The sequence below is a fragment of the Capricornis sumatraensis genome, chromosome 13 (assembly GCF_032405125.1).
Source record: "Capricornis sumatraensis isolate serow.1 chromosome 13, serow.2, whole genome shotgun sequence".
NCBI classification, from domain to species: Eukaryota; Metazoa; Chordata; class Mammalia; order Artiodactyla; family Bovidae; genus Capricornis; species Capricornis sumatraensis.
The window spans coordinates 82,346,219-82,490,397 of record NC_091081.1 but is presented as its reverse complement, the minus strand read 5'-3'; the positions used below and the strand labels follow the sequence as shown (position 1 = coordinate 82,490,397).

At 44.3% G+C, this 144,179-nt stretch overlaps 2 protein-coding genes across 2 annotated transcripts; both read left to right on the top strand.

Annotated features, from left to right (window-relative positions):
* Positions 1–50,520: 50,520 nt before the first annotated feature.
* On the top strand, positions 50,521–58,478 carry TAGAP (T cell activation RhoGTPase activating protein). Its single transcript, XM_068985471.1, has 9 exons — positions 50,521–50,547; positions 50,636–50,689; positions 50,983–51,049; positions 52,318–52,481; positions 53,137–53,298; positions 53,756–53,865; positions 55,268–55,463; positions 56,200–56,314; positions 57,214–58,478. Exons 1-9 carry the CDS (start codon positions 50,521–50,523, stop codon positions 58,476–58,478), a joined length of 2,160 nt encoding a protein of 719 aa, XP_068841572.1.
* Positions 58,479–61,789: 3,311 nt separating this feature from the next.
* Positions 61,790–100,762, top strand: RSPH3 (radial spoke head 3). Its single transcript, XM_068984973.1, has 9 exons — positions 61,790–61,868; positions 87,295–87,973; positions 90,550–90,637; positions 93,302–93,443; positions 95,593–95,738; positions 96,789–96,992; positions 98,971–99,133; positions 99,823–99,909; positions 100,427–100,762. The coding sequence occupies exons 1-9, from the start codon at positions 61,790–61,792 to the stop codon at positions 100,738–100,740; spliced, it is 1,902 nt and encodes a 633-aa protein (XP_068841074.1). The 3' UTR covers positions 100,741–100,762.
* Positions 100,763–144,179: the final 43,417 nt, after the last annotated feature.

Genomic DNA, 144,179 nt, shown 5'->3' with positions numbered 1-144,179 from the left:
TCAGACACGACTGAGCAACTTTCACTTCCTGCCAGTCATTGTACTAAATCCTTCACTTCTAGTAACTCACTTCATTCTCAAAAAATTCCTATCAGATAGGAAATGACATCTTGTCACTCATCATTGTCTGTTCCTAGAAGGGAATCGACAAGTCCAGCCTGCACATGAAAGGAGAAAAATTAAACTTCACCTTTTGGAGGAGGATATGCTAAAGGACTCACAAACGTGTTCATGGGCGTCATATCAACATGCAGGCTGTGAGGACTTCCTTGCTGGCCAGTGGTTAAGGACCACCTTGCAAAACAGGGGATGTGAGTTCGATCCCTATCTAGGTAACTAAGATCCCACAGGCTTCTGGGCAACTGAGCCCACGTGCCACATTGAAGATCCCACATGCCACAACTAAGACTCGACACAGCCAAGTAAATAAATAAATATTTAAAACAAATATATATAGATAGATTGATAGATTGTGTTTTAAACCATGAGATTGGTTAAAATCACCATAATAGTGAGTGTCCAGAAAAAAAAGAGAAGGGGACTCAGGACTGAGCCCCGCAATGCAACAACATGCAAAGGTTCCTTTTCTGCTCTCTAGCTAGGAAGCCAGGCATTTCCCAAGGTCACCAAGTCCATGGGTAGTGGAGCTGGACCCAGGCCCCAGGCATTCGGGTTTCAGAGCCTACACTCTCCACTGCTCGGCTGCCCTGAAGGAAAACTGCAAAGACCCAAGTTCAGTAAATGAACAGACGAATGGAGATCTGTAAACTGATATTTGCCATTTGGCCTGGTGTCATGATATCCATGAAAATTATCATTTCTTCTTGGGTTCTTGGCCTTGATGTGCCTGGCACCAGATGATGGTGCCCATCATGGAACCACTCATTGGTTGACACGTTTCTTTGCTGAGCATCTCTCTATATCAGACACCGTTCCAGGCACTTAGGGTAAAATAGACAAAAAGCCCTGCTCTTGTGGGGCTTATATTCTAGCAAGAGGAGACAGAAAGTAGACAGGAAACATAATAAACGATCTAGAGATTCCCTGCTGGCTCAGACAGTAAAGAGTCTGCGTGCAATGCGAGAGACCCAGGTTCAATCCCTGGGTTGAGAAGATCCCCTAGAGAAGGAAATGGCAACCCACTCCAGTATTCTTGCCTGGAAAAGCCCATGGCTGGAGGAGCCTGGTGGGCTACAGTCCATGGGGTCACAAAGAGTCGGACATAACTGAGCACCTTCACTTTCAGTCTGTTGGAAAATGGTGTGTGTTATGGGGAAAAAATTAGAATTGGGTAAAAGAATCAGCAATTCATAGCAAAGGAAGGGTCCTCATTGCAAAGGGGAGTTTTGAGCAAACATGAAAGAAATCAAAGTTAGCAGAGTGGATATCAGTATTCCTGGCCCAGAAAACATCAAGAGCAAAGGCCAAAGGCTGGCGTATGCCTGGCATGATGAAGGGCAACACGGTGGCCAGGGCGGGCGGAGCAGAAGGAACAAGGGCAGGAGGATGGGAGACGTGGCAGCAGGCAACGAGTGCCCGATCAAACACCCCAGTGGGCTCGCAGGAGGCAGGACTCTGGCTTTTTTTCTTTGTGGAGTGAGACGAGAGCCCCGGAAGGGATGGAGCAGGATTGCACTGGCTGCTTTGTGGGAAATGGCCCGGCGTCAGGGCAGAAGCCAGGGCAGAGAGAAGGGTTGGCTCACAACCTAACATCACTCACCTGGGGATGCGTGATCCAGGGGAGTGAGGGATTGCCCCATATGGAAGCCGCAGCCTGTTTGTAACCTAATTTCAGAAACGGCATTCGAGTTCTTCTGCCATAATCTGTTCAGTAGAAGCCAGTCAGGAAGTTCAGATCACACTCAGAGGGAGTGAAATTAAGCTTCACTTCCTGAAGAAAGGTGTACAGAAAGCTGCGGGGTCATGTTTTTAAAACCGTCACATCGACAACGCGGGTTATATTTAACAGCATGAGATTGGATAAGATCACCAGAAAAAGAAAGGGGGACCAAGGGCTGAACCCCAGGATGTATCAACATTAAAAGGTTGAGGGGAAGATGAAGACGACCTGAGGAGGTCCGGAATGATAAATTTGTGAAATGGGAAGAAAACCAAGAGAGTGTGGTGCTTTGGAGCTAAATGAAGAAAGTGCATCAAGGAGGAGACTGGTCAGCTCTGTCAAATGTGGCCGTCAGCAGGGTCACCCTCCCAGCCCAGGACAGGCCCAGCTCACGCCTGCTTTTATCCTGACCTCATTACTAATAATAACCTCCCCCCTCCCCCGACCACCATTCACCCCTAAAAGCAGCCCAGTTTAGCGATGAATTATGTGCACATCCCAAACAGAAGTCAAGTTACATGAAGTGTGAGATTTGTGAATTGTATCCGGAAGTGCAGAGATCACTGGTAACTAGGGGAGACTATCTGATTAGTGGTTTACTGTGACACGTATATCAGCATCCTTTTCATTCAAAGTACTTTTCTATTAGAAGTTATTAATGGGACTTTCCTCGGGGTCCAGTGGCTAAGACTCCACGCTCCCAATTCAGGGAGCCCTCAGTCCTTGGTCAGGGGACTATTAACAGATCCCACATGCCACAATGAAGATCAGAGATCTGACGTGCCACAGGTAAGACTCAGCACAACCAAATAAATAAATAAAAATAAATACTATTTGAGTTATTAAAGACCTAAGCAAAATATTAACTATTAACAGGATTAACATAAATTTGGTACATTATTTCATGTTATAAGATTTGAAAAACCACAAATGCAGTTAGTTCACTAAATTTTAACTCTTCTCAGCCATTATTTGTTGTAATCAACAGTTACATTGAAGTTTGAGTTACCTTTTGAAAAATTGTGACTATTAACAATGCTACAGAATTAATAGGTTCTTCTTGTTGTTGAAATGAAAGAATTTGACCAACTGGCAAAAAAGAGCCTCTTCAATGCAATACAAGTAGATAAAGTAGAAACAGACACCCCAGGATTTGTGTTTATTCATGAAATGCTTTTCATTTGATAAAATTCGTAAAGGCTATGGGGGCTTCCCTGGTAGCTCAGCTCGTATAGAATCTCCCTGCAATTCAGGAGACCCCGGTTTAATTCCTGGGTTGGTAAGATCCCCTGGAGAAGGGATAGGCTACCCACCCCAGTATTCTTGGACTTCCCTGGTGGCTCAGATGGTAAAGAATCTGCCTGCAATGTGGGAGACCTGGGTTTGACCCCTGGGTTGGGAAGATCCCTGGAGGAGGGCATGGCAACCCACTCTAATATTCTTGCCTGGAGAATCCCATGCACAGAGGAGCCTGGAGGGCCATATTCCATGGGATTGCAAAGAGTGACTGAGCACACACATAAAGGCTATGGGGCTTCCCAGGTGGCACAGTGGTGAACTTGCCTGCCAAGCAGGAGATTCGGGTTTGATCCCTGGGTTGGGAAGATCCCCTGGAGAAGGGAATGGCAACCCACTCCAATATTCTTGCCTGGAGAATCCCATGGACAGAGGATTGTTGTCTGTGGGGTTGCAAAGAGTTGGACACAACTGAGTGACTGAGCATGCATGAGTGCATAAAGGCTATAGTTACGGCTCAGCAGTAAAGAATCCACTTGCCAATACAGGAGACAGAAGAAGCTCACGTTCAATCCCTGGGTCAGGAAGATCCCCTGGAGGAGGGAAATGGCAACCCACTCCAGGACAAAGGAGCCTGGCAGGCTACACTCCTCGGGGTCACAAGAGTGAGACACGACTGAAGCGACTAAGCAAGGCTTGTTCCCTGACTCTCCTGGTTGCCCCAGCTCTCAGCTTCCCTGCTGGCTACTTCGGAAGAGATGACCCTCGTCCCCCTATTGCACCCATCTCCACTCAGCCTGTGTCAAATTTAATCAACATCTGGCATTTACCTGCCATCTGGCATTTACTTTGCACCTCTTGGTGTGATTAGTCACCTGCCACAGCTGTGTGTGTGTGTTTGTGCGATCCATGCCTGCACGTTCAGACCTGCTCGGGTCACAGGGCTCAAATACTACCTCACAGGGACTGTTTGTCAAGTGAAAGATGACTCTTATTAACCTTGTTGAAAAATAAACACTGGCTTATTTCTGGCACGTTTCCGAAAAGGAAAGCTGCCATCAAGTTTCATTTTACTTATTTGGTCTCAGATCATTTTTTTCTTGGGGTCTTCGGCTTCACTGGAAAAGACATTTCCATCCATAAGAAGAGGAAATGATCCTCATGGCTTAAGTGACCCCTCGTGAGGGGAAAAAAAAATGTTAGAAAGGAAAATTGTTTACAAAAACTTTCAAAGTGTTTCTGATATGAGTAGCGTTCTCATTTTAACTATCAGAAACTCTGACATGATTGTTTCCATAAAGGGTCCTACCAGATAGTCTCCATCTCTGACTGGGGGGCTCTGTCTGAGGAACTGACCAGGGTTCACGACCAGTACAGGGTGTCTGGGTTTCTTTTCACAAGAGGGTCAGTCCCAAGCTGAAAAAAACTCAGCCCACTGGGAAGAGGCAGTTAGGGAGGCAGGGCATGACCCAGAGGGTTGGAAATAGACCAAAAACCCAAACCTGGCTGAGAAGTTACGGTGAGATGAATTCTACCGCCTTTACATGGAGCGCCTAATTTTATCTTTACAGTCACCCTGTACATCTGGAGCTATATTAGTCAGCTAATGTCACAGAAATGACACAGAACAGATCATCTGCGGTAGCTTACAGAAACAAGTGTTTGCTTCTTTCTCATACAGCTGTAAGTCACCTTGCATCTGACGGGTGCAGCCAGGCTCAGCTGGGAGTGGGTGCCCACCACAAGTTAAGTTCACGCGTTCCGCAGTGTTCCTGCTTCCGGGACACTCAGGGCTTGTGCTTCTAATGGTAGTGCGGAGATGCAAGAGGGCACACCCAACCTCACAGGCATGCTTCAAGGCCTTTGCTTGCCTCTTGTACACTAACCACCTGTCCCAACAAGTCCAACAGCCAAGGCCAAAGTCAAGGGTCAGGGACAAGACGCTCTGCCCCCCAGGAGGCCACGTCAGGAGTGTGGATGTGTAGCACTACTGTGGGAGCATGAAGACTGGGACCAGGAACCAAATCCAGCATGAGTGCTATTGTTACAGTCATCTTAGGGATGAGGATATGCCAGGAGAGGGCGGAAGGCTTGCCCAGTGGCCCGCTAATGTTAAGTGGAGACGCTGACATTTAAATCCAAGCAGACAAACCCCAGAGCCCACAGTTATTCAGGACAGCTCAAAGGGGACCAGGCAGACGCTCCTGTGGGCCAGGAAGGACACATTAAAGGTCAGACACAGAGTGGGAAAGTCCAGGGGAAGGAGCAGGCTAGGATCAGCCTGAGAGGACTCCTGCCTGTGCCCGTCTTGTATCCACCTGTACAGATCGCTTCCCACAGGCTTGTTTGTAGAGGTGTCTCTAGGCCAGGGCGTGGAATCACAAATTGGCACACTTTATCCCCAAATAAGGAAGATACTCCCCAGATCATTTCATAATTCCAGTAACTGTATCTCCTTAAATTTTTCTCTCATTTAAAATGGTATGTAATGAGTAAAACAAAACACCGCTTTATAAACAAACAGGTTGATAGATAAATAAAAGTTTAAAAATATAACTGTAGTATCTTCCAGTGCTGAAGAATTGGTTCATGGGAAGTTTTTCTGTTGCACTTTGGATATGTTTGAATTTATTTTTATGTATATATATATATATGTATATATACATATATATATGTTCATCAAATTCCAAAATTTTTTCCTTTTTCAAAAAGCGAATTTAAACTTCAAGAATTTTGATCAGAAGCTAAAAATCTATCTTATACCCATGTCTAAGATAGGCATAAATTTCAGTTATTTTAAAAGCTATTTTCTACTGTTGTAACCAATTATTGTATATTGGGTCAGAAAATGATAAATTCAATATAGCTTATTTTTTAATGTTTAATAACTGTGTTTATCCCTGGTGGCTCAGTAGTGAAGAATCCACCTGCAGTGCAGGAGATTCATACAGAAGATGTGGGTTCAATCTCTGGGTCGGGAAGCTCCCCTGGAGTAGCAAATGGCAGCCCACTATTTCCCAGTATTCTTGCCTGGGAAATCTCATGGACAGAGGAGCCTGGGGGGCTACAGTCCAAGGGGGTTGCAAAGAGTCAGAGACATGACTTAGTGACTTGACAACAACAAGTTGGGTTAGAAAGTAATAAATTCAAGATAGCTTATTTTTTAATGTTTAATACCTGCTTATAACAAGAACAAGGTAAGTATAAAGATTGGTGAGAGGAGTTTTTTTCCATCTAAACTTTTTAACATTTTGGTTTTCTGTTACAGCAAAGTGGTTTCAATTTGGGGCAGTATTTCTTAGAGTTTCAGTGAAATACAGTCAGTTGTGTTCTTTTATCAATTGCCTTCTTATTTCTGACCAAATCATAAGAGGCTAATAGATTATGAAACAGTGATTCAAAGAAAGTACCATCAAAGGAGAAATGACAATCCTGTTTTAACCCCAAAATAGATCAAGTTGTAATTCCTTCATATAGAGGTGATGCAACACTACTGCTTTCATGGAAACAGGGATTCTCCTGACTGATGCCGTTGCACAGTTGGTGCACATGCCTCTCGTTCATTGTGAAACGTCTACCTTAATTTCTATCCAGCTGCAGATCATTGCGTGTACTCATTTTGTCTTTGTTTTCAAAATCTTTAAATATAACTGTAGTAAAATTTCCAACCATATTATTAAGATAAACTTGCTATTTAAAAATGGGGTGTCCTGTTTCATTATTAGATATAAAAATTTTTAACTAGTTCATGTTATATAATATTTTATATCTTGTGTGTGTGTTTTAGTCGCTTCAGTCTTGTCCGACTGTTTGTGACCCCATGGACTATAGCCCACCAGGCTTCTCTGCCCGTGGAATTCTCCAGGCAAGAATACTGGATCGGGTTGCCATTCCCTTCTCCAGGGTATCTTCCCAACCCAGGGGTCGAACCCCAGTCTCCTGCATTGCAGGCAGATTCTTTACTGTCTGAGCCACCAGGGAAGCCCCTTTACGTCTTAAATGTGATTATTAGAAAATAATGCTCACAATACATCAATCAAAATGTAGAAAAGCAAATTTTAAAAACATCTAAATAAGTAGAAGAATTAGAAAGTTGAGTTGGAAATAAATAGAAATTTTTAAATGTCAACATAAAGGTAAGAAAATACCTGGTTTGCAATAGAAAACAAAAGCATTTCAATATAGAAGTAAATCTAAGAAAAATGCTCAAGAGAAAGTTACTGCAGTACACCCGTTACTGCAGGAGCAAAGCGGAGGTGGGAGCGGAGCTGGGGACACTTTGGGTGATGGGACCCATGCTTAGAAATGTGGGCCCTGGGGCAACTCTGATGGGGACCACGTGGTGATATGATTCAGCAAGCTGAGCGTGCCTTCTCCATCTGGGCACTAAGCTTCCATCTCTGCAAGTTACCTAGCAATGCTTTGCATTGTCACAGACCATCGTGCCCGATGCTGATATGTGTGTATAAATTTACTATCAGTAGTTTCCAGCTTTCTCATTTTCACAGAAATAAAATTTTCCTCAACTGTGCTAGTTAACAATGAGTCCAGTTGAAATCCACTTTACTAAAAATCCGTCCTTAAAAATTTTTGTTTTCTAATGTTACGTGGAATGTCAAACCCCTTTCTGTAAAGTGTATAGCTAGTACGGTAAAAAAAAAAAAAAAAAAAAAAAAACATAAAATAAAACAGGCTATTTCTTTTCCTGCCGCTGTGCAGTGACATTCTTTGCAGGAGCCTCGTCATGTTCTAGTCCGGTGCTTGGAGGTCATTATCCAACATAATTCGCTTTGTCCTCTTTTCTTGGGAGATGAGTGCTGAGCCAGCAGGGCGGGCTGGCCTCCTTTGGGTGAGGCTGCTGGGTTTGGTGGTGGGCGGCGTGGAGTTCTGAAGCGAGTGTTGGCTCTGGAGACAGTTTCAGTCCCTCTCGGGTTATTTCTGGGCTCTGTCATCCTGGGTTCCCTCACCTGCAAGATGACATAATCAAGCTCCCTGGTAGACTCTTACTAAAGATGTGATGCCACTATGTCACCTCCTTGGTGCTCAACAGATACTAGTTTTCTTCCTTAACTATTGCTGGAAAAATGAGACTTCCCTGGTGGCTCAGTGGTAAAGAATCTGACTGCCAGTGCAGGGGACATGGGTTCGATCCCTGGTCGGGGAAGATCCCACATATTGCGGAGCAGCTAAGCCATTGAGCCACAACGATTGAGGCTGTGCTCTGAGGCCCAGGAGCCACAGCTATGAGCCCTCGTGCCCTAGAGCCCAGGCTCCAAACAGGAGAGGCCACCAGCATGAGAAACCCACGTACAAAAAGCCCAGTACAGCCAAACTTAGATAAATAAAATTATAAAAAACGGAATGAATCTGTAGAATAGTGTGCAGAGGATTTAAGTATGAGTACTTCTGAAAGCTTGTAAGTTTGGTTTGTTTGTTTTTTCTTAAGTCATGGAGTCCCTTGTCCCAGGTCTATTTTTCACAGGAATTTGCAAATGTAATATGGGCTTCCCTCATAGTTCAGTTGGTAAAGAATCCACCTGCAACGCAGGAGACCCCAGTTTGATCCCTGGGCCAGGAAGATCCCCTGGAGAAGGGATAGGCTACCCACTCCGGTATTCTTGGGCTTCCCTGGCGGCTCAGCTGGATAAAGAGTCTGCCAGTGCAGGAGACCTGGGTTTGATCCCTGGGTTGGGAAGATCCCTTGAGGAAGGGAAAGGCTACCCACTCCAGTATTCTGGCCTGGAGAATTCCATGGACTGTATAGTCCATGGGGTTGCAAAGAGTCAAACAAGACTGAGCGACTTTCACTTCCCTTCACTTCTGAATGTAAGGATAAGGGAAAGCTGAAGGGTGGACACCCCCATCACAGAGTGGGGACCGGGAGAGCAGCCCCGGGGGGTCAGTGCTGAGGGCCCCCCACTCCCCTTCCCTCTTTCTCGAGTCTCTGTGATACTATTGGCAACAGGAATGAGGCCTGAGTGTTATGTTTTTTAAAAGGAAAGGAAAAAAAACAAGACCCTTAAGAGTGTTTCTTCCTTTTCGATGTCGATCATTAAGCTAACCATTTGAGCCAGATGAGAAGGTCAGAAGGTCTCTTCCTTTGTGTGCGCACCACAGCACTTGGTGAGAGGGGACTCCCCCGTGACCAGTCCCCTGGGCAGGCCACCTTGCCACTGGCGGATGTGGGCAGTTACGTAGCCCAGCGTCACAGAGGGACCACCTCCTGTGATGCACAGGGTGGGACGGGCCCCGGGTTGAGATGGAGTGGGGGCAGGGTGGGCAGGGAGACAGGCTATTTAAAGTGTCTTGCGGGCTTGGTGTGTCCCGTACGTACCGGTAAAGCGTGACCTGAACAGCCTCTGCCAGGTGTCCAGCCCTGTGCTGCATTGACCCTGGTCCAGCCCCTGTTCTCTTGACCCAAGGGACACTTGCTGCCCACCTCCACCTCCAGAAAAAAACTAAAACACACAAACTCCTTCCACAGAGAGAAATCTCTGCTGGGCCACAAAACCTTCCACGTGCCTTCCAGTGCCCAGATGCCACTGTCCCTGAGTTCGCTCACTGTGGATTGAAGGATGCAATAAGAGCTAACATTCTACTGTTTTGATTCTCTGCCGGGCACTGGACTAACGTTTTTTATATTATTTACGTAATTTGATCCACGTAGCAGCCCACCGCTGGTACGTTTATTCTCACTTTGAAGGTGGGGTAGCTGATGCTCGGGTGGCTGACTTCCTTGCCTGGAACGACAGCACGGGGAAGCAGTGAAGTGCAGATTTGAAGTGGGGTTTGCCCGCAACCAAGCCTGTGCTTTGAACGGCTCCGTGGGGGCTGCGTAGGTCTGGGCCCAGGTGTGTTGTCACTAGTTAGTTTAGGCTTTCTTGATATACTAGCGAAAAAAATTGCACAACAAAATTTACGGGAAAACTGTGAACACTTGGTCACAGGAGGCTATAACCCAGTTTTACCAAGGGAACCTGGCTACAGAGGTCATCTAAACTTGCCTTCCCCTTCTCCTCATTCTAGAGCCCACATGTTCTCTAGTAGCATCATTGAATTCTTGGCAATTCAAAGGTCCTGGAAAGGAATCCATCTTGTAATTCTCCCGGGTTAAAATTTACTCATTGCAGGTCTCTGTTTATTTTTACTAAGTGCCAAGTATTTTTATTTTCTGCCAGAGTACGAGCCTCAGAATGCTGTACTCTGTAACCCCGGGGAAGACCCAGAGCAAGGCCAGGAAGAGGGGAAAGGCAAAGCGAGGGCCATGCCATCTTTGCCGGTTAAATCCCGTTGTCTCTGCAAGAACTTCAGCTTCCTCCACCAGTACTCACTTGAGCGAGTTTGACTTGCAAATTTATACCAGGCTGACAAATAATAGAAGTGAGCAAATGAAATAATAGAGGAACTTTAAACTCTTCATCCTCCACTTAGATCATGCCTCTCCAGGACACTCATTTAGGGCATGTGCACTGACTCAGCGGTAAAGAATCCTCCTGCCGATGCCGGAGACTCGAGTCCGATCCCTGAGTTGGAAAGATCCCCTGGAGAAGGAAATGGCCACCCACTCCAGTATTCGTGCCTAGAGAATCCCGTGACTAAAGGAGCCTGGCGGGCTACAGCCCACGGGGTCGCAGAAGAGTCCCCCACGACCTACTGACTAAGCAGCAATACACACAAAGTCAAGACAGAGGCTCCTCTTTAGGGAGGGGCTGAACAGTGGGCTCCGACAAGAGCAAAATGTCCTGCTTTCCTCTGTGAGTGTGTGTGTGCGTATGTGTGCTCAGTCACTCAGTTGTGTCTGACTCTTGCAGCCCCACGAACTGTAGCCCGCCAGGCTCCTCTGTCCATGGGATTCTCCAGGCAAGAAAACTAGAGTGGGTTGCCATTTCCTCCTTCAAGGGATTTTCCCCACCCAGGGATCGAACCCACGTCTCCTGCATCACAGGCAGATTCTTTACCCCTGAGCCTCCTGGAATGCCCCCTTCTTCACTTCCTTCCCCCCAAATCCATTCAATGCTCCAAACCGTGAAACCAACCCCTGCCTGGTCTCCCTTGCCTGCCCAGCCCCATCTCATCCTCCGGACCATGGAGACTGATCCCAACACAGCTCCCCACTCACCTCTCTCCCATCATTTCCAAACCTCAGTGTCAGACATCTGAGCTAATTAAACCACCAATCACATCACACCACTCCTGCCGAAAGCCCAGCACCTCCGTGTGGCCTTGAGGGCACTCTGCTCTCCGGTCTGACGGCCTTTGCCTGTCCGCCCACTGTGCCGGGATACTTACAGTTTCCAAAACACCCCGCGACTCCCATTCCTGGGCCTTTATCCTTGCTGACGGCTCCACCACAAGTCTCCTCGTCTTCCTATAATTGTTGCTGGACCACAGGCACCTGCTGGGTGGGGTGAGCCTTAGTCATCCTGGAGCCCCACAGAGCAGGAGCTCGGCAGAAGCTCCCCCCCAGATAAATGGAGAAGTGCCCACCCAGGAGGAGGATTTGGGAGTGTCAGTCTCTCAGTCGTGTCCAACTCTTTGCGACCCCATGGACTGTAGCCCGCCAGGCTCCTCTGTCCATGGGATTTCCCAGGCAAGAATACTGGAGTGGGTTGCGATTCCCTTCTCCAGAGGATCTTTCCCACCCAGGAATCAAACCCAGGTCTTCTGCATGGCAGACAGATTCTTTACCTTCTGAGCTACAGGGAAGTCCCTATCCCACAAAGTCTCTTTTCAGCCAGAACATTTTAGAATAGCAGTACAGGGCAGTGCCATGATCAAGGGCAGCATCATGGTCAAGGGCAGAAGGAGGACCCGAGTTCGGCCCCAACTCTGCCCAGGGAGCGCCTTGGCAAAGTGTGGGGAGTAACAGAACCGCAGCACAGAGCGGCAGGAAGGTTGGAAGAGACGGCAGTGCCAGAACAGTGGGGGAAATGCCTGGATCCATGTGGCTCTCACTTTATTTCTTTATTTCCCCTTAATCTCTCTCAAATCAAAATCCAGCTTGAGATGTGCCTCCCCTCTTCCCTGGGAAGGAGCCAGATGTCCACTTCGCTAGGGGAACAGGCTTAATGACAGAGAGACTGGCGTCCGGTCTGGAGGGTCGGGGCGTGGGCGGCCACGGGGCGGTGGGCTCTGGATTCTGAAGGCCTGGAAAACCCATGGTTCACCACGGAAACCATGACAGGGCTTTAGATTAACACCCGCCCTCCCTTCCTCCCCCGGGGCCCCCTCGAGTGAAAGGACAGAGGCCCCGAGCCCCCGCGGCGAGAAGCCCACTCTGCGGTTTGGCTTTTCCTGTCCTCCCACTCGCTGCAGAGTGGGCCGAGCTGCTGTTGCTCAGGGACCACTTCCCTCGGCGCTCGCAGGCAGCAGAACCCGCAAGGCCAGCACCTCTGACGGGGGCTGTGAGGCCCCAGCAGAGGCCAGGACATTTTCTGTGTCCGCCAACACCGCTCCCTTCTCCTCTGAGTCCAGGAATCTCGCCTGCAATTGCTTTTGAGGAAAAAAAAAAAAAAAGCCCCCACAGCAGCCTCATTTCCCTGTAATAACCACATCTTCAAAGGAACTATGGTCCTACTTTGAAAAACGCCAAAGGTGCCCTAAGAGCCGTAGATCTGGGAAATGTCTCCTTTAAGCACAGACCATAAACTGCATCTCTGTGCGCAGTGATCCCTGAAGGTTTCAGCATTAGAATCCTGTCCGTTTCCCTTCCTCGGCTCTCCTGGAATCAGCTCTTCACACCCCTCTCTGTCTCTCGAGTGCTGGCCCAAAAGGAAGCTCCCATGGAGATCAGTGGTAGTTCCACGGACCAGACAGGACCTTATTTGACTTGAGCTGGAGGCATAAAGTGGTTAATTTGATTCCCGAAGCAAGAAGTTGCTGTCGCAAATAAATTAATGACTCATTCTCATGGATGGGCTTGGAGGCGCTGGGAATGGATTAATGTTTTTTATTATCAACAAGCTTTTGTTAAACTTAACCCTGTGCCAGAATCTATGCTGGTGCCTGGGTGCTCTCTGTCCATTCCATCTGGAAGGGCAATTGATCTAAATAAATAACAAGAGTTCAGGTCTCAAAAATCAGCTGGACTCAGAATCCTATTCAGTGTAAGCTTTGAAAGGTGTCCTGTAGTTGTTGAAATTGAAACTGTGGTGTTTATTCAGGGAGATGGTATTGTCTGTGCAGAAGGCAAAAGATCGATTTGGCATCAGAAGACCTGGGTTTCCGTCTCAGCTCTCCTGTGTATTAGCCGTCAGGTTTTAGCAAAGTCCTTGCACCCTTGGTTTCCTCATGAGAGCACCTCCTCGGTGAATCACAGCTGGAGTTAAATGAGACAATGTGTGCAAAGTGTGCCTTGCAAACCCAGCTTCAACACAGGCTGATCCCTTCATAGGGTTTACACATGAGGTCATTAAAACTTTACAGAGCCATGTTTAAAAGTTGTTTTATAGGAAAGCTGGCAATGCTTCCAAGCATGTTCACAGACTCGGTAGATTTCAAGGTTGAACAATAACATTCCAACCCAAACAATCAAATTCTGGGCAGTCAAAATTCAAGGAGGAAATTATAAGAAGATAGGAAAAATGTGGAAATGATTAAAAAAAAAAAAAAGGAAGGATGTGAGACAGAGGGACAAGAGAAAGGATGCGTACGTGGTTGCATCTGACTCTTCGTGACCCCATGGACTGTAGCCCACTGGGGTCCTCTGTCCATGGGATTCTCCAGGCAAGAATACTGGAGTGGGTTCCCATGCCCTCCTCCAGGGAATCTCCCCAACCCAGAGATCATCCCTTATGTCTCCTGCATTGGCAAGCGGCTCCTTTGCCACTAGCACCACCTGGGAAGCCTACGAGAAGACGTGAGGGAAGGGCAGTAGGCGGGAGAGAGGCCAGGGAGAAATCCAGCCTCTCCGAGCAGAGGATGGGGAGAAGAAGTGAGGGATGTGGAGGCTGGGGTACCCGATGGCTTCATGCAGGAAGGGAACCGTGGTTCCTCAACCCGATAAGATCTTTGCCATCTCAGTTTCTCTGCATCTGCTTCCCCCTTTCTCTGGGACATTCTTCTAACCTCAGCCAGTCACTCCCCTCGCATAACAATACCCTCATTCCCCCGCTAAAGTCTTCAGTTCTCGGCTGAATTGTCTCTTTTGCACAGATGTTTCCTCTACCACTTTACCCGACGTCACTTGACTAAATGAATGAGTAAATGGCAGGAAAAAGTTGCGTAAGCAGATGGAGATCCTGGGGTCTAGGATGCTGAATTTCAGGTAGTTTAGCACCTACGACTGTGATCAGCATTGCTGCTACTTTTTAACAAAGTGTCAAATATCTTCATAAATAATGAAGAATTCAAATACCCATAGATTGAAGAAAAAAAAGTCCGATGCAGTGTTTTCATCTCCAGTGAAGGTAGAGGTTTTGTTTATTCCCTGACACATCAACACTTGGTATCGTTCCTGACATGTGGCTGGCACTTATAAAAAATTGACTGAACAGAGGAAGTTCAGTTCAGTTCAGTCACTCAGTCATGTCCGACTCTTTGCAACCCATGAACCGCAGCATACCAGGCCTCCCTGCCCATCACCATCTCCCGGAAATTTACCCAAACTCATGTCCATTGAGTCGGTAATGCCATCCAACCATCTCATCCTCTGTCGTCCCCTTCTCCTCCTGCCTTCAGTCTTTCCCAGAATCAGGGTCTTTTCCAGTGAGTCAGCTCTTCGCATCAGGTGGCCAAAGTATTGGAGTTTCAGCTTCAACATCAGTCCTTCTAATGAACGCTCAGAACTGATCTCCTTTAGGATGGACTGGTTGGATCTCCTTGTTTTAGCAAAACACTATGGCACTTTGGCCCCAGTCAGGTGCTTCTGCTATTCCTTTCCTAGCTTCATGAGAAATCACAGCAGAGTCGATGCCAAAGTTGAGTGGCTGGTGACAGCCACCCTGGTCCTCTCATGTCACTTAACTACCACGTGTGTGACCAGGGGCCAAGCACAGCCCTGCATCAATAATGTGGATGTAGCTTTTCCTTTCTTCAGATGACTTTGATCCCTTCAAAGGATCACGATGTACTCACAGATTAATTAAAATTACTGTTAGCACTAAATTTTTATCATCTAAATTTAGACATCATTTTATTTACATTTTCTTAGTTGAATTGCTTTTATTCCTTTTTTTTTTTCTCTTGTGAAAAGAAGGAAAAAGCAACAGAAAAGCACTTCGTGGAATGTTAGAGCTGCCTCATACCTGGCAACAAAAACAGAATTTGCCTTTTGTGAAAATGTGAGACAGTTCTGGAGAAGATAATAAATGATGCTCCATCAAAATATGTCTCACCAAAATTCACCCTTTACCATGTTTGGTTTTGTTTTTAATTATCCTTTCTCTCTCTTCCCTTCCACAACCCTTGAGGAATTTCTGTACTGGATTCTTAACTCCTGAGTCTTTGCAAATTTGAAAGCTTCAGTAGTGTTACAGTTTTAGGTGTACATATCTCATTTCCTGCTTCCTACTAGAACTTTGATTTCGTTCAGGAATCTGCTCCACCCACTAAGCCCATGTTTCTTTAAAAAAAAAAAAAAAAAAACCTTAGCTGTTTGTTTATTGTCGGCTGCACCACACCACATGCAGGATCTTGGTTCACCGACCAGGGATCGAACTCATGCCCCTTGTATTGGAAGCACAGTCTTAACCACTGGACTGCCAGGGGAGTTCTAAGCCCACATGTCTAAGAGGAAGCTGAACCTCCCTCAGTTTAACTGGGGTGGACTTGACCAGTCTAAAGCCTTTCTCTCTTTTTTGTGAGTGACTGGCCCTAGGATAGACATACAGGCATGTGACTCCATTTTGCTTTATGAGATGAGGCATCTGGTTAAAGACACCTCTAGATGCTTTACCAGGAGCTTCTAGAAAACACCAAATGGCTCCATAGGGATATTCCCATAAGCAATATCATCCATGGCAAACAACCTTTTCTAAAACTATATTCAGAATCCAAACCACAGTAGAAAATAAGTTACCAAAAGGGGCAGTTAATAAATATAAACAATATTTTCACATCAAAAACTGGAGGGCATTAAACAATCTAAACATATTTAAAATACAAGGAAAGGGTGCAAAGGGAAAATATAGATTAAAAATTCAGTTTATACAAGTGTCTAAGTTTATACAAATGAAAACAAAAATAATGGATATGAAGCCTCAAAAGGTAGGCTTAATAGAAAGTTACATACAGTTGAAAGAAAGATTAATGAATTAGAATATAAAACTAAGGACATCACTTAGAATGTGGTTGAGAAAGAAAATGTGAAGTTTAAAAGGTACAAGGGTAGAATGAGAGGGGCTAACGTGCCTAATTAGAGTTCTAGAACAAGAAGATAAAAGAAAAAATTAGAGACTGTAGTCAGCCAATAAGTGTCTGAAATTTTTCCAGAAGAGAGAAAAAATATGAGTCTTCAAGTTGTATGAGTCAGCTGAATCTAGGATAGTATATGGTAGGAAAACTGCAGAATATCAAAGGTAAAGAGAAAAATCAGAAAGTTATTTTAAAAGAAAACAGACAAGTTACAAAGGAATAATTAAACTGACAGTGGATTTCTAAGAAGCAATAATAGATGCCAGGACCATAAATGATACCTTTTATAGTAAATACTCAGGGAAAAACAGTTATAGTCACAGGAATCTTATTTCTAGCTAAACTACCATTCAAAGTTAGAAGTTAAATACAGATGATTTCAGACGTATAAAGTCTAACAGTTGAGCCCCCACAGAGTCTTGCTGACAAATTACTGAAAGGTGTACTTCAGCAAGAGGGATATTGAATCCAAGAGGAAAGATGGAGCTCCCAAAACACAATAGTGGCCAAAGAAATCCATCAAATGCACTGTCGAGTCTAAATAGTTACTGGCTGTACAGATAATTATAATAGCTAACCGAGGGTGTGAAACTGAAGTCAAGATGGACTCCGTGTAATAGATGATAATATCATAAAAGATGGAAGAGAAGCTCAGATGTGAAGTCACTTTTTACTTGTTCAAGAAACGAATAGACATACCAATCATCTCTAGATTTCGTTAGAAAAACATAAGGTCAAGTTTAAATTTTAAGAGGTAGTGGATGACGGCTAAAATAATTGTTTAATGTATGCTTTCCAAACAATTATACAGGGAAATAAGGAAGTAAAGAAAATCTGATCCGTTCAGTATCAAACAAGAAGGGGGGAGCAAAAGAAGCAGAGCGATAAGACGCAGACAGGAGCTGTAGTTACTCCTCAAATTCAGTCTCAGTCCTGCCCAAATATCATGTAACCTAACGGGCGTGAGTCTGAGTGAACTCCGGGAGCTGGTGATGGACAGGGAGGCCTGGCGTGCTGCGATTCATGGGGTCGCAAAGAGTCGGATGCGACTGAGCGACTGAACTGAACTGAACTGAAAGACTGAATTGTAAAGTTGGTTTCCAATAACACCGTTCAAAGTCTCAAAGAGAAGGACAGAGAAGAAGAAATATGTTAGCATATGCACACACATGCACACAGAAGGAGCACATTAAAAATAGGCATGGTTCCAACAGCCCCCTCTCCCTCTAACTGGTTGAGACATATAACTTCCTTCCCCCACAGCTCATTCTGTGCTTCCTTCAGCCTCAGCCAGGCTTCCTTCAGGCTTCAGCTGGTTCAAGTTCTCTGGTGCAGTGACTCAGCCCCTCATTCCAGAGGGGTCTGGATTCTCACTGCCCTCTCTCTCTCTCTCTCTCTCTCTTTTTTTAAGTTGCTATAGTTTTCCACTGGTCATGGAAGTACTAAAGAACAACTCCAAATGCTCTGGGTTCCAAACAGAGCTCCCCTCCACCCCTGTGGTGTTGAGCAAACGAATTGCCTCTCAGTGACTGACCCAGCCCAGCCTGGCAGGGGTAATGGGGCTACCACATGATACTTGTGACATCAGCTGTGTGGAGTTTTTCCACCAGCTGGGCACCTACAGTTCACATCAATCCTAACAATAACTGGAATTAGGGCAGACTGAAGCTCAGTCAGTAAAGAATCTCTGCTTGCAATGCAGAAGACCCAGGTTTGATCCCTGGGTCAGGAAGATCCCCTGGAGAAGGAAATGACCCACTCCAGTATTCTTGCCTGGAGAATCCCATGGACAGAGGAGCCTGGGTTGCAAAGAGTCAGACACAACTATGCACTCACATGCACCGGTGAGGAGGGGCACGGGAGCAGATCCAGACGAGTCCTGAGCACAGAAGCTTGTATCTCTGTGGGGTTGGGATGCACCATCCTCCCAGCTTGTAGGTGTGCTCACCAACCTGTAAACTTTCCAGACACCATATTTTTGAGGGTTCTGTGAAGGCTTCATCACATAGGCATGATCAGTCACTAACTCAAGCTCCATCTTCCTCCCCTTCTCAGAGGATGAAAGCGTGAGCCCGAAATCTCCATGTTTCTGATTATGGCTTAGTCTTTCTGGTGCCCAGTAGCCCCAGAAGCTATCCTGGAGTCCACCCAGAGTGACTTCTTGAGAACAAAAGACACTCTTATCACCCAGGAAATTCCAAGGAACTCTGTCGGGAGCCAGGGTCAAAGACCGAAAGTTAAAATAGTCTCCTAAATGCTCTTAGCACTTAAGAAATTACAAAGATGTCAGGAGCTGTGCCAGGAACTGGGAGCAGAGACCTCGAGACGGATTTTCAACGAGTCTTTTCCTTTCGGTTCTGTGGCACCTGGCACCCTCTCTGGTCAGACGGCCATCTCAAGTGCCAATTCAGCCAGTCCCCTCGGGACACATTCCTCCCTTATAACACAGTCTCCTAGAAGACCTTAAGTTTCAGGGCAAGAGGAAGAAGCAAGAGAGTCTAGACGTGTAATCAGATGTAGTCTTGAGATTCCTGGCCCATGGGTACTGGCCAAGGCAGAAACGGCGTGGCTTGAAGAAACCAGTGGACTGGCACAGTCACGTCCATTAACTGAGAAAGTGAATCCAGTTCCCTTGGGTCTGCTTTTCTCCCCAGCTACAGAGGCATTCCCCACGTTGTTTCACCAGCCTCACCTAATGATCCACATTTTTAATTATATCTCCCTAGCCGGGGGGACTGGGAGCTTTGACCTCTCTGAATTTCTCAGCCTCTCACCAGACAGTGTAGCCATCCAGGCTACCAGCTCGTCTTGGCAGAGAGAGGACCTCTCATGGCACAGTCCCCTACTCTGAGGATACAGAAGCTTGTCCTAAGAGTACCAGGGCTGTCCTTCCAGGAGTTGGGGGAAGCAGCTCTTCCAGGGCTCCGAGCTGCCCATCAGTTGAAGACACAGCACAACATATTGAGTCCACTCTACCCGGTCTCATCACCCTCGGAGTGAGACAAGACCTCGGGCACTTCAGAGAGCTTGGCCGCACCACCCGGCACGCACAGGCCCCTCCCGGAAAGGCCCTGCCCTCGTGCTCCTCCGATTGGACTCCGCTGCTTTAACAACCACATAGCAAGCGTAGCCGCAAACAAGATGGTAGTCTCCTAGGTCGCTTCTGACACCCATGTCACTACTTTGTAATCATATTTCACAGTTTATGTTTTCATCTCCTGTCTTGGCAAAAATAGAAACAAAGCCCCCAAAAAATCCAAGGGCTGATTTGGTGGGCATTAAACACCCTACTCTGTCTCCCAGGAGAAAAAAACATTGACCATTTCTTGATTCGCATTTTCCTTCGTGTGAGCAGAAAATGTAACATCTTGCTGGGTTGAAGTGTCCTTGTGCCCCGCCGTCAACTGAGTTCGTAGAAAAGGGAGAAGTCGTATATTTGGCTTGTAGTTTGCATAGTCACCTACAGGGAAGCCAAGACGAGGCAGACAAACACAAAGTAAGCCAGGCTGCCTCCATCGTGAGGAAATGGGGAAACGCGGGCTGGTGTTGGCAGGGGGTAAAGCAGGAGCTGGGAGAGCGGGTGTCAGGAGCATATCTTTTAAAGTTTCAAGTCGTAGAGGAATCAGGCTGTCTCTGGAGTATGAGTGCCGTCTCAGTATGTCTTGTTGACAGGCCAGAGATGCGCTTCTTGCAGTGCGTGCTAAGTCACTTCAGTTGTGTCTGACTCTCTGCGACCCCGTGGACTGTAGCCCACCAGGCTCCTCTGTCCATGAGATTCTCCAGGCAAGAGTACTGCAGTGGGTTGCCATGCCCTCCTCCAGGGGATCTTCCCGACCCGGAGACCGAACCCGCATCTTTTTACACCTCCTGCACTGGCAGGCAGGTTCCTTACCACTAGTGCCACCTGGGGAGTCCTGTGCTTCTTGCAAAGAGCATGCCAAGACAGTCTTCCTTGGCAACAAAAACGTGCTGGGGGAGAAGATGCTGAAGACAGCCATTATATCAAAGTCTGGTCCTTCGTGTGCTTCGGCTCTCACAAAAATAGGTTTAGGAGGAAGACGCCAATGTCTGTTTTCTCTCCAAGATCAGTCTGTGATCTCCCAGTGAGGGTGACATCTTTAAGGAGGATGAATTTACACGATGATAAAAAAAAAAACCACACAGAAAAATGCAGGCATCATCGTCCTTGGGACCTGAGGGTGCTGCCAGCCTCCTGCCCTGAATCTCTGCATGCAGATAACCAGAGGTACCCTGGTGGCAATGTGAGAGATGGGAACTGAATGCAACCATAGTTCTTGTTTATTATTTCAAGCAGAAAATTGTTGTTGCAAATATATATATTTAGGACTGACAGGTCAGCCTGCCCTACAGAGTAACTGGACTTTGTCCGGGTGGCCAGCACAAGGCCTTATGTTAATCTCTGGGCAAATGAGAGAACTGCTACTGTGACCTTGTCCCTGCCCTCTCTCCTGCCCTCCACCTCTCCCTCCCCACCAACCAGAAGCCCTCCCTGCACCTGCTATCATCAAAGTTTGCTGTTCTGTGTTAGCAATGCCATGTGCCTCTGAGATGCTTGAAATGTTTTGAAAATATGCTGAGGTTAAGTGATATTTATGGGCCTGTGTTTTGCACTGGCTATTATTCTTATTATTCAGTTGAGAGCTACATCCAGATAAAGTGGTCCTCCTCTCCTAAATCAGGGATGGTGAGGACCACTGCCCACCCTTAGCTCTCAACTTCACCCCTCCCTGCCAAAGCCATGGTTCTTTTCTGCCCCCAGTTCTCCTGGTGAATTGCAGCTAGGAGCTTCATAGAAAAACAGAACTTGATAAGGGTCCAGAAGGCCAGACATATCTTGCTTTTAGGGTGAATGTTTCCTGCATGTCCAGAATGTGTTTTCCCCCACGCCTTACAATAATTATATTGTGGTACACGGAGTGCCCACTGAGATTGAAAGGGAGACTTTCAAGCTTGTTCTTGTCAAGAGGGGATGTCTCAACACTATGCCGCACTTTATTCATCCTTGAAAGTGCCTGCTAAATTCCGATTCTTTTTGTAATTTTTTTCTTTTCATTATTAAGTGCCTACTATCTGCCTGGCCTTAAGCTTTTCTTTTGATCTACCGTATGGTGCTTTTTATTTATACTAACAACAAAGCTGGGAATCTCTTAAAATGAGGCAGGGAGAAATGTCCTTTGACACATCCTGCTGACTTCTGGCACTTGCCACGGAAAGCTATGAAGACAAAAATCCCCATCTGTTATCATGGCTTTTATTATCAAAACCCTTGGCCACTGAGAATGTCCTTGTATGAGTTGGAGGCTGACATAGGGATGGCACCCACTCAACTCTACTAAAGACGCTGTATCTCTGGTTCTGTGCCAAACCTCCAAGGCAGACCTAGTCTCCACTTGGAACTGGGGACCTGGGGGAATCTCAAGGCATTTGTGCCAGTGGGTGCCTTGTCGAATCAGACCCACTGACAGCTGCTTCCTCAGAAATGATCCACAGAAAGTTTTGCTAGTGCTTAATCTTTCTTTCTGAGTACTGTCTGGACACTGGATGGACGGCTAACCAAATGACAGAGATGGATAGCAAAGAAGGCAAGAGGACCCCGCCTCTGAACTGGGGCTGCTCAGGTCTTACAAGGCCGCTGGCTTAACCTGGAGTACGTCCACAGTAGCACTCCCAACTCAAACAGAGAAGACAAACCAGATTCTCACTTGCTTTTTTCCAGGTCTTCCACGAGCTACAGATTCGAACAGAAGCTGCCGCTCTCTGAGTTGGGGGTGGTCTCCTGTGACAGTGAGGAAGAGCTGGACAAAGATGAGGCTGGCTGCCTCACCCCCAGGGGAGGAAACACCATCTTCTTTACGATGGCCTCAAAGCCTTGTGTCACCGAGTTTCCGTAAGTGCCACCAAATTCAGCGGCAGGTTTTCAACCCTAAGATCCACAGGAAGGCCCTGGTCCTTTAATAAACTCACAGCTGTTACAGCAAATCAGAACGCGAAAATTTGTCCCCTCCAGGAGCAACCAGGGGGGATCTGTATTATTATTAGCGGAGGGCTGCCTCAGAGTCTGTTTTGGCTCTTTCCTGCATTTCATCCAAATCAGTTGCTTTTAAAGAAATCAGCAGGTTGTGAGCAAAGATGAGAAAGGAAGAGAGACAGCTGAGTGCTGGTCATTCACTACCGATTCGAGGGCTCAGGCTACCAGTTAGGTTTATTTCCCTTGAAAAGATTTATTACACAAATAATAGTACTTCTTTTCCTTAAAGCACGTTTGTGAGCCAGGAACCCCACGAGTAAGTGTATCACATAGGAGGTTCAGTGAGGGAACAAAAGCCGTTTGCTGTCCCAGTCTTTCATGAGAAGACTCAGAACAGCCTTAGTTTTCTGCTCACAGCAGGGTTGATGAGGGTGTTAATTTCCTTATTACACACCATCCTCTCCAAATGCCTTTATGCGTCACGGGATTCTCACATATATCAAAGCGCTGCAAGGGTGATGATACAAGCATAAGCATTATTATCACTGCTCCTTCTTGGCATTGGGAATGAGTGTCCACGTCAGCTGTGTCCAAGAGACTGAAGCCTCAGGAAGCGCAAGACTCGTTCCTTCCCGTGGGCCTAGAAGGTAACCTGGAAAAGGTCCACTCTGTCCCCCATGTGCTTCGCCCCGTCGACCCTCGCAATCCACACGCAGTGCTGGGGTCCTGAATCGCCACCCAGCACGGAATCGGGAAGCCCAGCCCACGGTTTGCTCTTGGCCCCGGAGCCTGGCACATGATAGCACTCAAAAAACTAGTGTTGAGGTGAATTGGATCATCCTGCTCTTCCCCAGGGATTCCTCTACGCCATCTTCATCTAAGCTCACCATCCAAGCTCAGCCGCGCCCTCGGTTGGCTGGCAGGAGCCATCTGACCTAGAGACTCAGGTGAACGGCGCTCAGGGCCTGTGGGGTAAGTAAAGTCTCGGGCTTTATACACACCTTCACCAAAACCAGATTACGAATAAGGAACTCCAGACACCTTGAGGGAGCTTGTGTGTGGGGCCCTCGGTGGTCATCAATAGTCTTGTCCTTTCTTGTCTGGATGGTGCCTGACTCAGGTTCCAGCTCAGGTTCCAACTCAGGTTCCGGCTCAGGTTCCGACTCAGGTTCGCCTGTCTGAGAAGCCTGCGCGTGTGCTCAGTCGTGTCTGACTCTGCGACCCCATGGACGGTAGCCCACCAGGATGCTGTGTCCATGGGGATTCTCTGGGCAAGAGTACTGGAGCGGGTTGCCATTTCCTCCTCCAGGGGATCTTCCCGACCCAGGGATCGAACCTGCGTCTGTTAACGTCTCCTGCATGGGCAGGCAGGTACTTTACCACTCGCGTCGCCTGGGAAGCCCAAGCTCTGTGGGGACTTGGAAATGGCTGGAATCCAAAGCCAAGGAGACCTAGGTTAGAATCCTGGGCTTGTCTTTTCCTGCCTATTTCCTGTGGCAGATCCTCCCACATTCCCCAGCCTCGGTTCCCTCACCTGGACAGGAGGTGACCTTAGCTGCTGGACGGAATTGTGAGGAAGGGGAAGGGGTTGCTACACACGGAGTTTGGAGGATTGAGAAATGAGGCTGCTCAGATGACATCCTGCACACTTGGCAGGCGCGTGGATACCTACACCAGCCTCTCATTGTTTTTTCTCGGTGGGGAAAATCTGAGTCAGGGAATATGGGCTTCGTTGCCAGGATGGTTGATAAGATTGGAATCATCCCTCAAAGCATCTGATCTCAGCCACTCAGGGGTGACTTCAGAAACTTTCTAACAAACCTCTCTACTTGTTTCAGCTTGTTCTGGCAAACCACTTAGTGGCCCAGTATGGAGTCCGGTTGTATGATATAGAGCAGGCACACACCTGCAAAAGGGTCAAGAAGAGGGTTCCCTTTGCAGCCTTGGAAGGGCCTGTTTACATCCAAGAAGTACGGGCATGTAAGGACAGAGACGTCCACTGGGCATCTCTGTAAGGGAACTGGATCCTGCCAACTTTGTAGCAGAGGCTTGGGGCTTGGGCAGGAAATGGCTGGTGTTACATCACCCTCCTTTACTTGCTACAGTCCTCTAGAAAAGTGGTCTAGGTTTTATCCTTGCAGGAGGTAACTGTGGTCCTATAAACTTTACAGGAGCAGCTCACACGTATAAGGCAGAAGCCAAAGTTAATGTTTCTGGCACACAGCCTTGGGAGGAGTCTTCGAAGAATACTTACAGCCAGCAGTTACTGAGCACTCAGTACTCACCCAGCTCTGTTGTAATCACTTGACATACAATAAATCACCCACTTCCCTTCTGACACTCAAGCCCGAGTCTCAGATGAGGTAAGAGTCTTTCAAACCGGGCTTCACAAACGGATTTTCTTTTTCCAGAATAGCTTCCTCTAAGTCATACACAAAACCGTTTCTCTTACTAACATTGGAAGTCCCATGCCATCCTCTATCAGGTGACCACGAGGTCGTCTGTGTCACGCTGGACTAGGTGCCCGAGGATGGACGTGCCCTTTGACCAGCTCCTGCAGTGTGGTCACCGGGATATTATGGAATCTTATATTGCTCTCTTTCGTTTGCCCAGAAGAACTCTATTTATTGATGTAATACCCCTGTGGGTCAACCTGCATATGCAATGCTTCTTTTTATGAAAAGGAAGTTTCCAGATATCATGTTGTTATGAAAATTAAATGAGGAAATACACGGAAGCCTCCTAGCCCAGAGCCTGCCACATAGCTGTGCTCAATGAAAGTCAAGGATTTCACAGCAGTAATATAGGGGGACATTCCAGCCAAAGGAAACAGCGTATGTGAAGGGAGAGGCTGAGTGATAGGAGAACTACGAGGAGGTACTGGTCAGCTCCGGCTGCATAACAAAGTGCCCCAGACTGCAGGGCTCAAACAACAGAGAGTTACTGTTGCACAGTTCTGGAGGCTTGAAGGTCAAGATCAAGGTGTTAGCAGGGTGGCTCCTTCTGAGGGCTGAGGGTCTGCAGTGGGAGAGTTGATGGGGGGCAGGGCAGGCCAAACAAACAGATAAGACAAAATGACCAGAGGCCAAGTCCTTAAGGGCGTTAGAAGATACTCAGTGACTATCGATATGTCATCAGCACCAGGCTAGGAAATTCACAGGCAGATAAGGGATGACCTCTGACCCCAAGAAGTTGTAAGCCTGGTGAAGTCAGGCCCTGATGAGATCACCCGAGTGGTGGGTCGAGTTGACAGTGAGGATGACAGGGAGCACCAGGAAGGAGCTTCTCACCCAGTGCCTGCCTGGCATAGACCAGAGAGACAGAGTGAGGACACCCCAAAGTCCTGAAGCAACAGAGTCCTCAGCCTGCTCCAGAATCGGGCTGTCCCCTTGCCATGGGGGGGACGAGCAGCCACGGAGGCCAGGCTTTGCTGCAAGCCGTGCTGGCCCCTTCAGGAGGGTGTGCTGCTCTGTGCTCACATCCTCACACGCACTGTCCCAGCTCTGCAGGAGGCACACCCGGACACCCAGGGATGATCAAGCTGGATCTGGTAGGAGAACGCCGCCATGGATGTGAGATGTGAAACATGGAGGCAAACTGATGGGTCTCAAGAAGGAATCCTAGAAAACCTAGACAGCGAATTAAAAAGCAGAAACATCACTTGGTCAAAAAGGTCCATCTAGTCAAAGCTATGGTTTTTCCAGTAGTCATGTATGGATGTGAGAGTTGGGCCATAAAGAAAGCTGAGTGCTGAAGAATTGATGGTTTTGAACTGTGGTGTTGGAGAAGACACTTGAGGGTCCCTTGGACTGCAAGGAGATCCAACCAGTCCATCCTAAAGGAGATCAGTCCTGAATATTCATTGGAAGGACTAATGCTGAAGCTCCAATACTTTAGCCACCTGATGCAAAGAGCTGACTCACTGGAAAAGACCCTGATGCTGGGAAGGATTGAGGGCAAGAGGAGAAGGGGACGACAGAGGATGAGATGGTTGGACGGCATCACCAATTCAATGGACATGAGTTTGAGCAAATTCCAGGAGATAGTGAAGGACAAGGAAGCCTGGTGTGCTGCAGTCCATGGAGTCGCAAAGAGTCGGACATGACTTAGTGACTAAACAACAAAAAGAAAGCATCAGCTGGGACGGTGGGCACGTCTTGGTTTCCAGAGGCTGCAGTTACAGATCAGCACAGACCCGGTGGCTTGAAACAACAGATATTTATCTTCTCGCTATTCTGGAGGCCAGAGTCCAAAGCTGCAGCATCGGCGGGGTGGATAGCATCTGCAAACTTAGGAAGAGCCACTCCAGCTGCCCTCCTGGCTCTGGGGACGCTGGCAGTCCTTGGTGTTCCAGGCATGAGTTCAGCCTCTGCCTCCGTCCTCTCACGGCCTCTCTTATGAGGACGCCCTTCACTGGATTTAGGGCCCACCCTACTCTGGGGTGATCTCACCTCCAAAACCCTTACCTGAGTTACATTTGCAGAGACTGTTTTCCGTACGAGGTCACCTGCACAGGTACAGGGGGTTAGGACTTAGACTGCTGGGAGAGGGACCACAATTCAACCCACTGCAGGCAATTAACCTCAAGTCCAGAGACGGGGGGTAGGATTTGCTTTCCTGTTGCTCTTTTTTAACCTTTTATTTTGTACTGGGATATAGACGATTAACACACAGCATTGTGATAGTTTCAGGTGAACAGCAAAGGGACTCAGCCATACCTGTACAGGTATCCATTCTCCCGCAAACTCGCCTCCCACCCAGGCTGTCACATACATTGAGCAGAGCTCCGTGGAAATGGGGAGGATTTGGGTTGGGGGGCCAGTAGCATCTGACCTGAGCCCTGCAGGGAGAGGCAGGTTGGACCTTCGAGAGGAGGGAAGGCAGTTTCAACAGGGGGAAGAGAAGTGAGGACTCAGGGACAGAGCACCGTCCCATACAGAGCAGCAGCCACGGCAGAGGAGGGGAGAACCGGGTCCTGCGCTGTCTTTCGTGCTGTTTTGTAAGTTCCCTCCATCACAGCCACGGCCACTGCCGCGACCCGACACTGAGCTCAGCCACGTGGCGGAGGTATCGACGAGGAATGCCCCCTCCCCCGTCCCCATGGGGCAGTGCCCGCTTGGCCTGGCCCTGGACCACTCTGCTCCAGGTCCCCCACAAACGTTTGTGCTCAGTCACGAGTGTCCAGAGAAACCTGGGTGACCCGCGGAATAAGCATCTCCCGGCACCCCAACTTGACGAGGTACTTCGATAGTGAAAAGGTGTTATTTGTATTGAGAAAAATAAACCTTAGTATCTGAAGGAGATGACAAAAGCTCCAAGAGATTTTAAGGAAAAGAGGGTAACGATTCCCACCTGGTGCCTGTGGCAAGGCTTTTATTGGCTAGTCTGCAGAACGTCTAGCCCGTAGGAAGAGCCTGGCAGCGGCAGGAAAGCAAGCACCAGCAGAGTCTGGAAGACTGTTTCGGGCTCTCACTTGCTGTTGAGTCTGTTCACTAGAAAGGCTTTAGGGACACTGGCCCCGTAGGAGGCAGAGTGGAGCGCATTGGGTGGAAAGGCACCATGTGACCTCACTATGAAAGGGCTCAGCTGTCAGCCTGAGAGATCGTTGCTTTATCCTCCAGCTAAGGGGGAGCTCTGGAGAAGGAAACGGCTGCCCACTCCAGTATTCTTGTCTAGAGAATCCTGTGGACAGAGGAGCCTGGTGGGCTGCCATCTATGGGGTCGCACAGAGTCAGACACGACTGAAGCAATTTAGCAGCAGCAGCAAGGGAAAGCTGCCTACATGCTTAGTCATGTCCGACTCTTGGCAACCCTTTGGACTGTAGCCCTCCAGGCTCCTCTGTCCATGGGGTTTTTCTAGGCAAGAATACTGGAACAGATTGCCATTTCCTCCTCCAAGGGATCTTCCTGACCCAGGGATTGAATAATGTGTCTCCTGTGTTTCCTGCATTGCTAGGCAGAGTCTTCACCCAGTGAGCCTTAGGGGAAGCCCAAGGGAAAGCTAGTCCTTAACCATCAGCAAGGTCAATGTTCTGTGCTAGATTAAAACAACAGAATGGGAAAGACTAGAGATCTTTTCAAGAAAATTAGAGATACTAAGGGAATGTTTCATGCAAAGATGGGCTCAATAAAGGACAGAAATGGCATGGACCTAACAGAAGCAGAAGATATTAAGAAGAGGTGGCAAGAATACATAGAAGAACTGTACAAAAAAGAGCTTCACGACCTGGATAATCACGATGGTGTGATCATTCACCTAGAGCCAGACATCCTGGAATGTGAAGTCAAGTGGGCCTTAGAAAGCATCACTACAAACAAAGCTAGTGGAGGTGATGGAATTCCAGTTGAGCTATTTCAAATCCTGAAAGATGATGCTGTGAAAGTGCTGTACTCAATATGCCAGCAAATTTGGAAAACTCAGCAGTGGCCACAGGACTGGAAAAGGTCAGTTTTCATTCCAATCCCAAAGAAAGGCAATGCCAAAGAATGCTGAAACTACCACACAATTGCACTCATCTCACACGCTAGTAAAGTAATGCTCAAAATTCTCCAAGCCAGGCTTCAGCAGTATGTGAACCATGAACTTCCAGATGTTCAAGTTGGTTTTAGAAAAGGCAGAGGAACCAGAGATCAAATTGCCAACATCTGCTGGATCATCGAAAAAGCAAGAGAGTTCCAGAAAAAGATCTACTTCTGCTTTATTGACTATGCCAAAGCCTTTGACTATGTGGACCACAATAAACTGTGGACAATTCTGAAAGAGATGGGAATACCAGACCACCTGACCTGCCTCTTGAGAAACCTATATGCAGGTCAGGAAGCAACAGTTAGAACTGGACATGGAACAACAGACTGGTTCCAAATAGGAAAAGGAGTACATCAAGGCTGTATATTGTGAGCCTGTTTATTTAACTTATATGCAGAGTACATCATGAGAAATGCTGGGCTGGAAGAAGCACAAGCTGCAATCAAGATTGCCAGGAGAAATATCAATCACCTCAGATATGCAGATGACACCACCCTTATGGCAGAAAGTGAAGAGGAACTAAAAAGCCTCCTGATGAAAGTGAAAGAGGAGAGTGAAAAAGTTGGCTTAAAGCTCAACATTCAGAAAACTAAGATCATGGCATCTGGTCCCATCACTTCATGGCAGATAGATGGGGAAACAGTGGAAACAGTGAGAGACTTTATTTTGGGGGCTCCAAAATCACTGCAGATGGTGATTGCATCCATGAAATTAAAAGATGCTTATTCCTTGGAAGGAAGGTTATGACCAACCTAGACAGCATAATCAAAAGCAGAGACATTACTTTGCCAACAAAGGTCCATCTAGTCAAGGCTACGGTTTTTCCTGTGGTCATGTATGGATGTGAGAGTTGGACTGTGAAGAAAGCTGAGCGCCGAAGAATTGATGCTTTTGAACTGTGGTGTTGGAGAAGACTCTTGAGAGTCCCTTGGACTGCAAGGAGATCCAAGCAGTCCATCCTAAAGGAGATCAGTCCTAGGTGTTCATTGAAAGGACTGATACTGAAGCTAAAACTCCAATACTTTGGCCACCGCATAGGAAGAGTTGACTCATTGGAAAAGACTGTGATGCTGGGAGGGATTGGGGGCAGGAGGAGAAGGGGACGACAGAGGATGAGATGGCTGGATGGCATCACCAACTCGATGGACATGGGTTTGGGTGAACTCCGGGAGTTGGTGATGGACAGGGAGGCCTGGTGTGCTGTGATTCATGGGGTCGCAGAGTGGGACCCAACTGAGCGGCTGAACTGAACTGAACTGAACTGAAAACAAAGCAAAGGGTTAACGATTGTCTGATGCTCTGGGGCAGGCTCAGAGAGTGTTAGGTCGCAGGCCTCTTTTTCTGCTCCCTTCAGGGTAATTCAGGACTATCCAGAATGTTATTATCTAACTAACTGGAGACACATTTCTTTTGCCAGCGTAATATTGGGTTGATATAGTCTTTAGAAAGTTGTGTTTGGGAGATGAGCCATCCGTCCTGGCTGTCAAGAGAATCCTTTTCAACCAGTCATTTAGCTGCTAGTCATTTTGTAACCCACTTGCGCTCTTACTGTTAAAAATTTGTTAATTTCTTAATTAAAAAAAAAAAAAAGACTTGTAAAAAGAAAAAAACCCCACATTGAGTCAGATTGAGTTAACTCTGCCCTGGGCATTTCCATCCCTTGACACTGAGCTTCTTAGCAACAGCCAGGGGTGGGGCTTTTTGGCAAATGCTGTTTATTCACCTTTGAAAGGAGACACTCATTGCAAGCAAATTTAAAAGGAAATTCCTGTAAAAGCTTTTTTTTTTTTTTTTTTTCAGTGATAGTCTTTAGTTTTTTTCACTTGCCCATAACTTTCTGGAAAATTCTACTTTGGGCTGAATCTTCTTATTATTGTTTTCAGTATAAATTTGTTTTGTTTTTCATTAATGGAAAGTTTGAGGGGTGAGGGGAAATCCCTTCAGTAGCTTTTGAGTTCTAAGATTTTGAAAATTTTACTTTTTCCAATTAAAAGAAATCTTTGGACTTTTTCTTCAATCAAAGCTTTTACCGGTGAGGACTGCTTTTAGACTCTAAGCAGTGGTTCGCAGCGCTGGCTTCAGCTTGGAACTCCTTGAGGGGCTTTTAAAGATATGGATACCTGAGTCCAAAGATTCCGGAGAAGTGGACCTGGGTCCAGCCGGTGCCCTGGGATCATTCCAAGGCCCCTAGGTGGCTCTGACGTCCAGGCAGCCTTGAGCAGCGCTGTTCTAAGACACAGCCACCCTGACAGGCAACCTCGAAAAAGGATGTAGCGGTCTGCAGATTCCAGAAGGGAGAACCAGTTCTCACTCAGAGTAGTTTTCTTCCTGTTAAGAAAAAACTAGTTACACTGGGTGAAACATGCAGCTCTGAGGACGACGTAAAGGAATGAAAGCCTTTCTTTTCCCCCATAGCATCACTAATGACCACGGGCATGGCACCCCACTTCCTGTTGGTTGGGGGAAGACGGGCTCATTCACTAAAACTAGCAGTGAGGAATCCCCCGAGCAGCTTCAGACAAGGTATTTCTCTCCGGGCTTATGGGCACCAGTGGATGAGAGAGGGGCTCCAGAGGACCAGCCAAAAGGCTTCCTGGCCCTGTGGCCACCTCCTCCCTGTGTTTAGGGCCTTTGCCTAAGCTCTTGTAAATATTTTCTACAGAGTCTGTCTACTGGGGCAGCCAAAACAGAATTCTCTCCACTGGTCACACTATTAGTGGGACTTTCAAGGCAGACCGCAGAGAAAACCAGACTGAGTATTGTGTAGGAAGTACCTTCTCCCTTCCCATAAAGGCCCCCAGGCAGGAACATGACCCCGCTTCCTCCTCCTCCCTCCTGACTCCAGGCCAACACTTGGATGAACCCAGCTAGTGATTCTGCCACCACTTGAGGACCTCCATCAGCTTCAGCTGCAGAGTCAAGGTCCCGCGTGCTCTACACTCACAGATGTCCCCTAGAGGAATTCATTTCTTCCACCAGCCTTAACTGGATGCCCCTACATGCCAGGCAGTGTGGAGAGAGTATTGCTTTTGTAATGAGACACAGCCCCTGCCCTGACAGAGACAGAAGCAAAGCTCTGCCTACGCTGTCCCCCAGGGCCTCCCTATCAGCCTTTCTTGAGCAGCAGTCACCTAAAAGTCCTAAGGAGGGGTTTTGATCACCAGGAAGTGTTAACATGCTGACTTTAGAATAACTATAATTTTGTACCAAGTCAAAGAGTAGATTAACAATATAGACAAGTGTTGGTGACAGATTCCCAATAAATATGGCTGCACATGTGTTCAGTCACTCAGTTGTGTCCAACTCCTTGCAACAACCCCACAGGCTGCAGCCCACCAGGCTCCTCTGTCCACGGGATTTCCCAGGCAAGAACACTGGAGTGGGTTGCCATTTCCTCCTCCAGGGGATCTTCCTGACCCAGGGATCGAACCCATGCCTCCTGTGGCTCCTGCATTGGCAGGCAGTCTCTTTACCACTGGGCCACCTGGGAAACCCAATAAATATGGAGGAAGAACTTAAAACAAGTTACCACTCACTTAAAGTCTGTGTAACAGGAAATGACCACCATTCATCTGTTGAGCCACAGACCCCTGGAGACCCGTTGAGAGACACCAGGCAGGCTCCCCAGGAAGACAGTGGGGGACCCTCGGCTGTTTGACGGTCACAGCCATGCCACACGGGTCCCCACGTTCCTCAGCGGAGACTCGGGCTCCTGTGTGACTCTGGGTCCCAGATTTGGCTTCTTTTTCAGGGGAAGAAGTAAATTCCTTTCTTGAGAAAAAAAAAAAGCAGTACAGGAAATATTTATATGTTTAATTCATATAATGAATTTTGAGCAAAATTTGTAATCTCCATGTCCAGAGGTGATTGCTGAGATACCGTAGAAGCTCCCTTCCTTCCTTAACGTCTTTCAACCCATCGCGACTAAAACCAACCAAACAAGCAAAAGTAATGCAGGAAGGCAAACGAACCACAAAATCAAAACCCACAGGAAGGGAGGTATCCCGCTCAGGACTGGAAGGACACAGGCGGCCTGCACCCAGGCTGCTCGTGCCGACATCTGCCTGGAGGACTCTTGTCTGCAGGGGTCGATGTCTTCCATCTTTGGCCATTCTCGCTGACAGTTCCAGTTTCAGGATTTCCATGTCACGTTGTCCCACTGTCTGTTCCTGGGTGGACTCTGCATGTTTTCTTTTTGAAACCCTGTCTGCCCCTCCCTCCACGGCCAGCAGGAAGGTAGCACCTCCTGCAGCGATGGCGCCAGCCCCTCTCAGGAGCAGGGAGAAGGCCTTGAGCCCCTCTGGCTGGCTCCAGAAGCACTCTGCTGTGGAGGATGAGCAAAGATCGGCTAGACAAATTTGGGAGACCTTCCCGCAGACTCGAGTGTTGAATAGATTCCATAGCACAGTCTGTTGAATTTGTAAATTAATTCCCGTTGTTGGATTTAGGCAAACATCCTCTATCCTGCTCTCAGAGTCCCTGGTTATCTACAGAATTCCCCCCCTCAGTTAAGAAATGTCTCACATATTTATCTGGTAGCCTGGCTTTTTCTGTGAAATGCTTTCAATTAGAGAAAATGGGAACTGAGTGACTTTTGTTTAAGGAAGTCCCATCTGCCTGATCACATTTAGGAGAGTTTGAGAAGGAGAAGGAAGAGAAGAACCGCCAAAATTTCCTCTTGGGCGATTATTTCTGAACAAGAACTTGAGCAACCTCACTCAAGAAGGTGGGGTTTTCACCCCAGTTAACTGACGGCCCTCTGGAGAGCAAGAGCGGCTTACGCCCCCGCCGCGGGCCCCCCGGGCTTCCCGCCCTTCTCCCAGCCCCTCGCCTCCAGTGACTCAGGCTTGAGCGTCTGCTGCTTCAGAGCCGCTTGCTTTCCTCTTCCCTTTGTGGTTATCTGTAGACTTTAACATCAGGCAGAGAGCTGACGCGACCTCCTTGACAGGGAAACAAACGCAGACATACTTCCTGTCAGTGAAACATGTGTCTATGGATTTACACACACACACACAAATCCATATGCCAAATCCTTAACTCGAATGAAGTACCTTAGGACATGACGGTGTCTCGAGAGGCCTGGTGTAAAGTGATGCAGCTAAAATGAGGCCGTTGGGATGCTCTGTGACGCGGTCAGAGCCAGTGTCGTTATGAGAAGAGGAGGTTAGGACACCCAGAGAGACCCCAGGGACGTGCGCCGCAGAGGAAAGGCCCTGTGGGGGCACCGCAGGAAGGCGGCCGTTCTGCAAGCCAAGGAGCGAGGCCTCAGGAGAACCCAAAGCCGCAGACACCTCCATCTTGGCCTGCTACGCTCTGTGCTTAGCCGCTCAGTTGTGTCTCTTTGTGACCCCGTGTAGCCCGCCACACTCCTCTGTCCTTGGGATTCTGCAGGCAAGAATACTGGAGTGGGTTGCCATTTCCTCCTCCAGGGGATCTTCCTGACCCAGGGATCGAACCCAGGTTTCCCAAATTGCAGGCGGATTCTTTACCGTCTGAGCCACCAGGCAAGTTCCAGCCTCTAGAACTGTAAAAAATACATTTCAATTGTTTAAGCCACCCAGTCTGTGGTATTTTGTCGTGGCAGCCCTAGCAAACCAGTGTGTGTGTGTGTGTGTGTGTGTGTGTGCATGCACACACAGGCACATGAGTGTAATATGAGGAGGTAAAATCTGAGTGGTTAGTTGCGAGGCACAGCCTTCTGGTTTAATTACTCCTAGATGCTGAATCACACAAGCATGTTGACCAGTAGAGGCCCTTTCGAGACTGTGGGGTGAGAAGCCCCATTCCCCACCCCCGCCCCAGCTCCACCCGCCTGTCCACAAAACCCTAGTGGAGCTGGGGCTCCCCTCCTTCCACTGAAGAACCACAGACTGTCTCCACAAGAGCTAGGTTTGAGTTCCTACCATCAGAACCGAGATTATGAATGCCGTCAGCAGTTACTGACTTGGAAAACCAAAGTGATGGGAATGGAACACAATACATGCTCCTTGAGCCTGGGAACCATGTCCTTTTCCCAAATTTTTCAACACCCAGTTAAGCACTTTGCCCACTGACTGACTGTAAATAATATCAGAAGTAAATTTACAGAAGTAGTTCAATTCCCGGAGCCCTCAGAGACAATCGTTCTTTTCTGGAATTTGTTTCAGTGTATTATTTGAAGTTCTGGCTACTTTAGCCTTCAGTTTTGCATCTGAAAGCTTCCTGATATATAATTTGCATCCGTGGGTACTGGTTTGTTTTTTTTTTTAGCATCCTTCACTGGTTGATTTTTATTTTAGATCTCTACAGTCTGCTTTAAATGTTGTTATCATGAAAAACGCATCACACTCAGTGTGAGAAATACCATATCAATAGTTCGTGTTCATCGTTGTTATGCAGTCACTAAGTCACGTCGACTCTTTGGCAACCCCATAGACTGTAGCCCTCCAGGCTCCTCTGTCCATGGGATTCTCCAGGCAAGAATATTGGAGTGGATTGCCATTTCCTTCTCCAGGGGATCTTCCCGACCCAGGGATCGAACCCGTGTCTCCTTGCATCTCCTGCATTGCAGGAGCTGCCAGAGAAGTCTGAATAGGTCATGAAGCTGCTTTCAAATGAAGACTCCCGCTGAGAAAGAGGTTAAATCAGTGCTTTTTAAAGTCAGCACTGGCAGTGCAACGCAGAGCTGGCCTCGTGGCCCTTGTGCAGAAGTCACGAGTACAGTTCCTGGAGTCCCTTTTGGTCTCAGTCTTCTATTCCTGAGTAACAACCACCCCAAAACACAGTCTCTTACACAACAGCAGTTTCTGATTTTCCTGACTATTGGCTGGAGCTCCTCTGCTGGTTTCACGTGTCCTCACTCAGATGACACCCTTCAGCCGGAGAGTCCCTGCGGCCTGCGAGTGGGTGCTGGCTGGGCAGGGCGCCTGGCCACTCCTCCACGCAGCCTTTCATCCTCCAGAAAGCGAGCGTGGCTGCCCACACGGCCATCTCAGAGCTGCATGCAGGAGACCAAAAGCTGGAGCTTCTGGGCAACTGCAGACCCAGGCTTCAGAACGCACATGACATCCCTTTTGTCACACCCTACAGGGCAGAGCAAGTCGTGAGAGCAGCTCAGCTTCAGTGGGTGGGGAAGTAGATGCCATCGCTTGCTGGGAGCAGCTGTACAGAATTCGTGGCCACTTTTGATCAACCGCAAGATTGCAGCAGATCCTAAGTCACCCCAGCTCCCTCCCTCTGTGAGCAGAAGAGAGTGGGTCAGGACAGTGGTTCTCCAGGACTGGTGTTCTTCTGAGGCGGAAAATGGACCCAGCCTCCCACCCTGCCCAGGAGCACACCTGCTGCTTCGAAGCTCATCCAGGGCTGGAATTGCAGAAAAGGATCCAGGTGTAGAATTAACAGATCAGTTTACCCCGAAAGCTGTTGCTAAGATCTCTGGACCTCAAGTTTGGCTGCCTATTGCAATTCTCCGTAGAATTTTTTTTTTTTTAATACCGATGTCTGGATCCCATCTTCAGAAATGACAGTTTCACTGGTTGGTATAAGAAATGGCTTTGGTATTGGGGATTTTTAAAAGCTCCCCCAAGGGATTCTAGTGTGCAGCTAAGTGTGCAAAGGACTGCAGCTTAAACTTGAAACTAGCTTTTCTTGTATGGCAAGAAAGAATCAACTAACATTTATGTATTCTATCTACCTGGTCATTTGTGATGTGTAAGAGAAAGGACAATGTTTTACACACACACACACACACACGCACACACACAGCATGTTCTGGTAGATAGCAGTAAAGGAAGCTCTCCTTCAAGTGTTTAGGAATTTGCAGAAGGGCGTCTGTAGATAGCCCAGCCCTCCTAATGAGGAACAGACACCCTGTGGGCAAACAGCCGACTTCAAGGTTCAGAACAAGCCAGTAACTTGTGGTCCATTTGGTTTCCTTAACCCAGGGCCACTGGAAGTGAGTCACCAACAGGTGGATTACCACATTTTTGTGAAAAAAAAAGTAAAATCAGCAAAGCTTCTGTTTCATTTGATTTTAGGCCTCTAAGTGAATCAAGAGTGGTTGTTATCTCTCTGGCAGTCTATTAAAGGTTCTTGGGATTATTCTGGACACGAGAGGTTGCACAGTTTCTTTGGAGTAGCCCCTGTCCCAAAGTCTATTCTGGAAAAACAGCATCGAGCATAGCAACCAGGATCTGAGATGCATTCACTATCTGATAAAGCAGAAGTGTCACTTCTGACTGGGGAAGCTGTCATTTTTCTCATTCTTACAGATGAACATTTGTGAACTTCCTACTGGGGCCCCCCGGGGACTGTCTCAGGGTATCAGAATGAATTTCTCTCCTGTAAGGACCTGCAGGCTCATTTTAGGGGCAAGACAAATGCTTGCAAGCCAGCAAAGTGCTGGGATTGTGGAATAGCCCAGTGATTATAAAGATGCCACTACGTAAACCACCCCAGTGCCCAGGATGCAGGAGTAAATACGTTTACTTTTTCTGACACTTCTCTCGGAGGCTTCCCAAGAATGGTCTGCAGCCCAGTCTGGGACTGCTGGGGGATGTATAGTTCCTGAGCCTTTCCCCAGAACTGCTGAGTCAGAGGAGCTAGGTTCAAGGCCCACAGTCAGGGTTTTAATGTGTCCTCCAGGTGATGCTGGGCTCCCCTGGTACCTCAGCTGATAAAGAATCTGCCTGCAATGCAGGAGACCCTGGTTTGATTCCTGGGTCAGGAGGATCCCCTGGAGAAGGGATAGGCTACCCACTCCAGTATTCTTGGGCTTCCCTGGTGGCTCAGACAGTAAAGAATCAGCCTGCAATGCGGGAGACCTGGGTTCGATCCCTGGGCTGGGAAGAACCTCCGGACCAGGCCATGGCAACCCACGGAGAAGGAAATGGCAATCCACTACAGTATTCTTGCCTGGAGAATTCCTGGCAGGCTACAGTCCATGCGATCACAAGGAGTCGGACATGACTGACTAACACACACCAGGTGATGCTGATGAGTGCTCAAATTTGAGCAACACTATTTGGCAAATTTTGGGGGGAAAAAACATTGCTTTTTGAGATTTACTGAACTTCTCACAAAAGATACATCTCAGAGAAATGGCATTCGGGTTCAATTTTGCCATCAACATATATAAAATTTAGGACAGATACAAGAACAGTTTTTTAAAAATATGTGGTTATTAACATTCTGTATGTTTTGTGGCCCAAAGGCAGGAGGCAAAACCTTGTGATTCTTTTATCTGTAGGAAAAACCCAGGAGTCACGGGCTACAAAGAACACAGTAGGGCCCTGGTTCAGTTCATCCACTCCCAGAAGGGGAGAGCTAAGCAATTAAGAATATCAGTGGTGTGTACTGGTGACCACACACTCTCCCATGGCTTAGTGTAAATTTGTTCTTATTCTTTCGATCCATTGTCTCATCCCCCTTCCTCTAAGGGAGATTATCAGGCTTACCAGAATCATCATGGATTCATCTTGACCCCTCTGCCCAAAGGCTCTCGCTGTTTAGTCACTCAGTCGTGTCCAACTCTTTGTGACCCCACAGACTGTAGCCCACCAGGGTCCTCTGTCCTTGGGATTTCCCAGGCAAGAATACTGGAGTGCATTCCCATTTCCTACTCCATCTGAGCAACATCCCGAGAGCTAAATCAGAAGCAGTCTGGACAGGAGCATCCGAGAGGCTCCCATCACCCAGGGAAAAAAGGCACTCACGGTCCTGGCCACTAACGGATGGTCGGTGGCTGAACCTGAAAACGGGGAGACCAAGCCATCCTTCGATCACAGAGCCCTCGTCACTGACAGCCCCGCTCAGGCTAGGTTGGGGCTCAAATAGAAACCCCTGCTTCTTGTGGGAGCTTCGACCACACTGCCCTACCTACGGCCACAGCACCCTGAACCCCCAGCCCCGGGAGCTGACACCACCTTCAGAGGCCTTTCCCAGGAGACTTTCTCAGGAGACACCAAATAAGGCATAGCGTCTAAGAAAAGGACCACACAGATTCAAAGTGACAAATACTTTTCTTTTTAAAAATTTAAGCAGGGAGGTAAAAACCCTGGATAATTTTTTTCACATGACAAATGAAAAAAAGCATTGAGTTTTTTAAAAAAAATCAAAGAAAATTAGAAAAAATATCTCTTTAAAAGGTATTTTGGAAACAGGCTAACTAAACATTTTTCCACAGTTACTACTTTTTTAGTTCGGTTTTTTGTTTTTTTTTAACAAATGCTGCACATGAATTTTGTAGACTGCTAACAAAGAACCTCAATTGTCATAATTTTCTCTGTTTTTCTTCAAAAAATCTGCTGAATTATGCTGTAGTTAAAAGATGCTCAGAGTTCCCGACTTATCCTTTTTTGACATCGTGTTTTCTTTGCGCAGTTTTGGGGGCCAAAATACAATCATGAAGGCTTCTTTAGTTCTTAAACTGATCTATGCAAGTAAGTTGGAGTGTTGCCTTGCCTATGGCATGGAGCTGGTTATATCATCAGCAATTCACAGATTCTAATCTCCTAATCTCAAGATAGTTTATTTCTAATTCTTTATCGTGACCTCAATAAGTGGAGAAGGCAGTTTAAAAAGAACATTTTGTCCTAGCCTTTCTTATTTTTCAAGTCAGCTTTCTGAAAACACTGAGTTCCTCAAATGTTATTTTATGCTGAGGCAATTTTGTATTCCAATACAAAGATATATTATCACAAAGATCTGGGAGGCAGATTTAAAATATATATGTATCCACCGCAAAAATGCAGGCGTTTTGTGGACACAGCAAATCATTCTGCAAGAAACAATGACACCTGCAATGTTAGAGACGCTGTGGCCCAGCAAACCTCGGGGATATTCAGGTAACTGTCGAGCCGTAGGAAAGTTAAAGTTTGGCTGGAGGACAGCCCTTTTCATACTAGGAAGAAGGATGACCCTAAAGGATGTGGGCTGGATTTCCTCTGCCCCAGCCTAAACCCCCACCTAGCCTTGGTCCCGAGCACCCTCCATGAGCCCTGGGCTGGGAGAAGGTGGGACGTCTCTCCCCACCCCATCCATGCACCGACAGACATTCATGGATGTTTCTTAGAGGAGAGGCAGGCAAGGAGTTTTACTCTTAGTTCACTACAACCACAGTCATCTAACGAAAAAGGAATTTAGCATAGCCGAGTGCTCTGCAGGTCAGAGAATCCCATGCCCTCACTTAAAGGTGAGACCTGAGCCCAGTCTGGCTGGAGGACTCAGGACAGTGGAGAGTTCACAGCAGAGAGAGGAAAAGCTTTGGACCATGGCTGACTCCACTGAGCCCTGGTCCTCCTCAGCTGCACAGAATGGAACCTGATCCCCAGGGCCAGTTCAGTTCAGTTGCTCAGTCGTATCTGACTCTTTGCAACCCCATGGACTGCAGCATGCCAGGCCTCCCTGTCCATCACCAACTCCCGGAGTTCACTCAAACTCACGTTCATTGAGTCAGTCCCCTTCTCCTCCTGCCTTTAATCCTTCCCAGCATCAGGGTCTTTTCCAATGGGTCAGTTCTGCACATCAGATGGTCAAAGTATTGGAGTTTCAGCTTCAGCATGAGTCCTTCCAATGAATATTCAAGACTGATCTCCTTTAGGATGGACTGGTTGGATCTCCTTGCAGTCCAAGGGACTCTCAAGAGTCTTCTCCAACACCACAGTTCAAAAGCATCAATTCTTTGGTGCTCAGCTTTCTTTGTAGTTCAACTCTCACATCCATACATGACTCCTGGAAAAACCATAGCCTTGACTAGATGGCTCCGGGGCAGGGGAAGTCAGAGGATCTGAGAGGAAACATCGCAGGATTTCCTGCCCCCAGAGGAGTGAGGCTTCGGTCGGTGGAGGGTGGGAGGTGGTGAGACAGTCGTGACTGTGCCCTCCAAGTTCACCGAGACAGTCAGCACCCAGACGCTGAGCCCTGCTGTCTCAAACCTGTCTCAGGTGAGGCCTCCTTACCTCAGCCAAAACCAGAAAGTCTGCCGGCCTAATTCTAAAGAGCCGGTGTCAATGTCAACCAGCCAGTCATGACGGCCAGACCTGCCAGGAGCAGACATCCTTCAGGTCTTAAGCATTAAGCACTGCCCCGTCACTGTCGCTTCACGACAGAGAAGAGAAAGGGGCCGAGTAACACTTTTCAACCCCAATAAACATAGAGCAAGATTTAATTGCTTTCATGTAGTAACAGAATTTTGTTGTGGGAGGTAATAGAAGTGTATAAACGCCTGCTCTGTACCATGCACTGTTCAGGGCACTTGACAGAAGGCGGAGGTTGGCCCCTGGTTTCTGGAGATGCAGGGTGATCACCTGCAGAACCAGGGAAGGAAGCTTGATCCCTTCTGCAAGGGTCTGTGGGACGCATCTTAGGGAGACGGGGCTTGAGCTGGACTCGGAGGGAACGAGAGGCTTCCACTAGGCTGTGGTGAGCAGCCTTCCAGGGAGGGGAGAGCTTCACCTCAGGGCGGCGGGAGGACCGCACCATTGCTGCTGTTCAGCCGTTCAGTCGTGTCCGACTCTGCAACCCCATGGACTGCAGCACGCCAGGCTTCCCTGTGCTTCACTATCTCCTGGAGTTTGCTCAAACTCATGTCCGTTGAGTCGGTGATGCCATCCAACCATCTCATCCTCTGCCGCCCCCTTCTCCTTTTGCCTTCAGTCTTTTCCAGGATCAGGATCTTTTCCAATAAGTCGTAAGTGGCCAGAGTATTGGAGCTTCAGCTTCCACATCAGTCCTTCCAATGAACATTCAGAGTTGATCTTGCTGTCCAAGGGACTAAAAGTGTAGTGTACTTTCTAGGGAATAACAAGATTCTGTGGCTAAAACATGACAGGTTGGGGAGCTTAGAATGGAAAGACTGGTTCTCAAGTGGTCGTTTCCATGGCAAGATGGGTAACACTGCACAGCCCCTCTGGAAAATATGGGGTGAATGACTCGTAAGTCTTGGTCACAGCTGTCAGGACGGGAGTAGTAGTAAGAGCCTTCATGAAAGGGTATCAAGAGTCAGCCTGGAGCAGCAGGAAGAAACCTGAGTGCTCTCAGTAACACCCAAAAATACGCACTCAGCTCGACTCCATCACGAAGTTTATTGCCTTTAGACACTCGGCCCAGTAAAAACAGAACAAGTTCTTGGGAGAAAAAAATCGTTCGTGACCATGAGCTAAGCAATAAACATCCTAACACAAGGATCATCTTTATGTGTTTCTTCAACCTGCCTGCCTGTCTTGCCTATTTCTTGTTGTTGTTCAGTCACTCAGTCATATCTGACTCTTTGCGACCCCATGGACTGCAGCACGCCAGGCCTCCCTGTCTATTTCTGCTTGCTAGCAAAAGCCGTTTAAGTTCCTTCCCATGTTCTGACTTAACATGTTCCGTGTTAAGTTCCTTTCCATCTCTTGCCATGCAGGGTAAGAACATGCTTTCTGAAAGAAATTATAAGACTATGGAGAGAGTGAAAATGATCTTTTCTTTTTTGGTTGTTTTTTGACAGTGAAGTGAAAGTCGCTCAGTGGTGTCCAACTCTTTGCTGCTCCATGGACTATACAGTCCATGGTATTCTCCAGGCCAGAATACGAGCGTGGGTAGCCTTTTCCTCCTACAGGGGATCTTCCCAACCCAGGGATCAAACTCAGGTCTCCCGCATTGCAGGTGGATTCTTTACCAGCTGAGCCACAAGGGAAGCCCTTCCAAATTTCACAATGTATTCACAGATGTTTCAACTCTTGTCCAGAGAAGCCGCAGTCAAACGTACTCTGAGATTTTCAGAATCAGTGGTGTAGGACCTGGCCCTTCCTACTTGGTTTCCACAGTGGGAGCCACGTGTCGAGAGGGGCAGCACTCACGGTGGGTGAGGTGGTCATCTCCTCCGTCACCACCAGGACCACCTGCTGATGCAGCTTTCCATCAGTTACAAAACTTACCTGTTGTTTAGATGATGACCATCAGACTCTTCCAGGGGCATGGAAAATGGCCCTTCCCACTTGGCTCTCCATCAACAGTCCAGTCTATAAGAAGAGCCAAAACACATTACTACTTGCAATTGCCAGGGCTCTAATTCACTCTTCCTTTGAGATGTGGGAGTGTGTGTGCTCAGTGGTGTCCGACTCTTTGCAACCCCATGGACTGTAGCCAGCCAGGCTCCTCTGTCCATGGGATTCTCCAGACAAGAATACTGGAGCAGACTGCCATTTCCTACTCCAGGGAATTTTCCTGATTCAGGAATCAAACCTGCGTCTCTTGCGTCTCCTGAATTGGCAGATGGATTCCTTACCACTGCGCCACTTGGGAAGCCCCTTCTTTTGACATACTGACTACTAACTTCACTAAAATAGGATGTTGTTGGCTGATGGAAGAATTATAGACAAATGAAAAATGCTAATCTGTCTATGGAACTGTTTCTGTAGGTCACTGAGCCTTTGGTGCTATGCATTTTTTTTAAGATGATGTAAACTGTATTCTGGTGGTTTAGCCGCTAAGTCGTGTCCGACTCTTTCGATCCCATGGACTGTAGCCTGCCAGGCTCCTCTGTCCGTGGGATTTTCCAGGCAAGAATACTGGAGTGGGTTGTCATTTCCTTCTCCAAGGGGTCTTCCCAATCCAGGAATCAAACCTAGGTCTCCTGCATTGAAGGCAGGTTATTTACCAACTGAGCTATGAGGGAAGCCCCTCAAATTGTATTCAATTGATTATTACTAATGAAACTGACGGAAGGAGATTTTGAAGTTTCAGGACAACGTCCTAAATCTGACTCTGTCTGCTAGGTAAGAGCTCCCCATAGGGATGCACCTGGACTCGTCTGGTCTATATCGGTATACTGGGTCTAGACATCTCGTTTCCACTGATAAATGAAGCCCTTGAAGGATTGTCCTTAAGGGAAATCACAGAAAGACTACTGGCCTTAGTATCCAGAGACCCAGGTTCAACAGAGTGAACTTGGGTAAATGAACTGACACAAGGAGCCCCAAGTGACTCAGCTGTAAGACAGGGGGGGTGACTGCTCGGTGTTGTTCTAAAGATGATGTCAGATGAGGTGTCTGAAAATGCCTGGGACAATACAGTGCACGTAGTAGGTGTTCAGTAAGCGTCTCACCAGCCCTCCCTTTAGCCTTGAACTGTTAGAATGCAGAGCTGATGATGGATGTCATGCAAGAACGTTGCCTACTGAGAAGGGTCTTGGTCTGTTTTGGGGGTGGAAGGCGTGGGGGCAGCAGGGGTTGAATAGAAGGAGCTGGAAGCCCCTATATCCCAGGAGAGAATGGGATTTAAAACAGGGAAGGTTTACAGGAGAGGGGACAGGTTTCACTCTGACATAGCCAGGAGCCTTCTGCTGAATCAGGGAATGGCTTCCTCAGGAGTAAGAAAGCCCTCAGAAAGAGAAGACCTCAAGAACAGTGTCAAAGAGACAATTTGGAGGGGGTGCTGCAAACATAAAAACATCGGGATATGAGCAGAATGTTAAATTCATTGCTCACTTAAAACTCTGATTCAGGGTCAGTAAATATCCGTGTCTAGTCCCATAATTCAGTCTCCAAAAGAAGAAGAGGAAAAAAGTGGAGAAGAAGGAGAAAACAGAATTGAATATAATTTATAGCATTTGCATTTTAAGCATTTTCTTCCTTTTAAAAAGGCCCAAAGTTATCACAACATAATTAACAAACACATTCTGTTTTTTCAAAAGAGTTGTTACTGAAACACATAATGGACATGCTCATATGTGTTTCTTATAATAATAGATTCGCTAATTCATAATAAATTTAAAGACATGATCCTCTACATGAAAACATATATATTACCCCCCAGCAACAATCAAATTTCATTTAAAAATTCACAAAGTTTTAAATGACACATCCAAAGAGAAATAGCACTTCTCTTATATCCAGCTTCCTCATTTTTCATATGTCGATGGCTGAGTTTAGAGTTTATCTATAGGACATTTGTGTCATTAGGAGAACTGCGAGTAAGTGTAGTGAAGTGACCACCATAAGGGACACAAGACTCGGAAGCGGAGGGAAGGGGGTGAGGACCACCCTGGGGCAGCTGCATCACAGAGGCATTGTGGGAAACGTGGAGAATCACAGTGCTGCAGATGAAAGTGAGCAGGAGAGAATCCCGTCCTCCCTCCAAGACTTGTCGAGCCACTAACAGAAAACACACAATGAAGAGCGATGGACCATCGGACGGCGCACCTTGGCAAGGATTTGCGTTTGAAAATGGCTATGGAGAAGGCAATGGCACCCCACTCCAGCACTCTTGCCTGGAAAATCCCATGGAGGAGAAGCCTGGTGACACTACTGAGCGACTTCACTTTCACTTTTCACTTTCATGCATTGGGGAAGGAAACAGCAACCCACTCCAGTGTTCTTGCCTGGAGAATCCCAGGGACGGGGGAGCCTGGTGGGCTGCCGTCTATGGGGTCGCACAGAGTCGGACACGACTGAAGCGACTTAGCAGCAGCAGAGTGAAGGTAACAGGGAAACAAGACACGAATGTGGAATTTTCTCACATGGAGAGATATGATGGATATTGGCTGTTCTCAAACTCTGTTAGTCTCAGGAAAACTTTACAAAATTATTGACAACTCTAAAGCTCTCTGATTTATCTAAGTTATATCTACCCATACGTATCTTAGGAGAAATGAAAACTGAGAAAAATTTAAAACACAGGAAAATGCAAGCCTGCATTCCCATAGCTATCAAAACATCCCATATCATTGTTACAAAATAGTTTGACTTTGTGGACTCTGCTGAAAGGGCTCCAGGGGTCCCTGAAAGCACTTTGAGAACCTCTAATAACATGAGTTTTTGAGCCCCAGCTTGGGCTTGTCAGAAAAGGCAAAATGTGGGTCCACGATTCCCTCACCCGTCTCTCACTAGAGCAACCAACTTTAAAAATGCTTTTTTAAAAATATTTTATATATCCGGATTCTAGATTCATCTGCTTTTGAATATGAGGACTTCCCTGGTGGTCTAATGGTTAAGAATCTGCGCTTCCACTGCTGAGGGCCTGCGTTTGATCCCTGGTCAAGGAACTAAAATCCCACATGCTATGCAGTGCAGCCAAAAACAAACAACATATAACCCCATGGCAAGAGGAAAAAAGAAGGTTTTAAATCACTGGTAGAATGTGGGGCATAGGGCATAACATAACAGCTATAAAGAGGAGGAAAAAAATATGGTCTTCGTTTTTTTAAAAAAAAAAAAGGAAATATGTCAGTTGAGGCTGGATGGTTTGGTTGTAAGAGCAGTGCCAACATGAAGTTTCTTAGAATAACTTTAAAAAGTATCCAATGAAAAATTCATAAAACACACACATGTATATAGTAGTAATACTCTATGTGACTACTTCAAAAGTAAATGTATTTATACAGAAATTATTAATTGAGTACCTACCACTTCCTGACTCGAGGATAGGATAGCATCCTGTGCTGTGCTTCATTGTGTCGGACTCCTTGTGACCCCATGGACCGTAGCCCCCCCACCAGGCTCCTCTGTCCATGGAATTTTCCAGGCAAGAATACTGGAGTGGATTGTCATTTCCTCCTCCTCCAGGAGATCTTCCCAACCCAGGGTTCAGACCCACGACTGTTGTATCCCCTGCATTGGCAGGCGGATTCTTTACCACCGAGCCACCATAATGCCCTTTTTCGTAGCAGTAAATTGAAATCAGTGAGTTCATTCCAGAGTTTTCTAAGGGGAAAGGGAGGCTGAGAGAGCAGTAGCATCTGCAGTTGTGGTAGGAGTGCTGCGTGAACCCTGGCAGTTTTAAGAGAGGGTGCCTCCAGCTGGAAACCTAGACACCAACTCCATCCTGAGGTCACCCCCTGAGACATCGAGTTAGGGGGCAAATTTTAACAGCTCTGTGCTTCAGTTTCTCAAAGTGTGCCTCGTCATGACCTCCTTTCAGTATAAAGACAATAGTACTATCCATATGAAAAAGGCTGAGAATTTCAGGTGCTAATAATGAATTAAGTTTAGGTATTTGTCAACTTTTTGTTGAAGAGTAACAAACATACAGAAATGTACACCTAAGACTAGCAGCGCCAGCTTCAGTCCTAAAAGATGATGCTGTTAAAGTGCGGCACTCAACATGCCAGCAAATTTGGAAAACTCAGCAGTGGCCACAGGACTGGAAAACGTCAGTTTTCATTCTAATCCCAAAGAAGGGCAATGCCAAAGAATGTTACAAATACCATACAATTGCGCTTATTTCACATGTTGGCAAGGTTATGCTCAAAATCTTTCAAGTTAGGCTTCAGTAGTATGTGAACCAAGAACTTCGAGATGCACAAGCTGGGTTTCAAAAAGGCAGAGGAACCAGAGATCAAATTCCCAACTTTCATTGGATCATGGAGAAATGAGGAATTCTAGAAAAACATCTGTTTCTGCTTCATTGACTACCCTAAAGCCTTGACTATATAGATCACAACAAACTGTGGAAAATTCTTAAAGAGTTGGGAATACCAGACCACCTTACCTGTCTGCTGAGAAACCTGTATGCAGGTCAAGAAGCAACAGTTAGATCCAGACTTGAAACAACTGACTGCCTGGTTCAAAATTGGGAAAGGATTACATCAAGGCTGTATATTTTCACCCTTCTTAACTTATACTCAAAGTACATAATGCAAAATGCCAGGCTGAATGAATCACTGGCTGGAACCAAGATTGCCACGAAAAATATCAAGAACCTCAGATAATACAGATGATACCAGTCTAATGGCAGAAAATGAAGAGGCACTAAAGAGTCTCTTGATGAGGGTGAAAGAGAGTGAAAAGCTGGCTAAAAACTCAGTATTCAAAAAACTAAGATCATGGCATCCAGTTCATGGCAAATAGAAGGGGGAAAACTGGATGTAGTGACAGATTTTATTTTCTTGGCTCCAAAATCACTGCGGATCCTGACTGCAGCCGTGAAATTAAAAGATGCTTGCTCCTTGGAAGGAAAGCTATGACCAACCTAGACAGCATCTTTAAAAGCAGAGACATCACTTTTCTGTATAGTCAAAGGTACAATTTTTCCAGTAGACATGTACATGTGAGAGTTGGCCCGTAAAGAAGAATGAGCACCAAAGAATTTATTCTTTTGAACTGTGGTGTTGGAGAAGACTCTTGAGAGTCCCTTGGACTCCAGAGAGACCAAACCAGTCAATCCTAAAAGAAATCAGTCTTGAATTGGAAGGACTGATGCTGAAGCTGACACTCTAATACCTTGGCCACCTGATGCGAAGAGCCAGCTCGTTGGAAATAAGACCCTGATGCTGGGGAAGATTGAGGGCAGGAGGAGAAGGGGGCAACAGAGGATGAGATGGTTAGATAGCATCACTGACTTAATAGAATTTGAGCAAACTCCTGGAGATCGGGGCTTCCCGGGTGCGCCCCAGGGGGCACTAGTGGTAAAGGACCCCCCTGCTAATGCAGGAGACATAAGAGACGCAGGTTTGATCCTTAAGTTGGGAAGAACCTGGAGAAGGAAATGGCAACCCACTCCAGTATTCTTGCCTGGGAAATTCCATGAACAGAGGAGCCTGGGGGGCTACAGTCCATGGGATCCCTAAGAGTCAGACACGACTGAATCGATTTAGCAGCAGCAGCAGGTGATGCTAGTGGCAAAGAACCTTCCTGACAATGCAGGAGATGTAAGAGACACGGGTTCAATCCCTCAATCAGGAAGATCTCTTAGAGGAGGGCATGGCAACCCATTCCACTCTTCTTGCCAGAATTTCCAGGTCAGAGGAGCCTGGCGGGCTACAGTCCATAGAGTTGCAAAGAGTCAGACATGACTTAGCAACTGAACAACCACAACAACCAGATCAAGAGGTGGGACCCTCCTTGGAGTCAAGAGATGGACCCTCTCTGACCCCCTCAGAGTCACTACCCAGCCCTACAGAAATGCCATGCTGGCTTCTAATAACACAGATTACTTTTGCTATTTTGGGGCTCGGCGTGCAAGGTACACTCTTTTTCACTCAACATTATTTTCTGAAACCCAGTCATGTCATTGAGCGTAGTTGTAGACTGTTCATTCTCAGGACTCTGTAGGACTCCACTGTGTGAAAATGCGTCACACTGTATGTATCCATTCTGTTGCCAGGGTATTTGAGTCACTTCATATATAGCCTAAGCCATAGGAAAGACCACAGATTCTCTTTCATCCAGAAGGTCGGCTCCACAAGTGAAATTCACCATCTCCTTTCTACTTTCAAATGTCCAATCAAAGGAGATCATTTTCCTCCCACGTCAGAATTAGAGCTGATCTGACTATGACTTAAGTACTGAGTTAAGGAAGAGGTTAACATGTAGACAGCCTGCTCTGGTGGACTCGTCATAATCCCAAAGGACACTGACCTGGCTTTGGATGATGACTGCGTTTCAAAAGAGGCAGCATGTCTTGACTTTCTTGGAGGGACCACATCCCACAGCTAGAGGGTGCTTATCAATGTACCGATGAACAGAGGAGACCGTGGATGGGTGGGGAGACCGCACCCAAACAGGATACCAAAATAAAGGGCACCTGAAATGATCACTTTAGAAAATATGACGATGTTTACGTACAGCATAACACAATTTCTTATTCACACATCCCACCTGTGAGATGAATCAGAGCCTTCACCTATGGCCGTATGTCATCTTTTCCACTCTCAGTGGTTTACAGATGTTGGACTTTGAAGTTGAAGAAGAAAGAAAAAGAACCAGAGCTGCCCTAAAAGAAATGAGGAAGTGAGAGCTCTGCAGTGTCTGGCCCAGGCCACAGCCCATGATGCTCTTTCCGGTCTCAGTAACATTTCCACCTGCCCGCCCCTTCTCCCTTATAACGCAGAACACGTGAAGTTAGAGCCATTCAGTCTCCTCGCTCACACTGGATTAGTAGGAGCAGAGTGTCATGTCATTTTTCCAATTTTCCACAGTTCACGGGAGGTAAAAGAAGTCTGGCTGGAGGCCCTCCGAGGGTAAGTACCATAAATCGGCCTGACACGCAGCTGCCTGGCGGGCTCACTGGGCTTTGAGATCGTATCCAACAAAAATCGGTTTCACCCTGCACTTTGCAACACATAGTGTTATGAAGAGTAAACTCAGACAGCTTTGCTTTCATGGGAAGCCAGCACTTCGGGGGCTCTAGGAATTCTGTACATGTTATCTTTGTTTTATGTCTGCCATAAGCAGCGTCCTGGGGATCCATTGTTTTCCCTTTTCAGGTTACATGAGAAAATCTGTGCAGAGCCCTTAACACAGTGCCCTGGCACATAGTGAACTCTCCTCCCAAAATGTTAGTTGTCATGCTAGCTGTTACTCAGATTATCTCCTGATGGGAACTTAATAAATGAGAAGCAAAGTTTGGCGTGATGAAGATGTCAGGTGTAAAGCTTTTAGAAAGTAGTGTGTTCAGATGCTGTGTTTAATAGCGTAAGACATCTGGTAACACATGACTGACTTTAAATGAGCACTTCTCTAACTAGTAGTTTCAGACTTTGTGTTTTGGCAGAGTGGGGCTGAAACTGGCCATTGCGTTCCGTATTTCCTCCTCACTCTTTCCCGAATGATTTTTCGTAGACAAAGCCAAGGCCACCCAGGAGCAAAATTCATCACCGGACCGTCAGCCCGAACTCCAATGAAGCTGACAAGCAGCTGTCATGCCGTATGTGCCCCTCTTACACTGCTGCCTCAGACTTTCTCACGGCGAGGGTCAAAGATGTTTACCTAATTTGACTTCTTTTCTCTTGTAGTCAAAAACACTAAATGCCTGTGATATGGAGACATTAATTGAATGTCAATCAGAGGTAAGAAAGCTGTTTTTCAAACTTTTTATCTGCACTATGAGATAGAAAACTTTGTTTTAATTGAATATCATGCATGTTGTTTAGTTATCAGAATAGAAAATCAACATGATAAGTTGTAGTAAACACTAATATTAATTGAGATCTTGCGTCATGATAAGCAAGATATTAATATTGATTCTGAAAAAAATTAATGGACTACTAACTGTTGATATGAATAAATTAGTGAATATATTTTGTGGGGAAAGACTAGGCAGATTTCTTCAATCATTAATTTTAATTAAATATATTTTTAGGGTAATATCAAGGAACATCCTCTGTTGGCATCATGTGAGAGTGAAGATAATATTTGCCAGCTAATTGGTGAGTTTTGAAAACACACTGATCTTTTATGTAAATGCTAACAACCAGTGTTCTTGGTTTGCCAAACCACAGTGCTTTACTAGGGATTTTTTTTCGAAGTGTTCTCTTAAAGACCACAGAACATTAACCCTTGCATGGCAGGAACGCTCCAGCTCACTAGAGAGCAAGTGCTCTGAGGAAAAGATCCTCCCCAAGTCAACGTCTCCCCATCCAGAGGGGTCTTCGTGGGGCTACAGATCTCCTGGCCACTCTGTTCTGACAATTAAAGTGTGCATACGTTTCCACTCTCACCCTCCTCTAATGGAGAATAATTCTAAGGGCACACAAAGCAACTGTTGCTGTCTTAAATCCCAAAGAACCCGCCGTTCAGTCAATTTTTTCCACAATTCATTGCGTAGTAATGTAACCCTGACCCAGTTCTCTTGAACTGTAAGGACAAGCCAATTCTCTATCCATCCTCTTCACTGGCCTGTATGAAAAGTATAGAAACATGTGCTAATGCATTTAGAAAGTATAGCTTTCTTTTTTAATTAGGAAAAAAAAAAGGAGAGAGAGGAAAACAGAGAAAGAAGTAAACTCATGAGTGGTTATACCCATTGTGCAGACATCTTCAGGATTTTGCAAGGACAGATTATCCTGGAAATTTTTTCCTGAGCATTTCCAATTGCCAGGTCTAGGTTCTAACCTCCCTGCTCTTGCCTAACACACCCACTGGGAAAACCCTGCAGCTGACTGCAGACGGACTAGCTCCCTCTAGTGGTGGGTGCTAGCGTGACCGCTGAGGTTTAACAGCCCGCCCACCCTAGAGCCTTCAAAATGGTTTTGAGCAAGTCACTTCCTGTAAGTTTCGTTTTCTTCACTAGTCAGAGGAGGAATTAAAATAATCTCTTTCACATCAGAAATAGCCACCAACTAGCCACCGTGGTTATTAAGGTCAATATGTTAAGATGGTTGTTTATGACCTGCCTAGTTAGGCTTTGCTCATTTTCTATAGCAAACAGCTGGTAAAGAGTAAAAACAGGAAAGGTGGAGACTTTGAGGAACCTTGGTGTTGCTGTTGAGGGGCTGGTTGCCCTGGTAACAATGTGGTTGTTTTCTGGGTTGATTTTTCTAGATTAAGGTTCACACCCTTTGCTTCCTGAGTTTTTCAAAACGGTTTCTCCCACATGGCAAACCATAAATGACAGTATCTGTTGTGTTAGGTGGATCCTTCCTTGCTTATCAGTATGTTAATCTAATTTCTCTTTGCCTTGTTTGCTTGGCCATAGAAATCAAGAAGAGAAAGAAGGTGTCTAACTGGCTCTTTCTCATGAGAAGGCTTTCTTCTTCATCAGATGTTTCTGCAGCTTCGGAGCCAGAATTGAAGACATCCCTTTTCGATCAGCCCTTGTCAGCCATCTGCAGTGACAACACGCTCCCGGGACCCATTCAGGTAGGCACACGTTCACCCAGAACCTACTTCAGTTTTCTGTGAAAAGTCCTCGGGAAACCTGAGTGGCTTTCTCATGCTAAACTTGTTGGGGTGAGGTTTTCAGTTTTTTCCCCACGTTTGGAAATGGTGTTCCCACCTAAGAATGCAGTCAGGAGGACACATGATGGCTTACATTATAGAAATTAGTTGTATTTGCCAATGAGCTCAGGTCAATGGTCCCTCCATCCTTCTGACTTAATGGAGTGAAGAAGGCTGAAAATGTGTAGCTTCTGAAAAACCAACAGATTCATGGAGTTTGTGATCAGACATCCAGTGTTTACATGGAATGACTTGAGAGGAGGGAGGCCCAAAATCATTTTAGGCTGTGCAAATTCCAGCTCTCCCAATGTACCTGCTCTTAGAAAAACGGCAGGGTCGAGAGATGGTTGAAAGCAACTGGACTGAAAGGAAACTCTTGTTAAGACTGTCTTAGTATCCTGGAGAACTAACTTTTATGGAGAGGATATTGTATAGCAGGTAAAATTAGCTACTGTTCATGTCCACTATTTAAATTCTTTCTCCTACCGAAATACAGATTTTTCCTCTATTGGTAGCAGCAACGTGTGTCTTCAAACCACAGGTAACAATTTCCTATTTCTATACCCCTTCCCTTTAGGATATTCTCACTATTCTATGCCTGAAAGGCCCTTCCACTGAAGGAATATTCAGGAAAGCAGCCAACGAGAAAGCCCGCAAAGAGCTGAAGGAGGAGCTCAGCTCCGGAAACGTGGTGGACCTGAGAAGCCTCCCTGTGCACCTCCTGGCGGTGGTCCTCAAGGTGGGTCCCCAGCACCCGTGCCAAACAACAAGCTGATGGGCTCTGACACACTGACTCTCAGGGAATGAGAAACGGGCTCTGCGCCCCACACAGCAAAGGCAACTGATCGTGGAGTTGAACTGTTTTAGTGAAGCCTTCATTTATTTGTATCAGCATCTCTGTTTCTGTGATCCCAGATTCCAACCAAGAAGTGTCGTACTTCTTCCCAAATTTATCTGAGAACAGGCTCTTGGACTGTCCCACAGCCAAGTCTGTTCCCCTGAGTCTGGTGGCCCCTTGGCTGGTGGCCTTAACCATGCCCGTTGTTAGGAAAGTTGCTGAGAGACAAGCTGGGGGGAGACTTCAGGCTCATTGGATGCAGGCAGGAAGGGCACAGACTCCTGAGAGGGGACCGATGAGACAGAAGTTAGTATGGCAGTGTGTTATGTAACATGAACGGTCCCCTTCCTCCCTCCAGGACTTCCTCAGAAGTATTCCGCTGAAGCTCCTGTCCTGTGACCTGTTTGAGGAGTGGATGGGAGCCCTGGCCAAGCAGAGCGAGGAGGACCGGATAGAGGCCCTGAAACAGTAAGTCACCCATGCAATCTCCGCCCAGGGGTTCCTCATCGAACTGTCAGAGTGTTTCATGTATGTTGCAACATTGAAGGAATTCGAGTGGAATCACTCACCTACTCCTAGAATACAAATCTAAAGGTATCCTGGAAATGTTTAAAAAGTAGTTTTTTTTTTAGCCAAATGAAAGGAGGCACCTCTGTCAAAAGGTAGAAAGTGAACTTCAGTACTCACAAATCCCAACAGGTGGGGAGTCTAAAAATATAAGTAGTTCAAGAAGGTATGAAATAAACTCACAGATGAAAGCCTTGGAGCAGGCTAACCAGCCACATGTAGGAACTTGGGATCTTCTTCACCTGTCCACACTGATTTCATGCAAAGGAACAATTCTCCCATAAAACATCCCTTAGTAAACAGTCTGCAAGGGCTTGTTTGTTGACAAAATTCCATAATGTATTTATTTCATATTCTTATAATCAACCAAAATGAAAACTATAAAAATAAATTCCAACAGCAGCAGAAACAATACCATATAGAAGTGAAAGTGTGACCTGTTAGTGCCTAGAAAATGTTACACACCTAACTTCACAATATCAGCACTTTTGCCAAATCCTATGAAAGTGTGTCTATATATGATAATTGTCTCACATGGCTAAGTATTATCAATGACATATTTATTGAACTGAAGGCATTAGTGTGTCTGTCCCAAAATAAGAATCCTGAGATTACCACAATAAACTTCTGCTTATAGACACAAAGGTCTTTCTTAACAGTATGTTATGAGAAACAAATGATCCTTATGTTAGAACCACCATTTCTTTTTTTGAAAATATGAGGCTTTACAATTCTAATTTATTAGTCATTGTACCAATGTTGCCCTTTTAGTGCTGACCTCATTATTTTTATGAACATGCTCTTCTAAACTGATTTATTCTTCATAAAGCTTTCTCAGAATGGTATAAAAAATGTGTCTTCTTCATTTGATGAGCACAGTTCAAAAAAAGGCAAATGATTGTATTCTTTAGAAAAACCAGTCTTGCGGTATTAGAAGCAGGAAGATGTTCTATGTGGCTAAATGGTTTCTCAACAAAATGATTTTCAAAATGTATTAAAGTTTACTGCAGGAGTTAATGATTCGTCATCTAAGATCTGTGTAAAGAGTAAATGGCTGTGTTACTGGTGTCAGGATCATAGAGGCCAGTTTTATAGGGCTTCAAGCTCTTGTGATTCACTGATTCATTCCTTGTCAGTTGCCACTGCAAGTAACTGAATGAGCGTTTCACAATATTTCTTGTGAAAACAGACCTTCCTCATTTTAAAGGAAGCCTGGGTCAGGCAGCAACTTTCAACTTGCTCCCCTCAAGCTAGATAGGCCATGAACCTCCCCTAAAACCAGCTTTTCCCACCTCCATCCCAGGGTTGCAGATAAGCTCCCGCGGCCCAACCACCTGCTGCTCAAGCACCTGGTCTCCGTGCTGCACGTGATCAGCAAGAACTCCGAGGTCAACCGGATGGATGCCAGCAATCTCGCCATCTGCATTGGGCCCAACGTGCTGAGCCCGGAAAACGAGCACAGTCTATCGCTGGAAGCCCGGAGAGACCTGAACGATAAGGTTTGTGCCCGGCTATTTCTGAGAAACTCGACGTCTGCTTGTCAGAGCCAAGCAGTGAGGTCTGCTGTGGCCCCAGGTCCACCCTCTCAGGTGCGTCCACTGGATGAGACCCGGTAAAGCCAGGTCATCATCCTACGAGACAGGGGACAGTGATGCCCGTCTCCACCGCGGTTTCCAGAATGGAAAGGCCCTTGCACTTTGCTCTTTTTTGTGCATCACGCTCTGTCAGTTCAGCTACCAATCCGGGCAACTCCTTTAATGAATATTTTGGTTACTTTAAAGTAATACATTTTTTAAATTCACAAAGTTAAAAGGCATAATCTCAAAAATGATTTTCACAAAGGTGATTGTTACCAATTTTCTGAATGCTCCTTTCAGACACAGTAAACATCTGTTATGTTGATTTTGAAAGTGAAAATGTTGGTTACTCAGTCGTGTCTGCCTCTTTTCGACCCCATGGACTGTAGCCCACCAGGCTCCTCTGTCCATGGAGTTCTCCAGGCAAGAACACTGGAGTGGGTAGCCATTCTCTTCTCCAGGGGATGTTCCCAACCCAGGGATCGAACCCAGGTCTCCTGCATTGCAGGCAGATTCTTCACCACCTGAGCCACCAGGGAAGCCCATTTTGGCACCTCCCTAACTGCTGACCCTCCCTGTGTCCCCCTTGGTAAACTTCTTCCATTAAAAATAAATAAAGATCTCATTAAGCTGACAAGCTATTAACTTCTCCTCACAGGTTAAGACACTGGTGGAATTCCTCATCGATAACTGCTTTGAAATATTTGGGGAAGACTTTCCAGCACATTCCAGAATTGCTTCTGATGACTCCCTGGAACACACGGACAGTTCAGGTATGGAATGTGTTCTCAGTTGACTCTGACTGTGGGGTCAAGTTCATGCCTGGCTACAAATCCAGCCCAGTAACATACAGCACCCCTGGTATCTGAAGAAGTTAGCAACACACATCACCAAATCAGAGTAGACACAGGTCTGTAGGGAAGTCATCAAGCAGGGAAACTTTTCTCTTGAATTTTCCTGCACTATTTCCTCAGGCTGCAGCCTGGCGCCTTCCCCTTCTTACTCTAAATCATGAAGAACTTCTTTTACAGAGTAATCTTTGGCTCGAGGATTGGGGTAAGAAACTTTTGTTTCCACACAATGGAATATGGGTCTGATGTGGGTCTGTTAAAATAGAGATGAAAGTGAAAGTGTTAATTGCTCAGCCCTGTCCAACTCTTTGCAACCCCATGGACTGTAGCCTGCCAGGCTCCTCTGTTCATGGAATTCTCCAGGCAAGAATACTGGAGTGGGTAACCATTCCCTTCTCCAGGGGATCTTCCCAACCCAGGAATCGAACCCAGTTCTCCTGCCTTGCAGACAGGTTCTTTACAGTCTGAACCACCAAAATGGGGATGGATCCAATGAAAAGAGCCATCCAAAGGATCAGCTTTTAAATCTAAGATCAATAAATTTTCAGAGGAGCGCTGTTTTCTCTCTTTTCTCATTTTTTCGCTCTCTCTCTCAACCTCTCTCTCTTCGTTTTCCTGCTTATCTTCTCCACCTCAAAATAGTAGACATGGAAAGAAACAAGACTTGAATGTGGCCAGTTGTCTTTCATAACAAGCCCCAAATTAGCTTAGCTTCACCGAATTCCCTAGTGCCATACTTAATGTTAGTAGGGTGGACGGTGCTAAAGTGAATTTCTAAAAGGAACTGAACAAAAACTCAACTGTCCCTTACCTTCCCCCAGACATGTCAACCCTGCAGAACGACTCAGCCTACGACAGCAACGACCCTGACCACGACGTGGAGCCTGCGGGCTCGCTGATCTCGCAGCCCCCAGGGCCCCTGGAAGTGGCTGCTGGCGGCGTGGAACCCAGAGCCCCGCTGCGCCCTTGGGAGCCCGTGGTCAGCACCACGGCCAGACTGAAGGGCTTCCTCGGGCAACCTGAGCGGAGGTACTCGGACCCCAGCGCTGCATCCTCCCCGGAGTGCCTCGAGGGCAGAAGAGCAAACCCGAAACTCACGAGAAGCCAGGACGACTTCACCGCCGTGGCCCAGGCAGCCTCCCGCTTTGCCGGCGAGGAAGTCGAGGACCCGTTTCCCGAGGAGGTGTTTCCTGCAGCCGAAGGCCGGGCCCAGAGGCCCCGGGACCTGGGGGAGCAGAGCCCGACTCAGGGCTCGGTGTCACCGTGCGCACGGGTCCCCAAAGCTGCCTCCAGTGGCTCCCTGGACGCTTTCTCCGACAGCTCGCCCCTGGCCTCTCCTTCCAGCCCCCAAAGAAACTTCTTCACCAGACACCAGTCTTTCACCAAGGCTGAGAAAAGCAAGCCCAACAGAGAAATTAAAAAACACTCCATGTCATTCTCCTTCGCCTCTCACCAAAGAGTGCTGACCAAAACGCGCAGCTTTGGAGCCGCGAAGTCCAAGGGCTGCCCCCAAGACCAGGAGAAGCGAGGTTCCAGGAAAGAAAGCCAGCTCGCCGGCCGGATCGTCCAGGAAAGCCTGTCGGACGCCCTCGGCCAAGCCGCGCTGGGCTTTAACTCGGGAGCCTACACCCTCTCGGTGGAGGATGTGTTCCGGCTGGTGGATCAGAGGCACCCCGGCCGCCCCCCGTCTTACGAGGAGGCCGTGCGGCTCCAGGCGCTGGAGCTCGCCTCCCGCGGGGGCCAGACGGTGGGCAGCCTGAGGGCCCGCGTGCTGAGCCTGGACGCGGGGCTGCTGCCTCCCCTCCCTGCCCACCCCCACGGGGACTCGAGAAACATCCGCGGGCCGGAGCCCCTGGACGGGCTCCGACGGGGGCCAGGGACGGAGACCTGGAGGCAGAGCCTGCCGGACTGCGCTCCTAGGGACGCGGCAGGACAGGTGACGGTCCCCAGGACATCCGAGCTGCAGCGGCTGAGAACCGCGTCCGAGTCGCAGCAGAAGGGCAGGCAGGCCGTCCTGGCCCGGCGGTGTAGCCAGCCCGTGTTTGACGCCGAGCAGCTCCGGTTCGCTAAGGAATCCTACATCTAGCGGGGCCCTCTGTACACAACGGGAACTGCATTTAGACTCTTGTTTTCCGAAAAGTCGTGAATAAGCTCCTCTGGCAAGTTGTGTTTGAGACCTCCTCCGGGAGGACAGCCACACAACTGCACACCAGCACTCTGTGCGCCTGATTTGTACAATGTGTAGCACATGTATAAAACGCATTCTAGACAAGGCATTGGGTACACGTACGCAGATGCATGTGTATATATTTGTTTGTGAACTTGCGCCAAACTGCATTGCTGTTCTTGGCCTCCTGGAGGGTTGGTTTTTTTTTTTAAGTGGTTAGTGTCTAAAAATAATGTTTTCTGTTTTTGGCATTGCCTCAAACGGCACGCCAAGTTTCTTATTTTCCACAAACTCCATTTAGGAGAAAACGTCTAAGTCTCTGTTAGGAGTTTCCTCTAATAAGCCGCTTTGTGATAACTAATCACCTCTGTAGGATGGAAGGAACAGACTGCAAGGAATAGAGTTCAGTGTTTGGAGTTATCAAAGGGCATTATAAACTCCAGCAAAAGAAAAAAAAAAAAAAAGGTTGTTAACAATGCATGAAAAAATACTTCAATGTGTCCTTTAACTGTCTAATTTGAAATTTGGGTAAGTTAGTGAAAATGCATTATATTATGCATCATTAACTGATGTCAAGCACTTTGAGTTTCTTTGTAGTTCAATGGTATCTTCTCCGATAGTATGGAGGAAATTACTTCATATGCATTGGGGCGGTCGTATGTAAAACTTCAATATTATCTCACTACAATAAATTGCCTTCCTTATTTCAAAGTAAACATGTTCATTCTTTACTGATATGTTGCCTCCTCTCCCTCAGTTCATAGAAACCCACCAGAAAAATCATTCACACATTGGTTCACTCAACCAGCCTTTATTACATCTGCCCAAAATGCAGGAGACCTGGGTTCGATCCCAGGGTTGGAAAGATCCCCTGGAGAAGGAAATGGCAACCCACTCCAGTACTCTTGCCTGGAAAATCCTGTGGACGGAGGAGCCTGGTAGGCTATAGTCCATGGGGTCGCAAAGAGTCAGACACGATTGAGCGACTTCACTTTCACTTTCACCCTGGTGGTACAGCGGATAAGAGTCCACCTGCCAATGCAGGGGACACAAGTTCGATCCCTGGTCTGGGAAGATCCCACATGTTTTGGAGCAACTAAGCCCATGCACCACAACTACTGAGCCTGCACTCTGGAGCCCGTGCTCTGCACCAAGAGAAGCCACCGCAGTGAGGAGCCCACACACAGCAGCTGGAGATGGCCCCCACTCTCTGCAAGCAGAGAAGGCCCACGTGCGTAACTGTGAGTATAAATAAACTGTAAAGAAACAAGCATTTATTGACTACATTATTCTCCTTGAATAATGAGACAAGGAGATCAAACCAGTCAATGCTAAAGGAAATCAACACTGAACATTGATGGGAAGGACTGATGCTGAAGCTGAAGCTCCAATACTTTGGCCACTTGATGTAAAGAGCTGACTCACAGGAGAAGACCCTGATGCTGGGAAAGATTGAAGGCAGGAGGAGAAGGCAGAGACAGAAGATGAGATGGTTGGATGGCATCACTGACTCAATGGACATGAAATTGGGCAAACTTTGGGAGATGGTGAGGGGCAGAGAGACCTGGCGTGCTACAGTCCCTGGGGTTGCAAGGTCAGACATGACTGGGCAACTGAACAACAACTCCATTATTCTAGACTGATAGGCAGAGCAAGATGTGGATCTCATGTTTAAGAAAAAGAGACAAGCTCTGTTCTCTCTACAAATTTGCAAAACCATAAAAATGTACCTTCTTTAAGCCATTTTTGGGCAAACGGTCACTCAGAGGCTAGAAAATTTAGTGTACAAATATCAGTATTTCCTGGTTTTAGTGACTTCAAGTTTTCAGTACCTTCAAAAATCGTATTTTTACGATGCTCAGTTTTCTTGATTGTTAGCAAACCCAGTGGTAAAACATCATACATTAGAACATTCATGCTCAATGATTAAGATATTTATCTGGCATCTTTGATACTGGACTTTGATTTTCCTTACTTCATCAGTTTTTCATAAAACACTGCATGTTTTTGATATGTGAAAGAAGGGATTTTGTGATGGCTAGCTACCAGGTGGTGAAGACCTAGTCTTTTGAGAAGTGATTTATTAGTAACATGATATACAGTTTACAATGTTCTCATCCAGACTGCTCAGATCTGTTAATCATGTTCAGATTTATTAATGTCATTTAAATACCTTATTAAGCACCACCTATCATGCATAAATTTCAACCGGTAGACATTCCCCCTTTAACTGCTGACTTAAGAAAAGCAATCCCTTTCCCATAACTGGACACTCAACAGTGGTAGTTGGGACTTGCCTGGTGGCTCAGACAGTAAAGGCAGTTTTCAGCACCTTTCAGTTCAGTGCTAAATATTTCAGGATTGAAAGAAAAATCCTCCATTGTGTTTTTAGCAACTTCTCATTGAGAATCAGAGAGTTTTCATCAATAGATGACTAACATGATAAGCTAGGTAAGCTCCTATCTATCTATTCTGTGTTACCATTGACCTGACCTCCACATGACCCAACTCAGATCACGAAAACTCTACCCCAGTTTCCTTATTTTACCAAAGCAGGAGTAAGACTGAAAGTCTTCTATTGCATGCAAGCAGTCTAGTTTATTGACAAACACTGATGAGCTTCTTGTAGTCAAAAAGCTACTGTATTTGCATAATGGAGAAGAAGGTATGATGTGTGTGTTAGTCACTCAGTCGTGTCTGACTCTTTGTGATCCCATGGACTATATCCTGCCAGGCTCCTCTGTCCATGGAATTCTCCAGGCAAGAATACTGGAGTGGGTTGTCATCTCCTCCTCCAGGAGATCTTCCCAACCCAGGGATCAAACCTGGGTCTCCTGCACTGCAGGCAGATTCTTTATCGAGCCACCCAATGCACCGTGTGGTAGTCTCAATTCTAACCATGAAGTCCACTCACTTTTTAAAATAGGAGAGCCCAACCTGGTCTCCAGGCATGGTCGTAGGTTAGGGCTGCCATAACCAAGTATCACAAACGAGTAGCTGACATAACAGAAGTGTACAATCTCACAGTTCTAGAGCCTAGACCTGAAATCAAGGTGTCAACAGAGGGCTTGTGCTTGCACTGAGATTTGGGTGATATTAAAAAATGATACAATAGACAAGGACCCCAGAACAGCACAGTGCTGTCCTCCATGGACCCTGTAAGGGCCACACAGTCACACATGGGTTTGACACTCTAATGCAAGGTGAATGGTAAAACCAGGTTGGAAGCCATGGCCTACGTAGGGGCTTTCAACCTAAATCCAGGTCTGACACCCACTTCCGAGCCACTGAACCTCTCCATCACCCAGGGTAATCCTGCGTGGGTCAGCTTGGGAGGGATCCCGACCCTCTTACCAAGGGAAGAAGTGGGGAAGCGCGTATATTTCATGTGCCTATTGGTAGACACTGGCATTCATGCCTTGGAATCTGGCTGAACAGACAGAATTTCTTCCTCTTGGGGAAGGTAGGAGGTTTTCCCTCCTCCTAGAAAGAAGGGGACGGGTGGGCTTCTGAATGCATCTGAATGAATTTCTGAATGCATGGTACACCAATTAATTACCTGCCATCATGCCCTGTGCCCAGCACCACCCAGGACTTGGTCCAGAACCTGTGACTGTTAACCAAGCTGGGGGCTGGCCCTGGAACTGAGCAAACACACAATCACCTGCCAGCTCAAATCCAGCAAAAATAACTTGTCACCCGGGGTCTTAGAGCGGTGAAGTGGCAGCCATGGCTTGTTTGCTAATAAAGCTGACAACAGTTATTGACCACAGTGCTGCCCACGACTGAGCATGAAAACATCGAAAGGGCGGTCAGCACTGTTTACCCTAATGCACTATTAAAAGAGTACATTCTAGCTGAAGTTTCCTGATTGTGATCTCACAGGAAGGACCGCCAGTACATGCTTTCCTCCGAAGGGTCAAGTGCTGGAAGTGATGGAAAGCCACATCAGATGAGATCTCACATATTTTGAGTTTCTTTTTTAATTGACTTATATAAGATCGTAACGCTTTATTTACAAAGGGAGAATTACTGAGGAATCAGAGTATAAACACTTTGCTAGAGGCAAAAGTAAATGACTTTTTGGCATGGTATTTTAAATGTCTGCATCATGTCCTCTGGACAAATGAAATGTGAATGAGGAACCACCAATGGGATGAAGAGTTACCCTCTTCCTATCACAGGCTTCAAAGAGAGCCCAGATGAGACTAGCAAACCTGAAGAATCCAACAGCTCACCAGAAAAAGGAAACACAAAATGATCATATCTCTAGGAAAAGAAAGACAATTGTGTTGGCACAAGAATATGTGAGCCAGATTCACAGGGCCTGAGTCCACAGCCCAAATGGGCCACCATGGATCAGTTTCCAAACTATCTGAGCGTCGGTTTCTCCACCTGTAAAATGAAGATAGTCATAGCGCTGCAGCAGTTTCGGAGTGCACCTCACAGCAAACCCACATCACAACGCAGGAGCGCTCTGTATAACACAGCTTAGAATCCAGAAGGTGTAAAAGGACATGACAAGTCAACACTGTCACGATAAAAACTGTCTATGTGAATAAAACACCATAAGCAAAATCAAAAGACAAAGGAGAAACTTGGAAAAATATTTGCATCTTATATAAGGGAAAAAGAACTAATTTCCATAATAGATACAGTTCCCATAGTTTGATAAGAAAAAGAAACAAAATCGAATTCTCTTTTATTGGAGTATAGTTGCCATACAATGTTGGGTCAGTTTCTACTGTACAGCTAAGTGAATCAGCCACACGTGTATCTATGTAAATACACACCCCTCTTCCTTGGATTTCCTTCCCGTTTAGGTCATTACAGAGCTCTGAGTAGAGCTCCCTGTGCCGTGTAGCAGGTTTTCATTAGTTCTCTACTTTATACACAGTACTGTACATGTGCCTAGATCTGACAAATAGAGTGCCTGATGAACTATGGAATGAGGTTCGTGACATTGTACAGGAGACAGGGATCAAGACCATCCCCATGGAAAAGAAATGCAAAAAAGCAAAATGGCTGTCTGGGGAGGCCTTACAAATAGCTGTGAAAAGAAGAGAGGCAAAAAGCAAAGGAGAAAAGGAAATATATAAGCATCTGAATACAGAGTTCCAGAGAATAGCAAGAAGAGATAAGAAAGCCTTCCTCAGCAATCAACGCAAAGAAATAGAGGAAAACAACAGAATGGGAAAGACTAGAGATCTCTTCAAGAAAATTAGAGACACCAAGGGAACATTTCATGCAAAGATGGGCTCAATAAAGGACAGAAATGGTATGGACCTAACAGAAGCAGAAGATATTAAGAAGAGGTGGCAAGAATACATGGAAGAACTGTACAAAAAAGATCTTCACGACCCAGATAATCATGATGATGTGATCACTAATCTAGAGCCAGACATCCTGGAATGTGAAGTCAAGTGGGCCTTAGAAAGCATCACTACGAACAAAGCTAGTGGAGGTGATGGAATTCCAGTTGAGCTGTTTCAAATCCTGAAAGATGATGCTGTGAAAGTGCTGCACTCAATATGCCAGAAAATTTGGAAAACTCAGCAGTGGCCACAGGACTGGAAAAGGTCAGTTTTCATTCCAATTCCAAAGAAAGGCAATGCCAAAGAATGCTCAAACTACCGCACAATTGCACGCATCTCACACGCTAGTAAAGTAATGCTCGAAATTCTCCAAGCAAGGCTTCAGCAATATGTGAACTGTGAACTCCCTGATGTTCAAGCTGGTTTTAGAAAAGACAGAGGAACCAGAGATCAAATTGCCAGCATCTGCTGGATCATCGAAAAAGCAAGAGAGTTCCAGGAAAACATCTACTTCTGCTTTATTGACTATGCCAAAGCCTTTGACTGTGTGGATCACAATAAACTGTGGAAAATTCTGAAAGAGATGGGAATACCAGACCACCTAACCTGCCTCTTAAGAAATCAGTATGCAGGTCAGGAAGCAACAGTTAGAACTGGACATGGAACAACAGACTGGTTCCAAATAGGAAAAGGAGTACGTCAAGGCTGTATATTGTCACCCTGCTTATTTAACTTGTATGCAGAGTACATCATGAGAAACGCTGGACTGGAAGAAATACAAGCTGGAATCAAGATAGCCAGGAGAAATATCAATCACCTCAGATATGCAGATGACACCACCCTTATGGCAGAAAGTGAAGAGGAGCTAAAAAGCCTCTTGATGAAAGTGAAAGAGGAGAGCGAAAAAGTTGGCTTAAAGCTCAACATTCAGAAAACGAAGATCATGGCATCCAGTCCCATCACTTCATGGGAAATAGATGGGGAAACAGTAGAAACAGTGTCAGACTTTATTTTTGGGGGCTCCAAAATCACTGCAGATGGTGACTGCAGCCATGAAATTAAAAGACGCTTACTCCTTGGAAGAAAAGTTATGACCAACCTAGATAGTATATTCAAAAGCAGACACATTACTGTGCCGACTAAGTCTGTCTAGTCAAGGCTATGGTTTTTCTTGTGGTCATGTATGGATGTGAAAGTCGGACTGTGAAGAAGGCTGAGCGCTGAAGAATTGATGCTTTTGAACTGTGGTGCTGGAGAAGACTCTTGAGAGTCCTTTGGACTGCAAGGAGATCCAACCAGTCCATTCTGAAGGAGATCAGCCCTGGGATTTCTTTGAAGGGAATGATGCTGAAGCTGAAACTCCAGTACTTTGGCCACCTCATGCGAAGAGTTGACTCATTAGAAAAGACTGTGATGCTGGGAGGGATTGGGGGCAGGAGGAGAAGGGGACGACCGAGGATGAGATGGCTGGATGGCATCATGGACTCAATGGATGTGAGTCTGAGTGAACTCCGGGAGATGGTGATGGACAGGGAGGCCTGGCGTGCTGCAATTCATGGGGTCGCAAAGAGTCGGACACGACTGAGCAACTGAACTGAACTGAACTGTGTATGTGCCAGTCCCCATCTCGAAATTCATCCCACACTCCCTTCCCCTCTTGGTGGCCATGTGTTTGTTCTCTATAGCTCTCTATTTCTAACTTGCAAAAAAGTTCATCTATACCATTTTTCTAGATTCCACATGTATGCGTTAATATATACTTGTTTTTCTCTTTCTATCTTCCTTCACTCTGTTTGACAGTCTCCAAGCCCATCCACATCTGCAAAAGGCCCACATTCAAAATTCAGTTTTTAAATGTGAAAGTGATATGATCATAGAAAAAGAATAACAAATGGCCTTTAGACATTTGAAAAGATGCTCAATGTCACTCTTTTTTAAAAAGCTACACTAAGACACTGTTTCTCCCATCAGGTAGGCAAAACCCTAAAAGTTTAATGACATAGTATGTTGGTGAGGTTGTAGGGGAACTGGTGATTCATGCATTCTTGTTGGAAGTAAAAACTGATATGACCCCTATGGAGCACAGTTTGGCAGTAAGTATTAAAATTACAAGTGCATAAATCATTTTTCTGATCGGTTCTGCTTCTAGGGATACACTTCATAAATAAGTTCTTAGGCATGCAAAATTATATGTGAATATTTTTAGCATTGTTTATAATGAATGATATAAATGTTTGTTTAGAGAGTAAGTTATGAATAATTAATTTATGGCACATCCATACAGCTATAAAGATTTCTTTCACCTACTGATACAAAACCATCTCCAAGATATATCCAGTAGAAAAAAACAACATGTAGCAGGCTGATGTGTATGCTATGCTATAATTTATCTTTAAAAGAAGGAATTAATAATAGTAGCTTACACATTGGGGTGGGAAATGGGAACTGAGATGATGGAGCCAGAAATAAGCAGAAGACATTTTGATAATACATTTCCAAATCTTTGGTGTTTGAATGATATAACTCTATTACTTATTCAAATATTAAATAGAAAATAATGCTGCTGCTGCTGCTGCTGCTGCTAAGTCGCTCAGTTGTGTCTGACTCTTTGTGACCCCAAGGACTGTAGCCCACCAGGCTCCTCTGTTCATGAGATTCTCCAGGCAAGAATACTGGAGTGGGTCACCATTCCCATCTCCAGGGGATCTTCCCAACCCAGGAATCAAACCTGAACCTCTTAGGTCTCTCGCATTGGCAGGCAGGTTCTTTACCACCAGCACCAACCAGGAAGCCCAGCTGGTGCTCAGCTAGTTTTCTCTGGGAACAGAAAAGGTAGATTGTGTGTGCGTCAGTCTCTTAGTCGTGTCCAACTCTGTGACCCCGTGGGCTGTAGCCCACCAGGCTCCTCTGTCCAATATTTCCCATAAACTCATTTGTTATGTTGTTTCCCATAAACTCAGATAAAGAACCCTATATAACTTCAGATTCACAGGGAAATTTTTTAGACTTCTGAAACAATGTGGTTATTTTGCTGTTTGGATAACAAACGCTTTTTAGAAATGTAGTTTGAACTATGCAGTTCAGCCTTTCGGGTACATAGTTAAGTATCAGAAATCATGAAAAGTGATCATTTAACTTTGCTTAGAAAATCCACACATGTGAGCTCAAGTATGAGTAAGGGCTCGTCCTTTGAATTGGGCTTCCCTTGTGGCTCAGATGGTAAAGAATCTGCCTGCAATGCAGGAGACCTGGGTTCAATCCCTGGATCAGGAAGATCCCTTGGAGAAGGGAATGGCAACCCGATCCAGTATTCTTGCCTGAAAAATCCCATGGACCGAGGAGCCCGGTAGGCTACAGTCCAGAGGGTCACAAAAAGTCAGACATGACTGAGCAACCAATACTTTCTTCTTCCTTTGAATCAGCAGCTTCATTTTTCTTACCGTGAAATTTTAACATTAATGTCAAACTTAGTGCAACAATCATTTAGGACATCAGCACGTTCAAGATGACAAAATTGCCCTTTTGGGGAACACTATCAAATTTCAGTTAAAAGGGTTCCTAGGCCCAATTCCAACCTGTGTTTGGTAGAGGCTTCCCCACACCAACTAGCAAGTCGTGGAACACCAGCTGAGTGTCCTATGACTCAGCTCAATTCTGACACTATTTACCTGGAGATAACCTAGATTCCATATTTTAAAGGTTCAGTTCTACAAGACCCCTCCGTCCCATGTCCTCTTCAAAGGCCACCCTTCCAACATCTCCATGTGGTCACCCACCTAGAGGCTCTCTGAAGCCTCTCCTTTCAGGTTTTCATGAGGGTTCATTACACAGCCATGATTAATTATCAATAAATCATTAGCCATTGACAACTGATTTGACCTCCAGCCCTCTCTCTAATCTGGTGGCTCAAATGGTATAGAATCTGCCTGCAATGCGGGAGACCCGGGTTCAATCCCTGGGTCAAGAAAATCCCCAGGAGAAAGGAAGGGCCACCCACTCCAGTATTCTTGCCTGGAGAATTCCATGGACAGAAGAGCCTGGTGGGCTACAGTGTATGGGGTCGCAAACAGTCGGACAGGACTGAGCAACTAACACTTTCTATTTTTCACATCCTCCTTCCAATCACCTGGCATGTTCTCCTCCCGACAAACCCCTATCCTTAGGTGGGATCCAAAATTCACCTCATTAGCATAACAAAAGACACACTTACCACTTCAACACTTAGGAAATTCTGAGGGTTTTAAGAACTATGAGCCAGAAACTGTAGATGAAAACCAAATAGGCAGAGAAGTATTATGTTGGTCATCTGAGTGTCCAAATATATTTCTCATAAATCACAATACCACACAGTGAACTTCTTCTTAAGCCCAAGAAAAATGTAGAAGAAAAGTAAGATACTACATTTAATAAATTAAATATATTGTAATATATTAATTTAATAATAAGCAAAAAATAATAACAAACTTGACATACTAATTCTAAACAGCATTAACTCAACACATTCTCTCCACTTTCTGATTCTTCCTAAATTCTTTACACACTTTTTTAAAACTATTTACCTATTTTTATTTTGGGCTGTGCTAGGTTTTCTCTAGTTGAATTGCCGGGGCGTCTCGTTGTGGCGCCTTCTCTTGCTGTGGGGCTCAGGCTCTAGAGCGCGAGCATCCATAGCTGCAGCCCATGGGCTCAGTGTTTGGGGCTCCCTGGGATCTAGCACACAGACTCAATAGTTGTGGCGCACGAGCTTAGCCACTCCAAGGCATGTGGGATCTTGTCAGATCAGGGGTGGAACCCATGTCTCCTATAGGCGGATTCCTTACCACTAAGCCACCTGGGAAGCGCCCTTTACACATTTTTGATGCATCTACATAACTTAAGCAGTTTCCAAAGGATGTTTACTGGTGATCTCAGAAACTGATCAAAAGCATGCCCCCAAAGTTCCTCGTTCACGTATCCTAACAGTATACGGTATAGGTCACTTGAACTTTCTATTTTAATGTATATGATTCAAATCGAGCCTGTTACAATTAGGGAAGAGAAAGGAAAACAAGGAAGCTATTTTGAAAGTTTGAAACTTTTCACAGGTGAAAACTAGACGTGACTTAACTGCAGTAGGGAAGTGTTTTGACGTTACCAGTTGGGACAAGACTAAGGGTCTGAGTTACAACAGATCGATTCTCAGGACGCTTGTTTCTCTTCTTGTTTTCCCCTCTTCTTCATTCCTAAATTCGATGCACAGCAGCATGATCTACCTGGAAGAGAAAATAATCTGGATGAAAGTCTGATGCTAGCTACACTTACTACATGAATATCATCTTGAGCAAGTGCCTGAGCATCTTTGTATCTTTGGTTCTTCATCAGGATAATAAACAATTTTATTCTTCTAGAGGCCTCTTTAAAAATCAGCTGCATTGAGGTTTAATTCACATATTGTAAACTGCATTCACTCAAAAATGTTCAGTTTGATCAATTTTGCCTGATATGTATACTCATGAAACCACCACCATCATCAAAATATGAAATAAATTGGTAATACTGGTATTGTCATGTTTGTTCATTTTGTTTTACCAATTCTATTGGGTATGTAGTAGTATCTCATTGTGGCTTTAATTTGTATTTTCCATCGACTAACAGTGTTGAACATCTCTTCATATGTTTATTGGCCATTTGTGAAGTACTCAATCTATGCCTATTTTTTTTAATTGAGTGTTTAAGTACTAAGTTTTCAGCATACTTTATATATTTTATTGACAGTCCATTTTAATACTTCTTTGTGCTTTCAATGTTCTGTTTAATAAATTTTTTCCTCTCCAAGTCACAAAGATCTTTTATTCTGTTATCTGCTAGAAGTTTTATACCTTTTTAAGAGTCTACATTTATAGATTTAAATGTAAAAATATAGATTTTATTAATGCATTTAATTCCATGATCCATTATAAGTTAATCTCTGTGTATGATGTGAGGGAAAAAATCAATGTAATTTTTTTCCATATGGAAAAAACTACTTTTTAAAAAACTTTTGATGACTAATAATAAACTAGTTTGGGGGGGGCAGGTTGGGTGGGGTAGGGGGAACCACACTGCATGGATGTGAGAGTTGGACCATAAAGAAGGCTGAGCACCAAACAATTGATGCTTTCAAACTGTGGTGTTGGAGAAGACTCTTGAGAGTCCCTTGGATAGCAAGGAGATCCAACCAGTCCATCCTAAAGGAAATCAGTCCTGAATATTCATTGGAAGGACTGATGCTGAAGCTGAAGCTCCAATACTTTGGCCACCTGATGGGAAAAGCCAACTTACTGTAAAGACTCTGATGCAGAGAAAGATTGGGAGCAAGAGGAGAAGGGAGTAACGGAGGATGAGATGGTTGGACAGCATCATTGACTCAATGAACATGAGTTTGAGCAAATTCTGGGAGATAGTGACGGACAGGGAAGGCTGCCGTGCTGCAGTCCATGGGGTCGCAAAGAGTCAGACAAAGACTTAGCCACTGGACAACAACAACAACACTGGCATCAGGACCTTGGTTTGTTGTGGAAAGCTCAGCTTCTCTGTCCACAGGTGCGGAATCAAATCTCAGAGACAGAGTTCTGGGTGAAGCGGAAAAGGATAGCTTTATTGCTTTGCCAGGCAAAGTGGGCAAACCAGGTTCATGCCCTCAAATCATGTGTCCCAACTTGGGGAAGATAGGGAGAAGTTTTATAGTAACTTTTCAAAGAGGGCATGATCAGCTTGTGGACATTCTTCTGATGGGTTGGTGGTGAGGTAGATAGGAGTCAGCATCATCAACCTTCAGATCCAACTGGTCTGGGGTCTACATGCTTGTGGGTAGCCTATCATCATTAACTTCTCCCACCTGGAGGGGGTTTCAGTATTTGCAAAACAGCTCAAAGATACTGTTGCATCTGCTGATGGAGAAATAGGACCTTGCCCCAAGCCTGCTCTTGACAGTTTCTCCCAGGTCTCACGTCCCCTCCCTTCCTTAATTTACAACTGCATGTATCTGCCTCATCCCTGGGTTGGGAAGATCCCCTGGAGGAGAAAATGGCAGGTATCCTTGCCTGTAGAATCCCCATGGACAGAGGAGCCTGGTAGGCTACAGTCCATGGGATCACAAAGAGTCGGACATGGCCAACTGACTAACACTTTCACTGAATCTGCTCACTGGAACTGAGGGAAGGTCATGGAGTCTGAATGAAGGCTGTTTCCTATAATCAAAGAAACGGGGGACACAGAAAGGCTCTGTGCCCAGGAGCCCCACAGTGTATCAAGTTTCCCCAACCAGGGATCAAACTCATGCCCCCCTGCAGTAGAAGCGCAGAGTCCTAACCACTGAACAACCAGGAAATTCTCTCCAAATTCTCATATGATTTCCCATAAGCCTACTGAATCCGTAAATTTAAATATTCCATTAAACTTGGGATTCCATTAACTTTTCTGTCGTTATTCTTTCAGATATTTTCCATCTCGTTCTCTGTATCCTCTTCTGGAACTTCAACTATCTATATGTTAGTCTTTTTGATGTTGTCCCACACATCCCTGAGGGCTCTCTGGAATGTTTTTATTCTTTCTCCATCTCCCCTTCCTCCTCCTCTCTTCCTTCCTTCTCCCCCACTTCGTCGTCTTCTCTCTTGGCGGCAGGCCACTTTCTCCTGGTTCTTCTTGTCTTGACTAGTTTGGGATTATGACCCAGGCATTGTGAATGCTTTGTAGTCAAGACTGAGTTCTGCTGCACTCATCCCAACATTGTTGATACTTTGTCTTAACAGGCAGCTGACTTGATTCAATTGAAATGGCGAGCTCTGTCTCACCTAGGGTGGGTGGCAATGCAGATCTCAGTTATGCTGTCCCTCAGGATCCTTGGGGGATTGATTCTAGAATCCCCAGCTCCTCCATCAAGACCCCGGCTGCTCACAACTCTTAGTTGAGCCTCCTGTTCTCGGGGTATAACCCGCAGATAACCAGCTGTACTCCAAACCCTACCTTGTGCAGTGTTTAAACACAGAATTCAGGTCACCTCTCTTCTGGGCAATCCCTCACTTTCTCATTGCTCTGACTGCCCCAGGCTCCACCCTCTGCTTCCTTGGGCCAGGACACGATAGATCTTCCGTTGGGGTTTCAGCCAGTCACACACCCTTTTGGACCATGTCCCATCCTCCGGTCAGAGCCGATGCCAGGAAATATACACCTTCCTCTGACGTTCAACGCCCCTCTGCCTGCATATCCCTTTGTTCACTCTCCATATCCCTTTGTTGATCTTTGTGGATTATCTGAAGTTTATAGTTGCAATGTGCTGGGGGGGGTGGGGGGTTGGTCCATTCAGTGCCCACTCCGCCATACCACTGGGCATGTGTCTTCTCCAATGTGTGTGCAACACCTAATAAAGAACTCTCAGGCTGATGTCCCTGACAACCTCCCCCCGCACTCCCCAGTAGGCTTATTGAAGGAATAAGATATGATCTTTCAGCATGTTCCATATTTAAAGTATATGGAGGCATTTACACACGTAAAAATTGAGCAGCCTGTAAAAAGGCAATGCAGCCCAAACAAACATTATGAAAAATATATTAATGTCTTAAGGAACCAGAAACAACTGGAGGTCCTCACCTAGCGGATATATAGGTATTCCCTATTATTTTCACAAAAAGTGACAGAGTTTTCATTGTAATTGGAAATGAGAAAAAGCGTAGCTTGGTTTCTGGCAGAATTGTAGGTGATACGACACTTGGATAGCATGCATTTAATTGCTCAGAAACATTTTCTATGGCAGGATTTAAATGTCTAAATCCTGAAAGTTACAGCGAACATCCACAGTCCTCAAAGCACACTGAAATGCACACGACCTTAATGTATTCCTTCTGGGATTTTTAATTATAAAGTTCAATAACTCCTTTAAAGATAGGAATTGTTTGTCTGTTCAACAAACATTTCATCAGAGCCAAGCAATAAAGCAATCTGTAAAACTGGTCTTGCCAGGTAACTCAGTGGTAAAGAATCCACCTGCCAATGCAGGAGATACAGGTTCGATCCCTGTGTTGGGAAGATGCCCTGGAGGAGAAAATGGCAACCCACTCCAGTAATCTTGCCTAGAAAATCCCAAGGACAAAGGAGCCTGATGGGCTACAGTCCATGGGGTGGAAAAGAGTCAGACACAACTGACCACGCACACATACACAAGCCACAGGCAAAGGACCCTGACCTGCTTTAGGCCACTGCTCACTGCTTTGGGTTCTTGTGCTCATACGAGAAGCAGTCAGGAGGCTTCTTTGTTTCCCTAGTGCCCGACACAGTGCAGCTTTCAAAATTGGACATCTGGCCTCAAAAGAAATTCCCGCTCTCAAATTGCTAAACCAATGTTGCTAAACTTAACAGCTCTTGCCTAAGAATTTTCACAGGTGTTCATTTGCATGCATACAATTCCTCTTGTTACATTGGCATTTAAACAAATTGTTTGAGTCCTGTTTCGAATCTAATTTGTGAATGTTGGTGTAATTTATGAACGTTTATGTCTGACTATGCAACCCCATAGGCGAGATAGTAATTTTTCAAAATTTCTGGCCATTCCCAGAGATTAAAGAGTCAGAAAATAGGCAAAATTTAAACTACCATCTGCTGGCCCTTGCTCATATTATCAAATGCCCAGGCTTTAAAAATGTCATCTTATCTAATACCCTTGCCTCTGTGGATGAAAAAACGTTGCTTGCCATATCATTCAACAAAGGATGTTGCGGCCACTAAGCCAGCAGCCACTGGAGCCACCCCCAAAGATGCACCCAGAAGGCATTTAGGGTGGAGCAAAGCATGATACTGGCCCTGGAGAGCTAAATTTTCAAATTGCTTAGTCCTTAAGTCTTGTCCAATACTCTTTTAAGACCCCATGGACTGTAGCCCGCCAGGCTCCTCTGTCCATGGGGATTCTCCAGGCAAGAATACTGGAGTGGGGTGCCACGCCCTCCGCCAGGGGACCTTCCTGACCCAGGGATTGAACCTACATCTTGTACATCTCCTGCACTGGGGGTGGGTTCATTACCTGCGGAGCCATTGGGAAAGTTCATGGTGAATATCAGCATCTATATTTTATAGATAAGAAAGTTAAGTAATTTGCCAAAGAATGAAGTTGGCATTTGAACACAGATATTCTGAAGACACGCTCTTTTTCTTCATACCAGCATGGGGTGGACGGTGGGGGTGGTGAGGCGGTGAGGAGTAAATACTCTAAGTTAGATACTGACTCATTGGTTCTTTCTGTAATAAACCTGCTATAAATAATCTGTAGTAGAGCTTCACAGACTTGAAATACTTTTAGAACCACAGAGTAATTCCTGGATTCAAATTAAAATCACATATATGTAAAAGCAATTTTGTCATGCAAGTCTATTTTTCCCCTGTGTTTTGAAACCGTAAGACACCCAAGCACAAGTGGGTACAGGAGCATGGTGGAGGGGCTGCCCCAAGGCAAGAAATCTGGACTCATGGGCCTTATCATAGTCTGCCAAATTCATTTCAAAAAATGTATTTGGGTCTCAGATCCTCTGACAAAAACAACTTTTATTTTTAAGAATAGGAAGAGTGAGGGGGGTTTTGATATCTTTTTATAGGAAATTTCCATCCACTGGCTTTAAACTGTACTTTTTATTCAAAAGCACAGCGTGTTTTTATATTTAAAACTTCCTAGGAAACTGAGAGCCATTTTCTCACACTCTGAGTCATGGTTTTACTCTGACTAGGTGAACAGCATCCTCAAGGTCTTACTAGACAGACCCACTGAAACCTTCCAGATCAAAAGGAAGTGATCGGTAAATAGCTGCTCCAATTTTCAGTTCTTCTGTAGGAGATGGAAAAGCAGAAGCTACAATACTCAGTATTAGCATCAGATTCAATAACAACTTCTGAGAAGAACAAGGATTAATCTGAAAGCTGGGCTCTCTTAAATCAGACCCAGGTATTGAGGGGCCTTCCGTCATTTTGGAGAACAAGGATGCAAGCTCACAAACACAAACTTAAAAGCAAACAAAACTATGTAGAGAAACAAATCACGAATTATAAATTCAATGTTCGCATTAGATAAGTTATCAATTGAATGAAGCGGTGGTTTGTTTGACAACAAACAAAATCCCTCTCTCAAAATTACGTAATATTTTGATTAATAACCTCTAGACACATTTCATTAATGTTCCTTTTTCTGCATACCCTTTTTAATCACTTTTTAATAAGATTTTGTCTACACACCCTTTTAAATTGCTTCTTCCTATAAAGATTTTGTAAAATATATAAACATTTATATAAAATAAATAAACATTTTCTGCAGAAAGAATAAAAGTTATATCTGGTTTTTTTCTAGCTTACTTAATTAAAATGGTGTTCTCGTCAACATTAATAGTTTAGAATACTTTTTATCAGCTTCTCAAATCATTATCAGTCATGTCGAGTACATTTTTAAGATTTTTGTCAAATTTAGAGAGATTTTTATTGTTTCTTTCATATAGAAGCTGGAAAATCTGGAAAATCTTTCCACAGACCCTTTCTGGCTCCGTGTATTTCAAACCTTTTTTCTCCTCAGGGACCCACATACTGTCACCACAAGGCCCTGTAAAAAGCGTTCTTACAGGGACTTCCCTGATCGCTCAGTAGATAAGACTCTGCCTGCCAACGCAGGGGACACGCGTTCAACGCCTGGTCCAGGAAGATTCCACAAGCCTCAGAGCAACTAAGCCTGTTCACCACGACCAGTGAGCCCACACTCTACAGCCTGCGAGCCCCCACTACTGAACCCGAGTGCCTGGAGCCTGTGCTCCGCACCAAGACAAGCCACCGCAGCCGGAAGGCCGAGCGCCGCAACCAACAGTAGCCCCTCTGCGCCGCAACTAGAGAAAGCCTGCGCAAAGGGACGAAGACCCAGCATAGCCAAAACTCAAACAATTTTTTAAACTGTTCTTATATGTATTCTTATTCATCTCAAGCTGGGCGAGCAGGCATAGTGGTCAGTGGGAATTTCTTTGCAAGGCCCTAGTACCCCAGATCAGCTATCAATGGCTTATCTATTCAAGAAGGTGACAGCACCCTGTATAAATACATCTCACTGAACCCGAAGTAAATGCATCCATAAGTCAACTTTCCCATATCCCAACCCCCAAAGCCCCTTGGCCACTCCACAGCCATCCAAGGGCAGGATGGTTGTGGGGGTCAGAGCGGAAGGAGACAGCAGTCTTAACTGATTACATTTTTAAATATCTTTTACTAGACAGTCTTTTGGACTCTGTGGGAGAGGGAGAGGGTGGGATGATTTGGGAGAATGGCATGGAAACATGTATAATATCATATATAAAACGAGTCACCAACCCAGGTTCACTGCATGATACTGGATGCTTGGGGGTGGTGCACTGGTGCAGAGGGATGGTACGGGGAGGGAGGAGGGAGGGGGGTTCAGGATGGGGAACACGTGTATACCTGTGGTGGATTCATGTTGATGTATGGCAAAACCAATACAAAATTGTAAAGTAATTAACCTCCAATTAAATAAATTTATATTTTAAAATAAAATATCTTTTGCAAATTTTTTCAAAGCCACATGGCCATTTGATCCATTTTTGCCCCTGACCCTTCCTAAAACCTTAGGGGGAACCTGGGTAAGTAGAGGCTCTTAGCTCAAACGTCCTTTGCTTCTCAGTAAGGGCCACCCCTCCGTGTCCTAGCTTTTCACACCCTTAGTCTTTTGCTAAGAAAGACTAAAGAAAATCATTCATGGCTCTTAAATTACTTCAGTCTTGCACCCACCCCATAATCACAGTCACAGAAGTTATCAGTTAAGTTATAGAGAGTGAAGGCTGAGCTCATAAGGCACCACGTTAGAGGTTTCAGCTATGTTCATTCACTGACACATCACAGCAACACAGAAATATTCCTCCCATGTTCAGATAAGGAAGCAGGCTCAGAATTACTAAGTAGCAGAGCAGGACCCAGGGCCAGCTCCCTGAAGCCCTTACTCTTTCTACCATAATGGCTGCTTCCTGAGGTCTATTTTCCCTCCCATAACAAAGTGACACACACTTATAACAGAAAACATTTTCAGCACAGAGAAATAGAAGGAATTTTTTAAATTAACTATACTTGTAATGGTTTATAATTGTAAATACCTATACTGTAATTACAGTGACTGAAGCAATGAAATTAAAAGACGCTTGCTCCTTGGAAGAAAAGCTATGACAAACCTAGTCAGTGTATTAAAAAGCAGAGACATCATTTTGCTGACAAAGGCCCACGTAGTCCAAGCTATGATTTTTCCAGTAGTCATGTATGGATGTGAGAGCTGGGCCATAAAGTAAGCTGAGTCCTGAAGAATTGATGCTTTTGAACTGTGGTGCTAGAGAAGACTCTTGAGAATTCCTTGGACTTCAGAGAGATCGAATCCATCAATCCTAAAGGAAATCAACCATGAATATTCATTGGAAGGATTGTTGCTGAAGCTGAAGCTCCAGTACTTTGGCTACATGATGCGAAGACGCAGCTCATTGGAAAAGACCCTGATGCTGGGAAAGATTGAAGGCTAAAGGAGAAGAGGGCGGCAGAGGATGAGACGGTTGGATAGCATCACTGACTTAATGGACATGAGTTTGAGCAACTCTGGGAGACCGTGACAGACAGGGAAGGCTGGTGGGCTGCAGTCCACGTGGTTGCAAAGAGTCGGACACGACTGAGCGACTGAACAACAATACTTGTATTACACAGATACAACCGTAGTTAAGATTTTGGTATATTTCCAAGTTTTATGGAACCTAGAAATTGAAATTTTTTTATTAAATAAATGTATTTCCCCCATTTTTAAAGAAACATACATTCCTTGTCAAAAATATGAAAAATATTAAAAATTATAAACAAACTAAAGCACATCTGTATTAGTTTTCTAGGACTGCTATAACGAAGCAGGTGGCTTACACACCAGGAATTGATGGCCTCCTAGCTATGGGATCTAAAAGTACAAGATCACGGTGTGACTCAGGCTGGGTCCTTCTGAGGCAGTAAGGAAGTCTCTCCTGGCTTCTCCCCTAGCTTCTGGTGGCTCCCTTGGCTTGCAGAAACACCACACCACTGTCTTTATCTTCATGGGGCTTCCTACCTGTGGGGGTCTGTGCCCAAATTCCCCTTCTTAAAATGACACCAATCATACTGGACTAGGAGTCCACTATATTCCAATACGACATAGTTCTAATTCAACTAACTATACCTGCAAAGACCTTATCTCCAAGGTTCTGAAGGTTAGGACTTTAACATGAATTTGGGGGCGGGGGGAGAAAATTCAATCCATAACACCATTCCATGAGCCAAAGAAAATCAATGTTACAGTTTGAAGTGAAGTCTCTCAATCATGTCCGACTTTTTGTGACCCCATGGACTATAGCCTACCAGGCTCCTCCATCCATGGGATTTTCCAGGCAAGAGTACTGGAGTGGGTTGCCATTGCCTTCTCCAGGGGATCTTCCTGACCCAGGGAACGAACCTGGGTCTCCCACACTGCAGGCAGACGTCTGAGCCACCAGGGAAGCAGTTTGCTGCTGCTGCTGCTAAGTCGCTTCAGTCATGTCTGACTCTGTGTGACCCCATAGATGGCAGCCCACCAGGCTCCCCTGTCCCTGGGATTCTCCAGGCAAGAACACTGGAGTGGGTTGCCATTTCCTTCTCCAATGGATGAAAGTGAAAAGTGAAAAGGAAGTTGCTCAGTCGTATCTGACTCTTCACGACCCCATGGGCTGCAGCCTACCAGGCTCCTCTGTCCATGGGATTTTCCAGGCGAGAGTACTGGGGTAGGGTGCCATCACCTTCTCCAAGGGAAGCAGTTTAGCAGTTTCTAAAATACAACCACAATTTTTTTTGACATTTCTCCTACTGAAAGTGGGATCTATGGCCCCTTTCCTTGAGTCTGGGCAAGTTAGCAACTGCTTTGAGCAGTGGCCCTAATTCTCAAGTCATCACAACCCAGGCACCAGACAGGAGAGTGGAAGAACTTCCAGAAGTTTCCAGCCTCTAACTATTGAATCATCCCCAATATGAGTCTTACCAACTGAGGCTCCAGGCTTCACAGGATAAACACAAACCACCCCCACGGCACCCTGTTCCAATTCCTAGCCCAAAGGATGTGGAGCCTGAGAAAATGAATATTACTGAAGCCACTTGTTTCTGGGGGAACTGGTTATATAGCAATGGTAACTAGAAATGTTCTGATCTCAGCCTTTTTCCTGTTCCTTTATGAATATCGCTCCTGCTGAACTGAGTCACTAACTTCCTTGATGAAAAGGAAATGATAAATTGTGTATCTGCTTCTGAGATTTTCTTCAAGAAATAGAAAAAGAGATAAGCTACATTTCTAAACATCAGCATCATATGTATACAATCAATGTGCTGGTTCCAACCACAGGTAACAAGGGGACATTCACAAGTCCCAGATGAGATCAAGCAAAGCTTCAGGCTGCGATGGCTAATACACGGTTTGCTCGTCTTGCCCAATTCAGAGTACCACAAGCCAGGCAAGCATCCAAGTTTGAAAGATGCAGAAAGCATGAGAGGCTCTTGGACATGAAACTGATCAGTACGCTGTGTTCAGATCTGTTCTGAGAAAAGGAGTGTTCAGTTCCTCTCAACACTGTATCTCAACCAGGTAAGTAGCTAAGACAATATTACCAGATGTTGGAAACCAAATCAGTTTTAAGCAGTCATCAAACTTGATATTCCTTCTGAAACAAGGGGTAAAGCATGTGGGAAGAGAAATACATTTTCTGGGAAATGGAAGTTACCTCAGGAGGAACAGTTCAGGGAAGCTTTGCAGGCCAAGTTTCACTCTCAGCCCCCAGAACTGACCAGACCACACGGAGGTCAACCAAGTAGCTACATTGTGGTCCAAAGTAAGGCTGGTCTCATGAGTCCTTCTGAATCATGGTTCCCTCATTACTGAGCTCTCATTTTGACTTCTCTTTTGTTACTGTTTTTGTGAGGTTTTTTTTGTTGTTTTTTTTTTAATGAGGGACAGGATGGTCAATGGGCTTACCTGATAGCTCAGTTGGTAAAGAATCCACCTGCAGTGCGGGAGACCTGGGTTTGATCCCTGGGTTGGGAAGATCCCCTGGAGAAGGGAAAGGTTACCCACTCCAGCATTCTGGCCTGGAGAATTCCATGGACTGTATAGTCCATGGGGTGGCAAAGAGTCAGGCATGACTGAGCGACTTTCACTTTCACTTCTTTCAGGAATGTCTGGTGCAAGGCTGCAGATCTGAAAGTAAATGCCATTGCCTGGAAAAATAATGGACTTTTTGAGTGTGAGGTTGTTCCCAACATTTTCCCTGAAAACTCTAATAGATGTTGTTTAATTGTCTTCTTATCTTGAGTGTTGCAGAAAAGCCTGTCAGTGGGATTTTCATTCTCGCAAGGGGATTTGCTTCTTTTTGCCTGAATTTTCATAAGATCTGTCCTCTATATCCCTGTAATGTAAAAACATTGCCATTTGTTTTTCTTGGATTGTGGAGAACCCTCTTGATCTGTGTATTCAAGTACTAATACTTAGCTCAGGAAATAGTTGTTAAATTAAGTCTAGTTGTTCCTTCTATTGCACCATAGGAATAGCAGTCTTAGGTTGAATTATCTGCTCTGCTATATACCAATCATCTGTCTCAATGTGTGTGTGGTAGTCACTCAGTTGTGACTCCACGGACCATAGCCCACCAGGCTTCTCTGTCCATGGGATTTCCCCAGGTAAGAATACTGGAGTGGTTAGCCACTCCCTTCTCCAGGGGATCCTCAAGACCCAGGATCAAACCCAAGTCTCCTGCATTGCAGATTGATTCTTTACTGTCTGAGCCATCTGGGAAGCCCCAATAGGGTCAATATTTTTAATCCTTTCCTCTAGTTCTGGGAACATTTCTCAGGATGGTTCTCTAAATCACTGAAGTGATACTCAACAACCTTCTCCATAATGTGGATTTGAATTGTTATTGCATCATCAATCTCCTTTGAATCTCATGAGGACTCACGAAGTAGGGGGTACTTCTTAATACCCCCTACTTCGTGTTGATTCAGACACAGCAAGCTCTCAGAGCCTCAAAGTTCTAGGCATTCTCTCACCTCTTGGGCTTCACCCATCGTATTCTTTCCCCCCTCATTTCATCCAGCAAACTCCTGCAAATTCATATGACCTGATCTCCAGTGTCCTTTCACGCAGGAAGCTTGCCATGACCCAAAGCATGGGTGAGGGGTCCCTGTGCTCCTACAGCACTCTGTCCCACCCTGTTATCACACATCTCACACAATATGGTTACCCCACTAGACCCGTGAGGACAGGTCTATTCATCGTCTTTTTCTCAGCACCCCAGCACAATCACTGGCACTCAGAAGGCATTTTTGCCTATTACATCACTCCCTTTCAATCGCATCTAGCTGTCTTTCAAGTATTCTTTTTCTTGTGGTTTTCTGTCTTATTCATAGGTGGTGCCAGTGTTTTTAGGGATGCCAAACAGTCTCACTTCTAGAGATTCAGCTTCCTCTGACTATTCAAAGGCATAGTTCAAAGGCATATATAATCCAATTCTGAGAATATAACGAAATACTATGCTTCAAAAAAAAATAACAGGAAATTAATGTAATACAGATTTTGTTCAAATTTCACAAAATTTTACGCTCGTGTCCATTATTTGATTTCATGTCTTATTCAAGACTCCACATTGTATTTAATTCCACTGAGCAGCTTCAGCTGCATGCAACAAATTCTGGTAAATTCTTTTTCCATTTTTATTCTATTACATTTTCTAATCTTCCCTGTTATGGCTCCTTAGATACACCCATCATTTTAAAATGGGCATTTAATTTCCAAATACATGGGATGTTTAAAAGTATCTTTCATTTTCTTATTTTGGTATTACTTTCCACTTAAATGCTTTCTTCTCTGCAATCGCCCTAGGGGTTTTTTCAGTCTCCTAACTTTATTGAGGCTTTCAAATGGTTAAGTCAAAGATCTTAGTAAATGTCACATTGCACTTGAAAATATGTGTGTTATTTTCAAATATCTTTTGATATTGATTTCTAACATAATTCCACAGTGATAAGAGAACAGACTCTGTGATTTCAATACTTTTGCTGCTGCTGCTGCTAAGTCACTTCAGTCATGTCCAACTCTGTGCAACCCCATAGATTGCAGGCCACCAGGCTCCCCCGTCCCTGGGATTCTCCAGGTAAGAACACAGGAGTGGGTTGCCATTGCCTTCTCCAATGCATGAAAGTGAAAAGTGAAAGTGAAGTCACTCAGTTGTGTCCAACTCTTTGAGACCCCATGGACTGCAGCCTACCAGGCTCCTCTGTCCATGGGATTTTCCAGGCAAGAGTACTGGAGTGGGTTGCCATTGCCTTCTCCAAGACAGCTGGCTATAGCTTGCCAACATGTTATTGGCTTCCCCATGGTCTTTATTTCATAGATTTTTCTCTTTAGTGTGATTTCTCTCATGAGGGATACAATCAGACCAGAAAAGGTTTGTCCAGTCATGAAATTTACAGAGATCCTCCAGGATGAACTTGTTCTTGTGCCCAGAAGGTACAAGGTGGTACTAAAGTCATTCTGACATTAAATACCAGGTTAGGGGTTTCAAGTTCTCCTGTTCGTTGAGAGCTACATGTATACTGATGGCTTCCTCAAACCTCAGATACACATTCTCTCACCCACTGTGAGTTCTCACATAGTTCCAATGTGATGTGGAAAAACCCATGTCTTTCCACAGTTATTATATGAACTGGATTGTTCCCAAGTTAACAATTTATGCCCTATAGACCATGAAATTTTTGCTACTTATGACCCTGGATATGTTCCAGCATCTCCCAGTTTACAGTCTGTAGGAACTTGAATAGAATTTGAATCCTACTATTGTGTCAAAACTGTATAAATCTTAATTATGTTGAAGCACTACGAACCAATTCAACATAATAGATTTATACAGTTTTCACACAACAATAGGATTCAAATTCTATTCAAGTTCCTACAGACTGTAAACTGGGAGATGCTGGAACATATCCAGGGTCATAAGGTGCAAAAATTTCATGGTCTATAGGGCATAAACTGTTAACTTGGGAGCAATCCAGTTCATATAATAACTGTGGAAAGACTTGGGTTTTTCTACATCACATTGGAACTATGTGAGATATGCTTCTACTTCTCCATATGGTCATTCTATTAATTTTTGAGTTTGATATTGAAACTCCAACTAAAAATCCTAATTTATCTACTTTAAAAATAATTGCAATATACAGTAGAACTATATGTAACTTTGTTCTGTATTTTCCAAGACTCCTGTAAATTTATCATACTTACATAATTTAAAAAATAAAAGAGAAACTTTTTAAAAAGGGAAAAATGAAGGCATAATTTCTTTCCCTTGTTTGACAGCACTTCTTCCAGAGGCTTTAGCTTTCTCCTTTTCCTCCTCCCGCTCCTCTTCAAATAAGGGAATTAAGACTGGGTGTCTGCTGACCAATGACATCATAACTGCCCCCAGCCTCACTCCTGGGTGCATTTTAAATCCCCTTCTCAAGCTGAAAGAGACTGTTTTGCACAACTTTCGCCCCACTCCCCTCACTGACATCTACTGTGCTCTTCTAAACAGACTATATATAAAGATTATATATAAAATTCCATCCATTTTATATAGGAAAGTTTATAAAACTTGCTTCTGGTTCTAAGAGAATTCAGGTCAGGATAATTTTTTTCAGATCAAATCTCACAGATAATTAAAGAGACTTCTGATAATGAATACATGTGCAAGGAAAACTTCATTAATGATTCAAGATTTTTTGGTTTAAAACCAATTCACTTATTTTGGGGGGGTTAAAAGAAATTAAATATTATATGACTAGCAAACGCACCTAATAATATTGATACATATGTTCCTGAAGAGTTAAGTAAAACTAGGTTTTAATTAATACATATTCCAGATCAGTTCAGTTCAGTCACTCAGTCATGTCCGACTTTTTGCTACCCCATGAACTGCAGCACACCAGGCCTCCCTGTCCAACATCAACTCCCAGAGCCCACCCAAACTCATGTCCATTGAGTCGGTGATGCCATCCAACCATCTCATCCTCTGTCATCCCCCCCTCCAACTGCCTTCAATCTTTCCCAGCATCAGGGTCTTTTCAAACGAGTCAACTCTTCCCATCAGGTGGCCAAAGTATTGGGGTTTCAGCTTCAACATTAGACCCTCCAATGCACACCCAGGACTGATCTCCTTGGATCTCCTTGCAGTCCAAGGGACTCTCAAGAGTCTTCTCCAACAACACAATTCAAAAGCATCAATTCTTCGGCACTCTGCTTTCTTTATAGTCCAACTCTCACATCCACACATGACCACTGGAAAAACCATAGCCTTGACTAGACGGACCTTTGTCGGCAAAGTAGTGTCTCTGCTTTTTAATATGCTGTCTAGGTTGGTCATAACTTTCCTTGGAAGGAGTAAAGCGTCTTTTAATTTCATTCCAGATCAGAATGCCTTTTTAAAGAATACCATTCTGAAATGTTTAAAATGAAGATTTCTTTTTAAAAATTATACCCATCTCTTTTTTTGGTAATTAAAAAAAATTTTTTTTCAATTTTCTTTAAATTAGGTACATTGATCCCACTATCTTAACTCTTTAAAATGTGAATTTATTGAAGATAAAATAATAATGGAAGACTAATTTTTTTAATAAAGACATGCAGATCCAAATATTAGACTGCTCCAGAACATTTGCTTTTTATTTTTTCTTTAACTTGAAAGTCAGTATTAATTGACAATGGCTTTCATCAATTTGAAATTCATATTCTCCTCACCAAAATCAAGGTAATTCATAGCATCTTCTTCTTCAGCTCCATCTTCTCACCTTCTCAAGCTACAGGATGCTGTATTGTGGATGTCCTACAACCTTCATAGTATCACAATGTTGCCTATTAGGTGGAGAAAGCAAGTTGGAACCAAAGAGACGAAGACATCAGATGGAACAACAGAGGGAAGTAGGGGTGCCCACTTTGCTGTCATTCAAATCCCTGAGGGATGTGAATCAAATTTGAATCATAGCCCTTCTATCCTGTAGCACTGCCATTCCTGAAGTCACCTGAACTCCCCTTATAAAACTGCAAAACATGCCCTTCTAGCCAAGCAAGAAACAGGATTGTTACCATTGCAAATGATAATCTTCACTAATACAGCTGCTTAATATTATATCTATACTTCTACAAACTTGGGCATAAGTGATTTTTATAAAGTTGTTTTAAATCTTGTATTTACATCACACTTCATCATTTTCTAAACATCTCTGTTATACACATCTGTTTTGACATGTAAAAATAATTGAGTGAGATGAGTAAAGCGGCATTTACTGTTACTTTAAAATAATAATGAAAGATTTTAAAAAATCAGTAAGATGAAGAATCACTTAAATTTTGCCTGAGGTCACACAGCTAGTGACTGTAAAACTGGAGTTGAACCCCAGTCTTCTAATGCCCAATCCAGAGCTCTAAATCCAGAACCCTAGCCTACTGATTCCCAGCCTTGCATTCAATATGTCCTTTTAGGCCTGTGCACAGATGTCAAATATTCTTGGTTCAGTTAGTTGCTCAGTTGTGTCCAACTCTTTGCGACCCCAGGACTGCAGCACGCCAGGCTTCCCTGTCCATCACCAACTCCTGAAGCTCGCCTGCTCAAACTCATGTTCATCCAGTCTGTGATGCCATCCAGCCATCTCATTCTCTGTTGTCCCCTTCTCCTCCTGCCTTCAATCTTTCCCAGCATCAGGGTCTTTTCCAATGAGTCAGTTATAGAGAGAACTTGAACAGAACACTTTCTACAATGTAAACAATTACCTTCTAGTAGGTCTATTTTTAAAATGTGATTTTAAAAAAAAATAGTATTTCCTTAATACAGGTATGCTTGTGCTCCAACTATTCTATTTGCCAGAAGAAGCTAATGAAGAATTAGTGACACCTTGTGGCAAAAACTTATTAATTCATGAGCTACTACCGTCCAAAGGCCTCATGCACTTCACTAAGTAGTTAAAACAATAGCAAAACATCTGGAAAGAATAATCTGTGGTTACAGACTCTGCATCTCACAACTAAAACTGTCCTCCCTTTGTTCCACTTGGGCTCAGTTCCCACCACTTCACAGAAACTGCTATTTTTGTGAAGTTCACAGACAACTTCCATGCTGGCAAACCCAATGGTTACTTCTCAGTTCTCATCTTACACAACTTCTTACATAATAACCAGGCTGACTCCACCCCTTCTGAAACTTTTGGTTTCACCAAGACCACACTCTTTCCTTTTTTACTTTTAATGTCTCTAAAGCCCTCTGAACTCTCACCAGTACCAAATTCTTATCTCTAGCTCCAACCTTTCCACCCAACTCGACACACGTCTAAACCAGCAGTGTGACACGTCCATTTGATACTCCAAGCATTTCAGAATGAAAAAGGCCCACAAGAACTTCTACCCAATCGGCTGCATCTCAGTAAATGACATTAAATGATTGTCACCCCCATTTTGCAGATCTGCAATATGAAACACAAAAACATTACTTCGCCAGAAGCTATGGGGCTAGTACAGTGCAGAACCCGCATTTAAATCCACACAGCACTTAACTGAATGCAAACGCAAAGGCAAACAACTGTTACCACTCAGTTCAGTTACTCAATCGTGTCCGACTCTTTGCAACCCCATGGACTGCAGCACGCCAGGCCTCCCTGTCCATCACCAACTCCCGGAGTTTACTCAACCTCATGCCCATTGCATCGGTGATGCCATCCAACCATCCCATCCTGTCATTCCCCTTCTCTTCCTGCCTTCAATCTTTCCCTGCATCAGGGTCTTTTCTAAGTCAGTTCTTTGCATCAGGTGGCCAAAGTATTGGAGTTTCAGCTTCAGCATCAGTCCTTCCATTGAATATTCAGGACTGATCTCCTTTAGGATGGACTGGTTGGATCTCCTTACAATCCAAGGGACTCTCAAGAGTCTTCTGCAACACCACAGTTCACTCAGGGAAGCATAACCTTCACTTACATAAACTCAATCCTTTCACATCGCCAACACTAAAACCAGTGCATTTGCTGTTTCTAAGGACAGACTAGTCCCTTGATGCTTCATTTTTAGGGCAAGAGGAGGGCCTAAAAGACTCAAGAAGACGCGCACCCTTTACCAAAAATGAGATGTCTGTGGGGCGGCCCTCCACGCCCAAGGACCGCCCCCTGAAGGACTAGCAACAGAGCGGCAAGCAGGGAAGGGAAGCAGAAAAGGGCAGACCAGCTACGCAGGCGGACTCTGGGGCGGGAGAGGTGGCAGTGCTCGGAGACAAAGCGGAAGCCCCCCGGCCCGGCACTGGCACGTAACAAGAGATAGGAGGCTGGGCGCCATGCGTGTGCGGTCGTAGGTGGATGGCCCGGATCAGAGGTGCGGCGGCAGGCGCGGGAGAAACGGCCAAGGGCGGTCCCCAAGGAGCGGGCTCTAAGTGAACGGCGCCAACCCAGGCCCCGCCGAGCGCCCCTCGAGAGTGGGGCCGCGGACCGTCGCCGCCGTCCTCAGGCCTCTGCTGGGGCCACCGGGCCCGCCTCCTTCATGCGCAGGCTCGTTGACCAGGAAGGCGGTGGGCCGAGTCAAGAACCGGAAGTGCCCGGGCGCACCGGCAACCTTCCCCGGAAGCCCGCCAGCCGGAACAGCCCTGAGGCCCCGCCCCTCGGCGGAACGCTGGGTTGCTGGGCAACCGGCGCGGGCGCCGCGGGAGGGTTCGGTGGTGCACGGAGCTGTCCCTGTGTAGCTCCTACTTCCTGCCCTGGCAACCTCCCGGCTCGCCCGCCTCCCTTCTTGCCGCCCCTCCTCGCATCACGGAATCCCTGCCCTTGGCACTACGTGCACCTCTCCGGCTCCCACGACACTCTAGTGCCCACTTGCTTCGAAGCCAAGCTTCATCGGAAGGGAAGCGGGCCGACCCCGGGCGCGACCTCCACGTTGGCTGAGCGCGCCTCTCCAGCCATGGCCACCTACACCTACACCAGCCGGCCCCGGGCCCTGCCCTGCCAGCGCCGCCGTTACCGGGACGACCTGATGCAGCAGTGAGTGAGCAAACCGGCCCCTGTGGGGTGTCTCCCCATCCTGGGGCCGCGGGATCTTGGCCCTTTCGCCCTGGCAGAACCTGCCTATGCTGCTTTCCCTTCCCTGCTCTCTGAGAAATAAATTCCCTCCCTAAGGAATTCTGCTGGAGAAGGAAATGGCAACCCACTCCAGTATTCTTGCCTGAAGGATCCCAGGGACAGAGGAGCCTGGTGGGCTGCCGTCTAGGGGGTCGCACAGAGTCGGACACAACTGAAGCGACTTAGCAGCAGCAGCAAGAAACTCTCCTGTGTTGTGGAGGACTGAAGCAATAAAGGGAATTAGTTAACTTTTTAGTGAGCATGATGCTGGCATGATTGATAACATGTGCAGGGAAACGACTTATTGAGTCAACAGATGTTTATTGGCCGACTGTGTGCCAAGCAGGCACCTTCTTGGAGCACCAACATACATTTTCTTACCTAGTCTTCAGTGCTGTGAAGTTGGTTTTATATTATGTATTATGCATATAAAGAAACTGGGATACAAAGGTGTACCTCACAATAGCGTGTCCATAATGGGGGTCACATAAATCTCTTTTCACAGGAATCAGGTTCTCCTTCCATGTTGGACTGCGAATTGTACTTTTACTTCATCAGTATTGCAAATATTCAGGTATCCATATTTGGAAAGGCATTAAATATTATGGTTCTCTTAAAGTTTTTTTCTGTATGCTTCAATTTTTGGAATCAGCAGAACTTTCCAAGAATGCAGGCTCCATGGAAGCAAGACCCTTTATGACTTCTATTCACTAAAGATCTGCCTGACAGATAGTTAGCACTCAACACAGATTGTTGAATTAAAGACTGAACATGAGTTCTTGATGCTTATTTCAAGCAGAGTCTAAAATCATAATTATCTTATTCTGACAATAAAGACATTTGTTAATAAGAAATGTCTATCACTTTAAGAAAACCAAAATAAGAACATTTAAATTATAAAAAGATTCAGTTTTAAAAGGGACTCCTTGGAGAAATATTTCCTAGTGCCTTGAAGTGGTTGCTTACAAATCCTTCCTATTAAATCACACCAAGAGATGAAATAAGAATCATTGGTGGTTCCTTAGAAACAATTTCTCTTTTTATAGAATTAGTTGATTGGTATATTGAAGCAATCTGAATCAAGCCTTTGAGAGGAGCTCTTTTAGATGTGTCTTTTTGATTTCTCAGTTTACAAATTTATAAAAGTAATACATTCTTGTGAAGCAAATGGAAATTACAAATAAGGAGTAATAAAGGCAAAGTTAATTCTCTCTCACCCATCTCTACTCCCACTTCCCTGTTGTAAGCAAACTTAAACAGTCTTACTCTTCCACACCTTGCTTGTGCACACAAAGAGGAGCATATGTACGTGTATATGGAAGGTTTTATTTCCAAAATGGAATCATTCTACACATATTAATCTGCGCTTGGCTCCCTCTACTTTTTTTCTCCTCCACGTTTTTATAAACTCTAATTCCTTTTTTCCCCAAATTTCTTTCTGTATACATGCACACACAGATTTAATCTTTTAATATATGTACTCATTCATGCCTGTGGGCATTCTTAGTGCAGCCTTATTCTCTAGCCCCTTCTCTTGCAAACCTGCTGTCCCTCTCCTGCCTCCAAACCACATTAATGACTTTGAATGAATACTTTGGTACTTTTCTCCAGACACCCATGTTTATGTGCACATGTATGAATACAAATATATACATACGGATACACATCTATGTGGCCTTTGTCTACTTCATAACAATGTAGCGTACATAATTCTCAACGTCTTCCTTCTCTCACCTAATTCTGGAACTTCCTTAATCAACAGTGCTATAAAAAAAATTATTTTCTTAAAATATTTTCACCTTACTCTAAATCCTATTAAAAATGAGTTGACCCCAAAGACAAATATCATATGATATCACTTACATGTGGAATCTGCAAAAGTGATAGAATTGAACTTATTTACAAAATGGAAATAGATTCACAGACATAGTAACTTACGGTTACCAAACAAGAAAGGGGATGAGGAATAAAGTGAAAATTTGAGGTTAACTACACACTGCTGCTGCTAAGTTGCTTCAGTCGTGTCCGACTCTGTGCGACCCCAGAGACGGCAGCCCACTAAGCTCCCCTGTCCCTGGGATTCTTCAGGCAAGAACACTGGAGTGGGTTGCCATTTCCTTCTCCAATGCATGAAAGTGAAGTTGCTCTGTCGTGTCTGACTCCTAGCGACCCCATGGACTGCAGCCTACCAGGCTCCTCTGTCCATGGGATTTTCCAGGCAAGAGTACTGGAGTGGGTTGCCATTGACACTACTATATATAAAATAGATAGATAGCAAGGACCTAGTATATAGCACAGATACTTTCAGTATCTTATAATAACTTATACTGGAAAAGAATCTAAAAAATATATATATGTATAATTGATATACTTTGCTGTATACCTGAAACCAACTCAATATTGTAAATCAAATATACTTTAATTTTTGAAAATGAAAAATTGACTTTTGGATACCAATGCTCTATTACACTCATAATTTAGAATATACGTTTTTATAGACCTGAAGAACCTGTGCATTACGGAAACATAATGTATGACAGAAGGGTGATCCGAGGCAACACTTACGCTCTACAGTCAGTACCACTGGTAAGTACAGTTTGAATTGTCTGACACAGAGTACTCCAAACTACCTGTGGTGAAGGACCAATTTTTGTTTCTGTCTTTAAATTTCTAATCTGTTACAGACTAAAACATTTATGAAATAAGGATGGATTGCTAGAAAAATGAAAGGGAAAAAAAATGTATGCAAAATATAAGCCAGATAGTGGTTGGCAGGGAATGGGGGAATAGAGAAGTGTTATTTAATGAGTACGGAGTTTCAGTTTCACAGTGAAAAAAGTTGTGGAGATGAACGGTGGTAGTGGTTGCACAATGTGAATGTACTTAATGCCCCTGAGCTGTGCACTGAAAAATGGTTTGGTTCGGTTCAGTCACTCAGTCATGTCCAACTCATTGCAATCCCATGGACTGCACCACGCCAGGCTTACCTGTCCATCACCAAATCCCAGAGCTTACTCAAACTCGTGTCCATAGAGTTGGTGATGCCATCCAACCATCTCATCCTCTGTCGTTCCCTTCTCCTCTCGCCTTCAATCTTTCCCATCATCAGGGTCTTTTCCAATAAGTCAGTTCTTGGCATTAGGTGGCCAAAGTATTGGAGCTTCAGCTCCAGCATCAGCCCTTCCAGTGAATATTCAGGACTGATTTCCTTTAGGATTGACTGGTTGGATCTCCTTGGGACTCTCAAGAGTCTTCTCCAGCACCACAGTTCAAAAGTATCAATTCTTTTTGCTCAGCTTTCTTTATAGTCCAACTCTCACATCCATACACATGACTACTGGAAAAACCATAGCTTTGACTAGATGGACCTTTTTTGGCAAAGTAGAATCCCTGCTTTTTAATATGCTGTCTAGGTTGGTCATAGTTTTTCTTCCAAGGAGCAAGTGTCTTAATTTCATGGCTGCAGTCACCATCTGCAGTGATTTTAGAGCCCAGGAAAATAAAATCTATCACTGTTTCCATTGTTTCCCCATCTATTTGCCATGAAGTGATGGGACTGGATGCCATGATCTTAGTTTTCTGAATGTTGAGTTTTAGTCAAACTTATTCACTCTCCTCTTTCACTTTCATCAAAAGGCTCTTTAGTTCATCTTCACTTTCTGCCATAAGGGTAGTATCATCTGCATATCTGAGGTTATTGATATTTCTCCCGGCAGCCTTGATTCCAGCTTATGTTTCATCCAGCCCGGCATTTCTCATGATTTACTTTGCATATAATTTAAATTAGCAGGGTGACAATATACAACTTTGACGTACTCCTTTCCCAATTTGGAACCAGTCTATTGTTCCATGTCCAGTTCTAAATGTTGCTTCTTGACCTGCATACAGATTTCTCAGGAGTCAGGTAAGGTGGTCTGGTATTCTCACCTCTTTAAGAATTTTCCACAGTTTATTGTGATCCACACAGTCAAAGGCTTTGGCGTAGTCAGTAAAGCAGAAGTAGATGTTTTTCTGGAACTCTCTTGCTTTTTTGATGATCCAGTGGATGTTGGCAATTTGATCTCTGGTTCCTCTGCCTTTTCTAAATCCAACTTGAACATCTGGAAGTTCATGGTTCATGTACTTTTGAAGCCTGGCTTGGAGAGTTTCGAGCATTTGCTAGCGTGAGATAAGTGTAATTGTGCAGTAGTTTGAACGTTCTTTGGCATTGCCTTTCTTTGGAATTGCAATGAAAACTGACCTTTTCCAGTCCTGTGGCCACTGCTGAGTTTTCCAAATTTTCTGGCATATTGAGTGCACCTCTTTCACAGCATCATCTTTTAGGATTTGAATTAGCTCAACTGGAATTCCATCACCTCCACTAGCTTTGATTGTAGTGATGCTTCCTGAGGTCCACTTGACTTCGCATTCCGAGATGTCTGGCTCTAGGTGAGTGATCACACCATCGTGGTTATCTGGGTCATGAAAATCTTTTTTGTATAGTTCTTCTGTGTATTCTTGCCACCTCTTCTTAACATCTTCTGCTTCTGTTAGGTCCATACCTTTTCTGTCCTTTATTGTGCCCATCTTTGCATGAAATGTTCTGTTGGTATCTCCAATTTCTTGAAGAGATCTCTGCCTTTCCCATTCTGTTGTTTTCCTCTGTTTCTTTACATTGATCACCGAGGAAGGCTTTCTTATCTCTCCTTGCTATTCTTTGGAACCCTGCATTCCAGTGGGTATATCTTTCCTTTTCTCCTTTGCCTTTTGCCTCCTTAATCCCTTAGTCATCTATTGTTTGTGTACTTGAACAGGCTTTGTTTGGACTGAAGTTGTTTTCTTTGTGAGCTAATGTATTTTTTATGGAAATTCTGTCATGAAATTAGGCTAAAAAAAAGTTCAGGTGGTTTTCAGTTTCTTAACTACACATTAAAATCTATTGAGGCTGAATGGTTACCTCAGTTTACTAGGCATCAGAGGAGTTCATGGTAAAAAATGCTTGAATGAGGAAAAACAGTTTATTATTTGGGATTCTGTACCCATTTTATTCTGGTTAACAGTCATACTTTGAAGTTACTTTTTTGTGTTTTACCAGATACCTTTGTAATTGCCTGACAAATTTCAGATAAATTTTTAATCACCAACTCACTGATAAGCAGGAAGTATTCTATGACAGATGCTTTTATGCCACCTAGGAATTGCTTTGGCGCAGCACTCCTATACACTTTGAGAAATATTTTCTAAATTTTATAAGCCTTTTCTGTCATTCAGCCTGGGCAGCCCGATCCTGTAGAGATTCAGAGACAGCAGCAGGTTAGAAGGAGGGCTTTGGCCAGAAAACGAGCCCAAGAACAGCTCAGACCTCGAACACCTGAACCCGTGGAAGGCAGAAAACACGTGGATGTGCAAACCGGTATGTGGGCCCACGGCTTGGTGGCTCCTGAGAGTGTATGGTTTTCTGAGTCAGTTCATTTTGTTTGACTTTCATATTAACGTATCTGTCATGCCATCTAGTATTTCCCTGTCACGTGGTAGAATAAGTCCGTTCAGTAAACAAACTCATAGACTGAATATTGTTACTATATTGAATATGGCTGAAAATGTGACATGCCGATTTTTTTAAAAAAGAATATAAGGACCAAATTAATTCTCTCAGGCCTTTTCGCGTATGCTGTTCTCCAACTGGGAGTATTTCCTGCTTTCTGTAGCCTAGGATGAATCACTCTTGGACTCGTGGAAGGTGGAGATCAGTATAGTTTTATTTTGGTATTTTGTCTTTTGAGAGAAGTAAACCCATTTACTGAATATCTGAAAACTGCATATCTGAAAATGTGAGTTATTAGTCCAAGCTTTACTAATCCCGGGGCTTCCCGGGTAGCTCAGCTGGTAAAGAATCCGCCTGCAAAGCGGGAGACTCCAGTTCGATTCCTGGATCTGGAAGTTCCCCTGGAGAGGGAATAGGCTACCCACTCCGGTATTCTCGGGCTTTGCTGGTGGGTCATGTGGTAAAGAAATCCACCTGCAACAATGGGAGACCTGTGTTTGATCCCTGGGTGGGGAAGATCCCCTGGAGGAGGGCGTGGCAACCCACTCCAGCATTCCTGCCTGGAGAATCCCCATGGACAGAGGAGCCTGGAGGGCTACAGTCCATGGTCACAAAGAGTCGGACACGACTGAGCGACTAAGCCCAGCACAGCACAAGCCTGTTTAGAGCTGAGTCCCCCACCTCTCTCACCGTGGCCTCTTCTAGCTCCTTTTGCTCTCCATTCCCTTGCATCCTCCCCGGGGCCACATAGGATCTCCTAGGCTAGTGCCAGGCTTTTCCTACTTATCTGACTGTTGTCAGCTGTGGGGGTTTACCTGGACCCATGGGGTCCAGCTGTGTTGTTGACAGAATCTTGGTAGTCAAGCAATACTTGATGTTTTCCTTGGACATAAAATTTAACTACCTAAGATTCACCCTGCCAAGATGGTGAGTGGATTCACCAGAGATATTTCTGGATAGTAAGGACAAAAGGTTGAGGACCATTCCAAGCTGTTTCCTACCTTGAGACCAAGTCTAGAATAAGTATATGTCTGTGATTAGCCAATATAGTTGTAATTCTATGAAAGCTAAATTTTAGTCTTTACTTATACCAGCAGAATATGAAGTGATAGAATAGCAGCCACTTCTTGTTGAGTACTTCCTGTGTCTCAGAGACGATACCAGGTCCTTTACCTGTGTCTCCTTTATCATTATGAAGACTGCAGGGGGCTGATAGCCATGATCCCTTCTGCAGATAAAGAAACTAAGACCCAAAGAGGATGTAATTGCCAGGTCCTCTGTTCAACACCTGACTCCGGTTCTCACGTCGTTTGCATGATGCCATACTGCCCTGGCCTCATGTAAATTATTCCTAAGGTGAAATTTGTTTTCATCTATCTGTTTATGATGTGTAGGCTAGAGAGAACGTCCATAACACAATGATGTGATGCATAGTTTTTTTTACATGTCCAGGAATTTTCAAACCTTTGAACATCAACTGTCTTAAGACTTTGTTACGTGGATGGATCATTAACTTTCCATCCCGTGTTATATTTTGTGTCTTATATACATCTATAGGTTCATGTTCTTTAGTTCTGTTTTCAAATACAAAGTTAAAGTCGCTCAGTCATGTCTGACTCTTTGCGACCCCATGGGCTGTCCATGGAATTTTCCAGGCCAGAATACTGGAGTGGGTAGCCTTTCCCTTCTCCAGGGGATCTTTCCAACCCAGGGATCGAACCCAGGTCTCCCACATTGCAGGCAGATTCTTCACCAGCTGAGCCACAAGGGAAGCCCATTTTAAATACAAAGCTCAGTGATCTCTCAACATTTAGTAAATATTCTAGCCTGACTGACTCTGTGGTCTTCCAAATATATAAAAATGCTTAGTACACTATGTGGATTGAACCCCACATTTGAGCACCTTTATTTCAAGATTTATATTCTGATCCATTCATTTCTGTTTTGAAGGGGCTGTAGTTTCAAATTCTTGAAAAAGACCAGAATTTCAAACTTAATGTATATGGTGTTCTCTTAGAATTATACCTTGAAGAAATTGCTGACCGCATAATAGAAGTTGATATGGAGTGCCAAACAGATGCGTTTTTGGACAAACCACCAACACCACTCTTTATTCCTGCCAAAACTGGCAAAGATGTGGCCACCGAAATTCTAGAAGGAGAGGTATAGTACATCATTAGACTTCCCTCTGTCTTCTTTATAAAGAGTTAGATTTAATTAAAACCTTAACATAAGTGCAAACCACCTCACAGTCAGGAAGATTCTAAATACTTACTGCATTTCCTTCCAAATGGTGTATGGTTTTATCCTGAGCTACCCAGAAATGTTTTTAAATATCATGATCTTTTACTTTTTAGTCTTTAAAAAAAAATTTAAATGCCATGATCTGATTTTCCCCCTCTGCTGATCAGAAATAAAAAATTTTAGAAATGTGTTTAGAATATTTACATATTTAATTTTTGTGTGTTTGCATACTTGCTTAATGGATGAACATAAGGTAGATTTGTACCAAATGAGGAAAAATAATATCTCTGGTATGAAAGGTTCCACTGCTAGTTGCTGGTTGATTATATAAGTTTTATGAAGATAATTCTCTGTACTAGGAAGAAAGTCCTAAAGTAATTAATTTTTATATCAGTGTGGAATACACAAATACAGGCCAGTTTCTGAAACTGAAGAAGAGAAGGCAGTGCACATAATGACTTAAGTGAGATTTAAAACTCGAAGGAATTCGAAAATATTGTCATTGAATTAGGAAATAAGTCTTCATAATCTATACAGAAGACTATACTTGCCTCTAAATCCTAGAGATGAATCACCAAAGTATCCATTATTCTTGTTCCTTTGTTCTTCAAACTGTTATCCAAACGACCAATAAAAATCAAGCAGAAAAGATGGAGAACAAGACAGACAAAGACATTTCCCTTGGGTTTTAGAGTTTTATTGGAAAATTATTGAGAATGAAGGTTTATTCTGATGATTGAATAGATCTTTTTATAACTTTGACTCTTACCAGTTTTTGCCTGTAAAGAGCCCCTTGTGCCTTTTGGGCTGTTTTGAAGATTAGAAACAGTAAATTACCAGCTCAGTGTCTGGCACACAGAAGACCCTCAATAAGTAGGATCCTGTTATTTATTGCTGCTTTTATGGATTTTTTTTTCACTGAGCCTTTAGTCCATGATTAAAATTTTAAATTTGTTTTGTGCGTTTAAGCTGTTTGACTTTGATCTTGAAGTTAAACCAATGTTAGAAGTTTTGGTGGGAAAGACCATCGAACAGTCTCTTCTGGAAGTGATGGAAGAGGAAGAGTTGGCGAACCTGCGGGCCAGTCAGTACGCGTATGAAGAGCTTCGCAATGTCGAGCTTGCTGAAGTCCAGCGACTTGAAGAGCAGGAGAGGCGACACCGGGAGGAAAAAGTAGAGAATTTTCGTTTTCTCTCTCAGACAGATTTCGGTTACTTAACTGATTATGTTCAAAATCCCATGTAGAGCTAACAGGTCTTGGCAAACACGTTAGAAAAGACCTGTAGTATTTGTTGTTCAGGTCTCTCCTACAGATCACCGATCTTTCATGAACAATTACATTTTTAAAATTCCAGTTTACATAGATGTACCTAAATAGAGATGGACTTCCCAGGTGGCTCAACAGTAAAGAATCTGCCTGCCAGTATAGGCAACCCAGGTTCTATTCCTGGGGAAGGAAATGGCAGCCAGCTCCAATATTCTTCCCTGGGAAATCCCATGGAGAGAGGAGGCCTGGCAGGCTACAGTCTATGGGGTTGCAAAGAGTTGGACTAAATAATACCAACAACCTAAATAGAGTTCCCCAAAATTCCTGCAGGTCACAATTTAAATTACATATGTCCCAATGAAAGGCACTCTTAAATATCAAGAGTCCTAGAGAAGAAATAACATCAGTTTGCCAAAAATCAATGGCAGAAAAGGTGGCAGGAAAAAGTGGAGTGTATTTGGGTAGATGTGGAGTAAGAAAGAGGATCTGGAAAGAATTCTGGGTCTTTTTCTCAGTGACTAGCTCTGCTCCACACCCTTACAGATACACCTACTATCTGAATCTTTACAGAATATTTCTTCAGATTATAAGGTTTTTAGAACCTTTAATAAGAAAAGTGGTAGAATCCGATCATTAAATACGCCACAAACCTCTAGTTAGGAAGCACTAGGCTCAGTACAGTTTAAGGTGAGATAAACACTGGATGGATAAATGATAAAGAGTTTCCAAACACCTGAAAGGGCTCAGAGTCTAGCTTCCCACACGAATAGCTCAGTTGTTGGAACATTCTACTCCAAACCTAGTCAGATGGACTATCAGTTTTCCTCCAGAATGAGTAACTTTGTAAAGAGCACGGGTCTGTTGATAAGGATTGCGCAAATGCACGATTATATGTTCACAAGTATAAGATGAATCCTAACAGTCAGCTTTGTTGAAATAATTGGTGAAGCTTTTATCAAAGAAGAGTTTAATTTGTTTGTTTACTGTTTGGTGGTGTGTGCATGCTCAGTCGTGTCTGACTTGGACTGCAGCCTATCAGGGTTCTTTGTCCATGGAATATCTCAGGCAAGAGTACTGGAGTGGGTTGCCATTTCCTCCTCCAGGGGACCTTCCTGACCCAGGAAATGAACCCACGTTTCCTGCCGAGCAGTTAGATTTTTTATCATTGAGCCACCTGGGAAGCCCTTATTTACTATTAGGAAATGTTTTCGAATTTTAAGCAAATATAAATCTGGTTGACTTGTATTCTTCATTTTTTATAATATATATTATTTACTATTAGGAAATATGAAAAAACAAAGAATACAAGTCATCTAGATTTATATTTACTTCAACTTTGAAAATAGACTAATTAGAAAATATATTAATGTTCCCATTTCTGCATGGGAATAGAGAAGGTAGTTCATAAGCTTCACAGATTTCATGTGATCTGTAAATAGCAACAGCAACAAAAAGGTTTTATAATTTTCAGAACTTTACAAATTCAAAGAGTCATTATAAACGAGACAATTTATTGGCCCGAGTTTTTTAATCAAAGATGTCTAAGCAACTATAATTTTCATATCAGCAATACTTTATAATACTAATTAAAAATACAGGTAACTATTATTATTCTTTGATTTCAGTCAGACATGTATATCCTGAAATTACTTTACTTGAAAATGGATCAGGAAATGAATTTTACCTTAAGCATCATCTCCTCTGAATTCAGTACCTACTTAGCTGTTGAAATTCATTAAAATCTTAGTGAAAACTACGAACTGATCATAGACACCTTGCTGTCCTTTTTTGGACACAGATGTAAGTACAAATTCTCACACTCATGAGAGTCGGTATCAGGGGAAGACAGAATAGCCACCTGTGATGGTGTTTTCCTCTGGGCAGGAACGTCGGAAGCAGCAGCAATGGCAGGTGGTTCACAAGCATAACGAGACATCGCAGAAGATGGCGGCTCGAGCGTTTGCACAGCGTTACCTGGCCGACCTCCTCCCGTCAGTTTTTGACAGCCTTCGGGATGGTGGCTACTTTTATGATCCCATTGAAAGAGGTTTGTTGGAGGTCTTTTGTTAGATTAACTGTTACAATAAGCATCCTGCTAATGGTTTGAGTTCATGTTGTGCCCATTTTTATTTTGAATTGGAATCTTTCTTTACCAGCTGAGCCAAACAGGAAGCCCAAGAATACTGGAGTGGGTAGCCTATCCCTTCTCCCAGCGGAACTTCGCGAGCCAGCAATCAAACTAGGATCTCCTGCTTCGCAGGCAGATTCTTTCCCAATTGAGCTATCAGGGAATCTTTCTGTCTCTGGGCCAAATTTTAAAATCAATTATAGTTGTTTTAAGAAAGTACCGTTACTAAGAGGTGTGTTACAAAGATTTTAGAATGTTTCCTGAGAAACAACATTGGAGAGTAGAAAGAAATATGGGCCGGATGTCCCCCATAACCCCAGCTCCTTGTTTCATCTCACATAGTGCCTATAAAGTCAGTTCTGAAGGCTTTGACTCCAGGGAAGGCCTCATAATTTTGCAAACACCATTTATACTTCAATAGAAAGGTAATGGAGCAGACCACATAGCGAGAATACTATACAGCAAAAGTGAGACTATACGAGTCTGTTTGACATTTTATAAGAAAACAAGGCTGATATATCTGTAACATTAGGGGAAAAAGCACAGGTTCTTCCAGTTTGTAATGATTGATAAAAATCACTTAATGAAATTAACTTTTTAAATTACAGATATTGAGATAGGATTCCTCCCATGGCTAATGAATGAAGTTGACAAAACCATGGAGTACAGCATGGTGGGAAGAACAGTGCTTGACAGTAAGCTCTTTTATGTTATTGAAAAGTCGTCTCTGAAATTTTTCGGTAAAAAGAACATAGAGAAAAAGGATGTTAATTTTACAGTTTTGGTTCTTAAATGTTCAGTATATCAGTTCTATTCACAAAGTGAACTGAAGTCGCTCAGTCGTGTCCGACTCTTTGCGACCCCATGGACTGTAGCATACCAGGCTCCTCCATCCATGGGATTTTCCAGGCAAGGGTACTGGAGTGGGTTGCCATTTAACAAAGGTACCTATTTTTACCTTCAGTATTGTTTTTGGTTCTTGTATAATTTGATCAGAATTAACATCTTCTGTCATTACTTTATAAATCATATTCTGTTAAAACAGGCATTGAATAGAATTCATATTAAGTGGCACAGAAGGTATGTATTGCTTTGGTCATGATACAGGGAAGGCACAAGGCCTAGTGAATGTTTTATACTCATCTATAAGTGAGCATTATAACTACTAAAATAGGAAAAGTCATAGTGATTTCTGTACATAACAATTTTCAGTGTTGATCCGTGAGGTGGTTGAGAGAAGACTGAACCTCTATGAGCAGAAGGAGGGCAGGCACGCCCCTGTGAGGCCTGAGTATGGACTCAGTGGTCCCGGAGGAACGAGAGAGCCCCTGGTGGGTTTTGAATCCTGGGATCAGGGTGCATCCCAGGCCCAGAGACCCCTTCCAGACAGAGACTCCCTACAGAGAACGCCATACGACACAAGGTACATGGAGAGAGTGTCGTCCCGGGAAAGGAGGCTCGCTGAAGAAGATGATGAACTGACAGAAATGAGGAAATCCTCCAAGAGGGAAGAGCTGCTGCAGTAGAGGGGAGCCTCAGCGCCGTGGAGCCAGTCAGCAGCCAGTCAGCACTGCAGCCAATCAGGTAACGATGCGTGAGTCCCCTCAACTCATGGAAATTATGTTGTGTTTAGTCAGCGTGTCTTTTTGTCTCATGGACTGGGCAAATCAAATATGTTGAAATAATAAAACTAAATTTTTAAATGAAACCTTATTTATTTAATAGTAGACTCTTTAGGAGCTATACTGTAACTCGAATGAGAACTATGTCTAATTTCAAGCTTCCTATTACCAGTATATATAACTAATATTTGTTTCCTCACTCCTTCCATCACCACTATATAACCAATATATTTTTCCTTATTTGTCCCATGACCACTACATATCGCTAATGCATTTTTCTTTAGTTTTGTAGTTTCTCTCTCTTTTTTTAGTAAGTATGTTATTTAATGTTAGATACCAGTTCTGTTAGCTTTTCTTCTCTGTAGAAAAACTGTTTAATTTACCCCAAGCAGGAATCCCTCAAGTTTGGGTTCCTGAAAGCCACAGGGCTCTCTCCTTCCAAATACCAAGAAATACACCCTTGTCTGTATAAAGTTAAACAGTTACCCGTTTCATCTTCAATATTCAAGTAAAGTTCTCATCTATTTGCTCACATTCTTGCTATTAAAAAATTTCAGGCAATACCAATGAAGCTAAAGGTCCCTCCTCAGATAGCCTGTGTCATCCATCCATCCATTCTGTGTACCAGCCAGGCCTTTTCTGAGATATTTCTGTAGATAAACATTTGAACATCTGGCAAAATATGGGTTATAGTACTTGCATTTTCACCTAACAGTTTATCTTAGACTTTTCAACATCAGTACATATAAATTTTTTTTTTTTAATGTGGTCAGATACAACTGTATTATAGGTAATTGCCCGTTGACTTTTTAATCTGAACTTGTTTGGTGAATTGAAAATCATAGATATTTTTTACCTCTAAAGTTATATTAGAGATATAAAACTCTGGCTTAAAACTCAACTTTCAAAAAACTAAGATCACGGCATCCGATCCCATCATTTCATGGCAAATAGATGGGGAAACAATGGAAACAGTGACAGACTTTATTTTCTTGGGCTCCAAAATCACTGCAGATGGTGACTGCAGCCAGGAAATTAACAGACACTTGCTCCTTGGAAGAAAAGCTATGACCAACCTAGATGGTGTATTAAAAAGCAGAGATATTACTTTGCCAACAAAGGTCTGTCTAGTCAAAGCTCTGGTTTTTCCATTAGTCACATAAGGATGTGAGAGTTGGACAGTAAAGAAAGCTGAGTGCTGAAGAATTGATGCTTTTGAACTGTGGTGGTGGAGAAGACTCTTGAGCGTCCCTTGGACAGCAAGGAGATCCAACTAGTCAATCCTAAAGGAAATCAGTCCTGAATATTCATTGGAAGGACTGATGCTGAAGCTGAAGCTCCAATACTTTGGCCACCTGATGCAAAGAACTGCCTCATTGGAAAAGACCCTGATGCTGGGAAAGATTGAAGGCAGGAGTAGAAGGGGGGGGGCAATGACAGAGGATGAGATGGTTGGATGGCATCACCAACTCAATGGACATGTGTTTGAGCAAGCTCTGGGAGGTGGTGATGGACACGGAGGCCTGGCATGCTGCAGTCCATGAGGTCACAAAGAGACACGACTGAGCGACTGAACTAAACTGAAAGTTATATTAATCTCTAATCAGTGATGTCTTCTGAGGCTTCAGATAGATATAGTCTATTTTTCTCAGAATATTTATAAATATATAAGCTGTCAGTGGTTTGAAATAGCTTGCAGCTATTAACACATTTACCTTAGTTTCTTTTTAAACATGGCATTAAAAATACATAAGAACATCTTTCTCCATTTGTAAAAAGAACTGCGCTGTACGTCTCGGTAGCACTTTTCATGACTCTCAAACTAATTTCGCACATTTTATATCCGTACATCATTTTAACATCAGAGCAGCCCTTCTGGGGTAGATGTGACGATGTTTTTATTTTCATTCTCAATCAGTCATTGGTCTGTTCAGTCAGCAAGTGTTAACTGAGTGCCTGCTGTGTGCTGAGCACCACGAGGAGGCTGCAGTTACAGCCTCCCGGTGGAGCTGAACGAAGCAGCGCTGAGAAAAGAAACCACAGCTCAGGGATTCTAAGGGATTTTCGGTGAAGTGACTAGCCTAGCAAGTAATGGGATGAAAGCTGGAGCCCAGATCCCCTTCCTTCCAATCTGCTATCCTTTTCTTCTCAACAGCCTTGCACTTTTTGTGAGGTACGAAGAATGAGTAAATTATTGAATCAACAGCATTTAAAAAAATGAAGTCTGTCCCCTTTGATTGCTGAGTTAGTTCCATCTTCTTAAACAGGCTGTGAGTATCCTAGAATTTGTTGCTGCTGTTGTTCAGTGGCTCAGTCGTGTCCAACTCTTTGGACTGGAGCCCGCCAGGCTCCTCTGTCCATGGGATTTCCCAGGCAAGAATACTGGAGTGAGTTGCCATGCTCTCCTCCAGGGGATCTTCCCAGTCCAGGGATCGAATCTGCATCTCCTGCATTGGCAGGTGGATTCTTTACCACTAAGCCACCAGGGAAGCCTCAGTGATCATCCTGAAATTTACAAGATACTAATTTTGGTGATAAGACCAGGATTTTTTTTTTTTTTAATTTTAAGAATGCTTTCAAAATGGAGTGAAGGTTGATTATCTTCTACAATTCTAATCCTCCTTCACAGTAGCACTTTGCAGATACTTCACTAAACTTCTCATTCTGAGTGCCATAATTCCATAAGTTAATTCAGTTTATTAAAGAAACCTGTCTGTAGACCCCATACTGAAGCTGGTTAAGCTTAACTGCCTATTCCATCCTAGACAGAAACAAATAATCAAGAGGTTAGGACACTGTCCCTGTGAAAAAATGTGGAGAAGCTGGTGATACATTATCTGTAGAAAAAGAAAAATATTGAGTGGAAACTGAATTATCTGTGCTCATATTTTCTCATGCTTTTCTTAGGAGTTCTGGTCTTTTCTGTTTTCAGCTAACACTAAGCTAAGAGAAGCCAAATAGTAATAAAATGGATAATATGTGATAAATTTCTAGAGATTGTCCTCCCCCAACATCAATTCCCAGATCACTGAACTAGACGAGACAGATGGAGTCATTTCCTCCAGTGCAGGCCTAGTGGTGTGTAAGCCATTCTGACTTGGGCTGAGCTGAGGAATGCTGGCGTGGCCTGGGAAGTCACTCAGCAGTGCAGCGTGGTCAACAGCAGACACCAGAGCCAGACCGGCTGGTCTTGAGTTCACCACACGCAAGGAGGTTGCCCCTTTAGTTAGGGAAAAGAACTGGTTTATTTTGAAAGCAGATGAGAGAGCGGAGGTCTTGCAGAAAGAAGTCGTATTTGGAGATGATAATTCCTCTAAAACTCGTAACGGGTGTGGGAGGAGTGGCATAGTGTAGTAAAACGCCATGGTATCATGATCGTCAGAAGGTTAATCGTGCTCATTTCTTCTCACCTTAAAGCTTTCATTTACTTGTCAATGTTGTTAAAACGTAGCAATCATATCAGCTAAATTTTTAAACTACAACTTTTAGACATAGCTTTCATATGCTGTATTTACTATGCAAAATCTGATACATTCTGCTTTTCCCTTTTGCTTGCAGGTGAATCACAGCAATTTTTATAAATTGCCATGAATTTTTATAATTTTTAATGTATTCTAGAGCTCAATAGCCATAGCCATTTATCTCAGTTTATTTAGTATAAAAGCATTCTGGGGCCTTGCCTTGCAGTCCAGTGGTTAAGGGTCCAAGCTCCCAGTGCAGGGCCATAGGTTGCATTCCTGGTTGGAGAACTAAGATCCCATATGGCACACAATGTGGCCAAAAAAAAAAAATTTTTTTTTAATAAAGGCATTCTGAAAAAGCCCAAATATGCATTTAATTGCCCCATAGACCAGTTAGTGCCTATTGTTTTTTTGCCATAGCTCCAAGATCTAACCAGAACCAACCTTTTCCAAGTTTGTTCACAGTCAGAGACCCAAACAAAAATGTTACAGATCAGGTGTCACCATCATGAACAACTGCTGTTAATGCTATTGGATTGATGTCTATAAGTCTCCCTTCGAATTGGCACATATTTACCTTTTTGTTTCAGTGCTTTCAACTTACAAATTAAAATTTAATAAACTGATAGTTTAGATGATACTTTTTGTTTTTCTTAAATCTTAAAAATATAATTAATGAAATATGTGACTTAAAAGATATGGTATTACTGGCTTCCCAGGTGGCAGCTAGTGGTAAAAAATCCACCTGCCAATCAGGAGACAAAGAGATGTGGATTCGATCCCTGGGTCTGGAAGATCCCCTGGAGGAGAAAATGGCCACCTGCTCCAATATTCTTGCCTAGAAAATTCCATGGAGAGAAGAGCCTGCCAGGCTACAGTCTGTGAGGCTGCAAAGAGTCAGATACGACTCCATGGACAGGCACACACAAAAGATACAGTCATGGTTACAGGTTTGCTTATAAACAAAATCAGTCAAGATGTTGAAATTTCAGTATAAAAATATAACATTTAAAAAATTTTAAATTCTTTTTGAAAATAAAATTTGAAATACTAATACATTTTTATTATAATATGCATTGATAATATAAGTTATATGTTATATATTTTTATTTTTGATAATGATTATATATGATAGCCTTCTAACATTTTGGATTATATTGATACCTATTTTTTACCACTAGGTGTCAGTAAATCCCTAAAGCAAAATTAACCTGCTTCCAACTTCAAACATAATTTAATAACCATAAAGAGACCTTGGTAGAGAAAAGAGTTCAAAAATATATTGTACTTCTTGGAGAAGCTAGGCTCACACTGAGTATTTTATCTTGCCCCCAAGTTATCATCTGCCAGCTCTATAGGGGTGGCAGTGGACTGCACCCTGTATCGCAGACCCTTAAAATGGTAGAGTCAGCATAGACTTTAGCTATCATATAGTCCAGCCTCCTATCCAGTACAGTATCCTTAACAGGTGGTCACTTGGTCTTTGTTTAGTCACTGAGGATGGGGCTTTCCCTTGATAAGCTGCCCTAGAACAGCAATTCTCACATAGTTTTGTCTCCCCAGGCTCAAGACATGGTAAATACTTACTCAAGTACATTGTTGCACAATTCTCATTATTAGAAATTTCTTTTACACTGAGTCAAAATCTGTCCCATTATTCGTGCTAAATCCCCTCAATCATATCCGACTGTTGGCAACCTTACGGACTGTAGCCCACCAGGCTCCTCGGTCCATAGGATCCTCCAGGCAAGAATACTAGAGTGGATCGCCATACCCTCCCTCCTCCAGGGGATCTTCCCAGCCCAGGGATCAAACCCACATCTCTTATGTCCCCTGCATTGGCAGGAGGGTTCTTTACCTCCTGCCACCTGGAAAAGTGCCACCTGGGAAGCCCCTGTTCCATTATAACCTATGCCTTTTGGTTTATAACCTATAATCAACTGGCATGATTATGGTGGAGAGAGACAGAATGATTTTATTTACATACCAGCCCTATCCTATACTCCAATAGTGTTTTTTTCCCCCCCCAGATTTTTCTTTCTCCCAATGAAGTACCACCACTCATCCCAATTATTCCTCATAGAGAATAGTTCAAGAACTTTCCCACTCTCCATCCTGGTTACTGTTACCTTGAAATTTCTGTTTGGTCAAAGTCATCTTAAAACATGTTTCCCAGAATTAGATATACTACTATAGATAAAATCAAACTTAGCAAGGAGTATTGTGAAACGTTGTCTCCCCTGATTTGGATATTACCAACTCACTTCCTCTAAATTCAGGTGTCTAGAAACCTCATTTTTAGAGCATAAGAGAGAGAAGGCCAAAGTGACTTCTGAGTTGCCATTTTGCCATGGACCATCCAAAGCTATCCCAACATCACTACCCAATTTGGCTGTTTTTTAGCCCCACAGTGTATTAGAAGTAGCATATTAACAAGGAGATGGGGACCACTATGGGAAGACTGTAGGCTAAAACTTATTAGGGAAAAAATGTACATGGAAAAGCAGGGGAAAATAGATAGCTCAAAAGGCATAGCAGTCTGAGACCAAAGTTGAATATCCCTCAGCAGGTCTTGAATACATGATTACTTTACAACACAGGACAGAAATTAGTGTTTATGGAAGACGGACTCTGGAATTGGTAGAGTAGGGACCTCTGAAAATCAGCTCCTCCATAAAAGCAACAAGAACATAGGCCAAAAAGAAACCTGTCAAAAAATAACATTTTTAAAATTCTGGAAATTAACCAAAGACTTGCAACAGTGAAGAGCATTTATTCAAGAAAAGTGGCTGAATCTCCAAAGAGTCAGCTTTGTGGCATTTTAATTTGCCCTATTCCCATCCCATTCTTCCCAGCTCCACAATAACCTTGAAAACCAACAGACTCAAACCCATGCAAACTGAGAAAACCAGCAGCCTGTCAGCCACTGGAGGGACTAAAACATGCCTAGAGCTCCCCAGAAAAGCCACATCCCCAGAAAACTGTCAGTATGTGACCTGTCTGGCAGCTCCCTGGATAAGTTCTTTTAAGGGCTTATCTTTATTTGACCTGACTCAGAGCTTGCTCGGTGAGGAAAGTCCCAGCACCAGGGCATTTGTTTAAAAATAGAAAATCAGCAATCAGCAGCAATAGTCTACCCAGGGTGGAAATGCGAGTTGAAGCAAACAGGAGGCTGACCAGAATACTTGAAAAGGAAATCTGAGGCATGAGAGGTCCGTAGGGGGTTTTGAAAAGTTTCAACATATTCCCGGGAATCTGTAAGTAGAGGGTACTTTGTAGGGCTGTTTACAGCCCAGAAAAGACCTGGGAAGACCCTCACCTCTCATCTCAGGCTGACATCGAGGATCTACACAAGCAGGAGCTGAGAGCAAAGTCAGAGTTGTAAACTGCTAAAATATTGGAGCCATGGCTTAACACACAGAGAACCCCTCAGGGCAAAGTGTAAGACTTACTGATTCAGGACATTTAAGAAAGCTCTTTAATCATTAGCTACCCACTGAGCTAGCTGAGCAGACTTCAGTGGCAGCACAAAGAATACAGGCTTTACAGAATTTGTTCATGCAGGCCATCAAACAGACAAACACCAACCAAAAACCTAAGCTGAAGAGGTAGAGCAAGGATTTGATATCCAGAGTTACCACATTTTGACTCTCTGAAATGTCTGGATTTCAGCCAAAAAAATACAAGACATGCAAAAAATAAAATATGGCCTGTGCAGAAGAAAAAAAAAAAAAAACAGTTGATAGAAACTGTCCCTGAGAAAGTTCAAATTTTGAACCTACTTGATAGACATTAATTAGCAAATGTAAATATGTACAAAGAACTAAAGAAAACCATGTATAAATAAAGTATGAGAATGATTCTCACCAAAAAGTGAACATCAAGAGATAGAAATCATAAAAAGGAACCAAATAGAAATTCTGGTGTTGAAAAATATAACTGAAATGAACAATCAACCAGAGGGTCTCAGGTGTGAACTGTTAGAAGAAAGAAGCCATGAAGTTAAATCAAACTGAGATTATCCACTCTGAAATGAGGAAAAATGAAAAGAGCCTCAGAGACCTGTGAGACACTATAAGAATACCAATAGGCACACAGTGCAAATCCCAGAAGGAGGGGAAAGAAAGAACAAAAAGAACATCCGAAGAAACCATGACTGAAAACGTCAATGGGATGCAAAAAAAAAAAAAAAGTTAATATTTACACCCAAGAGGTTCAGTGAATTTCATGTATAATAAACTCAAAGAGATCCACAGCTCCTGAGAGACAAAGACAGTTCTGAGACAGTGTTGGGGAGGGGGATATTCCGCCCCACCCATCTTGAGTTCTTCTGGCTGGTCTAATCATTAAATTGCCACAGGACAGATTAACAGGAGGAAAAAAAAAAATCAATTGAATTTGTATGCACAGAGGTCTCATAGAAATAGGACCCCCAAAGTCACCAAAACAAATTGTTTGAATATCATTTTTAGACAATTATTACAAACAATTATTTGTAAATGTTAACAAAACAAAGGGGCTTGTGCTTAGAGCAGCAAAGAAATGAAGTAACAGTATTTCTTCGCACAGCTTAGCTTTGAATCCCTAACTGTGTTGTTAAGGATGCTTTCTACCGAGGGTACCTTCTTCATATGGGAGATTTATTTCCCACTCTTAAGAAGTAAGGAGTTGGGGGCACAGTGGGTTTTTTTTTTTCAACTGACTGTTTCTCAGGTAACTTTAATTCAAAATCATCAGTATGCCACTGAGGCATATTTGGGTGCAACATGCCTTGGGCCTCAACAGCAGTAAGACAAAAATAGCTCATCATATACAAAGACTCCTCAATATTAGCAACTTATTTTTATTCAGACACCATAGAGGTCAGAAGGCAATGAAATGATATACTCAAAAGTGCTAAAAGAAAAAGATGCTATTCAGGAATTTTATATCCAACAAGACTGTTCTTAAAAATGCAGGAGGAAGTAGGCAATCTGAATAAGCCTATATCTGTTCAGTTCAGTTCAGTTCAGTCACTCAGTCATGTCCAACTCTTTGCAACCCCATGAATCAGAGCACGCCAGGCCTCCCTGTCCATCACCAACTCCCAGAGTTCACTCAAACTCAGGTCCATCGAGTCGGTGATGCCATCCAGCCATCTCATCCTCTGTCGTCCCCTTCTCCTCCTGCCCCCAATCCCTCCCAGCATCAGAGTCTTTTCCAGTGAGTCAACTCTTCCTATGAGGTGGCCAAAGTATCAGAGTTTCAGCCTCAGCATCAGTCCTTTCAATGAACACCCAGGACTGATCTCCTTTAGGATGGACTGGTTGGATCTCCTTGCAGTCCAAGGGACTCTCAAGAGTCTTCTCCAACACCACAGTTCAAAAGCATCAATTCTTCGGCACTCAGCTTTCTTCATAGTCCAACTCTCAACATCCATACACGACCACTGGAAAAACCATAGCCTTGACTAGACAGACCTTTGTTGGCAAAGTAATATCTCTGCTTTTCAGTATGCTGTCTAGGTTGGTCATAACTTTCCTTCCAAGGAGTAAGCATCTTTTAATTTCATGGCCGCAATCACCATCTGTAGCCTTTATTAAATATGTTGAATTAATAACCTTACAAAACAGAAAACACCAGGTCCACATGAGTTCTCTGGTGAATTCTACCGAACACCATTTAACAAATTATACCCGTTCTCTACAGTTTCTTTCACATGCTAAAAATAGAAGGAATACTTCCTAACCTACTCTATAAGACCAACATTAAATATCAAAATTAGACATTGCAAGAAAATTATAGACCAGTATCTCTCGTGAACCTAGTTGGAAAAATCTACAGCAAAATACTAGGATATTGAATTCAACGATATATAATAGAAATTATATACCATGACTTAGTAGATTTATCCCAGGAATGCCAGATTGGTTTAACGTTTCAAATTCAATTAATGTAATCCATCACAGAAACAGGCTTAAAAAGAAATACCGCATGATCATATCAATAGATGCAGGAATAGCATTTGACAAAATTCAACACCCATTCATGATTTGGAAAAAGAAAAATCCCTTAGTAAGTAGAAATGAGGGTAATTTTATAAGGAATAGCTACCAAAAAAAAAAAAGACATGTTAGGGCTAACACCATGGTGACAAACTAGAAGCTTTCCCACTAGGATCAGTTATAAAGCAAGGATGTCCTCTCTGACCGTTCCTTTTCAATATACTGAGTCCCAGGTAATGCAATAAAACAAGGAAATTACAAGTATATAGATTGACAATGAAGAAATAAAACTATTTGTTTGCAGATGACATGCTTGTCGCTGTAGAAAATCCCAAAGAATCACCAAAAAGATTCCTGAAACTAATAGTAAGGTGGCAGAATGGAAGATTAATATAAAAATCTATCACTTCCTATATATACCAGCAATTGACAGAGGAATTTAAAATGAAAATCACTAACATTAGAACCTCCCCAAAATGAAATACTTAGTTATAAGTCTGACAAAATGTGTGTAAGATTTATATGAGGAAAACTACAAAACTGATGAAAGAAATCAAACTAAGTGGAGAAACATTTCATGTTGATGAATAGGGGGACTCAAGATTGTCAAAATGTCAGTTCTTCCCAACTTGATCTATAGATTCAGTGCAATCCCAATCAAAATCCCAGCTAATGAGCTTACAGATATCAACAAACTGATGATGTGGAGAGGCAAAAGACCCAGAAGAGCCAACACAATATTGAAGGGTCAAAACAAAGTGGGCATTTTGCAAGGATTGGACCATAAAGAAGGCTGAGCACCAAAGAACTGATGCTTTTGAACAGTGGTGCTGGACAAGACTCTTGAGAGTCCCTTGGACAGCAAGGAGATCAAACCAGTCGATCCTAAAGGAAATCAGTCCTGGGTGTTCGTTGGAAGGACTGATGCTGAGGCTGAAACTCCGATACTTTGGCCACCTGATGTGAAGAGCCGACTCATTGGAAAAGACCCTGATGCTGGGAAAGATAGAAGGCAGGAGGAGAAAGGGACGACAGAGGATGAGATGGTTGGCATCACCAACTTGATGGACATGAGTTTGAGCAAGCTCTGGAAGGTGGTGATGGACAGGGAGGCCTGGCGTGCTGTAGTTCATGGGGTCTCAAAGAGTCGGATATGACTGAGCGACTGAACAGCAGCAGCAAGCCAACCACACTGGGAACAGCAGAGACCTCCCTCAGCCCTATAAAAGGCATTTAGGAAAACCCCACAGCTAACATCATAGCCTAATGTGAAAGACTGAATGCTTTTTCCCCCTAAGATCAGAAACAAAACAAAAATATCTATTGTTGCCACTTCTATTCAACATTGTACTGGAAGTTCTGGCAATGGCAATCTGGCAGGAAAAATAAATGCGTCTAACATCCGGATTGGAAAGGAAAAGTAAAACTCTCAACTGCAGAAGACAATGCCTTGTGTATTCATTCATGCGTCCTCAGTCGTGTCTGACTCTTTGAGACCCCACAGACTGTAGCCTTCCAGGTTCCTCTGTCCATGGGATTTCCCAGGCATGACTACCAGAGTGAATTGGCATTTCCTCCTCCAGGGGATCTTCCCGACCCAGGGATCAAACCTGAATCTCCTACGTGTCTTGGCAGGTAGATTCTTTACCATGGTGCCACCTAGAAACTTTAAAATTGACAAAAAGAATACTAGAATTAACAGAGTTCAACAAGTTTTCAGCCTATAAAATCAATAGTATGCAAAAGTCAATTATATTTCTACATATTAACAGTTAACAGTCTGAAAGGGAATTAAAGTAATTTTATTTATAATAGCACCAAAAGGGATAAAATACTTAGTTCAGTTCAGTCGGTCAGTCATGTCTGACTCTTTGCAACTCCATGAACCGCAGCACGCCAGGCCTCCCTGTCCATCACCAGCTCCCAGAGTCCACCCGAACCCATGTCCATTGAGTCGGTAATGCCATCCAACTATCTCATCTTCTTTTGTCCCCTTCTGCCCTCAATCTTTCCCAGCATCAGAGTCTTTTCAAATGATTCAGCTCTTCGAATCAGGTGGCCAAAGTATTGGAGTTTCAGCTTCAACATCAGTCCTTCCAGTGAACACCCAGGACTGATCTCCTTTAGGATGGACTGGTTGGATAAAATACTTAAGTACTAACGATCAGAGAGGTGCAGAACCTACATGATGAAAGCAACAAAACTGATGAAATAAAGACGTAAATAGTGAGTTGGCCAAAAAGTTCATTCAGGTTTTTCCCAAACAACAATAAAACAACAACCCAATTTTAAAATCAGCAAAGGATTTGAATAGACATTTTTTTAAACAAATGGCCAATGAGCACATGAAATGTATTCCACATTATTAGTCAACAAGGAAATACAAATCAAAGTCAACATTATTACACTGCTTCATACCCACTACTAAGATGGTTAAAATCAAAGTCAGACAGTAGCAGAAGATGATGAGGATAAAGAGAAGTTGGAAAGAGAAATCCCATCCACTACTGATGGGGTTGTAAGATGGTACAGCCACTTTGGAAAACAGTTTGGCAGTTTCTTAAAATGTTAAACATACAGTTACATAAGTCGCTTCAGTTATTTCCAACTCTGTGAGACCCTATGGACTAGCACACCAGGCTCCTCTGTCCATGGGATTGTCCCAGCAAGAATAGAATTACGTGTTTATCCCACAATTCCACTCCTAGGTATTCCATGTCTCCACCCAAGAGAAATAAAAACACATCCATACAGAAATGTGTGCATGAATGTTCATAGCAACATTATTCACAAAAGCCAAAAAATAGGAAGAATCTAAATACCCATCAAAGAATAAATAAAAACTAGTCTATCCTAACAATGCAATATAATTTGGCAATAAAAAGAATGAAGTGCTATTTATGTGCTATGACATGGATGAACCTTGAAAATAAATTATACTATGGAAAGAACCCAGTCATAAATCACATTATGTCAGTTTATTTACATGAAATGTCCAGTTGCCAGAGGCTGAAGAGGGTGTAACTGAAATACCTGCTAATGGGTATTAAGTAATGAAAATGTTCTAAAATTTAAGTAGTGGTCATCGTTGCACTGATTTGTACACTTTAAAAGGATGGAAAAGCTTAGATTTAGCAGGATTAAGGTATAGTCGTGTGTGTGTGTATTATATGTACATATAAAATCGTATCAGAGACATTTTTTAAAACCTTAGACACCTCCCTAGTATAATCCTCTCTCCTTCACACTTCTCTCTTTTTTCTTTAATGGGATGTGGCTATCTAGAGTGGTGGGCATGACTTTGTAAAAATAATTTTATGTATTTGTTTTTGGCCGTGGTGGGTCTTCATTGCCGCAGAGGCTTTTGTCTAGTTGCGGTGAGTGGGGGCTACTCTAGTTGTGGTGCTCAGGCTTCTCATCGCTGCAGCTTTTCTTGGGGAACGCAGGCTCTAGGGCACAAGGGCTTCGGTGGTTTCAGCCCCCAGGCTCCAGAGCACAGGCTCAGTAGTTGTGGCGCACAGACTTAAAGTCATTCCTCAGCATATGGGATCTTCCCAGATCAGGGATCGAACCCATGTCCCTGCATCAGCAGTCAGATTCTTTACAACCCTGAGCCACCAGAGAAGTCCCCTTCACACCTACTTCTTGACACATGGACTGCATTGCCCTTCCATTCTTAAACCTCCTACTGTTTTCAAACCCTTGCTTGGTAGTCTGGATTTTGTCTTCATCACTCCCCTGAAACTGGTCATTCAGAAGTCTCCAGTGACTTCTCAAGTTTCAGATCCAGACCTGCTTATCTCTCACTGACTTTCGCAGTAATTAACATTCCTCACCCCTCCTGGGTGAAGCCGAAGCTGTCTCTCCAAAGCTGTGTCTTGGTCTGTCCCGTGTGCTCTTCTTCCTTACTTTCTCTGCTGGTAGTCAGCATTCTCCCTTAGTAGTCAGGTTCTCTTCTTCCTCATCTTTCTCGTCTCTCATTTAGTGCTCGGAAACCGCACCCCCCACCCCGAGGTCATCTCATCATTGCCCACTACTCAATGCCCCCGCACTCTGGTGAGACTCAGCCCTGGGCTCTAAATCTGTTATCTCTAACCATCTCTGGACTGCTCTGTCCAGAACTATGAAGAGCCTCAGATTTTATCTACTTCCAAGTTAAGTTAGCCTCCAGAGATTCATGAGTGCCGGTAAATTTTGACGTAAGACTCCTGAGTCAGAGACATGGGGTTATGTGTAACTCACCGCGGTACCCAGAATATCAGCATTTTTGTGCTGGTTCTGGAGCCCTTGTTGCGTCAAGGCAAAGTGAAGACCAGACGGAACTTGCCCATGCGGTGAGTGGCCGTAGGGGAGAGGAACCCTGAGCTCAGAGAGCTCCAGTCTTTCGTAGTGGGCAGCAAGCATGCCTGCTCTCGGCTCCAGAGGGAGACACTGTCTTTTTCTTCAGAGATTATTCAGGTTTTCGTCAAAGACTGTTTGCTATACAAACATCCCTGAAAAGAAAGTATGAGACAAAGGGCAGTTCATGCCTTGCTGTCAAGATGGGCAGAAACCCTTGGAGAATTGTTTCAAGTTTCATTTTGCTATCACACTGGCGTCTCAAATTCGAGACATCATTAAACAAATGCATCATCATTTTCTGAACTGTTTCCTTTCTGTCTTCACTATATTGAATTAATAGTGCTACCCACCATTGATTTCCTGACTTCCATGCGTCAATATGGGCTTAAAGCTGAAAAAAATACTTGTAAAAGAAATGCAAAAATCTCGATGGCTTAAGCACAACAAAACTTTATGTTACGCTCATGTAAAACCCAGTTCAGATGTTCCTGGGATGGTGACTCTCCTGAGAAGCTCCCTAGCAAAAAAAAAAATATATCCAGGCTGTTCCTGTCTTGTGGCCCCGTGATCCTGTGGGTTCAGGGTCTCCTTGGCTTAATCATACATGAAGTCCTTCGATTCAGCAAGGTTTCCTGTTCTGTCATCTTCTAGACCATTGCAACCTCCTGCCTCCAGTCTTACCGTCCTCTCACTTTTACTCTGGCAGTCTATCAGAACTTTAGGTCAGATTGTATCACTTTCCTCCTGAAAATCCTTCATTGTCTTACCACTGTGTACCGAGTGTAAAGTCCAGACTCCTTAATAGAGGTGAAGGCTCTCTGTGATCTGCCCCTGACTGTCCAGGCACGTTTCCTGTGACTCTCGTACACGTACCCTTTGTTCTCACCAAACCGAATTACTAACGGTTTCCTGATTTTTATTTCCTCTGGTTGGCTTCTCTGCTTTTGCACCTGTTGTTCGTCTTGCCTATGAACCTCCTCCAACCACTGCACCACACATACACAGACACACACACACAGACACACCATTTGCGTTTAGCAAACTTCTCATCCTTCAGTTCTCAGCTAAAATGTTCCCACTTGGCCTTCCTTGGGATGCCAGTGGTAGCGCACGTACCAGGCCTGAATAGTACTCATGGGAGGAAACCTTAGGAGCAGGGACGAGCCACTTCCCCATTCCCCATCACAGTGGGGTTGGGCGGGGGTCGCTGACTGGGGCTGCGCAGAGTATTTGACTCCAGGAGAGAAGCCTCAGCCCTGTGTCATGATGTGCCAATGATCAACTGTACAACAGGGTGAGTCCCAGGCCCTCCTCTAGTATGGTCAGGGTCTAGGAACCAGGCGTGGTAATGGCAGCTGAGTAACGTGGGGGACCCGTGATTTCCAGCTCTGATCTGCCACTCAGCATTCCATCAGGCCTGACTACACAGCCTTAAGCACTCGGCGATGATCCATTTCCTTACAGCAGATGGAAGGCCCCAGTGGTCCCATTCCATGGAAAGGCAGCTCCAGCTCTGAAAGGCCAGTGCTGCTGAGGTGCCCTAGGCATGTTGACCCCTACTTCACGGTCCACCTTCCTTCATCCAAAGGCTGTCCCGCTCCTTGTTCCATCAGTAGGCAGTAAGTGAGCAGTGCGTGCGTGCTCAGTCGTGTCTGGTTCTTTGCAACTCCATGGACTGTAGCCTGCCAGGCTCCTCCGTCCATGGGATTTTTCCAGGCAAGAATGCTGGAGTGGGTTGTCATTTCCTGCTCCAGGGGATCCTCCCAACCCAGGGATCGGACCCACATCTCCCGCATTGGCTGAAGATTCTTTACTGCTAAGCTACCTGGGAAGCCTGTTCCATCTCATACCCTTTCTCCGATGGGGGCTTCCCTCATAGCTCAGTTGGTAAAGAATCTGTCTGCAATGCAGGAGACCCTGGTTTGATCCCCGGGTCAGGAAGATCCGCTGGAGAAGGGATAGGCTACCCACTCCAGTATTCTTGGGCTTCCCTTGTGGCTCAGCTGGTAAAGAATCTGCGTGCAATGTGGGAGACCCGGGTTCAATCCCTGAGTCAGGAAGATCCCCCTGGAGAAGAGAAAGGCTACCCACTCCAGTATTCTGGCCTGGAAAATTCCACAAACTATATAGTCCATGGGGTCTCAAAGAGTCGGACACGACTGAGCGACCTTCACTTTCACTTTTCACCCATAAGGACCAAGAGGCCAGTCCTTGACGGGCTCTGAAGAGGCATTGCAGAACAGACTAGCGGCCGTCAGATCCGATCCAGGGAAAAGAGATCACAGGATCATAGCCAGTATCATGGGTGTGGCCCTGTGTCCTACAGCTTTTATGTGGCTCAAGCTTGATTTAATGTCCTATTGTCACTATCTTGAAATTTTTAATAATTTTTGAAAAAGGACCCCACAGTTTTATTTTGCACAAGCCCACAAATTGATGTAGCCAGGCCTATCATTGTAAACAACCATCCTTTTCATCCGTGTATATGAGAGACTGACTCTTCTAACTCACCATCCATGTTGAACCACATACAACACGATGTACTGGCGAGCCAGCAGAAAGTCAGGCATGGTCCTCTTATCTAGATCCCCCCTGGCCAAGGAGGCAGGCCAGTCTGCTGAATCTCTGTGCCTTGGGAAATCTCACTGGCTCTTTCACCAAACATAGCTGACAGACCGGTATCATTGTCGGTTCAGTTACCCCCAGCCAAGAATGAAGCCACTTGAGAAATTGTGTCTCCGAGCTCCCTCCAGCCTATCCCAGCATCCCAGGAAGATAGCTCACTCACCCTGGAGCTGAAGAATGACGGTCTGGACGATGCCACGTGTGGTCCCGGGGGTCAGTCGGTCAGGGGCCGCTTTCCCCAGCGGCGATCACAGCGATGCCGTGAGGACAGACACCACGGTCGGCAGCATTGCTCTCCAGTACCCTCCGTGGCACCACTGTCTTCCTGGCAGATGGAGCCTGGCCTGCTCAGCCCCAGGAACTAAGGTCCGTTGCTGGTGGTAGTCCTACCTCAGACCTAGCCCCAGTTACACAGCATTACCCTGTTCATCGGCCAGTTTCTACCACCAGACTGAGCTGCCCGAGGACCGAGATGTGCTTTGTGTTTGAATTTTCATTGTCCACCTTGGCATCAACCAGTGTCCACCGCATGAACGAAGCCAAGCCAGCATTCGTCTGGCTTAAACTTAAACAAAGCTATTACATCAAGCTCAGTTCATTTCATTGTTTTCTGTGGTTTTCTGACCCCCTGGTTTGCCAGTAGCTATTCTTATAGTTCACCTCCATGCAGCCATCATGCTTGCAGTGTACAAACAGTGCTTGCCCGAATAACCCATGCCTTGTTCGCTTTTCCATGTAGCTAGTGATATTTTTGTTATCAACCTAGTTTTCATGCCTCCCATGACTTTGGTTTTTTTCCCCTAAATTTCTAATATCTGATCCCTTTTTTAAATAAGATGAATCATTAAAATGTACTATTTCAGTTGCTGTTACTAACATCACCTCAAAAACTCATTTCAGAAGTAATTTTGGTGGTTAAGTTAATTAAGCACCTCATTTTTGTCAGTTACCTTGTTGGATAAAACTAAGGAGTTCAGTGCTTTAAAGGTAAACTGAAGCATCCACGTGGTTGGGTGTCTGTGTTCTCTGTAACACAGTCACCCCGCAGGATGGAGAACAGGGTCCTTTCTCAGCGGTTCAGCTGAGGCCACTGAGGAGGAGGCAGGAGGCGCCCAGTGCAGGGCTCAGAGGGGCTGCCACTGCCCTTCAAGGTTGCAGGGAGCCAAGTACCTCAGAGGGAGGCTCCTGTGGGGGCGATGGGTGCACTGTGCGGTGTCTAGGCAGTAAAGACACTCCCAGGGAACCACGTAGGAGTTTGACGTGTGATCCCCAGAGCTGGAGTTAATTGCCTCTGAAGCATTTATGAACTGTGGTGCTTTTGAACTGTGGTGTTGGAGAAGACTCTTGAGAGTCCCTTGGACTGCAAGGAGATCCAACCAGTCCATCCTAAAGGAAATCAACCCTGAATATAATTCATTGGAAGGACTGACGCTGAAGCTGAAGCTCCAATACTCTGGCCACCTGATGGGAAGAACTGACTCACTGGAAAAGTCCCTGATGCTGGGAAAGACTGAAGGTGGGAGGAGAAGGGGATGACAGCGGATGAGATGGTTGGATGGCATCACCGACGGGATGGACATGAGTTTCAGCAAGCTTCAGGAGTTGGTGATGGACAGGGAAGCCTGGTGTGCTACCCCTCCATGGGGTTGCAAAGAGTTGGACATGACTGAGCGACTGAACTGAGCTGAAGAGTTTGTAGCAGACTTTAAAGAAGTGTCACCAAATAATAAAGAATGGATTTACACAGCCTGTCAGAAATGACAGGTGCGTTCAGAGTCCCTTCAGGACATTTCAGGGCAGGACCTACCTGCCCCTTGTGCCCATCCGCCCTACTTATCAACAGCCCGGTGACTTGAGCATCCAGTGGGTGAAAGTGCCAGCCAGCGCCTCAGGTGGCACTTCCCTACCATCCCTTAGAGCCTCCCTGGTGGCTGAGGTCAGCGCACACAATTTTTCATCAGTGTATAGGTCACAGGAACCGCAGCCACCTCCCTCTTGGGGTCTTTGAGGAACTCCCAAAAGCTCTTTTTGAAAGAAAGAGCCACGGTCTTATACTCATGGTCCAGGGGCCCCCTTATGGCAGCTGCCTGCCTTGGCAGGGCCGCCCTCGCCCTGACCCAGCTCTGAGGGGTCAGAAACAGGCATTCACGGCAAGTTGGGGAAATTGGGAAGAGAGAGGAAGAGCCTGGCACACCAGCCCCAGCCCTCTGCCACCCCACCGCAGAATACCAAACCTAAAGCTGGCTGAGTCTCGGAAGGGAAAGAGCTTCCTCCCAGATGAGAGCTGGACACAACTTAGCGTTGAACAACAGCAAGACTCAATTATTAAACTTTCTTAAACTTTTATTTCTTAGATTTTTTTTTTTTTTTTTTGCTGCACCAGGACTTAGTTGTGACATGTAGGATCTTAGTTCCCTGACCAGGGTTTGAACCCAGGCCCCCTGCATTGGGAGCTCGGAAACTTAACCGCTGTACCACCAAAGTGAAAGTCACTCAGTCACGCTGGACTCGCTGCTACCCCATGGCCTGTAGAGTCCATGGAATTCTCCAGGCCAGAATACTACAGTGGGTACCCTTTCCCTTCTCCACAGGATCTTCCCAACCCAGGGATCAAACCCAGGGCTCCACATTGCAGGTGGATTCTTCACCAGCTGAGCCATAAGGGAATACTGGAGTGGGTAGCCTATCTCTTCTCCAGGGGAGCTTCCTGACCCAGGAATCAAACCAGAACTGAGCTATCAGGGAAGCCCTCGGGAAGTCCCAATTGTTAATTATTCTGGAGGTTTAAGTATATTAAGAGTGACCAGAAAAGGTCTAAAATCTGCCCAAGATTTCATCCAAGAAGCTTTTCACACAAGAGTCCACAGCGTGGGCTTAACCAGCCAGTGGAAGGAGAATGAGCTTGTGTTCTGCCTGCCCCGCCTCGAGACCAGCTTGCTCAATAATCCGCTTACACTGTGTAGGAGTAGAAGGTATTCATTACCTGCTATGAAGGTCAACTTCTCAGACACTGCCACCCTGTATAGATTCTTTTGTTCTATTTCACAATCATTTCTCTTTCTCTAAACGTAATACAAAGGGAATGCAAACACACACGTTTATAGCCGATTGCGTTTCTAAGCAGACGTAAACCAGGTTGCCATCTCGCCTTGGTAAATTGGGTAGTTTACCAAGGGTTTACCCTGCCGGCAGGGTTTCGGCAGGTGCCTGAATTGTAAGGGAAGCCACTATAATCAGTAGAAGGTATCAGGTAGTGACTTCACATCTTTTATTCTGATTCCTTCAGGAAGAGTTCTTTTAAAAGTTTTTTTGTAATGACAGAATCCATACCACGTTGCACAATGCTGAACTGAATCAACTTTTTTGAGAGAGCTCAAAAAAGCTCTTGATATTTATCTTCAAAGAGATATATCCAGTTACCTGTGTTTTTTTTTAAGTCTATCAGAAAATTTAAATGGAGTTTAAAAAAATTTTTTTGAAATATACTTGATTTACTATGTTGTGTTTCAGGTGTACAACAAAATGATTAAGTTATGCATGTATACATATGTTCTTTTATTACATTCTCTTCCATTATAGCTAATTGCAAGATATTGAGTGTAGTTCCCTGTTCTGTACAGTAGGTCCTTGTTGGTTATCTGTTTTATATATAGTAGTGTGTATATTTTAATCCCAAACTCCTGATTTATCTTTGCCCATCTCCTTTGGCGACCACAAGTTTGTTCTATGAGTCTGTTTCCGCTTCATAGACAGGTTCATTTGTGACACATTTTAGATTTCCATAGGAGTCGTATCAGATGATACTTGTGTTTCTCTCTGACTTACTGCACTTATATGATAATTTCTAGGTCTATCCATGTAGCCACAAATGGCATTCTTTCATTGTTTTTGTGGCTGAGTATGCAGGTCAGAAAGCAACAGTTAGAACTAGACATGGAACAGCAGACTGGTTCCAAATCGGAAAAGGAGTATGTCAAGGCTGTATATTGTCACCCTGCTTATTTAACTTATATGCAGAGTACATCATGAGAAACACTGGACTGGAAGAAACAGAAGCTGGAATCAAGATTGCCAGGAGAAATATCAGTCACCTCAGATATGCAGATGACACCACCCTTATGGCAGAAAGTGAAGAGGAACTAAAAAGCCTCTTGATGAAAATTCAGAAAACGAAGATCATAGCAACCAGTCCCATCACTTCATGGCAAATAGATGGGGAAACAGTGGAAACAGTGAGAGACTTTATTTTGGGGGGCTCCAAAATCACTGCAGATGGTGACTGCAGCCATGAAATTAAAAGACGCTTACTCCTTGGAAGGAAAGTTATGAGCAACCTAGATAGCATATTCAAAAGCAGAGACATTACTTTGCCGACTAAGTTCCATCTAGTCAAGGCTATGGTTTTCCCAGTGATCATGTATGGATGTGAGAGTTGGACTGTGAAGAAGGCTGAGCACCAAAGAATTGATGCTTTTGAACTGTGGTGTTGGAGAAGATTCTTGAGAGTCCCTTGGACTGCAAGGAGATCCAACCAGTCCATTCTGAAGGAGATCAACCCTGGGATTTCTTTGGAGGGAATGATGCTAAAGCTGAAACTCCAGTACTTTGGCCACCTCATGCAAAGAGTTGACTCATTGGAAAAGACTCTGATGCTGGGAGGGATTGGGGGCAGGAGGAGAAGGGGACGACTGAGGATGAGATGGCTGGATGGCATCACGGGCTTGATGGATGTGAGTCGAGTGAACTCTGGAAGTTGGTGATGGACAGGGAGGCCCAGCACGCTCCGATTCATGGGGTTTCAGAGAGTCGGACACAACTGAGTGACTGAACTGAACTGAGCTGAATGTTCTGTTGTGTATATGTTCCATTTCTCTATCCACTCATCTGTCGATGGACATCTAGGTTGTCTCCATGTCTTGGCTATCATAATTAGTGCAAAAATAGAGGTGCACATATCTTTTCAAATTATAGTTTTGCCCGAATATATGCCCAGGAGTGGGATTGCTAGATCATATGGCAGTTCTATTTTTAGTCTTTCGAAACAACTTCATACTGTCATCTACCGATTGACATTCCCACCAATAGGATAGGAGGGTTCCCTTTTCTCCACAATCTCCCCAGCATTTGTTGTTTGTAGACTTTTTAGTGACGGCCATCCTGAGTGGTGCGAGGGGGTGCCTCACTGTAGTTTCGATTTGCATTTCTCCAGTAATTAGCAGTATTGAGCAGAGTCAGAGAAGTGATGTGGCAATGGAAGTAGTGATGAGTGGCCACAAGCCAAGGAATGTGGACAGCCTCTAAAAGCTGGGACAAAAAAATTGCTTCTGTGGAGCCTCCAGTAGGAACCAGCCCTGCCGATGCCTCAGAACTGAGATAACGTGTGCTGTTCTGGAGTTGCTACGTGGTCATCTGTTATGGCAGCAGTAGGAAGCAAATACACTCAATAAATGTCGTTAGTGGAAGAGCAGTCAGATGAGCAAATTTTCAGAATTCCTCACACTGCAGAGGTGGCTTGAGTAAACTGTCTAAAAGCCAAGACAGACCTGTGCTCCGGAGTGCACTGGTAATTGACATGCCTGCTGTCCTGCTGTCAGTGATGGCATAATGCTGGCCACCATCAAGTCCTCTCCAGGAGAATTTTGTGCACTTATGACACTTTTTTTATTTTTCGCATTTTGTCAGATTCAGAGGATGCCTTTTCTTTTGCCACATTCAATCACTATGGAAGAACTTGACCCATTATAATGTAGAAAATGCTGGATGCCAGCAAGCACCAGGTCAGTGGTTGCTCCCTGGGCCATCCCAAGTCGTCCAGACAGCCTTGCAGGCACTGAGTGGGTGCTCAGTAGGTATCCGTTGAATAAACGAGCAGTACAAGGCCCCATCAGGAGCACTGGCTCTTGTCCTGGCCACTGCTTGGTGGCCGTGGAAGGGGAAAGCCCTTCAGGTCTCTCATCTCACTCTCTTCATCTGTCCACCAGGGGCTTCAGCTGGACGATCTATCAAAGCCTCTTCTGAATTGCTGATGACTGTGAAATGCCAGCATCACACTCACTCACTTAGGTCACATCTCATTTACTCCTCATAGGCAGTGGTGGATGGAAAAGAACTATCTCAAAAATCCTCCACCACTTTGATCACGATCCTCCCGCCAGCGCCCACTTTTAAAGTCAGCACAAATGTCATCTCCCTGGAGCCTCCTGAACATTCTCCAAGGAGCCTTTTCTGGAAGGGTTGGACGAGCTGTGCAGCAGGGCTCCAGCCACAGCATCAGTTCAGTTCAGTTCAGTCGCTCAGTCATGTCCGACTCTGCGACCCCATGAATCGCAGCACGCCAGGCCTCCCTGTCCATCACCAACTCCCGGAGTTCACCCAAACTCATGTCCATCGAGTCGGTGATGCCATCCAACCATCTCATCCTCTGTCATCCCCTTCACCTCCTGCCCCCAATCCCTCCCAGCATCAGAGTCTTTTCCAGTGAGTCAGCTCTTTGCATGAGGTGGCCAAGTATTGGAGTTTCAGCTTCAGCATCAGTCCTTTCAATGAATATTCAGGACTGATCTCCTTTAGGATGGACTGGTTGGATCTCCCTGCAGTCCAAGGGACTCTCAAGAGTCTTCTCCAACACCATAGTTCAAAAGCATCAATTCTTCAGCACTCGGCTTTCTTCACAGTCGACTCCTGGCTGCTGCAGTCATAGACATTTGTAACAGACATTTAAGGGCACCAAGTGCTTTGAGAAAAAGACAGCCAAGAGCATGTGAGGCTTTGTCAGCACAGAGACTAAGAGCTGGTGGGTAAGACTCAGAGCCACGCTGAGCTCCCCGCACTGAGCATGGAGCTGCAGCCCCCCGCTGCCCCAGACCCAGTGAGCCCTGTCATTGTTCCCTTGATCCAGGGGGAAGACCACTGATGCTGAGGAATTTGGCCGGGACTCACACCCAGCCAGCTGGCTCCAGAGGCCCCCTCCCCCACACTGCCTCCACTAGGCTGGGCAGTTCCAGCTCCACAGTTAACCGTGTAAGTGAATTAGCAAATAGGAGGCTACCTCTAGAAACTCAGTTTACGCGCTGACTTTCCAGAGAGACCTGATGTTGCTTTTTAAAAAAAAGGTACATTAGCAGCTGCATTTTCAGATTAATCCAGTGCTACTTTTCTGGCCATATTTAGACCATATAGAAGCTGAAAATTTTGCATCACTTTAAAAAAGTGACTGTCTTCACATTGCACACAGGATTTACTTAATGACAGAGCTAGTTCCACGTAACCGAAGACAATGGAGGAACAGTTTACATGACACTGAAATAGCGTAGTCTTCCGAGAAGTCAGGAGGCGGAACAGTTATTGTGCGTGCTGCTGCTTTTCTTCTTTTCCTTTTTGGAGTGTCCAATAAGTTGCTATGCGTGGGGTTTTTTTCCCTAGAGATATTTGTGAACAAACATGCCCCCAATTCTAATGAAAAGTTATTGCTTCATTTTTTTTTTAAGGTTCAGGCTCCCCTTCTTCAGTTACTACGGACAACAAAATATCCCTGAAATGAAATGACTCATCTTACTTCTAGTCAATTTTTCAAAAATCTTACTTCTTCTATTTAGGAAAATTTTAAAAAGTTTAATGGCAAACAAAAGCTGTCTAAGGCACCTTAAGAACAGACTATACAGAGGACTTATAAATACACAAGTTTGTTCTTTTCTAATACTTTTTCTTTCTTGTGTTGTGTGCATGCTAAAATGATTCCTAACAAAGTCAAAGTAAGTGAAATATGTTTAGGTGGTATAGCTACATAAATTATAAGATAATTTCAGTAGATCTAGAGATTACAGTGTTACAGATGCTTCAGCATTATTCATGTATAAAGTGTTGGTCTTTCCTTTAATAACGTTTATGTAAATTCTTAAAGCATCATGCATTGCTTTCTATCGCGGGCCGTGTCAGCTAACAGTCTCCTCTGGACTCCGTCATTTGGGTCATGCTTCCTTCTCCTGAAAAATGGGCCCCATGGAAAATCATATTGTTGGACGAGGGTTCTGGGTTTTTTCAATGAGAGAACTGTCTTATATTAAGTGTGATTTTTATGTATTTGTATGTAATATGTGTATGTAATTTCACAGATCTTTATCCAAGATCACTCTTCATCCTTTGCATCAAGAAGATTTTGGCCACAACATTTTGAATCATCTGTTTTCATTTTTGGGATGGAGGAAGAAGGGATAAATGAAAATATGAACATTTCTATTTTGTGGTTGATTCATCTTTTCAATATAAATTATTCATAAAACCCTTTTCTTAACACTGTTGTTTTCTCTAGTGAGTCAGAAAAAAAAAACAGAAACCACTGTCTACTCCTTTCCCCTGTAAACAAAAAGCCAACATAAAAAGATTGGATTCAATAAGAAAAGGCATAAGTGTGGCCTGTCAGACAGATGACAGCTTATTTGTAGAATGATCAGAGAAGATTCAGCTGCACATTTGAAGGAAGAATTGAGTGTGCACGGCTGTACCATGGGGAGAAAACAGAGTTAATCTTTCTACTGTGTCATTTATTTATTCAGCAAACATTTATCCAGTCCCTACTGTGTATCAGGCTCTTTCTTTGTGACGAGGAACACCATGGTGAGCAATCAGAGAAAGTGGCTACCCCAACTCTTGAATCTCCTGGAAAATTCTGTCCACGCCCCACCAACCCCCGCCTCTATCAGCAACGCCACCAGCCCCACTATGATCATTCTGAGATACACTTCAAAGCACGTTTTCAAACAGCACTTTCTTTAGTGAATGTACATTGTGATTCAGCTGGTCTGGGTGGGGCCTGGGTATCATTTTTTTTTAAAGCTCCCCAAAGTTAGTGGGATGTATAGCCACATGCCCTGCTGAAAAGTTGAAAACCTCTCCCCATTGTTTCTTCCCTGGGTTCTTGCCTCAGCGGTGGTTTCTTTAGTCTCATTTGACCCAGAATATATTTCCCAGTGTTCCAGAAAAAGTATAGAGTTGGAGCCAGTGAATTATGGCATGACTAGACCCCCACCATACCGGCCAGCCTGTCAGCCCCCAGGAACAGCAGCTGAGGGGGGCAAGGGGTGTGGGCCATAATCACAGTGCTGCCGGGATATAGCTATCACTGACTCCAGCCACCCTCCTGAGCCACCTGGTATATAGTTCTGTTAGAAGTGTGGGTGAGAGTCCAGGCCCGCTGGGGGGAAATGCCAAAAATCTGTCTGTCTTATAATTAAATGAGCATAACCAAATTGTATCCTGCTTACTTTGGTGAGTGGAAAAAGCAACTTATAAAATTATGTAAAAACCATCTATTGCCTTTTACTCAGAAATTTAGGCAATATCTAGGCATCTGGTATCTAGGTTTAAAGAACATAGGGATTTATGTTCAGGGACTATTGGCCAGAGTGAATACTACAATATTAAAATAGCATTACATAATAAAAATCAATGAAGTAGTAACATTTCAAGTTTAAATCAGGGTTATCTGTTTTAATTGATCAGTTACTTGGTGTGATTACACACACACACACACATATATATATAATTCTTACATTGCTTTCATGTCCTGTAACTGTCTTTGGTTGACAATATAATTTAATTAACGGTGGCTTATGGTTTAGGTTGATGATATACCGTAAGCTGTGATAAACCTTGAAGGGTGGGAAAGCTTCACAGTAAGCGTAATGTGGTCTCAAAATCCTGACGTGTAACTTATTGACTGAAAACTTCTTATCATGTTCTCTTAAAGCTGATCCATAAGCCCCAGGACATACTCCATGCAGCATGTGAAGTGAAATGAAAGTCACAGAGTCGTGTCCAATTCTTTGGGACCCCATGGACTATCCAGTCCATGGAATTCTCCAGGCCAGAGTACTGGAGTGGGTACCCTTCCCTTCTCCAGGGGATCTTCCAAACCCAGGGATCAAATCCAGGTGTCCCACATTGCAGGCAGATTCTTTACTAGGTAAGCCACAAGGGAAGCCCAAGAATACTGGAGTGGGTATCCTATCCCTTCTCCAGCAGATCTTCCCGACCCAGGGATCGAACCAGGGTCTCCTCCATGGCAAGCAGATTCTTTACCAACTAAGCAATGAGGGAAGCCCATACAGTACTTTTAAAAATAGAATCTTGGGACTTCCCTGGCAGTCTCGTGGTTGGGACATCATGCTTCTACCGCAAGGGGCAAGGGCTTGGTCTCTGGTTGAGGAACTAGGATCCCACATGCTTCATGCAACCAAAGAACGGGGAAAAATTTTTAAATAAAAATAGAGTCCCTACACTCCAAGAGCTTCCAAATGACGCAAAACTGAGTTTACATTTTAAGTTGCTGCCTGGGTGAGCAAGAGGGAGAATATGAGTCAATAAAAACCTCTAGAATCTGTTAGGATTTGTCAGAGAACACTAATACCTCTTCCTCATTCATTCATTCATTCCATCAGCAGACATTTATCACCCTCCTGGGTCTGTGAGGTGCAAGGAGGAACAAGACAGACAGGGTCCCTCCCTTCTGTTCCCGAGCTTAGACTACTTCAGTTTTGTTTTCCTGCAGAAGAGAGTATGCCAATGTGCCCAGCAACACCAGAAACAGGGTCCAGACAGGGATTTAGCCAATGTCTAGCCTGGAGAAATGAAGTAACAATGGAGAGAGTTTTAATTTGGCAGTATTGTCCATCTGGGGTCAAACAAATGGAAAGACTATAAAATTGAAACTACACTTTAAATAGCTGAAACTAACTGATCGGAACTGAACTGAATGGCACTTAGAAAGGGAGAGGAGGTTGGTTCTTTGAGGCACCGTGCTGTTTAGGAGATAAGCAGGTGTAGGAAAGCGTTCTTTATGGTGTTTAGAAATATTGTGGATGTTGATGGCATTACCCACAACCCGATACTCCCTGGAGTTTAGTGAGAGGAGACATCGTATTTCACCCATGTTCATCAGTTTCAGTGGGTTCACTGACTCAAAAACCAGTGTTAAGAGATGCTATAAACTGCCTGCTAAAATGTTCTGAAAGTCACTTAAGACTGCACCAAACACTCCCTGGGAACAGGGTGCTAAGATCGACACATTAGCTCTTTCAGACCCAAGAGACTGCCTCCGGTGGACCCAACAGTGTCCGGAAGCAGAGCAGCAAGCCTGACGCCATAAACTTTTCAGCCCTGAACCCATTAGCAGAGCCTCCGAGATTCTGAGAAGGAAGCCTCAGATGGATTATTCAGTTGAATTCAATTTCGTGTACAGAGCAAGGTTAACAAAAGAGAGATCCTAGTCAGAGGACCTAGGATGTTAGACAAAGGGTCCCAGGGCGTGGCAGCTTAAGGAGCGCAGATAACTGAGCCTTACTGCTGCCAGCATCGAATCCTTGAGACCAAGGGTTCTGAAATGATGTAATAAAGCTCTGATAAATACTTCAGCCTCTCCAGGTTTAAAAAATAATAGAATCAATTTTACGGACCTACCAATAAGACAGTCTAATCCTTGACTTTGTTTTACAGGAGTTTTATAAATGTACCATTAAAGAAAAAAGTTTTGAGTTCTTGCTGTTTCTGGTAAGGAATAAAAATAGTCAATAGACTTTTGGTAAAGAAGGTTGCTGCTTTTGTATTCGTAACTGAAACCAAAAGTGAAGTGCAGAAATACAAATGAGGTTTTCAGTCCATTCTTTAGACTTGAGGTTTGAACACTTCCAACTGCCTGTCCTTCTCCTGTCATTAGTGGCAGACAACATTCTTGGGCAATGATGTCAGCGGAGGACTCTGAATACTAATGGAAAATCACATTTTGTCCTTCTGAATTGTTAATGCAAAATGCTATTGACTATAATCAGCTATAATACATGGAGAAAAAAATAAAAAAGATTACATACCTTCCATGATCGCATTCTCCACTGGGTGGTCAGACACAGTATTTTTAAAGGGGATTTTCCTGGAAAATCCAATGGTTTTACTATACAGGGAAATCTAAACTTTTATGAATTTTATACCGTAGAGGCACTGAGCTTTTAACAGGGCACACAAAAAAACGAGGGCTATTTTTTTCTCTCTCTCCTGACTCACAGTAATTTAATGCTGCTAAAGCTTAGAACAAGAAATACTCTCATCGGATTAAAAAAAAAAGTAATTGTGGGTTTTCTGCTTCATGAGAAAAGTAAAAGAACAGTCCACACTTATGAAATGCAATTCCAGTGTGCAGACAAAATCCTTGATTTATGTATCTTTATTAATTAGGTAGTGACAGTCAAATAAATTAATAAAGGTATATAAAAGGTCAAATAAAATGAATTTGCATCCCCTGAAGAATATTTCACTTAAATTTTAAGTTTCAGAAGCTCAGTTTTCATATGTCCTTTGGTTTTTCATTGTGTCTGATGCACCATTACTTTTTTAAGTGCATTCTTTACATAAGGTGAACTTACCTTGGATTTCCCAGGCAGCCAATGTAATTTAGGTGAGATCGATAATCAGCACTCCTACCAAGGACAATTAGAAAACCTGAACAAAACATGAAAGTAGGTTTGAAGTCATTGGAGCTCTCCCAAGGCAGTGGGTTCCTTTAGAGCTAAGATGTGAAAGAAGTGGGAAGCCTTCTCAATCTCTAACAAGAATCCAGTGATGTACCCCCAGCCCAGCTGTTGGCCAAAAGCGAAAGCAAATCTTCTCTGAAAATAACATCAATACAGCATCTCCAGTTTTCACCCAAACTTTTATGCATAATGTCTGGCACTCATTCACAGAGCACAGGAGGAATCTGGCCAGCTCTGCTCGAACCACAGGACCAAAAGAAACATCACTGAAAGTGTGACTTTGAAATTTTGTGCCTCTTTAGCGATGCCCTGAGAAGGACATGACATCAGTTAGTTCTCCAGTATTTCTGCCAAATAAACGTAACCTTATTCTAATCAGTCAAACTCAAATTGAGAAACCTGTACAAGTGACTCATACTAGTCAAAATTTGTCAATGTTATGAAAATGAAAGTGGAGGCAACATTTCAAAATAATGAAAACTAAAAGAGATGTAACAATGAAATGCAAAATGTGACCTTGGATGGATCTGAGATAAGGAAAAAATATAAAAGATTCAAGCAAAGAACATCAATAGGAAAATTTTAATATAGATTTTTGTACTTGAGACAAAACTGTATCAGTGTTAAATTTCTTGTTTTATTGAGGTATAATTGACACATGACATTATATTAGTTTCACCTGTACAACATGATTTGATAATTGTGTATATTGAGGAATGATCATCACAGTAAGTCTAGTCAATGTTTTACCGAACATACTTACTGAATTTTTTTCTTGTATTGATAACTTTGAAGGTCTACTCTCTTGGCAGCCAGGCTTCTCAGGTGGTGGAGTGGTAAAGAATCTGCCTGCCAATGCAGGAGACGCAAGAAATGTGGGTTTGTTCCCTGGGTCGGGAAGGCCCCCTGGAGGAGGAAATGGCAACCCACTCCAGTATTCTTGCCAGGAGAATTCCATGGACAGAGGAACCTGGCGGGCTACAGTCCATGAGGTTGCAAAGAGCTGGACACGACTAAGCACACAGGACACTCTGCAACCTTCAATTATGCAATATAATATTGTTCACTTTAGTGGCCAGATTGTTTATTACATCCCCATTAATTATTTCATAACTGGAAGTTTGTAACGTTTGATGCCCTTCATCCATTTTGTCCAACACCTCCCTCCCACCTGCACCTAGAAACCACTAAACTTTTGTCTATGTATGAGCTTGGTTTTTATTTTTGTTTTGTTTTTAGACTCCACATATAACTCATAAGGTATTTGACTTTGTCTGAGTTATTTCACTTAGCATTATTCTTAGGTCCATCCATGTTGTTTCAAATGGCAAAGTTTTTTATGGCTAAATATTGATAATATTCCATGGTGTATATGCATATGTGTGTATCACATTTTCTTAATCCATTCATCTTATGATGCTAGAGAAGACTCTTGAGAGTCCTTTGGACTGCAAAGAGGTCAAACCAGTCAATCCTAAAGGAAATCCACCCTGAATATTCATTGGAAGTACTGATGCTGAAGCTGAAGCTTGATACTTTGGTCACCTGCTGCGAAGAACTGACTCACTGGAAAAGCCCCTGGGGCTGGGAAAGATTGAAGGCAGGAGGAGAAGGGAATGACAGAGGATGAGATGGTTGGATAGCATCACCAACTTGATGGACATGAATTTGAGCAAATTCTGGAAGATAGTGAAGGACAGAGGAGCCTGGCATGCTGCAGTCCATGGGATCACTAAGAGTCAAACAAGACTTAGCAATTGAACAACAGCAATAATACTGATGGACATATACCTTTGGCTATTGTAAATAATGCTGCAATAAACACATACCTTCTCAAGTCAGTGTTTCTGTTTTCTTCAGATGAATTACCAGAAGTGAAAGTGTTGGATCTTCTGGTGGTTTTTAAAAATTGTTTGAGGAATGTCCATACTGTTTTCCATAGTGACTGCACGAATTTATATTCTCACCAGCAGTGCACAAGTGTTCCCTTTTCTCCACATTCTTACCACTTTTGACAGAATGCATGGGCATCTCTCCATTTCCCAACAAAAGAAAGAGTTTACACACTATTAAAATGCCTAGCTACCTTTACTGGATAAGAAGCATGAATTAGAACATTCTGTCAAAAATATTAATTTTAGTATATTGGATTTTTATAAATCATGGCTAAATGATTATCACTTAACTGTATCTCTACCTACTAAATAAGACTTGCGCCAGATCGAGTATTCTGCCTAATTCAGCCACATCAAGTTCTGAAACATTAAAAAAATAAAGCATACATTATTCGTTTTAAGAGAATGTTTTAAAATTTGTCACACTGAGAAAACACTGCCTCTGTTATTTTCCAAAGCAACCGCTGGTGGTCCCCTCCTCAATAAACGGAATCCAGCACTTTCCAGACTTCCCCATAGTGAGAATCATCTGGTTGCTTGTTAATGACATAACCCCCATGGTGATCCTAATTGATGTGTCTAGCATGAAGCCCAAACTTCACCTTGGGTAGTTAGTATCAGAAAAGCTGGATTTGACAATCATTGCGTACCTTCTCCGTTGGCTCTGCAGTTACGGATGTTGACGACTTTGATTCTGCAGCAGTGGAGGTTTCCATAGGTATCAGGTTGAGCTGGTTGATGTTGCTGCGTGCAAGTTCCAAGTTGCATCTGACTCTTTGTGACCCAGTGGATTGTAACCCACCAGGCTCCTCTGTCCATGGGATTTTCCCAGCAAGAATACTGAAGTGGGTTTCCATTTCCTTCTCTAGGGGATCTTCTTGACCCAGGAACCAAACTTGTGTCTCCTGTATCTCCTACATTAGCAGGCAGATTCTTTACCACTGAGACACCTGGGAATCCAAACTGGTTGATAGTGTTGGTCAAATCTTCTATAATATACTGATCGTCCATTTGTTCTATCAATTACTGAGAGAAGGGTATTAGACATTGCCAATTATAGCTCAAATTTTTATTTGTTTCTTTGGTTTTGTATGTTTTTGCTTCATGTATTTTGAAACTTTTTCACTAGGCATATACCCGTTTATAATTCTTAGGTATGCTTTGATTCATTGATCCTTATCAATTTTTTTTCTTTCATTTTCAAAAGTAACTACCAGGAACTTGCCATGTCAGAAAGCATTTGCAAATTTCAAACAGTCTTTTTACATAAGAAAATAGTATGTCTCATCTTTAATTTCCATAATTCTTTTTAAAGACTTTTCTCTGAGAACTAGCAAGCATCCATGTGTTACAGAAGATTTTAATATTCATTTCCTATTATTAAAAATCACTATAAATTATAATTTTTTTTTGCTTATATATCTTTATTGAAGTGTATTGGTGGTCGTCGTTTAGTTGCTTAGTCAGGTCCAACTCTTTTCAATCCCATGGCCCACCAGGCTCGTCTGTCCATGGAATTCTCTAGGCAAGAATACTGGAGTGGGTTGCCATTTCCTTCTCCAGGGATTGAAGTATATTGACATTTGATTCACAGCACATATTTAATGTATACAATTGAATGAGTCTGGACCTGTGTACATTCCCATGTGCTCGTCACCACCGTTGAGGTGATGAACACATTCATCATCCAAAAGTTTTCTCCTGCCCCTGAGAATCCACACATACCTCCATCCTCAGGCAACCACTGATCTGCTATCACCATAGTGGTGTTTACACTGTCTAAAATTTTCTAAAAATTGAATCATATAGTATATACACTTTGGAGGGGTCGGACTTTCCTTTACACAACACTGTTATCTGGAGAGTTACCATGTTATTGCATGTACAATAGTACAAATATCGTACTATTGTACTCTTTCATTAGTGAGTACCTTTCCATTATATCCGAATTCATTTATCTAATCACTAACCAAGGGAACGTGGCCTCATTGTCCGGGCCTTACTTGAGATGTGAGCTTATTATTCCTGTTAAGTGAGTCAGGATTGGAATTTAGCTTATTTTCTCTAAGGTGTGAGGGGAATGCTCACATCTGGGATGTGGGGTGGGAGGCGAGCCAGTACTTAGGACTGATGTCAAGTGTGACATAATCCTACAGACTCTCCGCTTCCACAGGAGCCGGCCCAAGAAGCAGCCTGGAGCTGCCCGCGTGAAGAACATTCTCTGAGAAGAGATGAGCCATCTTTGTGTTAATCACTGATCCCCAAGCTCAGGTGTGCAGTTTTCTGGTCCTCTGTGAATTCGAGCTGTTGCTTCTTCTAAAACATCTTTATATCCTGAAGAGAAAAGAATGTGTGTGTGTGTGTGTGTGTGTGTGCGTGTCACAAAAAATGGGAGAATTTTTTGCTTTATGAGATTCTTACCAAGAAATAGCTTGCACAGTTCTCGTGAAAATGCCCTTACTTGGTTTCACATGATCTGTCATGCAATAACCACTGGGCCGTACATAATGAACCCAGGATCGATTCATAATTCAAACAGGAAATTTGACCCAGCTCTTGAATGGAGGGCTTCCCTGCTGGCTCAGCTGGTAAAGAATCCGCCTGCAGTGCGGGAGACCTGGGTTTGATCCCTGGAGAAGGGAACGATCCCCTGGCTACCCACTCCAGTATTCTGGCCTGGAAAATCCCACGGACTGTATAGTCCATGGAGTCACAAAGAGTCAGACATGATTAAGTGACTAAAAAAAAATTTTTTTGACCCAGCTCTTTAATGATCTACCACCATAAATGGGCAAACCTCACAGCTCTAAAGCTATTTCCAGCACTGATCCTTACCCCAGTAGTCACAGCCAACCATGCTGACATGTTTCCTAATGGAGAAGTAAAGTTATAAGAGGGCAGGCTCCCCATCTGTTTTAACCTCTTTGATCTATAAGAAGATGAGTCTACTTATCAGAAGTCTGGCGAACAGACCACAGGAGGTCTACTTTCCCTGGGCAGTAATACAGCTTCTTAGTGATGTCCGTTCTCACAGCCCAGCCCTCCTGGCCATGCTCTGCCCTGGGGGAGGGGGAGAGAGAGTGGGGAGGGAAGAGAGGGAGGAGGAGGAACTTCAAATGACTGTCAAGGCACACCAAACCGTGTCTGCCCCTGTTTCTTTCTTCGGACCAAGAATTTAATTGAGAAAGAATTTTAAGGCTGACTAAGCATATGTGTCAGAGCTCCTACTGTTTTACCCACATTAAAGTGACTGGGGTGGGATGGAGAAGAGCCAGGTCAGAGATAATGGTCCACACAGCACACTGATTCTGAAAGCCAGTTTGGGCCACAACAAGCCCTCTGTCTGGGTATGTAGATTGCACCTCCAGACATCTAAGGAAAGGTTATCAATCTGAGACCATCTTCAAGTTTCTGTGAAACAACCAGGGGTGAGCTGGATGACCTTGCAAATTCCCTTCCTGGTCTGACATTCTGCAATCAGATAGTAAGAGACTTGGAGACCTGGAAACAATTCCATAAGGACATTTCTTTTAAAAAGTGTTTCTCAACATTTGTTTCGTTTCTATCTTTAAATCCACAAACATAATATGTCATCACTTTTCACTGCTTCAAATGCGTACCATGTTACCCTCTGGGGTCCTGCTCCCACCCACTGAGGGCCAAGGGCTGTCTTATTCACCCGTACGTCTCTAGAATCAGAGCAGCGCCTGGCATCAAATAGGAACTCAGCAAAAGGTGACTGGGGGGTGATGGGCAGAGTTCACTGGATGGATGGATGGATGGATGGATGGATGGTTGGACACTATCCAGTGCTAGGACCAGGAGGTGGGATAACTCAGGAAGACAGCTGTGACTCCTTGGGAAGCAGGAAAGAATCTAGTGAAAAATTAGAGTTTGGCAGGGGAAGGGAAGTGCATCTTCTCCATGGCAGTTGCTCAGGGGTCTGCCCTGGATGAGGCCTGCCCTGGGTGGGGGCCCTCAACCACTCAGGTATAGTACCTGCTGGTCTCAGAGATTTCCTCTGTGCTTCCACTTTTCAGCTCTCAGGTAAATTACCCCCAGGAGCTAACCTCCATGAGCAGGAATCTTTGTCATTTTCAGTAGTTTCTACATATTGTCCATGTGTTTCCTGTGAATACAATGTATTTCACATGTCTAGAACAGTGCCTGTCACTTAATAGATCCTTCTTATATATTTATTGAATGAATGGATACATTCAAAATGAGAAAGTTCACTCTGAGTCTGAAGTGAGAGCCTTTACTCTGACCAACCCAATTTTTTTTGTGGTTCACAGTGCTTGCCGATTTTGAAAGCACAAGGTTCTGGTGAAGGAATGAATGCTAACGGGCTCTACAAAGAAAAGCACTGGATGGAGCCGGTGGACCAGCTGCCTGGTCACCAGGCCCAGCTTTGCCCCCTAGGAGCCTCCAGGGCCCTCTGTCCCCCACAGCTGTGTGGGCTTCATGACAGCACCTTCCTCTCAGAATTTTTATGAGGATTCATGTTAGTGTTAGTTGCTCAGTCGTGCCTAACTTTTTACAACACCATGGACTATAGTTCACCAAGCTCCCTGTGCATGGAATTTCCCAGGCCAGAACCCTGGAGTGGGTTGCCATTCCCTTCTCCTGGGGATCTTCCCGATCCAGGTAGATTCTGCATTGCAGGCAGATTCCTTACCATCTGAGCCAGGGAATGAGGATTAAGTCATCAGGCAAAACACATGTAGAAAAGAGCCTGGTGCATCCTACTGAGTACAGTATATGCCATGTTTATACAGTAACCATGAATTTGGTTCCCTTGAACTTGCTGAAATTGTACGCAATCATTAGGTGAGAGAAGAGTGTTGAATTCTTTTTAGCAGTGTTGCCTGTCCACAAGGCCTCACTCCTCGAGTTCCCAAGGGGCAGCAGAATTGCAGTTCTAGTAACTGGAGAAAAGTGCTGACAGTTATCACCTTTTCTGAGAAGCCCAGCGCCGTGGAGATGAATCCAGTGCATACATCAAGTTATAATCCAGGCACCGTCTTTATTAAAGCTACAATATGACCAAGGACCCAAGCCCCCCCTACCCAACCCCCCAAAAATGTCCCCACTGAAAAGATAAACTGGACCAACTGTTCAGTCTCCATGAGGAAAGGTTTCCTGGCCCCATTCCGGAGTCACTGCCCTTGGCAGCGGCTCCCATACGTTTACAAATTCAGTCCCTATCTGAGAAGCCAAATTTCCGTGCGTTTTGCTCAATTCCGTTTTTGCTCGGTGGCCACTTCTCAGATCATGACACCAGCGGGGCAGGGACCGTGTCCTCCGGAACCCACCTGCCCTCCACCTGGCCCTACATAATCACACGGGGCCGCGTGCCCCAGCCGACCTTCTCACACAGGAAACTGTGCTTAAAACCAGGACCGCCTTAGAAAGGAAACGGAAGGCAGAGCGCAGAAGCAAGGGGGGCCCTCCCAGGAAGTTGAGCGCTGGGAGGCCGGAAGTGAAGTGAAGTGAAGTAGCTCAGTCCTGTCCAACTCTGCGACCCCATGGACTGTAGCCTACCAGGCTCCTCCATCCATGGGATTTTTCCAGGCAAGAGTACTAGAGTGGGTTGCCATTTCCTTCCCCAGAGGATCTACCCCACCCAGGGATCGAACCCAGGTCTCCCGCATTGTAGTCAGACGCTTTACCGTCTGAGCCACCAGGGAAGTCTTGGGAGACCGGAAGCAGGTACTAACCCCACAGGGGAGGGAGTGTCTCGGTCTGGTTTCGGCCCCGGTGGCCGTCACCAGACCTTGGAATAGGTGGGCTTGGTGTTCTGCCTCTCCCAGAATACTCAGCACACTCTGAAAGAAAGAAATAAGGCGACAGGAAAAAGATTCATAGATCCTAAACTCTATACAGCTTGTATAAGGCTGTATGAAAAGATGTGCACTCACGCAGAGAGCTGGGAACTCTCTAGACTTAAGTCTTTAAATACATGTTGACAGTCATATGTAATGAAAATATGGATGGTACTGGTTGAAAGGAGAAGTGTTAAAAAAAAAAAGTAGAAGTGTTCACTGCATGCTCAATTTTTTTAATTTAATGAAAGCATGTAATGTGCAATACCTCTTTTAAAAAACTGGAATAAAACTCTATATATACAGGTTTTTTTTTTTACCTCAAGTATAAATGCTAACCTTATATATGAAAGTGAAACTGTCAGTTGCTCCGTCATGTCTTGACTTTTTGCGACCCCATGGACTGTAGCCCACCAGGCTCCTCTGTCCATGGGATTCTCCAGGCAAGAATACCAAAGTGGGTAGCCATTCCCTTCTCCAGGGGATCTTTCCCACCCAAGGATCAAACCCAGGTCTCCCACATTGCAGGCAGATTCTTTACCCTTTACCTACCCAGGAAAGCCCCTTATTTTAGTGGTTTATTGCCTCTATGAATTAAAAAAAAATTTTGTTAATGAATAATTAGCACTTCTGAAGGAAGGAAAAAAAATTTTTTTCAACCCACAGAACTACCAAAGAGAAAAAGCTAAGCCAAAGGAGCCAGTTTGATGGAGGAGCTTTAAAACCAAAGTGGGAGAAGGCTGTCTACTCTGACTCCCTCCTGCTCCCCACTCGCAGAGTCTGAGCCCCATGTGGCATCTTGGTGAAGCATGTGGCTGCCATGTCCCTACCTGGAGTACCTGGGTCACCCCCAGAATCTGTACAAGGGAGCTGGGACAGAAGTCCATCACCTCTGCATTCAACAGCCAGCCTGACACTCAGACCGCTAAGAGGTAACACCCTGTAAAAGATAAACATGAAGGAGAAAGCAGTGATTCACTTGGACGACACCCAATGCAGACCTTGAGAACGAGGTCAGCTTGTTCCCGAAGGTGAGTGAGAACGCCTGGAACAGCAGCTTCCTCGGGTCTGCATGCGGTGCCAGCCTTGATCTGTCATCAGTGGTATTGAAGAAAGGTGCTCACAGCGCACGTGCCAGCCTCAATTAATAGCTACCCATCCCACGCGGGATATGGCTCTTCCTGCTGTGGTGGAATTTTCCATTAGACTTACTGACGGTATTTCATGTCAAGTAAGTTAAAAATTGAGCTGAAAGGTCAAGGCTGTGATGAGGTGGTCAAGAAAGGAAGGCCAAGCGGAAGTGCCGAGGGCACAGTTTAATGTAATATTGCATCCCTGGTGCCTCTGATTGCTAAAATGCATGTGCAAGCATAAGGACATCAAGGTAACCCCTGAAACACAGAATTCCAGAAAAGTAGGGCATTCTTGGCCCTTATTTAATTGCTGTGCTGTGCTTAGTCGTGTCTGACCCCTTTGCTCCCCTGTCCATGGGGATTCTCCTGGCAAGAATACTGGAGTGGTTGCCATGCCCTCCTCCAGGGTTAATTGCTACCTCAGAGGAAAGCAATCCCAACCGCTAAGAGGTAACACCCCGCCCCACAAGTTCCCTTCCAGTGAATCTTTCCAGGACCCAAAATTCAAACAGCTGGAATTGTCATTCAAACGCCATCCACTTGGCCTTTGAAAACAAGGGCTTTGCCTCCTGATGGGAAACGTGTGTTTCATTTCACCAACGGACACAGTGTTCTGGGCCTCGTTCATTCTTCACTTAAACAGCCTCTTTTGAGAACTGTGTGTTTGGCCTTTCCTACTTAACACCACCACTTAACACATGTTACAGCAAATTCATTTCTGTCATGAAAGTTTCCAAGCGTGCAGAAGAAGAATAAAAAGCTTCAAACAGAACAACCTCTGCTTCCCAAGTTCTCAATTCCAAATAACAAAAAAGGTGGCTTGAAAACATCCCTAATTCCATTTTAAACATCCGAAGTTCCTAAGGAGGGACTCAGTCAAGGGAAGAGGAAGTATTAAAATAAATACCAGAGCAATAAAAACCTAGTGGTTCAGCTAGTGAAGCACAAGCAAGTGAGCAACATGCTTGTACAGGCAAGTTGAGCACCTGTGCCACTTTCTAAATTCTGCCTCAAGTGAGAAAGTGGTACGGAACTCAAATCCCTAGAATTTATAGCTACAGGTAGTTTATGAGGAGGAGGAAATCTCTGAATAGTAAAACCCAGACTTTTGGGCTTCCAAACTGGGTCCCAAACAAGCAACATTAACCCACATCTACTGACCTATAAGGGCTTCCCTGATAGTTCAGTTGGTAAAGAATCCACCTGCAGTGCAGGAGACCTAGATTCGATCCCTGGTTTGGGAAGATCGTCAGGTCACAAAGAGTCAGACACGACTGAGTGACTGTCACTTTCACTGGCATATAAAGCTACCCAGCGTAGGGACTTCCCAGGTCGTCTAGTAGTTAAGAATCCACCTTGCAATCAAAACTACAATGAAATCACCTCACAATGGTCAGAATGGCCATCATCAAAAATATCTACAAACAATAAATGCTGGAGGGTGTGTGGAGAAAAGGGAACCCTCTTGTACTATTGGTGGGAATATAAATTGATACAGCCACTATGGAAGACAATCTGGTTGTTGTTGTTCAGTTATTCAGTTGTGTCCAGCTCTTTGCCACCCCCTGGACTGAAGCACACCAGGCTTCCCTGTCCTTCATCATCTCCTAGAGTTTGCTCAAACTGATGTCCATTGAGTTGGTGATGCCATTCAGCCATCTCATCCTCTGTTGTCCCCTTTTCCTCCTGCCTTCAATCTTTCCCAGCATCAGAGTCTTTTCCAATGAGTTGGCTCTTTGCATCAGGTGGCCAAAGTATTGGAGCTTTAGCTTCAGCATCAGTCCTTTCAATGAATATTCAGGACTGATTTCCTTTAGGACGGACTGGTTGGATCTCCTTGCAGTCCAAGGGACTCTCAAGAGTCTTCTCCAACACCACAGTTCAAAAGCATCAGTCCTTTGGCACTCAGCTTTCTTTAGAGTCCAACTCTGACATCTATATGTGACTACTGGAAAAACCATAGCCTTGACTAGATGGACCTTTGTTGGCAAAGTAATGTCTCTGCTTTTTAATAAGCTGTCTGCTGCTGCTGCTGCTAAGTCGCTTCAGTCGTGTCTGACTCTGTGCAACCGCAGAGACAGCAGCCCACCAGGCACCCCTGTCCCTGGGATTCTCCAGGCAAGAACACTGGAGTGGGTTGCCATTTCCTTCTCCAATGCATGAAAGTGAAAAGTGAAAGTGAAGTCGCTCAGTCGTGTCTGACTCCTAGCGACCCCATGGACTGCAGACTACCAGGCTCCTCTGTCCATGGAATTTTCCAGGCAAGAGTACTGGAGTGGGTTGCCATTGCCTTCTCCAAATAAGCTGTCTAGGTTGGTCATAACTTTCCTTCCAAGGAGTAAGCGTCTTTTAATTTCATGGCTGCAGTCACCATCTGCAGTGATTTTGGAGCCCAAAAAAATAAAGTTTCTCACTGTTTGCCCATCTATTTGCCATGAAGTGATGGGACCAGATGCCATGATCTTAGTTTTCTGAATGCTGAGCTTTAGGCCAACTTTTCCACTCTCCTCTTTCACTTTCATCAAGAGGTTCTTTAGTTCTTCTTCACTTTCTGCCATAAGGGTGGTGTCATCTGCATATCTGAGGTGATTGATACTTCTCCTGGCAATCTTGATTCCTGCTTGTGCTTCTTCCAGCTCAGCATTTCTCATGATATACTCTGCATATAAGTTAAATAAGCAGGGTGACAATATACAGCCTTGACGTACTCCTTTTCCTATTTGCAACCAGTCTGTTGTTCCATGTCCAGTTCTAACTGTTGCTTTCTGACCTGCATACAAATTTCTCAGGAGGCAGGTCAGGTGGTCTGGTATTCCCATCTCTTTCAGAATTTTACACAGTTTATTGTGATCCACACAGTCAAAGGCTTTGGCATAGTCAGTAAAGCAGAAGTAGATGTTTTTCTGGAACTCTCTTGCTTTTTTGATGATCCAGTGGATGTTGGCAATTTGATCTCTGGTTCCTCTGCCTTTTCTAAAACCAGCTTGAACATCTGGAAGTTCATGGTTCACGTATTGCTGAAGCCTGGCTTGGAGAATTTTGAGCATTACTTTACTAGCGTGTGACATGAGTGCAATGGTGTGGTAGCTTGAGCATTCTTTGGCATTGCTTTTCTTAGGGATTAGAATGAAAACTGACCTTTTCCAATCCTGTGGCCACTGCTGAGTTTTCCAAGTTTGCTGGCATATTGAGTGAAGCACTTTCACAGTGTTATCTTTTAGGATTTGAAATAGCTCAACTGGAATTCCATCACCTCCACTAGCTTTGTTCGTAGTGATGCTTCCTAAGGCCCACTTGACTTCACATTCCAGGATGTCTGGCTCTAGGTGAGTGATCACACCATCATGATTATCTGGGTCATGAAGATCTTTTTTGTACAATTCTTCTGTGTATTCTTGCCACCTCCTCTGAATATCTTCTGCTTCTGTTAGGTCCATACCATCTCTGTCCTTTATTGTGCCCATCTTTGCATGAAATGTTCCCTTGGTATCTCTAATTTTCTTGAAGAGATCTCTAGTCTTTCCCATTCTGTTCTTTTCCTCTATTTCTTTGCATTGATCACTGAGGAAGGCTTTCTTATCTCTCCTTGCTATTCTTAGGAACTCTGCATTCAGATGGGTATATCTTTCCTTTTCTCCTTTGCTTTTCACTTTTCTTTTCACAGTTATTTGTAAGGCCTCCCCAGACAGCCATTTTGCTTTTTTGCATTTCTTTTCCTTGGGGATGGTCTTGATCCCTGTCTCCTGTACAATGTCACGAACCTCATTCCATAGTTCATCAGGCACTCTGTCTATCAGATCTAGTCCCTTAAATCTATTTCTCACTTCCCCTGTATAATCATAAGGGATTTGATTTAGGTCATACCTGAATAGTCTAATGGTTTTCCCTACTTTCTTCAGTTTAAGTCTGAACTTTGGCAATAAGGAGTTCATGATCTGAGCCACAGTCAGCTCCCAGTCTTGTTTTGGCTGACTGTATAGAGCTCCTCCATCTTTGGCTGCAAAGATATAATCAATCTGACTTCAGTGTTGGCCATTTGGTGATGTCCATGTGTAGAGTCTTCTGTTGTATTGATGGAATGTTACTTAGCCATAAAAAGGAACACATCTGAATCGGTTCTAACGGGGTGAATTATACAGAGCCTATTATACAGAGTGAAGTAAGTCAGAAAGAGAAAAACAAATATCATATATTAACATATACATGTGGAATCTAGAAAGGTGGTACTGATGAACCTATGTGCCGGGCAGCAATGGAGATGCAGACAGAGATTAGACTTGTGGACACATGGGGGAAGGAGAGTAGCATGGAAGCACATACACTCCGAATGTAAAACAGGTCGCCAGTGGGAATTTACTGTGTGACTCAGGGACTTCAAACTGGGGCTCTGTGCAACCTAGAGAGGAGGGATGGGGTTGGGAAGGGGAGGGAGCTGCAAGAGGGAGAGGACCTCTGTATACCTACGGCTGATTCATGTGGATGTATGGCAGAAACCAACACAAATATTGTAAAGCAATTATCCTTCAATAAAAAATAAATATATTCTTTTTTAAAAAAGAATCCAGCTTGCAATGCAAGGTACACAGTTTTGAAATCTGGTTGGGGAACTAAGATCCCACTTGCCACAGCGCAACTAAGCCTGCACGCCGCAACTAGAGACTCCAAACACTGCCACGAAAGAAGGATCCTACGGGATGCAATGAAGATCCTGAGTGCCACAACTAAGACCTGATGCAGCCAAACAAATAAAAACTGTTTTAAGTTACCCAGCATGTAGCAACATGGATGGCCCTAGGGATGATCATACATAGTGGAGTGAATCATATCAAGAAAGACAAATATCAAATGATGTCACTCATATGTGGAATCTAAAATGATTATTAAATTAATAATCATTAATTAAATAATTAATACAATTAAATTTATTTACAAAATAGAAATAGAGACACAGGAAACAAACTTACGTTTACCAAAGGAAAAAACAGGGGAGGGATAAATCAGAAGTAGGGGGTTAGCAAATACACACTACTCTACATAAAACAGATAAACACAGACCTACTCTACAGCACAGGGGACTACCTTCAATATTATGTAATAGCCTATCATGGAAAAGAACCTGAAAAAGTAATATATGTATACACCTGAATCACTTTGCTGTACAGCTGAAACACTGTAAATCAACCACACTTCCAATTTTTTTAAAAAGGAAGCCAAAAAAAGAAAAGAAAAAAAAAAACCCACAAAGGAAACAAATGAAAAGATACCCAGCATGTATTTGCATCTCTGTTTTCTAAACCAATTAAATATGTCTTGCCACCAACCTGGCAGAAAGTCCAGCCTGCAGGTGCTTTGTGAATTCCGCTTTCTGTGTGGCCCCGGGCTCAAGCAGGAGCAGAGACCTGAGGAAGGACCTAGGGATCTGGGGCTCCCACCCTTGACCCACAGGGTCCTCATGAAGGTAGGTGTCCACTTCTCTCTGGCTGAGCATCAGCATGAAGAGCCAAGCCAAGGCTTCCAGCTCGGGCAGGCTGCTCTTGGGAGCACATAAGTCAGGTGACCCA

Excerpts from the sequence above, each read along its gene's own strand:
- RSPH3 (XM_068984973.1), top strand. The coding sequence starts at position 61,790 with ATGGCCTACGTAGGGGCTTTCAACCTAAATCCAGGTCTGACACCCACT. Across the intron at positions 61,869-87,294 it reads GAACCTCTCCATCACCCAGG|GTGGATGGCCCGGATCAGAG; the intron begins GTAATCCTGCGT and ends GTGCGGTCGTAG. Across the intron at positions 87,974-90,549 it reads CGGGACGACCTGATGCAGCA|ACCTGAAGAACCTGTGCATT; the intron begins GTGAGTGAGCAA and ends ACGTTTTTATAG.
- TAGAP (XM_068985471.1), top strand. The coding sequence starts at position 50,521 with ATGAAGCTGACAAGCAGCTGTCATGCC. Across the intron at positions 50,690-50,982 it reads TAATTGAATGTCAATCAGAG|GGTAATATCAAGGAACATCC; the intron begins GTAAGAAAGCTG and ends ATATATTTTTAG. Across the intron at positions 55,464-56,199 it reads GGAGAGACCTGAACGATAAG|GTTAAGACACTGGTGGAATT; the intron begins GTTTGTGCCCGG and ends TTCTCCTCACAG.